The sequence below is a fragment of the Coregonus clupeaformis genome, chromosome 18 (assembly GCF_020615455.1).
Source record: "Coregonus clupeaformis isolate EN_2021a chromosome 18, ASM2061545v1, whole genome shotgun sequence".
Lineage (NCBI taxonomy): Eukaryota > Metazoa > Chordata > Actinopteri > Salmoniformes > Salmonidae > Coregonus > Coregonus clupeaformis.
The window spans coordinates 54,768,726-54,890,163 of NC_059209.1; the positions used below are offsets into that span (position 1 = coordinate 54,768,726).

General features: G+C 42.7%; 6 protein-coding genes across 11 annotated transcripts; 1 reads left to right on the forward strand and 5 right to left on the reverse strand.

Moving 5' to 3' along the window:
• Positions 1-229: 229 nt before the first annotated feature.
• On the forward strand, positions 230-3,537 carry LOC121550431 (protein GUCD1-like). 2 transcript variants are annotated; one of them, XM_041862683.2, is made up of 6 exons: positions 230-626; positions 989-1,073; positions 1,216-1,381; positions 1,967-2,058; positions 2,193-2,434; positions 2,718-3,537. In XM_041862683.2, exons 1-6 carry the CDS (start codon positions 620-622, stop codon positions 2,807-2,809), a joined length of 684 nt encoding a protein of 227 aa, XP_041718617.1. In that variant the 5' UTR covers positions 230-619; the 3' UTR covers positions 2,810-3,537. The 2 variants fall into 2 exon arrangements, with proteins under 2 accessions (XP_041718617.1, XP_041718618.1); XM_041862684.2 differs by having other exon boundaries at positions 230-474.
• Positions 3,538-4,346: 809 nt separating this feature from the next.
• upb1 (ureidopropionase, beta) lies at positions 4,347-14,099 on the reverse strand. Its single transcript, XM_041862318.2, has 9 exons — positions 13,925-14,099; positions 12,009-12,180; positions 11,716-11,803; positions 10,984-11,078; positions 8,520-8,678; positions 7,219-7,470; positions 6,903-6,945; positions 5,061-5,215; positions 4,347-4,829 (listed from the first exon to the last, which is right to left on the reverse strand). Exons 1-9 carry the CDS (start codon positions 14,026-14,028, stop codon positions 4,746-4,748), a joined length of 1,152 nt encoding a protein of 383 aa, XP_041718252.1. The 5' UTR covers positions 14,029-14,099; the 3' UTR covers positions 4,347-4,745.
• A 2,099-nt stretch (positions 14,100-16,198) lies between these two features.
• LOC121550232 (uncharacterized protein C22orf15-like) lies at positions 16,199-17,309 on the reverse strand. The gene is made up of 3 exons (XM_041862401.1): positions 16,959-17,309; positions 16,661-16,735; positions 16,199-16,368 (listed from the first exon to the last, which is right to left on the reverse strand). The coding sequence occupies exons 1-3, from the start codon at positions 17,092-17,094 to the stop codon at positions 16,235-16,237; spliced, it is 345 nt and encodes a 114-aa protein (XP_041718335.1). The 5' UTR covers positions 17,095-17,309; the 3' UTR covers positions 16,199-16,234.
• A 4,623-nt stretch (positions 17,310-21,932) lies between these two features.
• LOC121551280 (adenosine receptor A2a) lies at positions 21,933-32,665 on the reverse strand. The gene is made up of 3 exons (XM_041863845.2): positions 32,478-32,665; positions 29,564-30,235; positions 21,933-23,945 (listed from the first exon to the last, which is right to left on the reverse strand). The coding sequence occupies exons 2-3, from the start codon at positions 29,896-29,898 to the stop codon at positions 23,141-23,143; spliced, it is 1,140 nt and encodes a 379-aa protein (XP_041719779.1). The 5' UTR covers positions 29,899-30,235; positions 32,478-32,665; the 3' UTR covers positions 21,933-23,140.
• Positions 32,666-37,312: 4,647 nt separating this feature from the next.
• Positions 37,313-69,168, reverse strand: LOC121550176 (cytospin-A). 3 transcript variants are annotated; one of them, XM_041862299.2, is made up of 16 exons: positions 68,971-69,168; positions 63,537-63,702; positions 63,182-63,320; positions 61,425-63,064; positions 60,965-61,172; positions 52,322-52,395; positions 51,930-52,105; positions 51,540-51,706; positions 51,272-51,375; positions 46,239-46,329; positions 45,477-45,572; positions 45,139-45,286; positions 44,851-44,953; positions 44,055-44,171; positions 43,180-43,239; positions 37,313-40,929 (listed from the first exon to the last, which is right to left on the reverse strand). In XM_041862299.2, the coding sequence occupies exons 2-16, from the start codon at positions 63,684-63,686 to the stop codon at positions 40,840-40,842; spliced, it is 3,363 nt and encodes a 1,120-aa protein (XP_041718233.2). In that variant the 5' UTR covers positions 63,687-63,702; positions 68,971-69,168; the 3' UTR covers positions 37,313-40,839. The 3 variants fall into 3 exon arrangements, with proteins under 3 accessions (XP_041718233.2, XP_041718232.2, XP_041718231.2); XM_041862298.2 differs by having other exon boundaries at positions 45,477-45,569; positions 51,522-51,706; XM_041862297.2 differs by having other exon boundaries at positions 51,522-51,706.
• Positions 69,169-69,434: 266 nt separating this feature from the next.
• LOC121550201 (breakpoint cluster region protein) lies at positions 69,435-114,657 on the reverse strand. 3 transcript variants are annotated; one of them, XM_041862347.2, is made up of 23 exons: positions 112,743-114,657; positions 90,542-90,714; positions 89,673-89,777; positions 89,262-89,447; positions 86,840-86,947; positions 86,579-86,636; positions 86,280-86,332; positions 85,971-86,111; positions 82,966-83,087; positions 82,687-82,852; positions 82,403-82,522; positions 82,110-82,185; positions 81,907-82,011; positions 81,451-81,525; positions 80,842-80,939; positions 80,599-80,730; positions 74,962-75,021; positions 74,537-74,646; positions 73,108-73,247; positions 72,854-72,988; positions 72,599-72,704; positions 71,188-71,350; positions 69,435-71,022 (listed from the first exon to the last, which is right to left on the reverse strand). In XM_041862347.2, the coding sequence occupies exons 1-23, from the start codon at positions 114,088-114,090 to the stop codon at positions 70,933-70,935; spliced, it is 3,870 nt and encodes a 1,289-aa protein (XP_041718281.1). In that variant the 5' UTR covers positions 114,091-114,657; the 3' UTR covers positions 69,435-70,932. The 3 variants fall into 3 exon arrangements, with proteins under 3 accessions (XP_041718281.1, XP_041718280.1, XP_041718282.1); XM_041862346.2 differs by having other exon boundaries at positions 90,542-90,717; XM_041862348.2 differs by lacking the exons at positions 80,599-80,730; positions 80,842-80,939; positions 81,451-81,525; ... (11 more) ...; positions 90,542-90,714; positions 112,743-114,657 and adding an exon at positions 79,104-79,979.
• Positions 114,658-121,438: the final 6,781 nt, after the last annotated feature.

The following is a 121,438-nucleotide window of genomic DNA, read 5'->3' on the forward strand; positions in this document are numbered from 1 at the left end:
AAAAAAAACATTGTTGACCATTTAGTCTTGAAAAATAAGAAATAAACTAATAAATCACATAATATCTCATATAAATACTTTAATTATTCTTTTATGATAACTAGTATAAAATATATAAATAATTGTGCACATTTTCCATAGTTTACGCCTAATTATTCATTTACAAAGCATACAGGACGGAACTGTTATGCTGAAGATTCCAAAAATCCTTGACCCAGAAGTACTTAGTTATTCTTTCCTGCTTCATAACGTTGTTTCGTTTGTAGTTTTCTCTGAATATAACCATATAGCTAGTTAGCTTACTAGCTAGCTGAACAGAACTATCTGTGTACACTATAAACCAATCCTCAACTATTCACATACATCAAAGCTGTAGCTACCACTTTGAAGGATCTAACAGTTAACTTAGTGAACGAATCGACCATCATCAAGTCGACCGACCAGATGTAAATAATGCTAACGTTATGTGCTAGGGTAAGCTAATTTCGTTGCTAGCTAGGCAGTCCTAGCCAACACCCTCATGAGGCAATCCATCTCCGGAGGATTAGCTAGCTACCAAGTGTAAACAAGTCTGACTAACTTGGGTTTTGCATCTAGCAGCAAAGAACAATCCAACAGAATGTCAGGTAAATGTAGTTATGTTCTAGCTAGAGAGTGGTTTTGAAATGTAGAGTTTGGTAGTTGACCCCAACTAATTTAGCAAACGTTAGCTAGCCACCAATGTAAACAGTGGAGCAAAAGCACCCCATCCATTTCATGACATTGTCACATGTGAATTGTACTTGCTTTCTTTATCAGTGGTGCTAAAGGAATTTCCAATCCATGAGAAAAACAATAGTTAACTAGCTAACTAGTAAACACGATTTGAATTCATTTGGAGAAGCTTGCCACAACAGCAAGTAACAGAAAGATTTTAGGCCCGGGTGAGACCAGTATCAATGATAGTGTACTTATTTGCATCCGCCTCATCATATCTTGTTTTTGACAGATGATGCCATTCTGCTGAATGTACCTGTCATTCGGCAGCTGTACCACTGGGACTGTGGATTAGCCTGCGCAAGAATGGTTTTGAAGTAAGGGAACATTTCATCATATACTGTACATACATGGTACACAGACTTGCGTATGTCAGCATTTTAACTACAGTAGATACAGTACATTGTGATGCTGAAGACCTCATCATGCAAGTGTCACTTTTTGACCATCATTTGGTAGGTACCTCCACCCTGTGAGTGATGAGGAGTTTCAGGGTGCATGCTGGGAGCTGAAGCTGACGGAGAGTGTGTGGACAATTGACTTGGCCTACCTCATGTGCCAGCTGGGGGTCAGGCACCGCTTCTGCACTCAGACACTGGGAGTTGACAAGGGCTTCAGGAATCAGGTAATGGGTCAACACTTTGTAGACCATCACAAGAACTACAATAGTTATAATGTATAAGTACATTTCATTGTCATGTACCCATTAAAAGGGGACCATCGCAGTCTTCCAGAAGTTTGGTTGGTGCGTAAAACTTGTGAATTCAGATAAGCAAAAGGGTGAGATGGGTTCACACTCAAAAAGATGTTGCATAAAGCTTTTTACAATTATTTTCACTGCATCAGGGATAACGTACACAGACTTTTCGGCTATGCAGCTTTCTTCAGTGTGTATTAATAAAACAATTCTAAAAATGAAGTAAGCTTTATGCGACATCTTTTTGAGTGCGGACCCATCGCACCTTTTTGATGTAGCCCACCATAACAAATATCCTTAATTAAATTATAATAATATAATATGCCATTTAGCAGACACTTTTATCCAAAGCGACTTACAGTCATGTGTGCATACATTTTTACATATGGGTGGTCCCAGGGATCGAACCCATTACCCTGGTGTTACAAGCGCCATGCTCAGGTTAATTAATTCCTACAGAGGAATTAATTAACCTGAGAGACTTACCATGTGTTTCTTTTGATCTGTTTCTAGTCCTTCTACAAAAAGCATTTTGACACTGAGGAAGACAGAGTGAACAAACTCTTCCTAAAGGCTGAGAGCAAGAGTGTGGTGGTGAAACAATGGTTAGTTACCTTTGTGAAAAATAAAGAAAGACAAATTGTTCCAAAACTGTATGATAGGCTTGTCTGGTTAGTAATAGTTGTTTTCCAGACCTAGAGAGAGAATAACTTTCTCCCTTTTTGAATGTCACTTGTAGCTCAGTGACAATTCAGGAAATCCAGGAACATCTTGACGAGAGTCATGTGGCCATAGTGCTGGTCAACGCTGTGGTTCTGGTGTGTGAACTTTGCTCTTCGCCTGTCAAGTACTGCTGTTTCCTGCCTGTGGGCCAGAAGTGCTTCTGCAGGAAGCCAGAATACCAGGGTCACTTTGTGGTTGTGTGTGGCTTCAACCGGAGCACCGGCTGCATCTTCTACAACAACCCTGCCTACTCAGACCGTGAGTCCTCCCTCTACACATCTCCAAAAGTGAACAGTACCACTGACATACCAGACCCATATATCATTAAGTATAAGTGTGGAATAAATCACATTGTGTTTTTGGGCATTGAAGTTCTACATTTAAACACTTCTTAATAAATTGCACAATAACACCCACACCTGACCCTGTGCCCTGCATGGTGCGTTACATGAACATGTAACCAGAGGGTGAAAGCACAGAGAGATTGAGTAAGAGTGAAAATATGACATTGACAGACAGCCTTTGGGTGTTTTGCTTGCAGGCGTGTGTTGCACCAGCATTAGTAACTTTGAAGAGGCTCGAATGAGCTACGGGACAGATGAGGATATTCTGTTCATCTTCAAGGAGAGCTGATGTTGATGGTGCAGATGACGATGCAGATGGTCTCCACATCATCATAGCGTCCAATCCTCACTATGATGACACACCAGTGGGTCTACAGGTCCCTGAACGGGGACTGCTGGTTCCAGCTCTGGCCCAGTGTTGTAGATGGCCCTGGGCTGTCCACTCTAGTGCTAACATGGCTGATTGCTCACAGAACACACAACACCACTCCAACGTTACCACACCAATCTCACCACACAAAGCCCATGCTAGTCGTCAGTGTCTAAAGGAATAACAGCTGAAGAGATCAATAAAGCAAGTGTGGTTTTTACGTTGGTTGGGGGACAAGCAGATAGATGAAATAGAATAAATGAATTTTGACAGTGTCCCCTTTAGTTTAGTTTAAGTTGATTCCACCAATTGCCATGTGAAATAGTTAGCAGTGCAAGACCATAATTCCTATTCCTAATGCTGAGTGGACAAAATGCCAATGACACTCAAGTTGTTTCTAACCTTGGAGAGGAGGACAAAACAATGCACATACAAGGGCTTACGGCAACATGATGCTTTCTTAATGCTTTATTCTGATGTCATGCTACTTGTCATGCAAGTCTGATGGGCCATGTATAGCTGCTTACCTCCCCTCAGACGAGCCTAGTCTTATTTTATTAGTTTGATTTGTATTTAAGGATCCCCATTAGCTGCTGCCAAGGGGTCCAGCAACATTAAGGCAGTCATATACAATTTAAAACATTACATTACATTTCATAACACTTTACCCAATACATTTAGTGTGTTCCCTCAATCCACTACTCCACTATCACATATTTAGTGTGTGTCTTATCATGTGTATGTGTGTCTGTGCCTGTGTGTGTCTCTTCACAGTCCCCGCTGTTCCATAAGGTGTATTTTTACCTGTTTTTTTAAATATGATTCTACTGCTTGCATCAGTTACCTGATGTGGAATAGAGTTCCATGTAGCCATGGCTCTATGTAGTACTGTGTGCCTACCATAGTCTGTTCTGGACTTGGGGATTGTGAAGAGACCTTTGGTGGCTTGTCTGTCTGTTAAACGTAACTTATTATTTAGGATTTTCTAATAACAGGGAATAGAGGGATACATTGTTTTTGAAAGACTCAGGTAATTAATGTCCATGAAGTCTGATGTGTTGTATTACAATGGCAAACCCATTTCACAAACTCATTTTCTTAATGCAATACAACTTGACCAATAGCCTGTTTATGGAACCAAATCTGCCTGGCAGGCTTAGATGTCAGCCATCAGGACATCATGTTCAACCTCAGCCAGCTGCTTTGAACAGACTTTGCTCTTGTTGTGTGCACCAGATAATCAGTTAATGTTGTTTCATCGGAAGGTCCCTTTACAGTGTAAGGGAGAGTGGAGACAATGTAACGTCTGAAATACTCAGTACGGGGTAGATGGATGCTTTGTAGGTTTTGCTTCAGTGTATGACTTAACACTACCGTAAAGTTTTAAAGGAACTCGATCATAAGATGTTTTCTGTTGAAAACCGCTATCAATACGTAGAATGACACCTTTACTTAATTCTCATTCAACATTTATTTGTACATTTTGGTATCATGGATGATGTTATTGCACTATGGTATTTGTACCAGCCATAATTATGTTTTATTTAATTTTCATTTTAACATAAGATATTTTCCCAATCTACTAAATGGGTGGGAAGACAATTATTTATTCCTGGTTGTGTTAAAATGGCAAACTTTATTTTTATGAAATATACTATTCCATTTACTTACTGTAATCAATAAAATAATTTGAACAGATAATTTGGTTTAGTTCATGGCTAGCTTGACTGGTCCGTTCATACTCTCGATGGCACTAGTCATGTCTGCCTCAACACTGACTTCATGTCCTCATTGAGATACTGTCTACAGAGCAGCACGTCTCTGTGTAGGGGTCCCTTCAGGACACATGGATCTTCTACTCCTTGATAATGTTGGGCTTGAAGTCCTGCTTGGTGGCCCTGGTGAGCTCCTCTGCATACTCTCCATACCTCCCAGTCATCTGCAGATAGTTACAGTGCAAACCACTTAATGCAAATGTAATAGACCAGGGTTGTGTTATCGCCTAACTGAAAGCTATACAGGTAGACCAGATAGTGATGTCTGTTAGGCAAAAATGCATTTCCAAGAAGGACGTGATGAACTGCTGTTACTGCCAAAAACATGAGTTGAAATCATGTAAAATATGGCCACTGTTGTGAAATAAGGTTCTTGTGAAATCTCAGTAGTTCACCTTAAAACTCCATTTGTCACTGACTTGCCGGGTCAGGTTAAGGTCCATTTCGGTCACAAGGAGTCCGTCACGGGTTCTGGACAGGCCTGGTGAGCGGCTGCCATCCGGAGCAGCCACATAGCTTGACCCATAGAAGTGCCCGAAATCTTGGTGAGCTATAAGGAACAAAGACAGGACTAGTTGACAATCAGCTTTTCAATAAAACTAGTCGGAGGAATCCCAACTGGATGACAGGTGGCTTGTGTCTACCTGGTCAGATTTCAGCTACGTGTAACAAGAGTAGGGCAGGACTGCATGTTCAACCTGCAACTTTATACATGGGTATTGAAGTCTTTGGATATGAGTGTGGAAATAACATTCAGCAACATGACACTTGTTGATATGGCTGCTTTCCCCGGGCCTGTTCTGGATGCAGAGTGTCAACAGCAGATAGACACTTTGCACTGGGGTGTGGCTCATACAGTGAGGTCCAAAAGTATTTGGACAGTGACAAATTTGTTGTTTTGGCTCTGTACTCCAGTGCTTTGGATGATACAATGAATATGAGGTTAACTGTCAGTTTTAATTTGAGGGTATTTTCATTCATATCGGGTGAACGGTTTAGAAATTACAGCACTTTTTGTACATAGTCCCCCCATTTTAGGGAACCAAAAGTATTTGGAAAAATTCACTTACACCGAGTATATAAAACATTAAGAAAACCGTCTCTTTCCAAGACATAGACTGACCAGGTGAATCAGTCTTGATGTCATTTGTTAAATTCACTTCAATCAGTGTAGATGAAGGGGAGGAGACATGTTAAATAAGTATTTCTAAGCCTTGAGACAATTGAGACATGTATTGTGTATGTGTGCCATTCAGAGAGTGAATGGGCAAGACAAAATATTTAAGTGCCTTTGAACGGGGTATGGTAGTAGGTGCCAGTCGCACCGGTTTGTGTCGAGAACTGCAGCGCTGCTGGGTTTTTCACACACAACAGTTTCCTGTGTGAATCAAGAATGGTCCACCACCCAAAGGACATCCAGCCAACTTGACACAACTGTAGAAAGCACTGGAGTCAACATGGGCCAGCATCCCTGTGGAATGCTTTTGACACCTTGTACAGTCCATGCCCAGACAAATTGAGGCTCTTCTGAGGGCAAAAGAGGGGGGTTGTGTTTCAGATTATTCTTCAGATTATTTTGTGCCCAATAGAAATTAATGGTAAATAATGTATTGTGTCATTTTGGCGTCACTTTTATTGTAAATAAGAATATAATAAGTTTCTGAACTTTTCTACATTCATGTGGATGATTCCATGATTATGGATAATCATGCATGAATCGTAAATAATTATGAGTGAGAAAGTTACAGAGGCTAACCTCTCACTATTACCAATAACAGGGGAGGTTAGCATTTATGGGGGGTATGCTATTTATGCCTCTGTAACTTTCTCACTCATCATTATTCACGATTCATTCAGGATTATGCGTAATCATGGTAGCATCCACATTAATGTAGAAGTATTCAGAAACATTTTTAGAAACATTTTCACATATTGTACAGACCCAAAACAACAGAAAATGTGTCACTGTCCAAATAGTTTTGGACATCACTGTATATGAAACACGGGTCTATGCACTGTCAATGATGCTGGCATAGACTTGACCCATGTCTGGATATCCGTTATCGATGCGTTGACTTATTCAGAAGTATCTCATGCATACATAGATCCATGTCAAATTCTTGACAGAAAGATGCAGTGTTGAGTTGAAATAGAGATTTGCATATGACTATATTTTGTCACATACAGGATAAGGCAGGAGAGGACAATGTCCTAAAAAAAGACTAAAATATTCATACCTTTTTTTCCATCCCCAGAGGTGAACTCATTGTTAAAGTGCTCCTACATAAAACAAGAGATATCCTTGTCAGAAAACCGCATCATGATGGCACATTCATTATGTAATTTACACCAGCTGTGAAGTCTAGCAGTGGCATATGAGGCTACTATACACAATAGAAGGAATACCAGTATACTGTAGATAATTGGACTATGGAGGCAGTAGGGGGCAGCATAGAATAGATGTTACAATGCACCTAGGACTTGGCTCAATAATAAGTGGTTGTAATAGAGGAAGATGTGGAACAAAATAAACCTTTCTTTGGTGGTACTTACAGTCCCAACACGGTTGATTCCACAGGTGAAGCAGTGGTTTGCTATAGCTGCATTCCTAGCCTCGATTGACCACATGGGCTCACTGAGTCCTCCAACAGTTGCAGAGGGGTTGAAGATGATTTCTGCTCCATTCATACTATACATTAACCAGTTCAGAGGGTGATGGCGCCCATAGCAGATGTTCACAGCAATCTTTCCAAACTGGGTCTGAAACACTCTGTGGCCAGTGTCTCCCTCCATGTAATATGTGGACTGAGTAAGGGAGGGAAGAATAAAAAGTCAAAGCAAAAGTCTGTGCATATCTGCATCTAGTATAGTATATCTTACATAAAAAGATGTAAAAGGTCATTTTAACAGGGTTACGTGTAAGGAAATATAGAAAAAATACTAAAGTTAAAGAAGGTTCAAATAAATTGTCATAACCTCTACAGATCTAATGTATTCCTAAGGAAATGGTGGAAATGGTTGATACTGTAGGTGTCAGTGTAGGACAATGAACATGAGCAATGAACATGGGGCGGCAGGTAGCTTAGTGGTTAAGAGCGTTGTGCCAGTAACCGAAAGGTCGCTGGTTCTAATCCCCGAGCCGACTAGGTGAAAAATCTGTCGATGTGTCCTTGAGCAAGGCACTTAACCCTAATTGCTCCTGTAAGTCGCTCAGGATAAGAGCGTCTGCTAAATGACAAAAAAAAAAACATGAACATGCAGAATCCATTGTAAATAGGTTTATTGGATGACATGACATGATTATGGAGAACCTGTTGTGTTCACCAAGTAATGAGCGAACACCCATGTCTTCCTAGACACACTATTGTGGGAGCTGGATATGAGGACTTACTGTTTGATGAACAAATAGGACACTATTCAATTAATATGTACACAGTGATCTGCTCAGGACTTGTTGTACACTTACATGTACATAACCTTTCAGACATAGAAAGTGCAGCATGTACTGCACGGCAACTATGGCAGTAAAGTAGGGTAGGAGGTATGCTATCCACACATGCAAGAGCCCTCTCTGATCCCTGTAATTTAACTAGTGCCCGTGTGGTTTCACTGTTAAATTCCTTGAAGCTCACTGGAAAACCATATTCTGTGAAAGAAGGCACCTGTTCCCTGGGTGATACATAGGTTGTGGACAGAGGCACAGACCATCATGGAGAGGATCAACAGTGCCAGCTGTGAGACATACAGTACTGTATACTGGGTGTTTTGTCACTTTGTGACAAATTGGGCTGTATACATACAATTGTTTGATTGATTGTTTGATCGCTGATAAAAATATTGATTACTGTACTGACCTCGTTGAAGTCTCCCACCCGGGGAATGTGATTCTTCCTGGTTTTACCCAGCACGCTGCCCGAGTTAGAGACCACTACTGCCGTGTTCCACAGAACGTTGTGTACCTCTTCTCGCTCCAAAATGGGCGATATCACTACCATATTGTATTTCTTTGCCAGCTGAAGACAAACAAGAGTAGTTTTAGACATGGGTCATCATACAAAGAGACAAGGCTGGAATTACCCATCTCTATCAGCACACATACAGTACGTGTAGACACAGGGACGTATTGTGGACAACAGCGCACAGCTACGTGCTGGAATGCTCATTTCAGATGGGAGCTGATGTTTTTTATATGTTTTAGTCCACAAGCTGAGCATGAACTCCCAACACAAACATTTATTATTTATTATTCAATATTATTAGCTTTGCGAACTAACCTACAGTACAATCACTCTGTTTCTCAAAACAGTATACATTCAACAATTAGGCCTATATAATGTTGTAGAATGTGCCTTGTAATTAAACAATGGAACATTATTTCACATGCTAAATAATATACACTAAGGAGCAATGCCAATCTCCAATCTATGCAATGGCATTATTTGACAACAGTTTCATATCTGTTCATTGTAATCCTCTCTTCTCCAGACCATTTCCGGAGACCTTCTCCCTTACCTCACCTCGCTCATCAACTCATCCTTGTCCGCTGGCTATGTCCCTTCCATCTTCAAGAAAGCGAGAGTTGCACCCCTCCTCAAAAAACCTACAATCGATCCCTTCCGATGTCAACAACTACAGACCAGTATCTTTCTTTTCTCTCCAAAACTCTTGAGCATGCCGTCTATTGCCAACTCTCCTGCTATCTCTCTCAGAATGACCTTCTTGATCCAAACCAGTCAGGTTTCAAGACTGGTCATTCAACTGAGACTGCTCTTCTCTGTGTCACAGAGGCTCTCCGCACTGCTAAAGCTAACTCTCACGCCTCTGCTCTCATCCTTCTAGACCTATCTGCTGCCTTTGATACTGTGAACCATCAGATCCTCCTCTCCACCCTCTCCGAGTTGGGCATCTCCGGCGCGGCTCACTCTTGGATTGCGTCCTACCTGACAGGTCGCTCCTACCAGGTGGCGTGGCGAGAATCTGTCTTCGCACCATGTTCTCTCACCACTGGTGTCCCCCAGGGCTCAGTTCTAGGGCCTCTCCTATTCTCTCTATACACCAAGTCACTTGGCTCTGTCATATCCTCACATGGTTTCTCCTATCATTGCTACGCAGACGACACACAATTCATCTTCTCCTTTCCCCCTTCTGATAACCAGGTAGCGAATCGCATCTCTGCATGTCTGGCAGACATATCAGTATGGATGTCGGATTACCACCTCAAACTGAACCTCGGCAAGACGGAGCTGCTCTTCCTCCCGGGGAAGGACTGCCCGCTCCATGATCTCGCCACCACGGTTGACAACTCTGTTGTGTCCTCCTCCCAGAGTGCAAAGAACCTTGGCGTGATCCTGGACAACACCCTGTCGTTCTCCGCTAACATCAAAGCGGTGACCCGATCCTGTAGGTTCATGCTCTACAACATTCGCAGAGTATGACCCTACCTTACACAGGAAGCGGCACAGGTCCTAATCCAGGCACTTGTCATCTCCCGTCTGGATTACTGCAACTCGCTGTTGGCTGGGCTCCCTGCCTTTGCCATTAAACCCTACAACTCATCCAGAACGCTGCAGCCCGTCTGGTGTTCAACCTTCCCAAGTTCTCTCACGTCACCCCGCTCCTCCGCACACTCCACTGGCTTCCAGTTGAAGCTTGCATCTGCTACAAGACCATGGTGCTTGCCTACGGAGCTGTGAGGGGAACGGCACCTCCTTACCTTCAGGCTCTGATCAGTCCCTACACCCAAACGAGGGCATTGCGTTCTTCCACCTCTGGCCTGCTGGTCCCCCTACCTCTGCGGAAGCACAGTTCCCGCTCAGCCCAGTCAAAACTGTTCGCTGCTCTGGCACCCCAATGGTGGAACAAGCTCCCTCACGACGCCTTCCGGAGACACTTGAAACCCTACCTCTTTAAGGAATACCTGGGATAGTATAAAAGTAATCATTCTACCCCCCCCCCTACCCCACCCCCACAAAATATAAATAAAATAATAATAATAATAATAATAATAATAATAATAATAATAATAATAATAATAAAATAAAATAATAATTGTAAAGTGGTTTCCCACTGGCTATAAGGTGAATGCACCAATTAGTAAGTCGCTCTGGATAAGAGCGTCTGCTAAATGATGTAAATGTAAATGTAATGTAAATGTAATTGCTGTTAAAGGAATTTGTAAAACTACAGTATAATTGTGCATACTTACTAACCATACTATTAAATGGCTACTACTCTGACTGTTCTCAGAGTATGAGTCACTAGCAGTGTTGCATTAGACATGGTACATTCCTGTACTCTGGGTGACCCCTGACATCTCACCTCTTGGCAGAAGCGGGTAGTGTATCCTTCTTCTGACGACTCAGCAAACTCTGTCCACGGTTCTTTCTCCCGGGTACAGAAAGCAAAGGGCATAGCTGTGGTGGGGAACAAAGCAGGATCATCTCCAAAAACTCAAGGCAGTCAGAGTAAGGCAAACTAGAGAGCAGTTAAACATAACTTTGTGTGCATATCATAAGTATGTCTCTCAGAGGACAGAAAATATGCACAATATGCTCCAACTATTTGTCACATGAGCAGTCTTTACACCATGAGAAGCATTTTGGTGCAAACCTCTGTGTACGCTTATCATTGTCGTAAATAGTTGTGGGGATGGGGGTCACCTCCCTCATGGGGCACTTAGGGTTGAGTTTAGTGTGTTTCTATACTGGGAGACTCTAAGGAGCCAGAGTAATGCACTCCTCATTCACAACACATCAAAATGCCATTTAGGAGCCAAAACAAATAGGACGACAGACTGTTTGGTGTGCTGCTGACGTCACTATGACCAATTAAGGACAAATGAACCTACTGCCGTATACCCAGATCCTATCACCCTGTTATAATTCCAAAAGTCGACAGTTACTGTAAAGTGAACAGGCACAATTTGTATCCTATTTCAAGTGGAATTATCGTATACTCTGTAACAAATTGCACAAAGAAAAGTTTCGGGAAAGCATTGATAAGCTCTAATAGGCTACCCCAGTAAGACCGAGATCTAGTTATGTCACTCACTCCAGGCCTCCTGAAAGCAGACAATGTTGACCCCACACATAGCCGCCACATCCACCATCTCACCAATCCTTTTGTGGAGCGCTGTGATCTGGGCAGAGGTACGAACACAGGGATCAGTCACCAAGCCCCATGCATCTTCTCAACACTGCTCATAGCAAGGACTTGAAAGTGCAATTGTAACTTCCCATGCATATATAATGAGAAGAAGGAGAGAGAGCCATAGCTGCAAACAATATTGTAGTAGGCTTTGGTTGGTAAAATAAATTGAATCCAAGTAGTCATTCCTCTCTAACCTGATCCAGAACAGGGGCATCAGTGGGCAGAACGATGCGGTTTTGAATGAGGCCCACCCGGACAGTTCTCGGGGTCCTGAGCTGCTCCGGGGAAGCTTCAAACATGTACCCCTGAAGCTCAAAGTCCCGCTCCAAAGCAGCCTCCACTGCACATGCTGGTAGAATCAACTTCCTGCAAGAGATTGTCAAATGTACTGTAAACCGTAGTTTCAAGGAGGAAATAAATCAATATGCGGAGGGACAGAAGGTCAGATAACCCTAATTACCCAGACAGAAATGACTTAATTGACTCTCGTCTGGGTTCACAGAGCCTCAGCAACACCTGTATTGCTGGTAAAGCCTTCAAACAAGTACATCTTTGTGTAATTGTATTAACAGTTGACTAACTAACAAAATTCAAACAAAAACCGTTTTTGATTTAACTATCCCTTTAATTTGGCCATGGCTGCCATGGGGTACCAACCATATACTGAAGACTGAGGATTACCCCCATGAAAGGTTCAATACTGCCCCAATCTACAGGCACAAATATGACAGCGGTTGAAAGGACACTGACTGGTCAAAGTCCACTTCATTGTAAATAATTTACTCACTATGCAAAACATCAGAGTGAAAAGGAATGATTGGATATGAAAATGAAGAGGCAGCAATATTTTCCTATATGTTTCACTTCATAATAGCAGTGTGGCTGTACATACTGTCCAAATAGTTATGAAACTTGATCTATTTTCTCTGGTAGCCTACTAGCCAGCAGATCCGACCCGCTTCCTTAAAGCTGCACTAGGGTTGGACAGGTTTTCTGTGTAGATTAAGACACCGTAAAAGCCGGTGCGAGATATGAGATATGGCTCGGAAAACGTACCTCAATCCAGGGATGAGAAATGTGTTGTACTCAATGATTTATATAAACACTAGATGACTGATAGGTGGCGCTGTGTTGAAGCCACTGTGCCTCCATCTTGGCACCCCCACCATTGTATAAAGTATTTTGGAAGCTGTAGAAATGCATTTATTAATGTCTACATTTGTTTTTGCCACATCTATTATTTTAAAGACAACTTAATGTATGCTTTTAAATTATATTATGTGAGCTAAACATACAAATAACAAAAATGAAAAATATATATACATTTCCTTTAAAGTAGTTTTTTTTTAGATGACTAATGTTACTGTCCCCACTACAATAAATAAATACTTATATACATGTAATTTTGTCAATTTAATTGAAATACTGTAGAATTCCATTCATTCCTATGGAGGATTGCTCCTACTGGGGAGTGTCAGTAAGGCCGACTGGTGGCTTCAAAGCCTCTCAATGGCCAATACATAGCATCAGCAATCCAGGGTTTATATACATCATTGGCTGGACTCCGAATTGTCCCATTATCCCAAATGTTACACCGAGAAGATTGAACGACTGCTAGTTTTTAAGTAAACTGTCGTTCTCGTCCTCACGCTAGCTAGCCATAGACACAGAAGCAATTATGGAATGCCACATCGCGTTGAACAACAAAGTCGCTCTGGATAAGAGCGTCTGCTAAATTACGTAAATGTAAATGAGCTGATTTGCAGACACTGCCATTCCAAAATGACTGCTGTGGCTTCTGCTACCTAGCATGAGGATGAAAAGGACAGTTTTCCGGAGAAAATAGCAGTCGTTCAATCTTTTTGGTGTAACAGTTGGGATACTGGGATAATTCGGAGTACAACATCTTTCTCATCCCTGGATTGAGGTTCGTTTTCTGAGCGATAACTCGTGCAGGCTCCATGTTCTCTTTATCTACACAAGAATCCTGTCTGACCCTAGTGCAGTTGTAAGCAAGCGGGTTGGATCTGCTGGCTAGTAGCCTACAGACAACGAGCCTACAATTTTTGCAGACTGATAGTGTCGCGTGCAGAATTCGACAACAACTCACTTGATTTCTTTTCCAAACAAGATTCGTTTAACTTCTTTCAGTTCCTCATCTGGAATATGTTTCTCCAATATCTTCTCCAAAGATTCAAACTCAGACCCCGACATTGTGAGGCTCCTTCTGTACACTGTCCAAGCCGTGTGCGTGTGTTTGTGAACCCGATCACCCAGTAAACCCACCCCGTCGACTATTGGGCAAAATCTACATACTTTGTCCTTTTGCTGCGGTTATGCAACCAGGCCGATCACACTTCTCAGGGTCAAATGTCATCACGAGTCATGCTCAGCACTACAGGAATTATGTTTATGACAGGTCACAGGTGTAGTATCGGACTTGGGTAGGTCTACTGTATCAACAAATATACTGAACAAAAATATAAACGCAACATGAAACAATTTCAAAGATTTTACTGAGTTACAGTTCATGTAAGGAAATAAGTCAATTGATTTAAATTCATTAGGCCTTAATCTATGTATTTCACATGGCTGGGAATACAGATATGTATCTGTTATTTTTTTTAAAGTAGGGGTGTGGATCAGAAGACCACTCAGTATCTGGTGTGACCACCATTTGCCTCATGCAGCTCTTCACATAGAGTGGATCAGGCTGTTGTCCTACTCCTCTTCAATGGCTGTGCGAAGTTGCTGGATGTTGGCGGGAACTGGAACATGCTGTCTAACACGTCGACCCAGAGCATCCCAAACATACTCAAGGGGTGACATGTCTGGTGAGTATGCAGGCCATGGAAGAACTGGGACATTTTCAGCTTCCAGGAATTGTGTACAGATCCTTGCAACATGGGGCCGTGCATTATCATGCTGAAACATGAGGTGATGGCGGCGGATGAATGGCACAACAATGGGCCTCAGAGTCTCGACAGGGTATCTGTCTGTGCATTCAAATTGTCATAGATAAAATGCAATTGTGTTCGTTGTCTGTAGCTTATGCCTACCCATACCATAACCCAACCGCCACCATAAGAAACTATTTTCACAACGTTGACATCAGCAAAACGCTCACCCACACAACGCCATACACGTGGTCTGCGGTTGTGAGGCAGGTTGGACATACTGCCAAATTCTCTAAAACGATGTTGGAGGTGGCTTATGGTAGAGAAATTAACATTAAATTATCTGGCAACAGCTCTGGTGGACATTCCTGCAGTCAGCATGTCAACTGCACACTCCTTCAAAACTTTAGACATCTGTGGCATTGTGTTGTGTGACAACTGCACATTTTAGTGGCCTATTATTGTCCCCAGCACAAGGTGCACCTGTGTAATGATCATGCTGTTTAATCAGCTTCTTGATATGCCACACCTGTCAGGTGGATGGATTATCTTGGCAAAGGAGAAATGCTCACTAACAGGGATGTAAACAAATTTGTGCACAACATTTGAGAGAAATAAGCATTTTGTGCATATGGAACATTTCTGGGGTGTTTTATTTCAGCTCATGAAACATGGGACCAACACTTTACATGTTGCATTTATATTTTTGTTTAGTGTATATATAGGCTACCTGTATTAGTTGTTCAACTAATAATTTCATTTAAACTGTATTAATTGTTGTGAATTCATGGATAAGTAGGCTCAGGCTACATTTATATGCCTTTAATAAATTCAATGGTCCATATAGTCTAATTCTCACATTTGTCTGCAGTTCAGGCAGTCCAATTCTGATATTTTTCCATTAATTGGTCTTTTGACCAATCAGATCTTTAAAAAATAATTGGAGTGAAGAGAACCACAGCACCAACACAATTACATGTATATGGTCCACAGCATGTCCATCACCATCTTTTTCACCCTTCCTCCTCTCCTTTATTATGATCATTTTTTGTACTTTTTACCTCTTTTTCTCCCCAATTGGTAGTTACAGTCTTGTCCCATCGCTGCAACTCCCGTACGGACTCTGGAGAGGCGAAGGTCGAGAGCCATGCATCCTTGGAAACACGACCCTGCCAAGCCGCACTGCTTCTTGACACACTGCTCACTTAACCCGTAAACCAGCCGCACCAATGTGTCGGAGGAAACACCGTACAGCTGGCGACCGAAGTCAGTGTGCATGCGCCCGGCCCGCCACAGGAGTCACTAGAGCGCGATGGGACAAGGACATCCCGGCCGACAAACCCTCCCCTAACCCGGACGACGCTGGGCCAATTGTGTGCCGCCTCATGGGTCTCCCGGTCACGGCCGGCTGTAACACAGCCTGGGATCGAACCCGGGTCTGTAGTGACGCCTCATGCACGAGGATGCAGGGCCTTAGACCGCTGCGCCACTCAGGAGGCCCCCCTCCTCTCCTTTCTTAAAAGTCAAAGTTTTCCAGGATGGCTCTTCTTGTTTCCAGCAGTGGGCTTGCGCCGGGTCTGGTTGACAGAGCCTTTCCTTGAGGGACCACCCTTTCTGTCCCGCTCCTTACAGGGGTTGGACAGCTTCTTCAGGACCTCTGAGGTAGAAAAATGTACAAAAGTAACATACACGAGTATAGACAGCTAGTACATACATATTAACAACCCCTTATCGTACAGTCTTAAATCAGGCTTGATGTGGGTTTGCTTAAGTCTAGTGTACTCCACATGTACAGTAACTAGGCAAGAAGGTCACGTTACAGGTACTGTCCCATAAGGAGGCCACAAACAACCACTTTAGATCATGGTCAGTGCCGGCACTGAATAAAGCCATGCAGTGGTTTCAGTCGTGCACATTTGCCTCTGTGCTGTGGATGTTTTTTTCATTACCTGCTAACTCAGGATGGCTCTTGCCAAGGTCATTTAGGAGTGGCACATACTTCTGCCCTTCAGTCCCGTCACCTCCTGGGGTCAATATGAAGTGAATTAAAGTTAACCAGTTTCATTACTGTAAAATAACTTCAGTAATAATAACATTTACTGCAGCCATGTTAACAACCTATCTATAACATATTAGTAGGCCTAGTAATCGTGTGTAGAGCAGGCAATGTGAGAAATCACTCTTTGATCCCATGGGATCTTTAGACATACATAGCCTAGTGCCTTTATTATATTTGGAGAGACTCACTGCAGATGCGTATGAGGACATAGCTGTGCCTCTCCTTCATCAGACTGCTGGCCTGCTCCATGCTCTGCTCCTTGTCACTCAGGTTCACCAGCTCCCCTGTCCTGTCCATCAGGTCCACACAGTCTGTAGAGTACATCTGTAATGTGACATTTACACTGGGCTCTCTCTGTCTATTACATATTCACTTATTGGCATTTACTCAGTCCGGAAACAATCTGGCAGACTGTTTCTATCATTTCCAGTCATTGGCAGAGATGCCATGAGAATACAACCTCACATGGCAGTGTACTGTATAATGTACAGTATATACAGTAGTGTTTGTATCATGCTTTCAGACTATTTTATGTGTAATGTAAGTGCCTTAATGTGTTTGGACCCCAGAAAGAGTAGGCAGCAGCTAATGGGGATCCCTAATAAATACAAATACAAACAACACTATCAGGTGCTTCTGAGGTTGAATAAGGAATGTAATATAACAAATCTGAAGTTCAACTGTACATTCTTCTGCTGGGATAAGTACGGAATTGTACCTTGAGAATCCAGATAACACCTCTCCTTCAAACTGTGGATGAAGTTTATCATCCTGCAGTTCAGGTTAAACAGTTCTGTTTGGTCCTCTTTCAAAGTGAGAAAAGATAAGTATTTTTGTACATGTCCTATAACATCATATTACATTCATATTTTAGCAGACGCTCTTATCCAGAGCGACTAACAGGAGCAATTATGATTAAGTGCCTTGCTCAAGGGCACATCCCCAGGTTTTCACCTAGGGGATTCAAACCAGCGACCTTTCAGTTACTGGCCCAATGCTCTTAACCGCTAGGCTACCTGCCGCCCCACATATGACATACATCACAAAAGTACATCTAATGTTTAAATGTGTTATTCTCAAATTATCTGTTTATAATCTCCAAAGGTTTCATTAGAGGTCAGCTGTTGGCCTCCATAGAGATGAAGGAATTATGCTCAATCAAGTCATGATGATGATGAAATAGCACCTAAGTCTTTCACTTACCTCCAAACTGCACTGTGACAAACATTTCATCTTCTCTATACAAAACGCTTCAGACCAGACCTCTAAAGCCACCTCCCGTAATGTCGCCACAAATAGCTGAAGCACTCGCCTCTTCCATAGAGCCAAAGGAGTAATGAGTTTGGGCTTAGCACACAGTGCCACAATAGTTTTTTTTAAATCAATGTTGTTGACTACTGTCATACTTAGTGACTAAGCTTCTGCTCTGATGAGGAGGCTATTGTGAATGGCTTCTGCAGTTGCTCTGAGCAAACCAACAGTTGACAGCACATTCCCCCTGGTTGATAACCCCTCTTCTCTCCCCTCCTTTCAAAAGAAGAGAAGACAGAACCTTTTATGTGAGGGAAGTGTTCTTGTTTGTTTCCATGGAGTCAATACACAGACACACAGGTCCTATGGCTTTTACTGCTACAGCACATTTGGAAAGTATTCTGACCCCTTGACTTTTTCCACATTTTATTATGTTACAGCCTTATTCTAAAATTGATTTAATAGTTTTTTTCCTTCATCAATCTACACACAATACTCCATAATGACAAAGCAAAAACAGGTTTTTAGAAATGTTCGCAAATTTATAATTTAAAAAAAACGGAAATATTACATTTACATAAGTATTCAGACCCCCTCAGTACTTTGTTGAAGCACCTTTGGCAGCGATTACAGCCTTGAGTCTTCTTGGGTATGACGCTACAAGCTTGGCACACGTGTATTTGGGGAGCTTCTCCCATTCTTCTCTGCAGATCCTCTCAAGCTCTGTCAGGTTGGATGGGGAGCGTCGCTGCGCAGTTATTTTCAGGTCTCTTCAGAGATGTTCGATCGGGTTCAAGTCCGGGCTCTGGCTGGGCCACTCAAGGACATTCAGAGACTTGTCCCAAAGCCACTCCTGCGTTGTCTTGGCTGTGTGCTTAGGGTCGTTGTCCTGTTGGAAGGTGAACCTTCGCCCCAGTCTGAGGTCCTGAGCACTCTGGAGCAGGTTTTCATCAAGGATCTCTCTGTACTTTGCTCCGTTCATCTTTCTCTCGATCCTGACTAGTCTCCCAGTCCCTGCCGCTGAAAAACATCCCCACAGCATGATGCTGCCACCATCATGCTTCAACGTAGGGATGGTGTCAGGTTTCCTCCAGACGTGCCTTCTGTCTGGCCACTCTACCATAAAGGCCTGATTGGTGGAGTGCTGCAGAGATAGTTGACCTTCTGGAAGGTTCTCCCATCTCCACAGAGGAACTCTGGAGCTCTGTCAGGGTGACCATCGGGTTCTTGGTCACCTCCCTGACAAAGGCCTTTCTCCCCCGATTGCTCAGTTTGGCTTGGGCGGCCAGCTCTAGGAAGAGTCTTGGTGGTTCCAAACGTCTTCCATTTAAGAATGATGGAGGCCACTGTGTTCTTGGGGACCTTCAATGCTGCAGAAGGTTTTTGGTACCCTTCCCCAGATCTGTGCCTCGACACAATCCTGTCTCGGAGCTCTAGAGACAATTCCTTCGACCTTATGGCTTGGTTTTTGCTCTGACATGCACTGTCAACTGTGGGACCTTATATGGACAGGTGTGTGCCTTTCCAAATCATGTCCAATCAATTGAATTTACCACAGGTGGACTCCAATCAAGTTGTAGACACATCTCAAGGATGATCAATGGAAACAGGATGCACCTGAGCTCAATTCTGAGTATCATAGCAAAGGGTCTGAACACTTATGTAAATAAGCTATTTCTAAAAACCTGTTTTCGCTTTGTCATTATGGGGTATTGTGTGTAGATTGATGAGGATTTCTATTTATTTAATCCATTTTAGAATAAGGCTGTAACTTAGCAAAATGTGGAAATGGGGAAGGGGTCCGAATACTTTCCGAATGCACTGTATTTGTTGAGGACTGAGGTCTGACTTAGCTACTGTGGGGGAGGATTTAGGGGGTTTATTGTCAGCCGACCACTAACTGGGATTGAAAACAAGGCTGTACATGACCCATAGAGACAATGCTACTCTACTAACTAGTGAATTATATTGGCAAGCCAGTTGTTACCATAAGCATCATCACAACAAATCTAAGAGAGAAATTATTTGTATTTTGTTTAGAAACATTAGGATCTGAGCTTTTCCTCTTATTTTACAATACCACACAAGTTATATTGAATACATTCCACACATTCTCTACTTACCACCTTAACAATAACCAGTACAGTAGATCATCTGAGGACCTCAGTCCATTCATGGCATGTCCTGCTGACTTGTATGCCATATCAAATCAAATTGTATTTGTTACATGCTTCGTAAACAACAGGTGTAGACTAACAGTGAAATGCTTAGTTACGGGCCCTTCACAACAATGCAGAGAGAAAAAAAATTGAAATAATAGGAGGAATAAATATACAATGAGTAACGATAACTTGGCTGTATACATGGTGTACCAGTACCGAGTCGATGTGCTGGGGTACGAGGTAATTTGAGGTAGATATGTACATATAGGTAGGGATAAAGTGACTAGGCAACAGAATAGATAATAAACAGTAACAGCAGCGTATGTGATGAGTCAAGAGTGCAAAAAGGGTCATCAGCAGGGTTGATAAGATTAAACCATCAACACTGAACTATCAATCAACTCTTTCCCACTGTATAACCATGAAGAGAATGTGCGTTGTTACTGCTCATATTACACTAGCAATCAGATGAGTCAAGAATACCAGACCATCTAACACTTGATAGATTGTACATGCCAGTGATTGAGGCACTCAGTGAGATAATTACATTAGCCTTGTTCAGTGAGCACCATTCCTCATGGCCAAATGTACAGTAAACCATGTACAGTTTCAGGACCACTGGTCATCACTGAGTCATGAAACTATATCTGTAACATTACCCCCCAGTCACAGGTACAGTATACTGTTGACATAGAGGTTTACACTATAACGTATATGCCATGAGCCAGAAAGCAGGTGCAGAAGGTGAGTTTAATACGGAACAGATACAAACGAACAAACATGGGACGCGTACTGAACGTGAGAGACAACCAATAACACCTAAGGACTGATGACAAATGAGGGCTAAATAAAGGGGGAGTAATCAGGGTATTGATTAAGTCCAAGTGTGCCTAATGATGGGGCGCAGGTTTGCGTAATGAGGGTTGCCAGGTGTGCGTAATGATGGGTTGCCAGGATTGGTGGTTAGTAAACCGGCGACGTCGAGCGCCGGACCGGTGGAGCGGGAGTAGACGTGGCAAGTGCAATAAAGATACATTTGGGTGAGGATGGCGCTGTTAAACAGGTAAGTGTGAGTGAAAGAGGTATTGGCCAGAATGGCCACTTCTAAAAGGGTGAGTTGTGGAAGTCTTATTTAGTCATGTCAGAAAGATTTTTGTTGTGCAGAAAACACCAGTGAACTATGCTGGTAGCATCTTTAAAAAACACTAAAATGTCATTTCAGTAAGCCCCTGGGAGGACATTAAAAGGAGAATGCCATGTGCCCCGTAACCTGGAATCATCAGGGAATTTGGCTGAAAGCTGTAGAAATCAGAGGACCTCCCAGTTTGTAATAGGGGACATAAATCCCATGGCCGTCTGGTCTGGTCTGGTCTGGTCTGGTCTGGTCTGGTCTGGTCTGGTCTGGTCTGGTCTGGTCTGGTCTGGTCTGGTCTGGTCTGGTCTGGTCTGGTCTGGTCTGGTCTGGTCTGGTCTGGTCTGGTCTGGTCTGGTCTGGTCTGGTCTGGTCTGGTCTGGTCTGGTCTGGTCTGGTCTGGTCTGGTCTGGTCTGGTCTGGTCTGGTCTGGTCTGGTCTGGTCTGCCCAGCCCTCTTATGGAGCTTCACTTCCCTTTGTTCAAAACTCCTCCCTTCTGGGAGCAAAGCCACGGTGAGCCCTGGAGCTTTCTCTGCACTTATTAATTCATGTTTGGGAAAACTGTATAGTAATTGTAATGCGTAAACAGTTCAACATGGAAACGCAAACAGATATCCTTTAAAATATATTTATTTTCATACAGGAGGTATTGCTGCATGCATTGCATCCGAAATGTGAGAGCACAGAGAATGCTATAGCTGTGTAACACTTGAGAGAGAGAGTCATTTTGTGAAAAATGTAAGCTGTATGTCATTATTTATTTGTACCATTTAATTGTCTGTGTTATCTGAATGATCTGCACCAGTTTGTGCGACTGACAGACAAATCGAAAGAACTGTAATGTAGACAAAGTACACAGTGGTAGAAGAATAGATCCTCCTCAAAATAGTTGAAAACCATTATCATTGAAAAACACTTAGCTAGGCAGATTTGAGCTTTGTTGCAAGATCATAATTTGCAAGATCATCATTTGCAAGATCATAAACCTGAACGTCTAAAGGAAATGTACATCTGTATGGTACACAAACATGCTAAATGAATGCAGCAGTACCGTCCCCTTATCACACGCTTGGAATATCCCTGCCATCCCCAAATACACAAGATTAATCCAATTACGTCAATGTTATTTCTTTAGGGCTCACCAGGTGGCAAAGAACAAAAGCCAATTGTGAGGATTCAGATCTAAGCGCCACAGACCAAGAGAATAAACATCATAAACAGAATCACATTGAACCATTCAAGTCACATTTCTGCAATAAATAACTAAAATTATTATTGCTTCAAGAATCTGAAAGGTCCAATTGAAATACAAAATAAATGGTACATATACAGTATGTTATGTATGGCTGCCTTTGTGTAGGTGCTCGGCTCCACTGCTAGAATCCCTGCTGATAGAATGCCTCCAAGCATGTGGCATTAGGCCATCTAGATAACATGAGATACATCCAAACTCTGATCCTCAGCTTGTGAGCCTGCCTGCCCAGTAATCTACCATTATTCTCTGAGCTGACTCCAGAAAAATAAGAGTATCTGGAGTAATTTCACACAAAGGCCAGGTGTTAAGGATCCTTTGTAGCTGTCTGATGCCAATTCTGTAACCATCAGGTCACCCCAGAAAGCTCGGTGAAGCAGGTTTTCTGTTTATAGAACAGTGATTTGACCTGGACAGGGTTGAGATCCTGCCTGTTCTTTACCTCTTCCACCTCCGGTCCTTTAGGAGACTGCTGCTGCTGGTCCCTATACTGCAGGGGATGACATAAGGGGTGTGTCTGTGTCTGTCTGAGAGGCTCTGGCAGAGGGGGGCTCACATTGTGATTGCGGAAACTAATAACGGAAAGAGGGTGGTTGTGAAATAGGCGCTGAGTTCAGAACGGCCCCTGCAGGTGTGACATGGCTATGACAGGGGTAGGAGTTCTCACAGCTACTGATGCTGTGCTCAGTGTGGTCGAAGCTGAGGCCATTGGCCTTAACCCTTACTGAGCCACCGAGGCTGTTGGGGGTGGAGGTGCGGGTGCTGCCGCCACTCTCAAACATCTCCCGGCGGTGGAGGCCGAAGAGGTGGTGGCGGATGATCCTCCTGAAGGTGTGGCGGAACTCCCGGATGCGGTATGCATAGATGAAAGGGTTGACCACCGAGTTGCCGTGGGAGAGGATGATGGCGACGTATATGATCCAGAGGGGTGGGCGGGCACACTGAGGGCAGAACAGGGTGAAGCAGTTGATGATGTGCAGCGGCAGCCAGCAGATGGCAAACAGGCCCACGATGATGGCCAGCGACTTGGCTGCCTGGACCTCCTTCTGCAGGGTGGAGTGGGACTTCCCCCCGTGGACAGCCTTCAATTCTATGAGCTTCAGCTGATGCCGAGCTGCCATGAAGATCCGCAGGTAGATGACCAGCATGAGCAGCAGAGGCATCAGCACACAGGCAAAGAAGTTAAAGTAGACCATGTAGTCCATGACCACCACCTCCTCAAACAGACACTCCATCAGGCCTGGGGGGCAGGTGCTGTTGGGGCGCTCAGTGGATTTATTCCAGCCCAACATTGGGGTCAGGCCGATGATGATGGACAGCACCCAGCAGACAGCAATGATCCCCTTGGCACGCTGGCCAGTCACCAGGCTATTGTACCTGTGGGAACAATAAAGATATGGACTCTGTTAGTAAGACACACAATCTAACCCTAAGACCTAAAACACACGTTCAGTAATTTTTTTCTTCCCCCAATTTCGTGATATCCAATTGGTAGTTACAGTCTTGTCCCATCACTGCAACTCCCCTACGGACTCGGGGACTCAGAAGGTCGAGAGCCATGCGTCCTCCAAAACACGACAGCCAGCCGCACCAATGTGTCGGTGGAAACACTGTCCATCTGGCGACCAAAGTCAGCTTGCAGGCGCTCGGCCCACCACAAGGAGTCGCTAGAGTGCGATGGGACAAGGAAATCCCGGCGAGCGCTAACCCGTACGACGCTGTGCCAATTGTGCACTGCCTCATGTGTCTCCCGGTCATGGCCGGCTGTAACACTCGGGAGGCACACATGCTCTGTTGGATTGGGGAGCACGAGTTGTCTCTCTGGAGGGTTAGAGTCCCCCAGAGGTTAAGGGATAGTGAGTTAAAAATAAACATAATAGGCATATCATTCTCACACACTTTTTTTTAATGGGAAAACGTCTCTTTTAAGTAATAAAATAGATACTTAAAAACAAAATGTTAGTATTTGGAAGGGACGTCTATTTCGAGTGTGTCTGTTGGTCAGTGTGGGAGAGCAGCTAAGCTATTTGGCCTATTTCTGTCACATTCTCAAGATGTTAAAGTTCAAAGGTTAGCTGTGAGGGATGCAGGAACACAGACATGCACAAAAGCCCTAAACTCAGAACAACAAACTATCTTGGATGCAATAAGTCTGCACACACTATCCAGAAAGTGTATAAGTAATGACTGATTATTAATTAATTTTAAGGCATAATGTAATTTATATTTGTCTATATAGGAAAATAAATGAGTGGTCTAAACAGCTAATGTTTTTTGACGTGTATAGTTCTGAAGGGGGGTCATGGTCTGTATAAACTCATAGTCAAAGGAGATTCCACTTAACTGGTCCTGGGTGAGCTTGCCTCCTGGGAAGGAGGCTATATATCTGGATCCACTGAGGAAATCAAAAAAGCTAATCATGCCATTTGGGCTAAAGATTTAAAGTTAATTCAAAAATAGCACGGTCTTCTGCTGCTCTATTCTGAAAATACCTCACACAGGTTTTAGATTTACTTTAGATTTTTTTTTGCAATTGCTACTGGCATGAAAACTACACAATGTACAGTGAGGGAAAAAAGTATTTGATCCCCTGCTGATTTTGTACGTTTGCCCACTGACAAAGAAATGATCAGTCTATAATTTTAATGGTAGGTTTATTTGAACAGTGAGAGACAGAATAACAACAACAAAAATCCAGAAAAACGCATGTCAAAAATGTTATGAATTGATTTGCATTTTAATGAGGGAAATACAGTGAGGGAAAAAAGTATTTGATCCCCTGCTGATTTTGTACGTTTGCCCACTGACAAAGACATGATCAGTCTATCATTTTAATGGTAGGTTTATTTGAACAGTGAGAGACAGAATAACAACAACAAAATCCAGAAAAACGCATGTCAAAAATGTTATAAATTGATTTGCATTTTAATGAGGGAAATACGTATTTGACCCCTCTGCAAAACATGACTTAGTACTTGGTGGCAAAACCCTTGTTGGCAATCACAGAGGTCAGACGTTTCTTGTAGTTGGCCACCAGGTTTGCACACATCTCAGGAGGGATTTTGTTCCACTCCTCTTTGCAGATCTTCTCCAAGTCATTAAGGTTTCGAGGCTGACGTTTGGCAACTCGAACCTTCAGCTCCCTCCACATATTTTCTATGGGATTAAGGTCTGGAGACTGGCTAGGCCACTCCAGGACCTTAATGTGCTTCTTCTTGAGCCACTCCTTTGTTGCCTTGGCCATGTGTTTTGGGTCATTGTCATGCTGGAATACCCATCCACGACCATTTTCAATGCCATGGCTGAGGGAAGGAGGTTCTCACCCAAGATTTGATGGTACATGGCCCCGTCCATCGTCCCTTTGATGCGGTGAAGTTGTCCTGTCCCCTTAGCAGAAAAACACCCCCAAAGCATAATGTTTCCACCTCCATGTTTGACGGTGGGGATGGTGTTCTTGGGGTCATAGGCAGCATTCCTCCTCCTCCAAACACGGCGAGTTGAGTTGATGCCAAAGATTTCGATTTTGGTCTCATCTGACCACAACACTTTCACCCAGTTCTCCTCTGAATCATTCAGATGTTCATTGGCAAACTTCAGACGGCCCTGTTTATGTGCTTTCTTGAGCAGGGGGACCTTGCGGGTGCTGCAAGATTTCAGTCCTTCACGGCGTAGTGTGTTACCAATTGTTTTCTTGGTGACTATGGTCCCAGCTGCCTTGAGATCATTGACAAGATCCTCCCGTGTAGTTCTGGGCTGATTCCTCACCGTTCTCATGATCATTGCAACTCCACGAGGTGAGATCTTGCATGGAGCCCCAGGCCGAGGGAGATTAACAGTTATTTTGTGTTTCTTCCATTTGCGAATAATCACACCAACTGTTGTCACCTTCTCACCAAGCTGCTTGGCGATGGTCTTGTAGCCCATTCCAGCCTTGTGTAGGTCTACAATCTTGTCCCTGATATTCCTGGAGAGCTCTCTGGTCTTGGCGGAGAGTTTGGAATCTGATTGATTGATTGCTTCTGTGGACAGGTGTCTTTTATACAGGTAACAAGCTGAGATTAGGAGCACTCCCTTTAAGAGTGTGCTCCTAATCTCAGCTCGTTACCTGTATAAAAGACACCTGGGAGCCAGAAATCTTTCTGATTGAGAGGGGGTCAAATACTTATTTCCCTCATTAAAATGCAAATATATTTATAACATTTTTGAAATGCGTTTTTCTGCATTTTTTTGTTGTTATTCTGTCTCTCACTGTTCAAATAAACCTGACATTAAAATTATATTTATCTTATCATTTCTTTGTCAGTGGGCAAATGTACAAAGTCAGCAGGGGATCAAATACTTTTTTCCCTCACTGTATGCACAAAATGCTTATTTCTCTCAAATGTTGTGCACAAATTTGTTTACATCCCTGTTAGTGAGCATTTCTCCTTTGCCAAGATAATCCATCCACCTGACAGGTGTGGCATATCAAGAAGCTGATTAAACAGCATGATCATTACACAGGTGCACCTTGTGCTGGGGACAATAATAGGCCACTAAAATGTGCAGTTGTCACACAACACAATGCCACAGATGTCTAAAGTTTTGAAGGAGTGTGCAGTTGACATGCTGACTGCAGGAATGTCCACCAGAGCTGTTGCCAGATAATTTAATGTTCATTTCTCTACCATAAGCCACCTCCAACATCGTTTTAGAGAATTTGGCAGTATGTCCAACCTGCCTCACAACCGCAGACCACGTGTATGGCGTTGTGTGGGTGAGCAGTTTGCTGATGTCAACGTTGTGAAAATAGTTTCTTATGGTGGCGGTTGGGTTATGGTATGGGTAGGCATAAGCTACAGACAACGAACACAATTGCATTTTATCTATGACAATTTGAATGCACAGACAGATGCCCATTGTTGTGCCATTCATCCGCCGCCATCACCTCATGTTTCAGCATGATAATCCACGGCCCCATGTTGCAAGGATCTGTACACAATTCCTGGAAGCTGAAAATGTCCCAGTTCTTCCATGGCCTGCATACTCACCAGACATGTCACCCCTTGAGTATGTTTGGGATGCTCTGGGTCGACATGTTCCAGTTCCCACCAACATCCAGCAACTTCGCACAGCCATTGAAGAGGAGTAGGACAACAGCCTGATCGACTCTATGTGAAAAGCTGCATGAGGCAAATGGTGGTCACACCAGATACTGAGTGGTTTTCTGATCCACACCCCTACTTAAAAAAAAATAACAGATACATATCTGTATTCCCAGCCATTTGACTCCCAGCCAGTGTGCTCCTAATCTCAGCTCGTTACCTGTATAAAAGACACCTGGGAGCCAGAAATATTTCTGATTGAGAGGGGGTCAAATACTTACAGTGAGGGAAAAAAGTATTTGATCCCCTGCTGATTTTGTACGTTTGCCCACTGACAAAGAAATGATCAGTCTATAATTTTAATGGTAGGTTTATTTGAACAGTGAGAGGCAGAATAACAACAACAAAATCCAGAAAAACGCATGTCAAAAATGTTATAAATTTATTTGCATTTTAATGAGGGAAATAAGTATTTGACCCCCTCTCAATCAGAAAGATTTCTGGCTCCCAGGTGTCTTTTATACAGGTAATGAGCTGAGATTAGGAGCACACTCTTAAAGGGAGTGCTCCTAATCTCAGCTTGTTACCTGTATAAAAGACACCTGTCCACAGAAGCAATCAATCAATCAGATTCCAAACTCTCCACCATGGCCAAGACCAAAGAGCTCTCCAAGGATGTCAGGGACAAGATTGTAGACCTACACAAGGCTGGAATGGGCTACAAGACCATTGCCAAGCAGTTTGGTGAGAAGGTGACAACAGTTGGTGCGATTATTCGCAAATGGAAGAAACACAAAATAACTGTCAATCTCCCTCGGCCTGGGGCTCCATGCAAGATCTCACCTCGTGGAGTTGCAATGATCATGAGAACGGTGAGGAATCAGCCCAGAACTACACGGGAGGATCTTGTCAATGATCTCAAGGCAGCTGGGACCATAGTCACCAAGAAAACAATTGGTAACACACTACGCCGTGAAGGACTGAAATCCTGCAGCGCCTGCAAGGTCCCCCTGCTCAAGAAAGCACATATACAGGGCCGTCTGAAGTTTGCCAATGAACATCTGAATGATTCAGAGGAGAACTCGGTTAAAGTGTTGTGGTCAGATGAGACCAAAATGGAGCTCTTTGGCATCAACTCAACTTGCCGTGTTTGGAGGAGGAGGAATGCTGCCTATGACCCCAAGAACACCATCCCCACCGTCAAACATGGAGGTGGAAACATTATGCTTTAGGGGTGTTTTTCTGCTAAGGGGACAGGACAACTTCACCGCATCAAAGGGACGATAGACGGGGCCATGTACCGTCAAATCTTGGGTGAGAACCTCCTTCCCTCAGCCAGGGCATTGAAAATGGGTCGTGGATGGGTATTCCAGCATGACAATGACCCAAAACACACGGCCAAGGCAACAAAGGAGTGGCTCAAGAAGAAGCACATTAAGGTCCTGGAGTGGCCTAGCCAGTCTCCAGACCTTAATCCAATAGAAAATCTGTGGAGGGAGCTGAAGGTTCGAGTTGCCAAACGTCAGCCTCGAAACCTTAATGACTTGGAGAAGATCTGCAAAGAGGAGTGGAACAAAATCCCTCCTGAGATGTGTGCAAACCTGGTGGCCAACTACAAGAAACGTCTGACCTCTGTGATTGCCAACAAGGGTTTTGCCACCAAGTACTAAGTCATGTTTTGCAGAGGGGTCAAATACTTATTTCCCTCATTAAAATGCAAATCAATTTATAACATTTTTGACATGCGTTTTTCTGGATTTTGTTGTTGTTATTCTGTCTCTCACTGTTCAAATAAACCTACCATTAAAATGATAGACTGATCATGTCTTTGTCAGTGGGCAAACGTACAAAATCAGCAGGGGATCAAATACTTTTTTCCCTCACTATATGTTAATACAATGTTGAACTGACCTGAGAGGCATCTTGATAGCGATGTAGCGGTCTATGGCGATGGCCAGCAGGCTGAAGATGGAGCTCTGGGTGAGCACCAGCACAAAGCAAGCAATGAAGAGGCATCCATAGAAGTTGGAGCAGAAGCCTGTGCTGATAACGATGGCGAAGGGGATACCCAGCACTCCCACAGCAATGTCTGCCACCGCCAGGGACACCACAAAGAAGTTGGTGATGCTCTGCAGGTTGCTGTTAAGGCAGACGGCCCAGCAGACTAGCACATTGCCCAGCACGGACAGTATGGCTATCAGCAGTTCCAGCACAATGTAGATGACAGAGGCAGCATCGTTCAGCATGGTGAGCGGAGCAGCGATGTCACTGAAGAGGAGGGAGGACCACTCTCCTCAAAGTCCATAGCTGCAGACTGGCAGCGGTGACTGCACCCTGTAGGGCTTAACTCGCTACCTGGGACTATGGCTGAGCTCTCCAAACACAGAGACCACTTCACCTTAAAGCCTCTTAGAAGTCCCACAGTTGGTGGTCAGAGAAGCAGTCCAACCTTTCTGTTATCGTATCTGCTGTCCTGTCTGGTGCTCTCCTCTCAAGTTCCTCCCCTCACTGTTGCATGATTCAGCATGAAACTCCGATGGGGCTGAGACTGAGCCAGGAAGCGGTCACATGAGCGTCATACTGCTGCAGATAAAGGGAAGAAAGAGTGAAATAAAGTGGAAGTGCTAAAGGACGTAATAGGAAATGACTGCATAAAATACCAGTGAATATTACAATGATCCTTTCCATCAAATATTAACCATGTTTGAAGTCAAACAATAAATGACAGTGTTTTATCTGACATGATACACTGGAATGTCCAATGTAGCAAGTAAAATACACTGTAAAGTAACAATTTCATTGTTTACTTTACATTACTGTACTCTATTCCCCATACAACTGGTGGTCATCATCATTCATACTCGATCCGAAACCAACATCAAGATCTGCAATAGTCACCACACTACAGTACCTGGGCAACTGCAGTGATCATGTTAACACATGATAACTGACTTCCCACCAATCCTCCTTAACCCCATTAACAACAGTCACTGAACTGTAAACCAGGGGTCAGCGGAAATATAACCAGTGTCAGAATGACACAATGGTGTTATGGAGCTACTATCCCAGTGAGTTAAATGTCAGCTGTCCCAGAACATTCCCAAGGAATGTTCTATATGTCCCCAGGAGATTGCCAAACCCCTGCCTGATAAGGGGAGAGGAGTCTTGAGGACGTCCAGAGACATATTCACTAAATGAGGTTATGAGAACACCAAATTAATAATTCCGATTTTGTTAGATGGGTGTCGTCATGCTCAAGAAAAAAAACTAAAAACAATTCAAGTAGTTCAGTATGTGATTTGAGAATACAGCAAGCATAATCTACACTTGACAATTGTTTTAAATTAGGTCTAATTTGTCAATCAACTGAGGTCACTGCGTAACACTGAATTTCCCTGGAATTGTATGTGAGAGTGAAGAGGTTTCCAAGCTCCTTCCATACAGAACTCTCATCATGTTTATGGAGGAGAATTCCCATGGTGAAGCCAATAATGTTTTCAGGAGATAGCAGCTGTGCTGGAACTGAAAGGCCTTTGCTCTCAGAAACATTTCCATTTTGGTGGGACAGAGGTTTTTTTCAGACCGATCTCAGTCACTGTGTAAGTTTCCACACTGTTTTAACTTTATCACACACATACAGTATAAGGTGCAAAAAGAGGCTGTTGCAAATTGTGTCAGTCTTTGACCCCATGTAACCCAACAGTGACAGATCTAATAGTCATAGCCTAGTACTCTGTAGGAAAACCTCTTTGACAATGCAAAAAGCCTAATATGGCTACATTTCTATAATGCAGGTGAGAAAATAAGAGGCATAATTATGTTCACCATCACACAGACCTAGTCACAAGTGAAGGTGCAAAGTGGTACCTTTTAAATGGAGGTTACAACTGGATTAGAAGTGATATCTCAATGTGAACGGCATGTGTGACCCTGTCCCAGTCACCTTACAGCAGCTAGGTAATAACAGTGTATTTCAGTTGTCCTCTTTGATAGCACTTGAGGGGTATGAATTGTCCAATAGTCAATCATGTTAAATGCATTCATATTCCATCCTGAAATGTTTCTCAACAGCTGTAGCCAACAAGAGTTCTGACAGTATTCTGCTCAACAGTGGGTCCTGGTGGTTGGATGTAAACCAAGGTGGTGTATTTGGAGTGCTTTGATATCTCAGATGAAAGGTATTGTATGTTTCAGTTTGACACAAATGTAAAGGTATTAAAATAATGTCCATGAAGACAAACCAACTGAACATACAGTGCCTTAACATGTGCACATAAACAGCTTAATGTATAACTGTTTGCCCAGGAAACCAGAGAACAAGAAATCTGACTTCCACTTTATTAGATTACCTGGAGAGGTAAAATCATCGTGGTAAAACCTGCTACATCCTGTTCACATGAGGAAACCTATACCTGGCACACCCATCAACATTATCCTTACCAGAAAGTGACAGTATTATTCCCTAGCTCTCTCGCCTGCCTCCTGAAACTCCCTATCAAAAGAGGGAGTACACCAGAACATACAAGGGAATCTGTGTAAACATAATATCTAGAAATCCATAAAGTAATTCCAAAAACTCCCCAAAATGTACTGTGCAAAATTCTCTCTAAAAAAAAGCTTTGCATAGGCTACTGTTTCCGTATACCTGGCTGAAAATCATTTTGATTGCACCAGGATCAATAACTGTTGTAATAAACTTACATTGTCTGAAAACAAAATATTTAATTAGGCTATTCATTAAATGGATTTAAATGAAAGACTCTAAATGCAAATACAAACCCTTGGACTTCTATCTAATGCTATTTTCAATTTCTAAAAAACATACCTTTTTCAATGTCCCTCGACGTGTCTTATTCCAAATTAATTACAACCTAACAGAAATAGTTTGCACCATGTCAATAAACATCGCTCGAATAAAATATATTATAGGCCTAGGTTATAAATCGTGTCAGATTGAACGCGCGTTGTAAAGGATCATAGCTGGGGAACGTAATTTGATAGGCAATTTGTGCGCTCCCACTGTTTGACTACTGATGGTAAAGCCGATTCTCCTCGGTTCAATATCGCACAGGCGGACCAGATTGACACGTGACCACAGCAGCACAACATAGGATAGTGATGCTCGAGTAGACTCAACCCGTACGGGCGGGTTTAGGGTCATGATCAATTGTGTGGATGAAGGTTGAAGAGAAAACGATGCATTTATTTTTATTTTTATAAATGTAGCCTATAATTCTTGTGCAATTCATATCTATAGGCTACATTGAGGCTTTTTTTCCATAATTTTTTCTTTCATAATGTGACATTAGTGCTAAAGCATAAACGTTAGGGCCTAACTGTATTAGCGACAAATACATGTCAATAGCCAAATGCTTTTGGGAATTTGGGCAGAAAAAGTTTACATCAATCAACTGAGGCAAAAAGGTCACTCTGAGTTTAATTCAATAAGATTATATATTTTTTCGTTCACAAATGCATGTGTAAGGTGTCCATTTAGGCTATTATTTGAGATTTTCTGTTTCAGAAAAACATTAGGCTACTGTTCAATAGGCCAAAATAGCCTATTCAATAAATATATGATGAAACGTTGAAGAAAAACATAATTGTTAAATAAATGTTTATGAAAAAAGGGAATTGTACAGCTCATGTTCTAAATTTGCAGGTTAAAGGCGCATCATGCTGCATTTACAGTGATATGACCTCTGCAGAAGTCAGTGTATTCATACTTCTTGCGCTAAGCGCAGAGCTGTTGTGAAGGAAGATGTCAACGAAGTGAGTTTGTGTTTACATAGGACCAGCTGCTCCCAACTACCGTCAACCAATCATGTCAATGCAGAGCTATAAGGTGCCCTCAGCATTGTAACAAAACTTGGTGGTTACAACATTTGGGAGGCGAATGTCAATTCGGTATGGAGCTCAATTTGGCCTCTGCGTCCCTCCAGAGGCTCCGCAATTGGTCACGACCTCCATACAGATCAAGCATAAATTGGCTTTTAGGGTAGGGTGCAGGCCTTACATTTACATTTTAGTCATTTAGCAGACGCTCTTATCCAGAGCGACTTACAGTTAGTGAGTGCATACATTTTTCATACTGGCACCCTGTGGGAATCGAACCAACAACCCTGGCGTTGCAAGCGCCGTGCTCTACCAACTGAGCTACATACCTTTGAATCTTGAGTACAGACCGACGTCCCCTGTATACAAACCTTACATATAGGAATTCAAGTTGTAAAATAGTGAACTACTCATTTAATGTAGTGGTAGATGCTATGAAAGGGATGTTTAAAAAAACATAATAGTACCATGGAATGTTGTTGTTCGTTGTACTACGATTGTACATTTTTGTAAGGGCTGTCCTTCACATCCGAGTGCTAATGCTGGCTCTTTGCGTCTCTTGACCATGTCGCGCGGACCAGGCACAAAGCTCAAGGCGCGCTCTCTACTTCCCTCCGGTAGTTATTTAGCAAGCCTGATAACACATCACTCCCGACAGACACAAGCAAAAACTCTAAAATAAATGTAGAAGCCTATACAACTAAACACTAGCGATCTGACCTGCTGTATTGCATGGAAACAGCAGGCTACTAACAACAGCAGCTACATAGTCTAGCCCACTATGGCCCTGTCCCTCTGGCCAGGGTAAACAAAGCGATAATGTTGTGTCTTGTATATAGTATAGGCCATTTGTTTGGGAGAATGTGAATGGGATCAAATTTGGTTTATATATAGACACTAACTATTTAACTTAAAACAGTGTGTTTCATTTAATTATACACAAGAGAAGAAGAGGTTGCCCAGCATAAATTCATGTGCCTTCACTTCATCACATATAGTCTGGCGGTTGCAGATGGGTTAAAGACAATTTATGCTTGATCCGAAATGTGCTTGGAGACTCCATATCAAAGTAAATGCTGTATGGCCACTGCAGAATTCGGATTTACCATGCATTGCATTTGATTAGCAACTGGGGGTGTGTGCAGCTGACCCACACATCCCTAAAAAAACGTTTTGGCTGATTTGTTGTTCAGAATAAAACACATGGAAGGGAGAGCGTTGTGATCCTGAGCGCACTGGAGCAGGTTTTCATCAAGGACCTCTCTGTACTTTGCTCCGTTCATCTTTGCATCGATCCTGACTAGTCTCCCAGTCCCTGCCGCTGAAAAACATCCCCACAGCATGATGCTGCCATTTACATTTTAGTCATTTAGCAGATGCTCTTATCCAGAGCGACTTACAGTTAGTGAGTGCATACATTTTTTAAATTTATTTTTTCACGCCAGGGTTGTGGGTTCGTGGGAAACTCTGCTATACCAACTGAGCTACAGTGGGGGGAAAAAGTATTTAGTCAGCCACCAATTGTGCAAGTTCTCCCACTTAAAAAGACGAGAGAGGCCTGTAATTTTCATCATAGGTACACGTCAACTATGACAGACAAATTTAGAATTTTTTTCCAGAAAATCACATTGTAGGATTTTTAATTTATTTATTTGCAAATTATGGTGGAAAATAAGTATTTGGTCAATAACAAAAGTTTCTCAATACTTTGTTATATACCCTTTGTTGGCAATGACACAGGTCAAACGTTTTCTGTAAGTCTTCACAAGGTTTTCACACACTGTTGCTGGTATTTTGGCCCATTCCTCCATGCAGATCTCCTCTAGAGCAGTGATGTTTTGGGGCTGTCGCTGGGCAACACGGACTTTCAACTCCCTCCAAAGATGTTCTATGGGGTTGAGATCTGGAGACTGGCTAGACCACTCCAGGACCTTGAAATGCTTCTTACGAAGCCACTCCTTCGTTGCCCGGGTGGTGTGTTTGGGATCATTGTCATGCTGAAAGACCCAGCCACGTTTCATCTTCAATGCCCTTGCTGATGGAAGGAGGTTGTCACTCAAAATCTCACGATACATGGCCCCATTCATTCTTTCCTTTACACGGATCAGTCGTCCTGGTCCCTTTGCAGAAAAACAGCCCCAAAGCATGATGTTTCCACCCCCATGCTTCACAGTAGGTATGGTGTTCTTTGGATGCAACTCAGCATTCTTTGTCCTCCAAACACGACGAGTTGAGTTTTTACCAAAAAGTTACATTTTGGTTTCATCTGACCATATGACATTCTCCCAATCCTCTTCTTGATCATCCAAATGCACTCTAGCAAACTTCAGACGGGCCTGGACATGTACTGGCTTAAGCAGGGGTACACGTCTGGCACTGCAGGATTTGAGTCCCTGGCGGCGTAGTGTGTTACTGATGGTAGGCTTTGTTACTTTGGTCCCAGCTCTCTGCAGGTCATTCACTAGGTCCCCCCGTGTGGTTCTGGGATTTTTGCTCACCGTTCTTGTGATCATTTTGACCCCACGGGGTGAGATTTTGCGTGGAGCCCCAGATCGAGGGAGATTATCAGTGGTCTTGTATGTCTTCCATTTCCTAATAATTGCTCCCACAGTTGATTTCTTCAAACCAAGCTGCTTACCTATTGCAGATTCAGTCTTCCCAGCCTGGTGCAGGTCTACAATTTTGTTTCTGGTGTCCTTTGACAGCTCTTTGGTCTTGGCCATAGTGGAGTTTGGAGTGTGACTGTTTGAGGTTGTGGACAGGTGTCTTTTAAACTGATAACAAGTTCAAACAGGTGCCATTAATACAGGTAACGAGTGGAGGACAGAGGAGCCTCTTAAAGAAGAAGTTACAGGTCTGTGAGAGCCAGAAATCTTGCTTGTTTGTAGGTGACCAAATACTTATTTTCCACCATAATTTGCAAATAAATTCATTAAAAATCCTACAATGTGATTTTCTGGATTTCTTTCTTCTCAATTTGTCTGTCATAGTTGACGTGTACCTATGATGAAAATTACAGGCCTCTGTCATCTTTTTAAGTGGGAGAACTTGCACAATTGGTGGCCGACTAAATACTTTTTTCCCCCCACTGTACACGGGACTTTCATCTGGTATACACAGTAAAACCTATCTTCCCCTCTGGTAATACTTGCCATGTTAGTAATAGACTTTACAGGCTATGGACTTCATCTTTGACATTTGAACAGATATTATCCCAAGGCTTGGGAATGAGATCACCGGCTAAAGTACACATTCGATTGTGCATATTGGAAATATTCAGGTCTTGAAGTCAGAATATTTTTTAATCTCCAGATTATCCTCTTGATTTAGGTTGTATTGTGTGAAAACCTTATTAAAATAATCCACCATTACTGAGGGGTTAATTTAGAGTTTATATCAGTCTTTACAAGCAAATTTTAATTTATTTGTTGCTCCACGGTTGCCAAACTGTTCTTAGAGAAACATAATGTATTCAGGTGAATCTGGGTCTTATCTCATCATTCCACTGAATAAAAACTATACTGAACAAAAAAAGACAAATACTCCTGAGCAGCATGCCAATTGCATCCTCCCTCAAAACTTGAGACATCTGTGGCATTGTGTTGTGTGACAAAACGGCAAAGTTTAGAGTGGCCTTTATTGTCCCCAGCCAAAGGTGCACCTGTGTAATGATCATGCGGTTTAATCAGCTTCCTGATATGCCACACCTGTCAGGTCTATGGATTATCTTGGCACAGTAGATATGCTCACTAACAGGGATGTAAACAAATTTGTCCACAAAATTTGAGAGAAATAAGCTTTTCGTGTTAAGGAAATTTTCTGGGATCTTTTATTTCAGCTCAGGAAAAATGTGACCAACACTTTACATGATGCATTTATATATATTTTTCAGTATATATCGCTCATTATCAGAACAAAGGCTGCTGCTGTATTACAAATCCCACAGGCCAGCTGACTGAATTAAACACTATATTCATCAACAATTTACATCACAATCTAATTTGATATAACCGTGATCTAAATCATCCCAGTAGTTTAATCTGCCCTAGCCCTACAGAGAAGAGTTCATATTAGTGTTGCCTGTTTCACAAGGGAGGAATGCAGCTTTTTGTTTATCAGTGCCTTCAGACCAGTAATCTGATAATACATACAGTGCTACAATTAAATCATAGCCTCTTACTCTATAAAAGGGGGATATGACAGTTTGCCTTCACAAAACATTAACACATTCCTGTTGCAATGATTCTTTAATATTACTGTCTGCAAAACAAAACAATATAAATACAGATAAGCCTTTTAAAAAAAAAGTTATATTGTTGATTATCATAATGTGCATTTGGCTTACTTCCCTACACCATACTTTTCATGTTATCACTATCAAATCAACAGGACACATTTTGATTTCAAGATACTCCTTCGGCAATTAATATAGTGGCAATCATGACTTCTTAGAGACAGAATAAGACAAAGGAAACATGGATCTTTGGATCTTTTGGTCTCCAAAGTAAGAATGACATACATTTGTAGGCAAAAAGGCACCATGAATAAGAACGAAAAGAAAGCGGCTTAGAAAAACTCAACCTTTCAAGTAAACAGAATTAACTTCTAATTGACCCGTAAAATAAAATAAAAACATGCTTTCAGTTATTTTCACATTTTTTTGTGATGTAGTGTAGAAAGAAACGGAAGAAAATGCAGAGCAAAATACAGAAGCCATGGAAAATATGAGCAACTTATTGAATGAACTCAAGCAATCAGACTAATGTTCTTCAGTGGTGATATGTCAAGATGGTATCACCCTGATATTTTAACACATTGTATTATCTACTATTGCCAACTCCATTCTGTCTACACAGTACAGTTGAGTAGAATGTTAGGGCAAGGTTTCACTCCTCATAAATCACAACATGAAGGATCACTTATCAATACCAATGTCCATTGGAACATGATTCAATTTTTAACAGTTGGCAATTAGTAGCAGAGTAGCTTCACATAATAGAATAATTGCAGACCAACTAGTGTTTGGATCCAATGCAAATCAAATTTAAGACAGGGTTGCAGTATGGCAATGGGAATCATAAATACACGAGTTAGCGTTAACATACTGTGCTCACTGTTCAATAGTAAATACCATACACAATAATGATAACAGTCACAGCACATGCACTCTCACAAATGTGTTTATCCATACAATCGACTACCAACAACTTTTAACCGCCCAGTCTTACTCTCCAACCACACTGATCGACACAAAAAAAACCTAGCACTTTGTCAAACACCATGCAGTGCACCTGTACAGCTGGTGGGAAGGTGGCTTGGCAAGCAGACAGGCGTGAATGTGCTTTTAAAAATATATTCCGAAAAAATGTTATGGTCACATGCGAGTGTGTTAGATCGTAGATGTAAGGGGGCCTTAACTAAAATGGTACGCCAACGACTGAGTATCAATTGCATACTGTACCATTCTGAAATGACACAGGAGTGTGGTTGGGACCAAATGAAAGGCAATAAGTCATCATATATTATGAGCTTATGAGAGAAATCAGTGCAGCAGTGTGATGAAAAGTCATAGATTCACATTATATGAACTTTACATTAACATTTCTAAAACACTTGCATCACTATACTCAATGGTGGATTAAACCATGCTAATAAACCCACACAAACTTGAATAAGCAGAGGCTCAATAACATAACACAGTCATTCTTCATTCCAATATCTTTCTTGGTGACTATGTAAACCACATAGAATTCAGATACATGACTAACGTTAGTGTTAGTAAGGGTTTACCCCCACCCCCCCCCGTTAAATGTTACTAGCATGATGGAATATATCAACTTACAAAATTAGGTTACACACACAATCACACTCACATATGATAACTTAAGGTCATTGTTGAGCTCAGAGTCTCTAATAACACAACAATCTTACAGTTCAAGACCACTGGACTGTGACCAATCCTGGGAGTTTCAGTCTGCTGTTGGTGGAAGTAATGTGTCAAAACGAACAATGTATTAATACAGTTGGCTCCAGCAGCAAAACGGATGCATTTTGCATCTGAAAAACTCTTTCCCTATCATGATTGATGACAACAACAAAAGTGGCTCTATAAAGAATATCCAACCCTGAAACTCAACATGCTGGAAAAACATTTACCACAATCAAATCACCAAGAGCTAGGACTTTGGCAAGTCTAGCCCTTGACTTCACATAGAGATAGGACACTTGAGCAAGTTACTTTTTTGGTTCAGGATTAAAACAGTTCTATGTGAGCGAACCATCACTGAGAGACATTGTGTTGGTCCTGTATATTCCATTGTTTTCTATTAGTTGGTCTCTGTTAGCAAAACAAATTATGCTAATGTATCAATGATCACTCTCCTGAAAATAGGCCAAAAGCATATCAAATTGTAACTAGAATATCACAGGTGACCAAGAGAGCACCTGACAGCTTTTCCCTTATGATGTAGCTAGTGTTCATATAACTACAGAATAATTTCTAAAACGTTTCATTTAGATTCCTCCAAAGATGCTTTGAAAGAATGGAGCATTGAAATGTTTCATTTATCAATTTTTGCTCCAACCGTCTCTTGGTAAGTCTCCAACGATGTGATTCAAACAGGCACTTAATCCATAATAGAAGAGGCCCCTGCACAAAGTGTTCAATGGATCAGGAAGACATGGAGCAAAAAGGCTTTGTCTGATTTCCATCTGAAATTTGTCCCATGATTACTAGGGTGGACACACTGCACACTGGGTATGGTTTGGCTAAAACATTTGGGATAACCACTTGGTTAGAAGAATCAAAGCCGGGTGCAAGGCACAAAGGCTGGGATAGTCTGTAGCATGTTCCCCAATTCTGGTCATGGAGAGGAGAGCTAGTAGATCTGCAGGCTCTTATTGCAGCTCAGATCATACAGGTTTAACCAGAGAATTTGGATTGAGGGTCATCTCAACTGGGTTATCCAGTAATGGATAAGAGTAAAAATAGCATCCCAAACAGAGCAGGCGCTGAACAGGTGCTTGAAGTACCCTTAGGCTGTGTTCATCACACTAAATGTGTCAGTGAAAAATGTCAGACTGTTCATCATTGCAATTCCATGAATAGCTTTAAGAAGTCAACAGTGAGCTTATTTGTTTCTTATGGTGATTCAAACTAGCAGGCGTCTAGACCAGAGACAGAGTGGCCGGTGTGCGGCATGGCTGGGTGCTGGGGTGAAGGGTGGTTCAGTGAAGTGAGGTATAACAGCTGAATTGAATGTGGAGGTGAAGTGGTGGAGGTGTGGTGAGGTCAGAGGAGCAAGCGGACTGGGCTGCAGGTTGTGCTTGCCATGTTGGGTGGAGAGATCACATCAGGTCTCAAAGTACTTGTAGATGGCTGTGACATAGGTCATCACACTCTGCCAGTCTGGTCTCTCAGTACTGGCCATCTCATTGAGGTCCTGCAAAACAGAGAATGAGACCAAGTTGAAGCAACAGGGGCTTTGTCATTAAGACATACCATGTCTAGAAAAAAAGTCTGTGCCATTTGTTCATCTTTGTATTTTATATATATATATATATATATATATATATATATATATCTCAAGGAGACGTTTGTAAAAAAAAAAAAACATGAAATAACATGCTGTTGTTTGTCTAGGTCAGATTTCCACAGCCTGACTAGAATTCACTGTGGAGGTCAGAAATGTGCTTTTGTGGCATAAATTCAGAAAATTAGAGCTAGCATTTTCAACTGAACTCGTACAACAAATCTGTCAGTTTACAACTCACACGGAGCCTGCTTTATACCTAGCTATGGGTACCAGTGATATACAGTGCATTCGGAAAGTATTCAGACCCCTTGACTCTTTCCACATTTTGTTACGTTACAGCCTTATTCTAAAATAGTTTAAATAGTTTTTTATCCTCATCAATCTACACACAATACCCCATAATGACAAAGCAAAATCGTGTTTTTAGAACATTTTGCAAATGTAATTCAAAAAACAACCGTAAATATCTCATTTACATAAGTATTCAGACACTTTGTTGAAGCACCTTTGGCAGTGATTACAGCCTCGATTCTTCTTGGGTATGACGCTACAAGCTTGGCACACCTGTATTTGGGGAGTTTCTCCCATTCTTCTCTGCAGATCCTCTCAAGCGCTGTCAGGTTGGATGGGGAGCGTTGCTGCACAGCTATTTTCAGGTCTCTCCAGAGATGTTAGATCGGGTTCAAGTCCAGGCTCTGGCTGGGCCCCTCAAGGATTTTCAGAGACTTGTCCCAAAGCCACTCCCGCGTTGTCTTGGCAGTGTGCTTAGGGTCGTTGTCCTGTTGGAAGGTTAACCGTCCCCTCAGTCTGAGATCCTGAGCGCACTGGAGCAGGTTTTCATCAAGGACCTCTCTGTACTTTGCTCCGTTCATCTTTGCATCGATCCTGACTAGTCTCCCAGTCCCTGCCGCTGAAAAACATCCCCAAAGCATGATGCTGCCATTTACATTTTAGTCATTTAGCAGACACTCTTATCCAGAGCGACTTACAGTTAGTGAGTGCATAAATTTTTCATACTGGCCCCCCGTGGGAAACAAACCCATAACCCTGGCGTTGCAAGCACCATGCTCTACCAACTGAGCTACACGGGACCATGCACCACCATGCTTCACTGTAGGGATGGTGCCAGGTTTCCTCCAGACGTGACGCTTGACATTCAGGCCAAAGAGTTCAATCTCAGAGTGATCATCGGGTTCTGACAAAGGTCCTTCTCCCCCGAATGCCCAGTTTGGCCGGACGGCTAGCTCTAGGAAGAGTCTTGGTGGTTCCAAACTTCTTCCATTTAGGAATGATGGAGGCCACTGTGTTCTTGGGGACCTTCAATGCTGCAGAAATTTTTTGGTACCCTTCCCCAGATCTGTGCCTCGACACAATCCTGTCTTGGAGCTCTACGGACAATTCCTTCGACCCCACGGCTTGGTTTTTGCTCTGACATGCACTGTCAACTGTGGGACCTTCTATAGACAGGTGTGTGCCTTTCCAAATCTTGTCCAATCAATTGAATTTACCACAGGAGGACTCCAACCAAGTTGTAGAAACATCATTAAGGATGATCAATGGAAACAGGATGCACCGGAGCTCAATTTCGAGTGTCATAGCAAAGGGTCTGAATACTTATATGAAAAAGGTATCCGTTTTTTTATATTTTATAAATGTCATTATGGGGTATTATCTGTAGGTTGATGAGGAAAACATTTTATTTAATACATTTTAGAATAAGGCTGTAACGTAACAAAATGTGGAAAAAGGGAAGGGGTCTGAATACTTTCTTAATGTGAGGACTTATTTTGTGAAAAGGACTAAAATAGCTTTCCAGGTGATCCTATAAAACTTAACCTGCAAGCCTGCACATATGCACAATGAAAGCAGTATTTCATCTAAAATATTTATCTCTTCTCTACAAGAGTCTGCCTATAAGAGCCTGTGAGTACAGTCCTCAATCCCACACAAAAATAATACCATTCTCAATATGCAATAGAATAGCAGGTCACAATTCACCACTGTGCCAGTGACTGATTTTTAAGGTGAAATGAGCCTGAAAGATTCTCTATTAAAAACAGGATTTTTTTTTAACCATGTCAGATATAGCTTTAATATGTTCGTGTGAAAAACACCTCTGTTATTCACAGTTCAGTCAATCTTTCACTTGAATCTTACCAGAGTGGACTTGATCCCCACACTCTCTGCAGCCTGGAAGGCTAGTGTGAAATTCCGCCTCTAAAGATCGGGAGACAAAAACACACATTCACATACTATAATGCTCCCTGACAGATTGAAACAACTGTAAAATATTAAACAATAGCTAGGTTTCCATCCAATTGGCGACAGATTTTCATGCAAATATATTCTAAAATCTGCATAAAAACAATATGTGCATTTCCATCAAACTGACTTGTTGCGTATAAAAGGCTGTGCGTGATGATGTAGTGCACATAAAAATGACTTTTGCGGTTAAGTTCCCATGTACCGAATAAAAAACGTACGTTACATGGTTTTCCATCGCAATTTCAACTTAACCTTGCACAATCTGGTTTTGGCGCATGCTCTCTAGACAAGATCTGATAAAGTTGAAAGGAGGTTGATTATATGATGAGATATGGATAAGCGCAAGATCATTTTATTTGATCATTGGCAGCCAAGAACCAATCATGTCACCAGCATTCAAATAATAGCGTACCCTCGATATTTAGCCTATTGGAAATGTGCATGAATACCGTGCACTTAACCACCATGTGAAGTTCATCATAACTTATTTCACCTGCCTATAAACGTTTGATTCTTTTCCACGTCGTGGTGGTAGGCCCATATCATTGATTGACTCCAAGTTGACTTCAATATGATGGTTATTAAGTCAATATTTGGCATTCCCACTGCCATTTCTCAAATAATTATACTCACACAAAAAGATCCCACCATGTCGAACGAACCAATTGTCTGTTGACATTTATGAAATTGTACCGACTTCCTGTTTCCATGAGCCCTGTCGTGACCCCATTGTTACTCATCATCACTACAGTAGGAAATAGGCTTGCCTTTTCCTGGCTGGTGAGCTCCTGGTAGGGGATGTGAGCAGGCAGGTAGGTGTGGAGCACAGCGCAGAACGCAAGGCCGTCATTCCAGCTGCTGCTGAAGTTTGTTATGTCAATGTTCTGCCAGAAAGAGGGGAAATATTTTCATTGTAGCACAAAGGTACAGTGTAAAGAAATGTAGGGTGCAGGAGTTTTTTGTATTGATAATTCAATAGATACTGGGTCCCAGACATTGGTCCTAAAAGCACCTTGTTGTTTAATCTTTCTACTAGTTTCAAGTTTTATTAGTCATATGTACGGGATACACAGTATACACCGTCCAACGAAATGCTTAATGGCTGGTTCCTTCTCGACAATAAGAAATAAGAAAATATAAAAATACAAACATAAAGTAAATGGCTCAGTAGAATAGAATAAACATTTTAGCATAATTATATTACAGGAAGGTACAATTTATAGTCCAATATTTACACGTGTTTTGGCGAAGGGGGGATTGGGGGGCAAGTGTTTAAATTGTGCAGTATTTAGCAATCATAATAAGAGTCTGGAAGCTGCAGTTGTGATGTGTGTGTATAGTATGAATGTACACTGAGTATACCAAACATTAGGAACACCTTCCTAATAGAGTTGCACACCTCACCCACCCATTCTGACAAGGTTATTTAATTAGATTGTCACTCCAGATAGTTGAGCTTATAGAAAAACTATTGAGACATTTTAAAAAGAAATCCTCATCAACAGAGAGCGACCCGAGAGGTGAAATGACCTGACCAGTCTGTTCTGACTGAACAACACATACCTGGTACCCCTCAGTCTTCTTCTGGCACCACTTGAGCAGTGCGTTCCTCTTGGAGCCCCCATACTCCCGTGCCAACGCTGAGAGGGGGTCCTTCCGCTCCTCTCTGAACACACACACCACGTAGGAGAGGGCAGTGAATCATTTGAGTTAACACACATATTCAGACTCCATTGACTGGCTAGTCCACAAAGCCCATTTAGTATAGTCAAAATATCATGTTAAACATACAAAGGACTTAGTGGATTAGTATGTATTGTATCAAAGGTATGGAGCTGATGAGGGTGTTACCGGAGGCGGCTGTGTGCGGTGGGGGTGACAGAGGCAGTGGGGGAGGAGGAGGACAAGGAGGAAGCAGACCCCATGGCCATCAGAGAGGAGGAGCCACCTTCAGGGGCAGAGATGTCCCTCTTCATCTCCTCACTGCTCCTGCGGGACACTGGCCACCACACAAACAGACAGAGATACAGTGTGAGTGACCCTTCACTGCCAGTGACGTGTTCTGGATAAATATATTTGTCAAATGTCGTTGAATTCTTTCTCAAAATGCATTTCATTTTACTGGCAACCATTTATAAGAATTTTAGATTTATTTAATGGCCTATTCATATGTCCATGATTTGTGATACCTGAGATGGCCATGGCCTTTGATGAGTCCATGTTGGAGACCCTCTGGAGTGCAGAGGCAGGGCGGCTGGCAGAGGAGCCCCTGAGAAGATGCTCTGCTGTGGATGGAAGACAACCCCACAACCACAGTGAGGAAACAGAAACATTGCACTGAAATAAAGTGACTTCCTATTCCCTTCAAATATTAGTTTTAAGCAAGAGGGATTTTTTTAAAATATATACTGAAGGGGTCAATGCAACATTCCAGGCCCTGGAACTGTCAAGTACCATGGAATGAGGTTAGAAAACAACCGGGACATTTAACTAAACATTGGAGGCCATGACCATTATAGCACGTTCACATTTACAGGTCCTTGAACTCACTAGAATATGTATGACAAAATGTATGGGGAATGAGGATTAACAGGGAGGCCAATCACTGGGACACCCCCTTTCTATGGTGCTTTGCTAAACCCACACACCAAAGTCAACATAAAGCTCTGCTGACTTAGGGGCTAAAGACACCCACCCCCCTGCTTTGGGTGCAAAGCACCTCCAAACTTACAAATGACAAATATATCCACATCCTGTTTTGACCAACACAGACAGCCTAATACTAGGAGGAACAAAGATGTCTAAGATGAAATGGTATAATATCTGCACCAATTTTCCTCCTTTATGAGTGGTTGTGACAGAGTACTCCTCTCTCATTTTATTAATGAGGGACCGAATGAGATCCAGATATGGAGCTTTTTCTGTCAGTGTTAGTGTTTCTGCCGACTCACCTGGCATGCTGATGTCTGTGTAGCTGGGCCTTTTGTCACTCAGAGACGAGAGGGGTTTGGGTGCAGAGATGGACCCGGTAATGGAGTGTCTCTGAAATAGACCAACAATCGTTGGATTAAAACTCTCTCACATACATAATCCTTGGGCGGTCCGCCTAAGCGTTTTTTCAGGCCGCCTAAGTCCAAACAGTGTAATAATACAAAAATTAAATAAAGGGCTGGAAAAACGCTTTCATTGTAAACTTAGACTAAAAGCAGATATAAAGTATCTGAAAAAGATAATGAACCTATACATTTTAAAATAATATAATCTTTGAGAATGAACAATCACCAAAATAAAAGCTAGATAGTCAGGGAGAATTGAGTATTCATTTTGTTATTATGTTTGAGCAAAATAACACTGCATTAACCCTCAGCAAAATGCATAGAATTGCAGGAAAATAGCTTTGAAACCAAAAAGTTATCTCAGCTCCATCACAGAATCACAGGAAATTAGGTTAAAAACTGCAACATTTTCTCTCAGCTCCATGGAGAAATTTGTTGAATTGCAGGAAAATGGCTTAAAAATGCAAACACTTCTCTACAAGATGTGGGCCTCTAAAATGTAGCCACTCTGATAGGCCGACAGTGCTCATTGCCATGCCCCCTACCACGCCTCCTGCCACGCCCACCACCTAAACCCCTTTTTTTTATCCAAAGACCTATTGAAAATGTCTACATAATCCAAATAGAAGTAGCCAAACTGTGTGCCATTTCTGGAAAAAGGCCCAGCTCGAGGAGAGGCCATTCTGACAGCAGCACTAGCAACCAGGCATTGGCAATAATCTTGTGACTGCAGAGGAGGTCAATGATAGATGAGAAAGAGCAGGACTGAAGACTTATGAAATGTGTCTAGGAAATAGAAAAACCCATCTCTCCCTGAACTTTGACCCTTTCATATGAGAAGATCTGATTCTCTGCTAAAATAATGCATATAAAATATCCAATGCTCAGATTTTGCCCGTCTGTCCACAGTATTACATGGAATGACTGAATTTGTCCTTATACTATTTCGCAGTGGTATTCAAACCTTTTCAGCGGGGACCCCATTTTTTTTCAGGCAGAATTTCTGGGGACCCCATTGTTTCCCCAAGATTTCTCGCAACCTCACCCCACCCCAAATCTAATGACAACTTCTTCTTTTTTTATCAGTAAATTTAAACTTTTACATCAACAAATAACCTTAAATTCATTGCATTTTCATCTCTTATCAAAATGAAAAGAAACCAATAAATACATTTAGTGAAATGGTATTTTTCAAATGATCTTTCTCAAAACGTTTGTATATTGTCTCATACAATAATTTGTACCCGTAACTTTTTGTTAAAAAAACAAAAGCGTTGTTTGTTTTTTTGGCACCACTGCTGTATGGCATTGCACGGTATACCGAAACGTAGCGATCCTAAAACCTGAAAAACAGTTAGAAACTCGAATTTGCATTGCCTTCGGTACTTCTGTCAAATGTGTCTCACGTCGTCTACTGATTGAGAGAGGATCAAGTCTTTCCATCAGATCAGCTGATATCCCCTTATAGTATGAGAGCACCGTGCCTGCTCCACTTACTCATTGCTAGCTCTAGCCTGTCCCACTGCACTGGGCTACATCACCACTTCTGTTGCACAGAAGTTAACACAGAAGTTAATGCAACACGGCATGTAGACATTTTGAAACTGTTAATTACTGTTCGCAAAACAATGTCCATTACAGGCTAAAACACTTTACAATGCAAGAAGATACCGGTAGCTTCCAGCTTTGTAGGCTAACTTTCCTTACTAGCTTACAGCTGAAGCTAACATCAATTCACTACCCTATTACCTTGTTTGTGATAATATGCAACACCATAACGCAAAATATTGCTGATTTTAAAGCTGATTGTCACCAAAAACTTTATTCATTCACTTCATCTCCCCCGCCCAATCCCAAATGGAATCCCAAGTCGTACACACTATTCACTTGTGGAGATCTGAGAGGATTTGATTGGTATAAGCAATATAGTGACATTTCCACCTAGCCTATTACAGGGCAAGGTGGAACTATTACCATATTGCTTACACCTGTCACATCTCCACAAGTACATAGGGTGTAGGGCTTAGGGGTCCATTTGGGATTTGGCCAAGATCATCTTTGCTCGAGCCTCGAACTGAGTGTGTGTGTGTGAATCAAATCAAATTGTATTTGTCATATGCTTCGTAAACAACAGGGGTAGACTAACGGTGAAATGCTTACGTCATGGGGCTTAAAAAGACAGAGCACACTTATATAAGAAGATATTGCTTCTTCTATGCATATGTTGTTGATCAGTACAATAAAATAAATCCAAAATGGAAGGGAAACAGATAGTTTTTCATTTGGAACCCCATTAAATCAGCCAAAATAAGTTCAATAACTCAATGCATGCACACACTCCTATTGAATATGCATTCACCTGTATTGAAATAGGCCTAGGCTACATCTTGATTTACCCAGTTTATCAATAGACTAGAGATGTTCCATTCAAATAAATGATTACCATTATGTTGTTATGTAGTTAGATTGGTAAAAACGAAGTCAAATTGATTGTGTGATTGTATAATTGATTCATTAATGCTTACATAAAAAAATCTAACATTTCAAATGTAATGATTTTGAAATCAAAAGATCTGTCTGGATCAAGTGCCACTCTGCGACTTTGGCTAATACGTCTTATTTTTCCCCCCTTGGTATCGTTTTGGTATCGAGTATCGTGATGGTATTGAGTTTCGTGATACTAAACCTGGCATCGGTATCTAAGTCAATTCTGGTATAGTGACAACACTACATTGCAGGTTCATAAAAAATGTGTTAGAGCCAAACAGCTGACATGTTTGAAAAAATGTGTGAGAGTTTAAAACATGAGAAATAATCTATGGGTCATATGGATTACTTGGATGCACTGACTAAGTCACTCTGGATAAGAGCATCTGCTAAATTACCAAAATGTAAATTAAGGGAAAGTGAGGTAATGGAATTAGAGCTATGGGACATATTCTCCAACAACTCAATATCTCTTTTCCATCTCATGGTCTGTGTATGAGGCAAGCCAAGGGACTGTCAGCTGTGACAAAGTGCCAGAGGAAGAGGAGGAAGTGCTATCTGTGGAGTATTGGAGGTCTATAAACACTGTGAATATAGGACAGCTCTTGACCCGGTGGTCACAATAACTCTTTCACTACTGCACTGCTCCCTGATCTAGTCAGCACAGACAACAATTCCTTGCCATACTGCTCTGGCAGTTCTAAAACACACCATTTGATCTAGACCTTGATAAATACAGTGCATTCGGAAAGTATTCAGACCCCCTGACCTTTTCCACAAGTCGTATTCTATAATGGTTTCAATTGTTTCCCTTCTTCTCATCAATCTACACACAATACCCCATAATGACAAACCAAAAACAGGTTTTCAGAAAATTTGGCAAATTTCTTAAAAATAAAAAACGGAAATATCAGATTTACATAAGCATTCAGACCCTTTACTCAGTACTTTGTTGAAGCACCTTTGGCAGTGATTACAGCCTTGAGTCTTCTTGGGTATGACACTACAAGCTTGGCACACCTGTATTTGGGGAGTTTCTCACATTCTTCTCTGCAGATCCTCTCAAGCTCTGCCAGGTCGGATGGGGAGCGTCGCTGCACAGCTATTTTCAGGTCTCTTCAGAGATGTTCGATCAGGATCAAGTCCGGGCTCTGGCTGGGCCCCTCAAGGATTTTCAGAGACTTGTCCCAAAGCCACTCCTGAGTTGTCTTGGCTGTATGCTTAGGGTCGTTGTCCTGTTGGAAGGTGAACCTTCGCCCCAGGCTGTCCTGAGCGCTCTGGAGCAGGTTTTCATCAAGGATCTCTCTGTACTTTTCTCCGTTCATCTTTCCCTCGATCCTGACTAGTCTCAGTCCCTGCCGCTGAAAAACATCCCCACAGCATGATCCTGCCACCAACATGCTTCACCGTAAGGATGGTGCCAGGTTTCCTCCAGACATGATGCTTGATATTCACGCCAAAGAGTTCAATCTTGGTTTCATCAGACCAGAGAATCTTGTTTCTCATGGTCTGAGAGTCCTTTAGGTGCCTTTTGGCAAACTTCAAGCGGGCTGTCATGTGCTTTTTACTGAGGAGTGGCTTCCGTCTGGCCACTCTACCATAAAAGGCCTGATTGGTGGAGTGCTGCAGAGATGGTTGTCTTTCTGGAAGGTTCTCCCATCTCCACAGAGGAGCTCTGTCAGAGTGACCATCGGGTTCTTGGTCACCTCCCTTACCAAGGCCCTTCTCCCCCGATTGCTCAGTTTGGCCGGGTGGCCAGCTCTAGGAAGAGTCTTGGTGGTTCCAAACTTCTTCCATTTAAGAATGATGGAGGCCACTGTGTTCTTGGGGACCTTCAATGCTGCAGACATTTTTCGGTACCCTTCCCCAGATCTGTGCCTTGACACAATCCTGTCTCTGAGCTCTACGGACAATTCCTTCGATCTCATGGCTTGGTTTTTGCTCTGACATGCACTGTCAACTGTGGGACCTTATATAGACAGGTGTGTGCCTTTCCAAATCATGTCCAATCAATTGAATGTACCACAGGTGGACTCCACTCAAGTTGTAGGAACATCTGAAGGAAGATCAAGGGAAACATGATGCACCTGAGCTCAATTTCGAGTCTCAGAGCAAAGGGTCTGAATACTTATGTAAATAAGGTTTGTTTTCTTTTTATACTTTAGCTAAAATTTCTAAAAACCAGTTTTCACTTTGTCATTATGGGGTATTGTGCGTAGATTGATGAGGGAAAAAAACAATTTAATTAATTTTAGAATAAGGCTGTAACGTAACAAAATGTGGAAAAAGTGAAGTGTCTGAATACTTTCCGAATGCACTGTAGCTATGTGTGAATGACTGGTCTAGTGTAAGCCAGATTTGTATTGTGTGCTTGACCTGATGCCTACACTTAGAGCTTGCCATTCAAACAAACGCACTGAAATGGGTTCCAGGTGGCGTACCTGTATGGGTGAGATGGCGGCTGCAGGAGGGGTCTTCATGGGGCTGGGGCTCAGGGGAGTACGTGGTAGTGTGGCAGCAGGGGCTGTGGTCGGGGGGACTGGGCCTGTTGTGAACAGAAATCAGTCACGTCAGGTAGATATCCCACAGCAATACTACTACATTGTATTAGTAGCAGTGTTACTGCTATGCTTAGTACTAGGAATATACAGGTGAAATGAGAAAAGTACAAAAAAGTGGTCCATTTCTTACACTCGCAGGTTGGGGTACCTTGTGAGGAGGCATTGTCGAAGCTCTTGATGAGGGTTTTGACGGTGGGAGAGGGCTCAGAGGAGGTAGAGGAGCGACGGCTCAGGCCCATGCCCTGCCTCAGTGCAGCCAGATCCCTCTCCACTGCATTCATGTAGTTATACACCCTGCCCCTCTCCTCATCCTGCCTGACGAGACAAACACCAACACACTCAATACAGACCAAGGCACATCAGGTCTCACCTCACGCATTTCATGTGGATGCAACTTCAGACCACCACATCCAGCTTCATCAATGTGACTATCACTGTTAAAGCCGCACACACACATCTCCCCAATACGATCAAGACAGCTGGCGTCGGCCACATGACACTTGGAATCAAGCACAGCGTGTTCCTCAGTGTCTCTTACTTGCGGTTCTTGACTTCGTCCAGCTCCTTGCCCAGCTTCTCGTTCTTCTCCTGGGCCTCGCGGAGACGGTGCCGCATATCCCCAATCTCCTCCTGTGCTTCCGACTTGATGTCATTAGCGATGACCACGGCCGTCTGTAGATCGGCCTGGAACTGACGCCACTCTGCCGACTCTTCCTGAACAGACAAACAGACACATACACACAGCAACATAATTTCGACCACTGAGGCCGAATGATAAATCTAATAAGAAAAGTTGTGTAACCAAACATATTGCTTTCCAGTGTATTCCAGTTGTAATGAACATGGCCCAAACCAAGCCATAGTGTTGCTGTACTTGACCGTGTCAGTAACCTCTGGTCCTCAGATGACCCTGTCCACTGGCCCACTCACCCTCAGCCTCCGGTGCAGAATCTTAATCTCCCGCTCCATATCGCGCTTCTGGTCCTGCAGTTTTTTCACAGAGTCTGAGGGAGGAAGCAGACATGGCTGAGTTCATGTGAACGGGCCACAGGATATATTCACATGCAGCGCAGGAAGAGAATCTGCTTTCAAACAATTCAAGAGCCGACAGAGACACTGACCTTAGCTGCACCAATTTATGAAACTAGAGGTTAGGGTTAATTATTGTGTAATTCAGTCTATGAAGTAAACTGAATCCCATTGATGCCAATAGCAATATAGCTACATGTCAAGGAGTCTCAAAGGCAAAACATGATTGACTTTTATCTACCAAGCGTATCAAAGTTAACATGTTATTTTATGTTAAATAACAACAAGTTCAATACAGTGCCTTCAGAAAGTATTCGCACTCCTTGACATTTTCCACATTTTGTTGTGTTACAGCCTGAATTTAAAATGGATTACACACAATACCACTGAAATGTCTTGAGTCAATAAGTATTCAACCCCTTTGTTATGGATTTGACAGGTGTAAGCAATATGGTAATACAGTGCCTTCAGAAAGTATTTATACCCCTTGACTTTATCCACATTTTGTTGTTACAGCCTGAATTTAAATTGATACATTTTGATTGTGTGTCACTGGCCTACACACAATACCCCATAATGTCAAAGTGGAATTATGATTTTAGAAATGTTTACAAATTAATTTGAAATGAAAAGCTGAAATGTCTTGAGCATTCAACCCCTTTGTTATGGCAAGCCTAAATAAGTTCAGGAGTAAAAATGTGCTTCACAAGTCACATAATAAGTTGCATGAACACACTGTGTGCAATAATAGTGTTTAAAATTATTTTTGAATGACTACCTCTTCTCTGTACCCACACATTCAATTATCTGTAAGGTCCCTCAATCAAACAGTGGATTTCAAACAGAGTCAACCACAAAGACCAGGGAGGGTTTCCAATGCCTCGCAAAGAAGGGCACCTATTGGTAGATGGGTAAAAAAAAAAGCAGACATTGAATATCCCTTTGAGCATGGTGAAGTTATTAATGACACTTTGTATGGTGTATCAATACACCCAGTCACTACAAAGATACAGGCATGCTTCCTAACTCAGTTGCTGGAGAGGAAGGAAACCGCTCAGGGATTTCACCATGAGGCCAATGCGGACTTTAAAACAGTTACATAGTTTAACGGCTGTACTAGGAGAAAACTGAGGATGGATCAACAACATTGTAGTTACTCCACAATACTAACCTAAATGACAGAGTGAAAAGAAGGAAGCCTGTACAGAATACAAATATTTCAAAACATGCATCTTGTTTGCAATAAAGCACTAAAGTAAAACTGCAAAAAAATGTGGCAAAGAAATTAACTTTATGTCCTGAATATAAAGCGTTATGTTTGGGGCAAATCCAACACAACACATCACTGAGTACCATTCTTCATATTTTCAGGCATGGTGGTGGCTGCATCATGTTATGGGTATGCTTGTCATCGGCAAGGACTAGGGAGTTTTTTTAGGATAAAAATTAATGGAATAGCGCTAAGCCCAGCCAAAATCCTAGAGGAAAACCTGGTTCAGTCTGCTTTGCAACAGACACTGGGAAACAAATTCACCATTCAGCAGAACAATAACCTAAAACACAAGGCCAAATATACACGAGTTGCTTACCAAGACGACATTGAATGTTCCTGAGTGGCCTACTTACAGTTTTGACTTAAATCGTCTTGAAAATCTATGGCAAGACTTGAAAATGGCTTGCAATGATCAACAACCAACTTGACAGAGTTTGAAGAACTTTTAAAAATAATAATGTTCCAGACGACTGTGTGATAATGCTCTCGGTAGCTGATGTGAGCAAGACCTTTAAACAGGTCAACATTCACAAAGCCGCGGGGCCAGACGTATTACCAGGACGTGTCCTCAAAGCATGCACGGACCAACTGGCAAGTGTTTTCACTGACATTTTTAACCTCTCCCGGACCGAGTCTGTAATACCTACATGTTTCAAGCAGACCACCATAGTCCCTGTGCCCAAGGAAGCGAAGGTAACCTGCCTAAATGATTACCGCCCTGTAGCACTCACATTGGTAGCCATGAAGTGCTTTGAAAGGCTGGTCATGGCTCACATCAACAGAATCATCCCGGATACCCTAGACCAGGGTTGCCCAACCCTGTTTCTGGAGAGCTACCCTCCTGTAGGTTTTGTGGGTAGATGGGTGAGAAACATTTATTGAATCCATTTTGAATTCAGGCTGTAACGCAACAAAATGTGGAATAAGTCAAGGGGTATGAATACTGAGTGACTTATGAACACACAAATCAACAAAGCTCCTTCCTTAGCCCTATTCAATTATCAACTAAATAGGCTAATGAATACCCTAATGCATGGCTGGCTACTACTGCCTACATTTATTCCAGACAGATTTAGATGAAGGTAGGCTAATTCGCTTGCCTCGTATATTGTTTCACTTTCGAGAGGAGCAAAACCTCTCTCCCGACACTTATGCCACAACATTTGTACAATAAAAAAAAACTATATACATTTGTACTTTTATTATTTTATGATCTGTCGCTCGGTAAACATGCCTGGGCCAGAATAAATAATAATTGCAAGAAGCATTGGCTTTGATCACGACAGACATCGTCAGCAATGGAATAATTATGTGAAAACAGCCACGTGTGTCTGGGGAAATGTGGTCCCGTGTGGCTCAGTTGGTACGGCATGGCGCTTGCAAAGCCAGAGTTGTGTGTTTCAGTTCCCAAGGGGGACCAGTACGAAAATGTATGCACTCACTACTGTAAGTCGCTCTGGATAAGAGAGTCTGCTAAATGACTAAAATGTCAAATTAAATGAGAGCAGAACGAGAGTGGCTTGTTCTAATCCAATCGTTGCAGCAGGCGCAACCGAAACGCCACAAGTTTCTTTACAGACAGAATAACTAGTCAATGTTGTTTGGAGCACACAGTGCTTCACACTGTTTGAGAGAAAGCGAGATCCATGCTGGCAGCTGATAATAACTTTTTCCGATCACAAATACAGTTGAAGTCAGAAGTTTACATACACCTTAGCCAAATACATTTAAACTCTGATTTTCACAATTTCTGACATTTAATTCTAGTAAAAATTCCCAGTTAGGATCACCACTTTATTTTAAGAATGTGAAATGTCAGAATAATAGTAGAGAGAATGATTTATTTCAGCTTTTATTTCTTTCATCACATTCCCAGTGGGTCAGAAGTTTACATACTCAATTAGTATTTGGTAGCATTGCCTTCAAATTGTTTAACTTGGGTCAAACGTTTCGGGTAGCCTTCCACACGCTTCCCACAATAACTTGGGTGAATTTTGGCCCATTCCTCCTGACAGAGCTGGTGTAACTGAGTCAGGTTTGTAGGCCTCCTTGCTCGCACACGCCTTTTCAGTTCTGCCCACAAATTTTCTATAGGATTGAGGTCAGGGCTTTGTGATGGCCAATCCAATTCTTTGGAAGTATGCTTGGGGTCATTGTCCATTTGGAAGACCCATTTGCAACCAATTTTTAACTTCCTGACTGATGTCTTGAGATGTTGCTTCAATATATCCACATAATTTTCCTTCCTCATGATGCCATCTATTTTGTGAAGTGCACCAGTCCCTCCTGCAGCAAAGCACCCCCACAGCATGATGCTGCCACCCCCGTGCTTCACGGTTGTGATGGTGTTCTTCGGCTTGCAAGTTCCCACCTTTTTCCTCCAAACATAACGATGGTCATTATGGCCAAACAGTTCTATTTTTGTTTCATCAGACCAGAGGACATTTCTCCAAAAAGTACGATCTTTGTCCCCATGTGCAGTTGCAAACCGTAGTCTGGCTTTTTTATGGCAGTTTTGGAGCAGTGGCTTCTTCCTTGCTGAGCGGCCTTTCAGGTTATGTCGATATTGGACTCGTTTTACTGTGGATATAGATACTTTTGTACCCATTTCCTCCAGCATCTTCACAAGGTCCTTTGCTGTTGTTCTGGAATTGATTTGCACTTTTCGCACCAAAGTACGTTCATCTCTAGGAGACAGAACGCGTCTCCTTCCTGAGCGGTATGACGACTGCGTGGTCCCATGGTGATTATACTTGCGTACTATTGTTTGTACAGATGAACGTGGTACCTTCAGGCATTTGGAAATTGCTCCCAAGGATGAACCAGACTTGTGGAGGTCTACAATTTTTTTTCTGAGGGCTTGGCTGATTTCTTTTGATTTTCCCATGATGTCAAGCAAAGAGGCACTGAGTTTGAAGGTAGGCCTTGAAATACATCCACAGGTACACCTCCAATTGCCTCAAATGATGTCAATTAGCCTATCAGAAGCTTCTAAAGCCATGACATCATTTTCTGGAATTTTCCACGCTGTTTAAAGGCACAGTCAACTTAGTGTATGTAAACTTCTGACCCACTGGAATTGTGATACAGTGAATTATAAGTGAAATAATCTATCTGTAAACAATTGTTGGAAAAATTGTGTCATGCACAAAGTAGATGTCCTAACTGACTTGCCAAAACTATAGTTTGTTAACAAGAAATTTGTGGAGTGGCTGAAAAACAAGTTTTAATGACTCCAACCTAAGTGTATGTAAACTTCCGACTTCAACTGTAATTCCCAAAAAAATACTAGTCATAATCGTACACGGAAAATTCTCCATATACATTACAATACTTGTTTTGTCCAAGTACTTGGCACACTCCCACTGTTCACAGTTTCCTCTGGCTGCAAGAAGCCTGACACAGCTCTCCACAGCCACCATGTGGCACTGGCCAAAGGTGGAAAATGCATTGTGGGGTTCCAGTGTTATGTCTTATGTGTAGAGCCAGGGGCTTCATTTATAACCATTGCATACATTTCACACAAAATGTCTGAAAATTCTGCGCACTTACAAAAATACAGAGATTTATAGACTTGGCGCACACCATGGTATACGAATGTTTCCCGTTATACAGTACCAGTCAAAGGTTTGGACACACCTACTCATTCAAGGGTTTTTCTTTATTTTTACTATTTGTTACATTGTAGAATAATAGTGAAGACATCAAAACTATGAAATAACACACATGGAATCATGTAGTAACCAAAAAAGTGTTAAACAAATCAAAATATATTTTATATTTGAGATTCTTCAAATAGCCACCCTTTGCCTTGATGACAGCTTTGCACACTCTTGGCATTCTCTCAACCAGCTTCACCTGAAATGCTTTTCCAACAGTCTTGAAGGAGTTCCCACATATGCTAAGCACTTGTTGGCTGCTTTTCCTTCACTCTGCCGTCCGACTCATCCCAAACCATCTCAATTGGGTTGATGTCGGGGGATTGTGGAGGCCAGGTCATCTGATGCAGCACTCCACTCTCCTTCTTGGTAAAATAGCCCTTACACAGCCTGGAGGTGTTTGGGTCATTGTCCTGTTGAAAAACAAATGATAGTCCCACTAAGCCCAAACCAGATGGGAGGAGTATCGCTGCAGAATGCTGTGGTAGCCATGCTGGTTAAGTGTGCCTTGAATTCTAAATAAATCACAGACAGTGTCACCAGCAAAGCACCCCCACACCATAACACCTCCTCCTCCATGCTTTACGGTGGGAAATACACATGCGGAGATCATCCGTTCACCCACACCGCGTCTCACAAAGACATGGCGGTTTGAACCAAAAATCTCCAATTTGGACCCTGACCAAAGGACAAATTTCCACCGGTCTAATGTCCATTTCTCGTGTTTCGGCCCAAGCAGGTCTCTTCTTCTTATTGGTGTCCTTTAGTAGTGGTTTCTTTGCAGCAATTCGACTATGAAGGCCTGATTCACACAGTCTCCTCTGAACAGTTGATGTTGAGATGTGTCTGTTACTTGAACTCTGTGAAGCATTTATTTGGGCTGCAATATCTGAGGCTGGTAACTCTAATGAACTTATCCTCTGCAGCAGAGGTAACTCTGGGTCTTCCATTCCTGTGGCGGTCCTCATGAGAGCCAGTTTCATCATAGCGCTTGATGTTTTTTGTGACTGCACTTGAAATGTTCCGTATTGACTGACTTTCATATCTTAAAGTAATGGATGGACTGTCGTTTCTCTTTGCTTATTTGAGCCGTTCTTGCCATAATATGGACTTGGTCTTTTACCAAATAGGGCTATCATCTGTATACCCCCCCTACCTTGTCACAACACAACTGATTGGCTCAAACACATTAAAAAGGAAAGAAATTCCACAAATTAACTTTTAAGAAGGCACACCTGTTAATTGAAATGCATTCCAGGTGACTACCTCATGAAGCTGGTTGAAAGAATGCCAAGAGTGTGCAAATCTGTCATCAAGGCAAAGGGTGGCTATTTGAAAAATCTCAAATCTCAAATATATTTTGATTTGTTTAACACTTTTTTGGTTACTACATGATTCCATATGTGTTATTTCATAGTTTTGATGTCTTCACTATTATTCTGCAATGTAAAAAATGTTTTAAAATAAAGAAAAACTTTTGACTGATAGTGTAAATCAGACCTGTCGTAAAAGAACTGTGCGCCCGTGAACGAGCATTAAAATTCTACCATTCACCTTTTATGGTGATAATAAACCCTTTATTTGCTGTATAATTAGAAACTATTGGAATTAGGCCACTGTAGTTTCTATAAGAAAGAGAAATGGCAAGTTAGATCTATTTCTGTAGAGGTGTGGGCAGAATGTTTGGATATTTTGCAGTGACTTTTTCAAACTAAACATGCATGCTGCCTATATAGCAAGTTGCAATTCTGCAAGATTGATTGTATATTCAAAACAATTAGGCTAAATGCTACAGCCCACACTTCTATGCAAAAGACAAGTTGTTGTTCAATATTTAGTTTATCAATAGATTATTGGCAGCGTTGGAGAGTAGTAAACTGCATGTAGTTCAACTAGTAATTTAGCGACATTTTGCAGTAGCTTGGTGCTAGTTGTACTACATTCAAATCAGGTAGTGTTTTTCAATAGTTAACTTTTTTGCCATGTAGTTGTGTAGCTAACTACTGGAACTATACACTACTCTACAAAAATTAAATATGGGTGAAATAAGCAATAATTCCCTTTCCTTTTCGGCATCAGACCTGCCCAACTCTCACTTGAAACATTGTTTTTGTGATTAATAGAATAAATTACACATTCAGTTAACATCAGACTACAGAGTGATCTGTTCTTGCAATTTGTCGTCTATGACATTTCAGATTTACATATGATAATTTTTTACAAAGTAGTTTTGATGTCGTTAACTACTTTTTCAAAGTAACTTTAGTTAAGTAAACTATATTTTTTAAGGGTAGCTTTAGTTTAGCTTAACTTCCTCCAGTGTGAAGTAATTGGTAGCTTGGTACACTATATTTTCAGAGCAGCTTCCCCAACACTGATTATGGGTTTCCATGTCCTGCCTTGGTAGAGGTTCTGATATTAAATAGGCAATGATGTCACGCTACTATTGCACAGCAATACTGTAGCCTGCCCATACAGTTAAATATTTTACATAAGCTACGGCTTATGCAAAATATACATTTTACTGTGTTGGCAGAATATTTTAATATTTTGCACAAATTTATGCTGTATCTGGCAAAGGACTGTGTCAGTTTCTATAGGAGAAAGCAATGGCAAATTGTTGTGGACCTGTCAGCAGAACGTGTGAATTCAACAATGTTTCTGCATCGACTTTTCCCCCAACCTAAATATGATGGACTGCCCACCAATTCTAAAACACACAAAGAAAACATAAAATACAGTACTTACAGTGGCATACATAGGCCTACTTCAATGTAAAAGATCAACTGTTCACCTGTTAAATTCAACTGTAGGTCTATATTATAAACCGCGCTGCATATGGGATGGCAAAACTTGAAACACATATAGCCTATCTATTTAATAGGCCCATGAGAGATGAGCATGGTCATTTGTTGTATGGCTACTTTGGGAATATGAACCCATCATGGCCAGAAAAGGTGAGGAATTTATTCTGCAATGGTTATGAAAATAAAATAAATAGGAAAAAGATTCCTATGTCTAATTATTTTAGATTCAAAAAATAAAACACATTTTCACTCACTCATGTTTTCCTGTTTTTTTTGCACAATATTTCAACCACTAGCAGATGTGCATGCGCATGGTCTAAAGTTTGTGGGGAGGTGAGCACATTCTCTCGTCAAGTAGAATTTTTTTATGAATGTCAACTTTTGCGTGAAACTTCCCCTAATTGGCCCATTTAGTTACAACGTCCGAGTCCGTTGGACAGGATCAGCTTGAGCAAAGTGTGCTGTAGAATCACTGATCTACAAATAGTATTCCCTGCCAAATAATAGGTTTTGTGCGATTAAGATTCGCAGAGCTACGCCTCCCCTGGCTTAGGCGATCTCCCCGCTAAACACACACCCACAACCAGACATGGATTGATTGATTGGAGACAGCTTGTGTTAATTACAGAACATTTCCTAAGATTTACTACCTGCAGCAACACTAGTGGACAATGTTGGAAATACCGGTAAAAGCACAGTGCCTCAAAAAGTGCCATAAAACTCCTGGACCTGGCCTTACTTATGTGATATGGCATAGATCTATGATGCTGTGACATGTTTTCCCCCTTGGCCATAGCCCACTCACTCTCCAGGTCTGTGATGATGAGGTTGTCGTGGAGTTTTACGGCTCGGTGCTGCTCCACCTCGTCCTCCAGCTCAAAGATGGTCTCCTTCATGTCGCCGATCTCCGTCTCCTTCTCCTGCAGCTCCCCGCGCTGCTTCTCCAGCCCACGCTTCTGCTCAGCCATCTGCTTCTGCACCTGCTCCTGGAAGTCCCGGTACTCCCTATCAAGCTGCACACACCATCCAGGGAATCAATCATCATCTCATTCATAAACTAAATGGCCCAAATGAATGCTCATTCTCTATTTCAGTGGTGAGGTACATGGAGGAAAGTGGACTTTCGTCAACTTTTCACAAGTTGGATACAGGAGACAGAAGCAGTCTCGCAACTTTGATGGTGAAAATGGGCAAACTATCAAAAGGGTGGGTTCAGGGATCAAGTGTACTACCTCTGTAGGATGGTGTGTGCGTGGTGGACTCACCTTATTGAGGGTGTCCTGCAGCCTGGTGACATCAGTGCGGGCGTGGCTCAGCTCCTCCTGCAGTTTGGCAGCCCTGCCCTCCGCCTCCTCCTTGTCCAGCCGAACTCCCTCCAGCAGCTGGCAGATGTCACTCTTGTCTCCAGAGTTGTGGATGGAGTAGAGCTCAGCCACCTTCTGCCTCTCCTGGTCCAGCTGGGCCCTGCAGCGGCTCAGCTCTACCTGGTCACAGCTCACCGCTGCCTTGTACTCCTCCAGCGCTGCCACCATGGTACCCCGGTCCTGCCTCTCCGACTCCATGATGCGCTCAATGTGGTGGTTCCTCTCCTTCAGAGCCCCAATTACCTCCTGGGCCTCAGCGTTGTCCTGCTCCGCCATCTTCAGCGTGTTGCTGAGGTGCTGCTGCACTCCCAGCAGCTGCTCCCTCTCGAAACAGGCATTGTCGGCTAGGTCCACGTAGCGCTGCTCCAGCTCCATGTAGCGGCCGCTCTTGATGTCCTCCTCCAGGACGTAGGACAAGTGGTGATCGTCCAGTAGAGAGCGGAAGTACTCAATCTGCCGGCTGTAGTGCTCCAGCTTGTCGCTCTGCTGGCACAGGGAGTCCATGAGGATGACCTTCTCCTCCCCTAGCCTCTCGTTTTCTCCGTTCAGCTCCTGGGTGATCTGCTGCAGGTCAGCCAGCTCCTGTAGTGTGGCCTGCAGCTCCTCGGCCGTGCTGTGCTGGTTCTCCTCCATCTGATGGATGCGCTCTGTCAGGCAGGCCACAGACACCTCACTGGCGTTGCCGCTGCTGCCCCGGTGTGAGCGCTCTCGGCTGGGCACGCTCTCCGACTCGGAGGAGGACGATGCTCCGGAGGGGGCGTCCAGGGCGTCATCGCTGGAGGTGATGCCCTGGTAGACCTCGCTGGACTCACTGTCCAAGTTGTCCACTGAACCACCGTGCTGCTGGGCCGTCAGCAGGTCCTCCAGGGAGCCCGGGGCAGAGCCCTCCACAGAGGAGGTGAGGGTACCAGTGCCCCCGCCATCACTGTGACCGCTGCTGACTGCCAGGTCTGGGCTCAGGGAGGGGTAGCTGAAGAATTTGTCAGAGCCATCCAGCCTCTGCTCCAGCGAGAAGCCCAGCGCGTTGAGCCGGTCCTTCAGCATGCGGTTCTCACTCTTCAACAGGTTCAGCTCCTCACGGATGGCATGGTTCTGCTCCTGCAGGAGAAGCAGCGTGGACTCCACATCCGCTGCTGTGATGGCCGACACCTCCCTCTCCTGGGGCTTCTCCTCCTCCCCTCCTCCCTCCTCTGGGGGCACCTCCTCCCCTCCCAGGCCCAGCTGGGCCCTCATGTCCCTCAGCTCGCTGCGCAGGTGCAGGATCTCCAAGTCTTTGCTCTTGGCCAAACCCAGGAGGTCTTTTACCTTGGCCTCCAGGGCTACCTTGATACTGATCTGGCTGTCTGATTTAGACTTGTTCATGCGGCCCTCCGACTCTGTCAGCTGCTGGCTGCGAGAGCGCTTTCCCTGGGCCACATCCTCCTGCCCTGCCCCTGACGATGACTGCTTCTTACTAGCCGATGTTCTGGATGTCCGCAGACGGTCCCTTGATGAGTTGGGCTCCTTGGAGGTAGAGGACGTCACACGTTTGGCTGAAGAACCTTGTAAAGAGAGACAGAACCCAGCAAGCATGAAATGCAGAGTAATAATAAGTATGATGAACATAGACTAGGTCATTAAAGGCTAGTCAGCTAATATAAAGATATAAACAGATTTACTTGAGCTAGTCTTTGGTTTACTGTCTGGGTTACCACTGCTGGTCCCCGTGGAGGCAGTTCTCTTGTTCTTGGTCACAGTGCTGTTCATAGCTGGAGTGCCCCCTGCCACTGCTGCTAGCAGATCATCATTGCTTTTAACCTGGAGAACAAATCACATGGAAAACAATTACATGAAAACAATTACTTTAATGCCCACTAATCCAGCCAGCCACCAGAAGAATAACATAGGATTGTTCGGTACCATGATAAACATGTACAAATGGGTGTTGGCAAAGTAGGCCATTGTACATCATTTAGAATTTGATATAAGTGTACCTGGCTTAGTTACAAGACGTGTAGTGGGATAGAAGTGTACCTTTGACAGTGGTGCCATTGTGGTGGTCTTGGCTGCAGCCTTGCCTGTGATTCCTGTAGCAGCGCCTTCAGTCTTCCCCCTCTCTCCACTTTGAGCCTTACTCACCACCGGCCTGCCTGTCTTCTTCATACTGGGCTCTCTGATGCCCATACATTTACACCTCAATCTGGAAACACACAGGGAGAAAGGACAACATATCAGTGGAAGGACTACCTTCAACTATATTTCCTTGAAATAATTTCCATTAAAGGAAAACACCTTAGCTCCACAAGTCTGGAAAACCAGGCATGCTCATTTGACTTAATCTCTCTTCATCCCAGTCTCAGATATCCTGACTGTCATCAGCATTACCAGATGGCAGTCATAGGCTGGTTAGGGTTCAACTGGGGTTGTTCTCTGCTCAGAAGTTCCGACCTCACTGATAAAAATGTAATACACAATCCATGTGTATTAGTTCACACGTCTCACCCAGGTGCATGGACAACATGCCTTGCTGTCATGATGACCAAGGTAGGGAAAGTATTAGGGGCTTTATCTATGACAGCAGAGGTTATAAAACAGCGTTATATGACAAATGAGGCAGTCTTTTTCTTCCTGAAAGTTACATAACCAGAAGTATTCTAGTTGTTGCACACAAGACATTTTTACTTTTTGTCTACAAGGAATAGTTGTGTAACAAATCGCAAGAGTAAATCGTAATTGCAATAGGCCCTGAAGATAGCCTAAAAATAAACCAATTGGTGAACCAATTTGCAGAGTAATGGCTTTCCAAAGGGCTCGGCCATACTATGGTTCTCAGAGATGTGGGCGTAGTTTAAATTCTATACTGCTGGAGATGAGACGGGACGGGACGGGGGGCAGATCTCAGTAATATCCCTCAGCTGAGTTACATTAGTGCTGCTGTTCTTCCCTGCGATTCCTATGATCTCTAACCCAACCTGCTGGACATACTATCCTGCACAGCATATGTGACCATTAAACCAAGCAGGCTTTCTGGATCTCTCTGTGCCTGCTCTCAAGCTGGGTGCAGGTGTAAGTACCAACGCCCTGCCTGGAAAGGCCATCATTGTTTAATCAAGTAAGCAGACAGAAAGTTGAGTAAATATTATACTTGTTTATTTTCTAAATATAAATGATATAGGGTGCATTTCTGTCTAAATAGAATAATCCGTGCCTGTGACAAAGTGATAACGTTTTCTAAACTCTTGTTTGGCATATTAATAAATTCAGATATGACGCCAAAACGCTTCCATTTGTCTTTCTACTTTAAACCATCAAAAAGGGAACACGCAGTCTGGTCCTTTTGGGTCTTTCTGCACTTGTGCTGGAGTTATGAGATCTTTCCAGAGCTTTTTTAACAGCTCCCCGTTGTCCTCTCTCGCCTCTCATTTATAGCAGAGCAGCAGAGCACTTGTGCTCGTTAGGAGTAAACTCTGCCTAATGTCTCTCAGCTGTGAGATGTGTGTTGAAGCCCCATGGTTCCTGTGATTGGGAGGTGCTTGTTTATTCAGACCCTCATTGAAATATGCCTAGTAGTGTACACATTCTTGAACAGCCAGAGGGTAAGAGACAGACCAGATAGTGAATGTTGAAATAACAACAATGAAATACAATACACCCTTACTGGCAGTGGAATATTAATGTAAAACTTGGCATTGAAACATTCCTTTAGAGTTGCACCTTTAAGTAAAACAAAACATATAAATAGGGACATCTTGCAACAGAAGAGTGTTCTACTGTAGCCTACACTCCCCAGTCAGGTGTGTGTGTGTGTGTTCTCACCCTATCTGACCTCTGTTTGGATTGTGCAGGGCACATTGCCAGCTGCTGACATGGGCTCTCAATACAGCCTGGGTACAGCTTTCTGATCACCCAAACACACGACTTGGAAGGCTGCCATTTTCTTTGGCTATGAATGAATGGGATTGAGTGAGAGAGAGGCTGCGGGTATAGCCTAGACTTTCAGTCTTTTCTCACTATTCATATGCCTTCCGTAGACTATCAGGTTCAGGTGTGCAGTAATACTTCAATGGCATTCTTATAGTCCAAATATTGGTCTTATGTAAAATGCACTGTGTGCAAATGGGGTACAGAAAGTGAAAGGACATGACAATCCCAGCTATGCATTCATGGGTGGGTAAAGGGTTGGCGTCTAGGGTGATGAGTTCTCGCTCAGCAACAGACTAGCAAGATCTAAAGCCAGCACTGGCCATGATGATTGGGCTAGTGCTGCTATTTGATTCCAACAATGTCCGGCTAATGAACGCATGGAACCCTTGGATTCAATCCAAGGCTGACCCGAAGGACAACTATGCACAGTCAGTGTCCCCTTGTTGCTTATGAAACAAAACCATTAAAAGCAGGGGAAAAAGGAAGCAAGAGAGAGCGAGCAAGATTCTTAGTGAGTTAGGCCTACTGGAAACTGCCCCTCCCTCTTCCTCATCTTCCTTATTCAGTGCTTTGACTGCGGGAGTCACTTCCCTTCCATAACATCCGCTTCCTGTGGTGGCGTCTCCTTTGAGAAAATTCTACAAGGATGAATGTGTGCGAGGACAAGTAGGCATCAGTGTGTTTCAGACAGAGCAGAAAGTGTAACCTCAACTCTTCAGTCGAAAACATCCATTATAGCCAAAGACTCAGTCCTCCTAACAGATCCAACCAAGCCATCCTTCATGTACCCTATTATGCTATACAAATGTTTCCCAATCCTTTGGGTCCCCAGGACCAGGATGGAGAAACACTGCGCTATGCAGTGCATACAACACAAAACACATGGCTAGGACAATCTGTATCAGAGCTCAGGAAATATCAGAGTGTGAGGTGAACAACTCAGGCTTCTTTAAAAAGTAGGATCAGACTATAGACAATTACACATGCACAAATGGGTGCTTAGGTAACCTCCAGCTCTAGGAACATTTCCAAGAACTGAAGATTTTTCACTTTGGGACATTTTTCCAAAAGGCAGGATTCAGAGACAAGGAGGAGTAGCCAAATTCATATTGCACAAGTCACATTCCCTGGACAGGACATTGGAGAGCAGACTGTAAAGCTTAAAGATATTCAATTCAGGAAAATAAAGAATAGTCAGGAGAAATATGCTCACTTTGAATTCTTCTACTGTATAATGAGACGTGTGTTTTATATTTTCTAAATAAATCAGCTATATGGGCTTTAGAGAGACCTCTAAGATGCATGTGGAAAAAAGAGTGACATGCTTCAGGCCCAGGGAATCACAAACATGAATAATGTAGCTAGATAGCTATGACAAGTTGCCTAAATCAGACTATGATACCAATTCTTGGTATACAGTCAAACAAAGCACTGCAAAAACGTGGAAACTTGTTTCTTTACAAGCCAGAATGTTTACTAAAATTCCATTTGAATTTCCCTCTGCCGATTGTCTGTGCGGTTGGTCCTTCAGCTGGTCGAAATTTGAGACAAAATATCCAGACTTTTAGAGTGCCGGTACTGCCGTTGAACTTTCTATCACCTGGCACATGCGCAAAACTATGTAAACACCTACAAGACTTCGGTTAGTATGCTACGTGCATGTACTTCCATCTTGTGCACATGTCTTAGGTCATGAGCAAACACATCTTAATTGACACACACAGAGACTTGCATTTTGAAGTCTGCTTAATAATAATTTTCTGTGGATATTTTGTCTCAAGTTTCAACCAGCTGAAGGACCACCCCCACAGACAATCGGCAGAGTAAGTACAAGTATAATTGTATTCAACATGTGACAGACAAGGGATGTTAAGGATTTTACTATGTACATTTGCGTGGGTATGCTGTACAGGCAATGGAAAGCATCGCCACAATCAGGACTACATGACAAGTTAGTTATTGCCATGACATTTGACATATCTAGCCAGATGATTCCGACCCTATCGTTATGCTTGTTTACCCCCGGTCGGAACACAACCATGGTTACATTAAGACATTGTGTAGCCGGCGCAAGATATGGGTCGGAAAACGTACCTCTATAGAGTACGACAGTATGAGTCATAATACTCATAAAACCTAGCAGTCAAACAGGGAAATGGTTCCAATAGTTTTTCCACCATTCATTTTTCCCATAGGGGATTTTTTAGAAACACTTAAAATAAGGGCTGTGTTGTGTGTAGGCTTACCCTGGCGTGACGTTTTGATAACCGTGTAAATCTCTCTAGGCCAAGGTGACTTTTATCAATATCTTCACCTTTATTTACACCCAATAATGAAATGCTAATTAGCTGCTAATGTGGTTATCATGATCTGGACGAGACTGCCTAATCGAGGCAAAGGTAAGAATCTCTGGATTAACTATCTAATGTTAGCTAAATGTAGTAATGAATAAATTGGTAAAATGTATTTAAAATGGACAATTCCGTTAACTGTCTTGTGCAAGTTTTAAATTGACACAATACCTGTTATTAAAAGTGTCGGCTAGAGATGACGTGCAGGAGCTTGCAGGGATTTGTACCATTTCCCTGTTTGACCGCTAGGTTTTATGGGTATTATTACACCTCCACTGTGGGCCTCTATGCAGGGATGGGATATGCCACCTTACTCCAAATTGTACCTTCATCCACACTGCTCCATCGAGAAGATTGAAATACTGCTAGTTTTCCCGGAAAACTGCCTTTTTCGTCCTCATGCTGATTGGCTGACACTGCCATTCCAAAATGGCTGTGTTGGCTACTGCTAGCTAGCATGAGGACAAACTGGGCCGTTTTCTGGGAAAACTAGCAGTATTTCAACCTTCTCAATGAATTAGTGTGGATAAAGGCATATCCCATCCCTGCATTGAGATACATTTTCCGACCTATATCTGGCATGGGCTCCACAGTGTCTTAATGGAACCATGATTGCGTTCCGACCCCAGTGCAGATCAGTTTAAACAAGGGTAATGTTAGGGTCGGAATCTTCTGGCAATGTCACAGATAGAACTATGAGCTTGGGTTAGTAAAAAAAATATTTGGTTATATGACCAGTTGACAGTGTGTCACCCCACTTGCCTTTTTAGTTACCGTTAGCTACAATAATAACAAAGCTAACTAGCTTACTATCTAGTAGTTTCTAAATAGCTTGCAGCCAACATTTTGTAATCAACATTTCCATACAGCCAATCATGAGAAGTTGTCAGCTAACGTTAACTAGCAAGTTACCGTCGCTAGCCAGTTGACGTTAGCTGAATAGTTTGACACAGCTAGCAAGCTAACGGTCGTTTTTTTTTTCCTAGTCTGACTGGCAACTATAGCTAGCCTAAAATACGACTAAATTGAATGTTCCAGGAGACGTGAAAGTTGCAAGCTTTCCCAGAAATACATTAGCTAAGAAATTATTAGCTAAAGTATATATTTTCACATAACTACAGTAGCTAGCTAGCCTAGCTTAGCTTGATAAAGACGTTATTAACGTACTGTCTGTAGCTAGCTAAAATTCATACCGTGGCTTCTTCTATTTGATCCTTGAAGAGTGAAAATTTATAACTGGATGCGAATACATTTTAAGACAGCTTTGTAGCTGAGACAGATAGATACTGGAGGTTATCCCAATTTGGTCCATCTGACACGTTGCTTTTCAGTCGTCAATGCAGCGAACATCAGCCTGATTATTGCTTCCCAGAGCCTTGCCCTGGACTGGAGCGCATCCTCCATAGATGTATTTAACAAGATCGGCATGCGCATTCTAATCCATTTACATCTAGAGCCCAGCTCTATAGGAATAAAGAACATGTATTGAATCTCAGCTAGCTACAAAGTCTCACGCAGCTGTTTTAGAGTATACATTGTGCAGAAAATAACTAAAATCATCTTCTACCGACACAACACTTGAACAAAATCATGTTAAATAATCTTAAATTGTGTTCTCAGATTGCAGAGAATCAAAATTAAAAAAATACAAAGCACATGGGAATCAACTCTTTATTGTAGCTACATAAATTAGCCTTTCTTAGGATAATGACTACAACAACTGTCTGGAAGGAAGAAATGTAAATTAAGTGATTGCTGATACACTATAAACAGTCAGTTAGCATAACAGTTTCATATCTTGCTTAACATCTTAATTCAGATATCTGTAAACATTTGGAATGATTTTCACTTTGCAAGCACATATATATATTTTTAAGGGCTTTCGAAGTTACAGCTCGCCAGGCAGAGAACAGTAAACCCTTTATATATTTTGCTAGAAACAAAATAACACAACAGAAGACAATGGTGCCCTTCACAATGCCCATACTTGTTTTCATACCCAGGAGATTTGGATATTAGTGGATCACTACCACTAAAATTGAATAAAGAGACAAAGCTTATCAGTGCTATTTCTGTCTAATTTCCACGTGACAGCACTGAATAGTCTTTGGTTTTAACCCATCTGAAATAAAAACAAAATTCATCCAGTAAAGGGGTGGTGTGTTCAGATGAATGATCTCTAATTGAATAAGATCAAAAGATAAATGACGCTACAGTGGGAATGCTTAAGGAAAATGTAGGACTGTCATAATTGTACTTAAACATTTAGGCCTACTACTTAATGCAGCTGGTCTTACAACATATTTAGCAATATCCAGCTTTCAGGTCCATATAAGATAAAAACAAAAAAAAGACATATTCTGAGATATGGTTGAGGTCCACTGTTTAACTAAGTACAACCTCCCAGAAATATCTTAACAAACTCACAAACAGCAGTTATTTGAAGAGAAAAGTATTAAAAACACATTTATGTCAACATGCCTGCATGTTAAATATACCTACTTAAGTTTGATCAGTCTCACATTCCTTACAAAATAAAGAGAGCATTCGCATAAACATCTGGTGAATGCACATTTTCCTACAATGGGCTTCAGCAGGGAAAAGTTATGAAACAGGCCTTGTGTCTTAATAAGGAATGAAACTATTTTTCACAGTTTTGATAATAATCAGTGGATCATCAGTGCCTCTAAAATGAGTTGATTGTCAAATAATTAACAGATTGTTACACACTATCTGTAAATGCTCAGCACACCTAATATAAGGGATCATGGAGATGACAATTTGCCTCACTTCATCTGGTAAAAACATTTTTGCAATTAAAAATCTAATAAAGGAATGGTCTGTGCTTTGACTTGACCATATTAAATGGCTTTTTGTGTCTGTGTACGACAGTTTTAAGGGCAGCAAGATAAGGATGATATTTGGATCATTGATCATAATGGAATGGCTTTGGTCATGAAAGTACTGAATTTGTTAGTCTGAAATGTGCTGTTGACTCCCTCTGGTGGCCATATAGAGCAGGTACCCTGTAATCCAGCCATTGCTCCTTAGCAGTGTTCATTTCCTCCAGCAGCCAACAATTTACCATGAAAGGGATAATTTTGTCCACTTCTTCCTCCCTCTGTTTTTCACAGATGGAAATGCCCATGCTCCCGCTATACTTCAGTGGAAAAGAGAATGCTTTGACGTTTGCTGTCCGGTGTTGGGATGCTCTGAAGCTGAAGGAAATACAGCAGGACCTGTACCTACAGAGACAGAAGGGGAAGCGGGAAAGAGCAAAGGAAAGGGATTATTAGAACCATAGCACATATTTATGGGCTCCATGAATACCTCTGAATCTACCTCTGCAACAAAATCAACATTGACGTTCCAAAAGACACTATAGATGTCTACACAGATTTTGGCAGTACCTGTGACATAACCTCCAGTGACCAGTTGTCATTCATTGTTATGGGTTGCGTGGCATTGGCTGGGATCTTGCTGTCTTTCTCAGAGGGGCGGAGCAGGGTTGGACCAAAGACCGTGGCCAGGTTGTGAAAAGACATCTTATTAACGCCCTCATTATCAGCAATCCTGTAAGAACACAGAGGATATCAAAAGTGTCTGATTGTGAGAACAAGGAAGGAGAAATTAGCAACAGGTTTTGAATGACAGATCTGTGACTGTATTAGTGCTGAGAGATTAGTGCTTTTTTAGGTCGGTTCAGTTTCGGTTCGATTATTAAAAAATAATGACGTTTTTTGATTTCGGTAAAAACATGAAATGCATTATGAAATAATGACGTTACTATGATTTTAGAGCTTTTTAATGGAATTTCCAAAGCCAAAAATAGTGAACATTCAATTGCAAAACATAACAAATATTCCATTGTCTCTGATCAGGTCCACATAGGGTAGACATCAAAATAAAATATTGAAATTACTATGAAATAATACAATATTTCAGTTGTGTATATTACTTAGTTTTTATTTGATTACTTTATTATTTTTCATTCCTTAAAAAGTAATAATCTCATCTCTGCTCAGACAGTAGCAGTCAGCCAGCCAGGCCATCTAACGTTATGTGCTCCCCATACTGTACTGTCTTTAGTCATCCTATTTAGCTAACCTGCCTAAGTATGCTGCAGAGCTGTCTGACGATATAATTTTACTAGTTCTTCAAAACAGATTTGGCATACTTTCACAAACTGTCTCTGTTTCTCTCGTCGTTGTGTTCATTCCTCTCTCATGTGGTCTATGTGGTCTGTGTGTATCTAACCTAACGTAGCAGGCGTAAAAGTGTATCAGGCCAGAGATCTGTATCTAATGAAGAGATGCTCATGTCTCTGCCCTAACAATGGTAGTCGTGTCCCAAAGGCGGGAAGGCAGGCGACAAGCTTAGGTCAAAAATAAGCCCATAGAAACGCATTGGGCTTATTTTGGGCATATGTTGGCGAGAGTGAAACCTCTCGCTTTGCCTCCTCCTCTCTGATCCGTCTGAGCTGGAAAGAACTGGTGCAATGGACTATGTCCATTGTAGTTAATTACCACATTTCTGCGCTGAACTAGGTTGAATATTTGCTTAATGAAAACAACAACTCCCTTCAGCCTAGCGTCCCACATAGTTCTTGACTTGATTTAATTCATGAATTATTTGATTTCTCTCTAAAGAAACGACGCGTTGGGCAAAAAAAAAAACAGAACTAAATGGAATACAAGTAATTGAACCGACAATGGTCAATTAGTTGTTTAATAACCCCAAAAACCAAAATGATCGGTTAATCGCTCAGCACTAGACTATATTCATGTGACAGGATCAATCATGTCACTGTGGGGAGTATACCTCTTCAGGTGATCCAGCAGGAAGAGGAAGGTGACCAGGTTGGGTTCTGGGAGTGACAGCAGCAGGTGCAGCATACAGCTCTCCTTAGCCACACTGTCTGACAGGGCTGCAAGAGGAAGACACAATTGTTTAGTATTTTTTTGTCTTACCTGATTTAGGTTTAATGGTTTGTTAAATGTCACTCTTATGTTGTATTCACTATGATGAGGCTAAATGCCATAGTAAGATTTTTTTAGGTCACAAAGAGAGACTGACCGATGCCTCCAGCGAAGTTGGGGTACAGGTCATCTGTGAAAAGAGGTTCCGGCAGCTCACGGAAATACAGCTTCAGCGTTCCAGCAATGGCATTCACATCCATCTCACTCATCATCACCGACACATCCTTATTGTCTGTCAATCAGAGGAAAGGAATTAACGATAAACAGGGGGAACAGTAAGCTGCAAGCCGGTATGAATAATAGTAATACATAAATGACATTGTACCAGAGATCCAAGGTCGGTGTACTCACTGGCATCAAATGCAGCCTTCAGGGCCTGGATGTCTGTAGCCACCCCTGAGACCCGGTAGATTCCTACCTCCTCCATGCCCCGGCGCTCTATCTCCTCTACACACTGCTTCACGATTAGGGGCACCTTGGACCGCTCCCGTCTGTCGAGGTCAAACACAGACACATGGTTACACTTAATGCAGGATTAAAACAGGATTAATGCAGGAAACGAGAAGTCTAGTGCTTTACACTAATGAGTCAAAATACCTGTGACTGCAAAACTGGGTGTCTCATTTCTGACTTCAGTACACACCTGATGTTTGTTTTATTGTGGTAGTGCATAAACTGAACCCAAGAGCATTTTTCAATTTTGATATGTAATACCTGTTCCCAAGTACTCATAAATGACCCCTATATTTTCTTTCTACTTTCAGAGTAAAGCAAACACAGAGAAATACCTCCATCCTGCAGTATTACATCTTTACCACTATAAAAGGATGTTTTCTCAAATAGACCCTGCCCATAAGGGGCAAAAGTTATTTTACAAATGATCATGAGAGCCTTGTGCTCCATGTGAAAATAGAAAATCCCAAACATTTACATTTTACATTTTAGTCATTTAGCAGACGCTCTTATCCAGAGCGACTTACAGTTAGTGAACACATATTTTTTTTTTATACTGGCCCCCCGTGGGAATCGAACCCACAACCCTGGCGTTGCAAACACCATGCTCTATCAACTGAGCTACATCCCTGCCGGCCATTCCCTCCCCTACCCTGGACGACGCTGGGCCAATTGTGCGCCGCCCATGAGTCTCCCGGTCGCGGCCAGCTGCGACAGAGCCTGGATACGAACCAGGATCTCTAGTGGCACAGTTAGCACTGTGATGCAGTGCCTTAGACCACTGTCTTTGACAGTTATTCCTTACCCTCCACTGTTGTTTTTGGATTAAAGTGAAGGAGGTAGGAGGTAGGAGGAGGTATCCCATTCATTTGACAATATTAGGTCTGATCTGTGTTGGTAACAGAAATGTGGCATGCATTACATGTAGGCTAGTCCTTCATGACAGGCTTAAAGGGATACTTTGGGATTTTGGCAATGAAGCCCTTTATCTACTTCCCCAGAGTCAGATGAACTCATGGATACCATTTGTATGTCTCTGTATCCAGTATGAAGCAAATTAGTGGTAGTTTCGCGAGCCAACACTAACTAGCATGAACGCAATGACTGTAAGTCTATGGTATCTACTAGCATGCTAGCAGTTACCATAGACTTCCAGGCATTGCGCTAACACTAGTTAGCATTGCGCTAATTCTAGTTAGCAACTTACTTCAAACTACATATAGAGACATAAAAATGGTTTCATTGCCAAAATCCTCAAGTATGAGTCTGATTTGGTTCTGGGTGCCGAGATTATACAGAGGCTAACAAACACACATTATTCACTCACTTCGTTACAACACTGATTTTCACTCCAAACACGCCTGACTGTTTCCGCGAGGGCATTCTCTTCAGACTGAACTCTCTGCTGGTGAACTTCATTGACAGCTTCACGTCAATCTGTACCAAGAGAAGTTAAGAATTAGCCAGGAGTCAGTGAAATGAAGAGCATTGCATGTATCCTGATCCACACAGTAAACGTTAATATAGGGGTCATCTTTATTCCACAGTAACTATCAGTGGAAAAACCCATGTAATTACCATGTTATATACGTCACTTATTTAAAAACGGTTACACTGGCCACTGGAGTAATGTCAATGTAAAGTTGTGCCAAAAGAGTACTTTTGCTAAACAAAATAAGTAAGGCAGTGTGGTTTCAGAAAGCTTTGTGAAAAACAGTGATGATTGTTTAAACTTAGGCTGGTAATACGTACCCCGTTCATGGTGATGACTGTTCTTTGCCAGTCTTTGCTTTGTAGCGTCTGGGGATCCAGCTGGAAAATATGGAGACATCTGTCAGTCAGAGTAATCATCTAACCCAGTAAAGATGAACTGCTCAGATATTTAAACCTCTCAAAATCCTGCTTTGTATGAATGTTTAGCACAGTTAGCCTCTTGATCCTTTCCAATTAATCTAAAGCAGAGTATTAAAAAAACACTTCAATGAAACTGTCGATATTAGATTGGATTTCACTGAAGCAAAGCTAAAAACTGACAAAATGATGGATTCAAAGATAAAGATGGTTACTTTGTCTTTCTCCCCAATCAGCAAGCCTGGGTCTTACATAACAATTACCCTTCACTTGCCCTTATCCTCACAAAAACATCATATGGTTGGGTAGTGTCAACTCATGTCACTGATCTATTTTAAATCATGTGACTAATACCAAGCTGCAAACAGTTATTTGCAGTGATCAGGCATGAGTATTGTGATAGCATCATCTCCCGGTATTCAGATTATCTAACATGACAGATGTCCTCTCACCCAAGTGACCAACAGATAGATACAACATATTTTTTTGTTCTGTGTACATCCATTTCTTCTTACATAATGCAGTGGATTTATTAAAAGAAAAGAGCATTACGTATTAAGTATGAGAATACTGTAAAACACATTCAAGGATACTTAAAGGATATGCTCCGTGGCTGAGTGACTCATTGCAAGTTTACAGTACAGGGCTGCAGGCAGCTGAGAGAAAATGGAGGAAAACTAAACTTCCGGAGGATCTATCATCCTTTCACTCCCTCCGCTCTACCTTCTCTTCCACTGTATCCGCTGCGAAAGCCACTTTCTACCACTCTAAATTTCAAGCTTCTGCCTCTAACTCTAGGAAACTCTTTTCCACCTTCTCCTCCCTCCTTAATCCTCCACCCCCTCCCCCTCCCTCCTCCCACTCTGCGGACGACTTTGTCAACCACTTTGAGAAGAAGGTTGATGACATCTGCTACTCATTCACTCAGCCCATTGTGTCCACTGGTCTCACTCACACAGAACTACCCTCCGCCTTGGGCTCTTTATCTCCTCTCTCCAGATGAAATCCTGCGACTAGTGATGTCTGGCCGCCCGACAACCTGCCCGCTCGACCCCATCTCTGGAGACCTTCTCCAGACCATCTCTGGAGACCTTCTCCCATTCCTCACTTCTCTCATCCCTGACCATTGGCTGCGTCCCCTCCGACTTCAAAATGGCCCGAATCGCTCCCCTTGTCACGAAACCAACACTCGACTCATCAGACGTCAAAAACGATAAACCTGTATCCCTTCTTTCTTTTCTTTCCAAAACACTTAGGCGTGCTGTCTCTGATCAACTTCCTCGTTATCTCTCTCAGAACGATCTTCTTGACCCTAACCAGTCAGGCTTCAAGACGAGTCACTCAACCAAGACTCCTCTTCTCTGTGTCACGGAGGCTCTCAGCACTGCCAAAGCTGACTCTCGCTCTTCTGTTCTCATCCTCCTAGATCTATCCGCTGCCTTTGGCACCGTGAACCATCAATCCTCCTCTCCACCCTCTCAGGGCTCAGCGTCTGCACACTCTTGGATTGCATCCTACCTGGCAGACCACTCCTACCAGGTGACGTGGAGAGGATCTGTGTCTGCACCACGTACTCTCACTACTGGGGTCCCCCAGGGCTCGGTTCTAGGCCCTCTCCTCTTCTCTCTATACACCAAGTCACCCAGCTTCCTCACATGGTCTCGCTTATCATTGCAATACAGATGACACTAAACTAATTCTCCTTCCCCCCTTCTGACACCCAGGTGGCGACACACATCTCTGCGTGCCTGGCAGATATCTCAACTTGGATGTCAGCCCACCACCTAAAGCTCAACCTCAACAAGAAGGAGCTGCTCTACCTCCCGGGGAAGGCCTGCCCGCTCAAAGACCTCTCCATCACCGTTGACAATGCCACAGTGTCGTCCTCCCAGAATGCAAAGAATCTTGGTGTGTTTGTCGTTCTCTACAAACATAAAAGCAATGACTCGCTCCTGCAGTGTTATGCTCTACAACATCCGTAGAGTATGACCCTACCTCACATAGGAAGTGGTGCAGGTCCTAATACAGGCAATTGTCCTCTCCCGTCTGAGCTACTGCAACTCCCTGTTGGCTGGGCTCCCCGCTTGTGCCATCAAACCTCTGCAACTTATCCAGAACGCTGCAGCCCGTCTGGTTTTCAACCTTCCCAAGTTCTCTCATGTCACCCCACTCCTCCGCACACTCCACTGGCTTCCAGTCAAAGCTTGCATCCACTACAATACCATGGTGCTTACCTACAGAACAGCAAGAGGAACTGCCCCTCCCTACCTTTAGGCTATGCTCAAACCCTACACCCCATCCTGAGCACTCCGTTCTGCCACCTCAGGTCTCTTCTTGGCCCTCGCACCCCTACGGGAGGGCAAGCTCTTCTCTGTCCTGGCACCCCAATGGTGGAAGCAGCTTCCCCCTGAAGCTAGGACAGCAGTCCCTGCCCATCTTTCGAAAACACCTGAAACCCTACCTTCAAACAGTATCTTAAATAATCACCCTCCTCTCCTCACCTCAACCCCCTCCCCCTTCTAGCTCTGACTCGACTGATAGCTCCTTTATTGAGGAAAAATGTACTTTCTATGCCTGTGATATGTGGTTGTCCCACCTAGCTATCTTAAGATGAATACACTAACTAAGTCACTCTGGATAAGAGTGTCTGCTAAATTACTAAAATGTCAATGTAGATGATATACAGTATCTAGTAAAGGTCTACACCCAGTTGTCACGTTTTGCTGGCTTAAAATGAAATCTAAAAAGGGATTACATTTGATTTTCTTCCTATCGATCTACACAACATACTTCACATTTTCAAGTCGAAAGAAAAATTATAGAACATTTTCCAAATTAATAAAAAATTAACATGTCTTGATTGAGTATGTCTCCACACCCCAAAGTAAATACTTAGTGGAATCACCACTGGCAGCCATTACAGCTGTGAATAATTCTGAATAAGATTCTACCAACTTTGCACAACTCTTAGGGCAACATATAGCCATTGTTTTTGTCAATTGCTATAGCTCAGTACATTTGGTTGGGAATCATTGATGTACAGCAATATTCAAACATTGTCTCTGACTTTCAAGCTGATTTAAGTCAAGACTGAGACTGGACCACTCAGGAACACTCAACACCACTTGGAAAGCCATTCTGGTGTGTCTTTGGTATTAAAATGCATGTTATTGTCCCTCTGAAAAATAAAACTCCCAGGGTTAGCTGTTCAGAAGTCTGAGGCAGGCTTTCCTCTAACTTTTTAAAGGACTTTGCTCCTTTCATATTTATTTTGATCCTAACAAACTCCCTAGGCCTAGTCCCTGCTGGTAACAAGCATACCCATAACATGATGCTGTCACCACAATACCTGAAAATCAACAACAAATAAATATACTTTTAGGCCTAAATTAAAAACATACGGTTTGGGTCAAATCCAATACCATCACAACACAGAGTGAAACCTTCTGTATTTTCAAGTATTGTGGTGGCAGCATCATGTTATGGGTATGCTTGCCACCGGCAGGGACTGGGGTGTCAGGAGCAAAATAAATATGAAAGGGGCAAAGGTAAAAAGTTACAGGAAAACCTGCCTCAGTCACCTGAATACCTAACCCTGGGATAGATTTTTCAGCGGGACAATTACACACATTTTTATGCCAAAGACGCACCAGAATGGCTTTCCAGGTTGTGGAGAGTTCCTGAGTGGTCCAGCCTCAGTCCTGACTTAAATCTGCTTGAAAATCAGAGACATGGTTTGAATATTGGTGTACATCAATGGTTCCCAACAAAATGTACAGAGCTTGAGCATTTTTGACTAAAACAATGTGAAGTAAGTTGTGTAGATCGGTAGGGGGGAAATCAATTTAATCTCTTTTTAGTTTTAATTTTATTAAAGGCAGCAAAATGTGACAACTGTGCAAGGGGTGTGTAGACTTTCACTAGCGACTGTACAACTAAGGATATTTAAAAAAAATCTACAATACCCTCTTTGTTTCAAAGCAAAGACCATCCATGACAAGAAATATAGCTCATTCTTTCTCCTATTTGTGCTATGTCTTTACCTTCTGTCTGTGAAGAGTGCTGACGACCCTGCCCCACAGCCGTGCCCCTGTGCCTGGGGGCTTCCTGGGACCTGTGTCCCCCTCATCCTCCAGGGAACAGCTGCTGGTGAACTGACTGCTGGTCTGATCCAGGATCAGCTCTTTATCACAGGTGTCACCCATATTCTTCTACTTAAGACTCAGTCTCTCACTCTCTACTTTCACTAGCTAATGTACTGTTCAAAACAATGGGAAAAACAAAACAAGGCAGCAGTCCAGAAAATATCGTATTGTCTCAAAGAATCCAGAGGCCCCTATAGTCCTTTAATGGTCCAGTAGGTCCTGGCAAATGTCTGGGTGTCCCATCAACTTCTTAACCCTGCCATCAATCCTTGCACACCAGATTTAAAAAACAATCGGAACAAAGGCAGCCTCTAGACCATGCTGCCTCCCTGTTGTCCCAGTTCCCAGATGGATCTGTGGATTAACTCCTGAGAATCCCCTCCTCCCTTGACTATGGACACACGCTGGCAGCTGCTCAGAGGTTGTTATGAGGACTGCAGGGTGGGTATACAGCCCCAGGTTTACACAGGTAGCTTCCTACAGCATCCTCATGGATCACCAGTTGGTAGATCTGTTTTGGTTCTAGTGACTCTGGCTCCTCCTGACTTAGTGCCTTTACCTGACCCTTTTTCCTCTCAACCAAACCCTCCCACATCTGATCTGTCTCTTTTTCATCCCCAAACATATGGGAACACATGCACACACAATGTTCAGACGGCCTCTCCAATCAGCAGTAATCTAAAATTTCACAAACAGATCAGACCCAGGCCAGAGTGTCATCATGCCCAACTTAATCGATGTGAGGGACCATGTTGGCTGTGCATTGTCCAAAAGAGACAATACATACAGTAGATTGTCTATTCAATAAACAAACATCCAATGTTAACCCTTCACTAACTAGACCAAGAAGGTTCGCTCTCTATCTCCCCCTTCCACTGCCATTGGTTGGATCTGTGCCAGGGGCTACATTTGGTCAGCCTGTTTCCCTTCCCAACTGTAATCCCCCCTCTGTCACACTCACAACACCCTATCACCAGTCAGGCTGAGGTGACCCAGCAGCGACCCCACAGCCCTTTTCCACACAGAACCACACATGGTGGGATTACCCACAACATGGCAGATATTGGGGCTGGTATACAATATACGTCATTTTCACCACCTATGACATCAATATATTCTGTATATTCATATAAGAATATGTATATATGAATAGTGTGTAAATAGTATTTTAGTTGTCTCTGTGTGAATTTTATGTAATATCTTAGGTTGTTCTTGTCTATAACAGTTATGTACTTTGTCGTGTATTTGTACATTTTATGTGGACCCCAGGATGAGTAGCTGCTGCATGTGCAGTAGTTAATGGAGATCCTAATAAAGTAAACCACCTATTATTTCATTAAGCTATGTCACTGTTGCCACTGTAGCCTGGTGTGACAGGCAACACACTCCATACCTGTATCTGTCCTTTGGCCATGATCCTGTCAGTGTTCTCTCCATCCTCCTTGTTTTGCTTGGCTTTGTTGTAGCACTTCTCATAACACAGCAACCTCACAGTCTGAGATCCCTCCAGCTCAATCTCAAACTCCTGCAGGGAAACAGCGCAGAACCAGGTAAGAGACAATCTAGCAGATAAGGCTGAATAATAGACACCAGGACACATGAGTTCTGAGCGCTAACGGACCCATGGCATCCTCACCTCGTTCCAGTTGGGTTCTGTGGAGTCTCTGTACACACGTGTCTTGGCTTTGTTCACAAAGTAGCCAAAGGAATCCACCTCCAGAGTGCAGTAGAGATCTGTGTGGTAGAAGAGACAGTTAATGGGAGTTACCATGGCTACTGAGTCACAGTAGGACTGTCCTGTATGTACTTTACGCTACACTGTTAAACAATTTTTTCTGACAATCCTCACAATGGAACTTGCCATGCCCTCTGAATCTGGTATGTTTTAAGGGAAAGAGTTCCCGTCCAGAAGATTACATCTGGATTAACAGGTCAGATTTTGTATAAGATAAGAGATACTGTATGCATGTGAGCTGTACGCCTGACTGTACTTAGGACAAAGAGTGAAACGACAGGGGTTTTCCATCCAGACTGGCCATGGCTGGAGTGCAGTGTTCCTCGTTAATCCTGTGAGTTCTGACTGTTCCCCAGCAGCTGCTCCACATGGGAATGCCTGCTGACTGCCAGGTGACAGCCGGACTTGAGGGGACTGACAGCGGAAGGGAAGGGCGGCCTTGGCTATACTCCTTTCATGGTGATCAGGGTAGGACACCAACAATATGGAAAACACAACTGAGCCACTTACTCAAGCTCTGTTTGAGTCCTGATGCAGAGTGAACAATGACATTCAGAAAACCATAGAGTCCAGAGGATTCGTCTTCTAAAGAGAGGAGAGAGAACAGTCAGGAGTTGTTTAAATAAAAAACAATACTAATAAACAACTCCCTCTCTCCCGAGTGGCGCAGTGGTCTAAGGCACTGCATCTCAGTGCTTGAGGCGTCACTACAGACCCCCTGGTTCGATTCCAGGCTATATCACAACCGGCCGTGATTGGGAGCCCATAGGGCGGCGCACAATTGGCCCAGCGTTGTCCGGGTTTGGCCAGTGTAGGCTGTCATTGTAAATAAGAATTAGTTCTTAACTGATTTGCCTAGTTAAATAAAGGTAAAATATTTTTTAAAATATATTATTATAAGTGTTAGATTACTGACCAGCTTTCCATTCTTACTAATACTGTATCAGTTTTGTGTCAATGGCCTACCTTCTTTATTCATGGTCATTGGTATAGTATGGACCGTCTGAAGCTTCACACATGAGTTGGTGAGCATCTGCAGCTCCAGAGAGGTCAGAGAGAAGCTTTTAAAACCTGCAGGAGAGAATGGAGTTCAGAGAGAGACTGACAGCCACCATCAGCTCAGTCATGGGATTGTAGCAACCATAGCTTATGTTGCAGAGAACACTCACACTTCTTCTGTTGCTCCCGGATGATCTCCCTCCACTCCGCACGCTCGTAATCAGAGGAGATCAGGAATGTGAAGCCCTGAAATAGACAAAGCTCAGGAACATGTAGCCCTCTGCTGTATAACACAATAGACCGCTTGGAAATACTGTACCACATCTCTACACCTGTAGGGGGCACCAGATCCTAGACCAAAATATTTCACAGTACAAACAGTGGGCTGTGTAGTTGTTAGATATGACCTGGCAGAACCATAGGTACAGAGAGAGAGAGAGTAAGCAGTAAGTGGCTGGCTCACCTTGCCGTTCCTGTTGGCCACTCTGAAGGCCATGCTGGGGGACATGAGCAGCAGCAGAGACTCCTGCTCCGACAGCTTCTTCCTCAAACGCTCTATTGCTTTCCCACCTTTAGTGGTTCTCTGCACATACACATACAGAAGAACAGCACTCAGACACTTGTTGCTGTATCAATGCATGGTCTCTGTCATTGCTGGCTCCTTCTCTTATGAAGCCATGATCTGATCAAGGGTTTCAATATTATTCAAATAAAGTGATTTTCTCTCTTTCTGATGTCTGTTGTCACCTTTTCTCTCTGCATCTCATTCTTGATCTGTGAGATCCTGATCTTCATGGCGTCAATCTCCTCTTCCTGGACCTGGGGGATGGGGGTGGCCTCAGAGTCCTCGATGGTCTGGAAGGTGAGGTCTGACAGCGGGATGTACCACTTACAGTCATACTGCTGGCCTTTCCTGGAGACAAACACACACACACAAACTATCGAACAACAGACACAGGTAAGGAACACCACACAGACATAGGATATTACACAAACCATCTGGTCCATCAGTAAATCTACACTCACCCTGCAGTCTGTTTCTTCAGCTTGGCACAGAGTAGTAAGTCTGTGAAGAGGAAGACGTGGCGAAGCTTTCTGGATCCCTCCACCAGTTCCACCATGAAGCAGTCCCTCAACAGCTGACGGTTCTACAGGGGCAAACAGTGAATCACACATTCATTGGATTTTAAAAAATCTATTCATATTTGCTAGAATTTGTTACCATACCGCCACAGAGTGTGAAGATTTCTCGATGAAAAGCCATTTTCCAATAATTTCCCTGTCAAGTTGCTTTCACAATGTGACTCTAGATCATGAGGGTCCTAGACCTAGAGGATGCTTCCTGGTGCTTATGCCAGTCGGCAAAACAAACCAAACTACATGCCAGCAGAACTTTTCACATTAAGAATAAGGATTCAATATCAATGTCATCCTACGGTAGAGATGAAACGTTAGAGCAATGAATGTACCCTATGTTTCACCATCACACAACACATGGTAACAACATGTAACTATGGCCCCCCAGTGGAACTACTATCTGATGAATGTGGCATGATCGGCTCTCGACAGGACTCAGGAGGAGAATCTCCAAAATGACTACTTGCACTGAACAGTAATATAATATTTAAGCAATGATCTGAGCTGACAGTCTGTTGGTTCTGCAAAATAACAGAGGCTGCTGGGATGAGTAGTCTCTTCTTGTCACAAGGAAAGAACTGAACCTCAGAAAACTCTATGTCCTCAAACAAAGTTGAGACCTTGTTGTAAAATGTGTAAATTAAGGGTTGTTAGGTTAATCAGTGGCTTTGTTATCAAAGAGCCTGTGTTTACAGGAATAGATCCTAATTCCAGAGGGGTATACTACAAAGCAGATTCAATTATATAGTTAGCCAGCTAACTTTGATAAACAACCAGAAATAACTGTTGATTTTCTGATTCATTAAGAAAGCTAAACATGTTTTTGGTTGTTGAGTCAATTAGACCATGCCCATTTCCCCAAAAAAGAAAGAAATAAGTTATTTCAGAACATTTTGGGAAGTTAGCTGGCTAACTCCTTGGCTCTGCTTTGTAGTATACCCCTCAGGACTTCCTATAATCCTGCCTGGCTAGCCATTCCAGTTGGCAGTTGGTGACTGCTGCAGTGACATCTGCTGTTCCTTTGGCCAGAGCGGGGCTGTGGATGCATGGACTGTTTATACTGACCTTATACACTCCGGGCTGAAAGCTACTTATATTTATATTACCCACATGAGACTCTACCAACCCATCCTAACCACATTTAAGCAAAAACTAGGAAAACTGCACCAGGGAGGGGCCTTAATGGATTCATGGTCACTGTATTGACATTCGCATCGGTTAATTTCTGACATAGTCATCCTCCATTTTGAGATATCTGCTGACAAAATTGGTAAGAGAGGCCCAACTAAACCGAACCCTGGATTTCAATCACCACAGTATATACTTTTAGCTAGTCACTTACAAGTACTACATTTATTTTGTCTTTAGCATATACAGGCCTATGAATTGTGGAATACTACAATAGGGCAGTTACATTTGTCTGAGTTCCAGTCTCACGTTTACTTATAATAAGATGTCTGATGGTCATAGTGGGGCAGGTTTCCAATAATAATAGAAGAAGTTCTAGTGCGTGCGTCCACTCGGAAGGGTGGACCGATGCTTGATAAGACATGCTTACAGGTCATTGCTGGGAAACAGACATCAGAGACTAATACCGGAGGATGGGAGTAGGGGAGCCAGGACAGGGACGTAGGCGGTGCAATGGGCTTTCCTGGTCAGAACCGTGGAGACCCTTGCCCTCCCTGTTTATACTTCTTTATCATGAGCTTCCTCTACGCTCCACTTCCTCCACTAATAAACCAGACAGACACAGATGACTCAGCAGGAATCTGACTAACAACACAGTTTTATTAGAGTTTCCAGACACACCATTCTCCTGGCTTTTAATGTTTATACTACTACTGAGAAGCACTGATTGGCTAATTTACAGTAACTCTTAGATGCCTAATGTATGACTATGAACCTGTGTTGATGATTCCTTATCTTGAAACAAGCTGTGTAATGGGACACTATTTTGCTGACGGGAATGTGCAATGTGACATCAAAGTGGCAGAATGAAATGAAGCCAAGTAAGAAAGCAATATAAGGGAGGGCCAGAGAGCCACAGGTCCAGGTCCGGGTCTGGGTGTCTGACTCTGTGCTAGAGGTCTTCATGGGTCCACCAAAACCCGAATACCCAAGACCCGACCCAGGACCCGAGTGTGTCCAGGTCCAAAATTCAAACTTTTCCCTCGGGTCCGGGTCAGGTCCTGTTTGATTGTCATCGGGTCTCGGGTCTATGTAACTACAGCTGATAGACCCGAGTGGACCAAACCACGGCTCTGCATAGCCTATAGCATATTTATTTTACGCTAATAAAGGTGCATTTACTGACTTATAGAAGGCTTAGCCAACATATAAAGACCTATTCGTTAACCAGAAGAGCAACTTGTCTGATAAAAAGAACAAAGGTCACTCAGGTCCGGTCTAGACCCAGACCTGTTAGGGTACGGGTTGGGTCTAGGTCGGTTGTTGTCGGGTCAATTGTCGGGTTCGGGTCCCCCTTTAAAAAAAAAGAAAGAATTGGGTCTGTTCGGGTCCGGGTCCAACTTTTTGGACCCAAGAAGACCTCTACTCTGTGCCTCTATGTGCCTACTTGTCAAACCACTGGATGTCTCCTTGGCATTGAGAACAACCGGCCTATGTCTATGTAGGGAACAAACTGTACCCCTCCTACTGTGACATCTTTCTCTATTCCAGAAAGATAAATAATACATCTACAAGCTGTACTGCATTCAATATAACCACAATAGCAAGTGTATACACACTGAGTGAGTGAATGCACAATGTAATCTAGTTTGGAAAGAAAACATGTTCTCATTAGGTCGTAAAGCCATAGAAAAAGCTAATCCGTGGAGACACGCAGACACACAGCATGTCACCTCATGATGTCGCAGCCTTTTACACTGACTGACCTCTCCCTTCTTCACTGTCATGGACTGCCTGCGTGGGGTGATCTCCTCATTGATACTGGAGAGGAAGTTCTGGGAGATTCTAAGGGCGTCCTGCAGCAGTGGATAGTCTGGGTGGCTGGAGGGGGTGTGTTTTAACAGGTCCTGAGAGCGGGAGAGAGAGAGAAAGAAGAGAGCGAGAGAGGGGGGGATTAATCTGAATTCAATTATGATGACTTCTTCTAATGGATGTGAAGAAGCATTGTTTCCATATACAAAATCAGAAGTTCACGACCGAAGGGGAAAAATCTCCAGTGTGTTGATTTGACTTACATGCAGAACCAGGGTGCTGCGGGTGACTCTGTCCACTGGTTTGTAAAGCAGAGCTGAGGAGGAGAGGTTCATAAAGTGCATAAGGCCCAAGGCAGGACAAGGCAAAGCAGAACTAACAACATAGGACACATTGAGGCTGAGGGTCAAATTCGATATGCTTAAGCATGTACCACTCTTTCTAAAAAATAATTAAAATAACTACAGGTTTGAATTATTCATAGTCTTGAACTATTGATATTTAAATGTAAGGTTTAGTTAATTTGACCCGGAATAGTACAAAATAATAAAATCGCACTTACTTTCCAGTGAATTTTTTGCCTGGTCTTTGCATTCCTTGGAGCTTCTGACCTTAAGATTCTGAGGGCACAACAGGAATTGAGAAAGTCATACAAGTGTGTCCAAGAACAACATAATTTCAACACAGCACAGTAACACAATTTCATTACCCATAACAAAATGTGTTCTAACAGAAACATAATGGTCACAGTAAGGAGTGTTAAGAGTGCCCACTTCCCAAATACCCCTCCCTTCTATCCTGCTGTGTGTGGTGCAATACCTACCTCACATATTTCAGCAAACTGTACGTTGGCCTGGCAGCACTTGTCTGCCGTCTCCACAGCAACCTTATAGTTATCCACAAAGGCCCTGTACACTCCCAGCTGGCTGGCCTTTAGTGGAGAGAGACAATAGAGAGTAGATAGGATGTAGCATGTGGTAGTTAACCTGCTGTTGATTCATGCACCCAGCTTTGGCTGCTCTCTACTCGTGTCAAACTAGTTCTGTTGTTTTCTCCCTTCTCATGGTGCTGAATATAGGGATCAGATGAGGTACGGCAGTTCAATAGAAACAGCATTTAAAAAACATGCATCCCATCAGTCTTACACAAGTTAACCGTTTTGTGTGACTGTGTCTATGTGTGCAAGCTCGCTGCTGAATGTGTGTTGTTTGTGTGCACATGTACTTTTGTTTCATGCATCTTCTTTTCCTCCACCGTCATACTGAGGCAGCTCTCAGGAGCCTCTTAGTGTTTTGTCCTCCTTTACTGGCTGTCATGTGGTAAACCCAGGCTTTTATCTGTGCGGGAGATGTCTCCAGGCAGTCTGCTCACATGTGGCGTCAGCATCCACTGCACATTACTGCCAGTCTAACTCCCACTTTTTATTCCTTAAATCTCTTCCTCTCCCTTCAGTATTATTAAATGATCAAATGAAGTCTACAGGGGAGTTATGATGCATTGTCTCTAAAAGTGACTGACTGTGACTGTGTCGGTCATGACATTGTGTCAGCCGATAAGGTCATGCAAATATCTGCCGGTCTTATGGTAATTACCGTTAATTAATATAAACACGTTTAGCATCTCCTGGCTTCCACACATAGCCTACAAGCCACTGATGCACGCCTTTGGAACATGTACATTTGAAAAAGTCTAATAAATCCATTTAATATAGCCATCACAATAAATCCATTGTTTATTTTAGGCAGGTCTAAAGAAACATTATGATATGAAGAAAATGTAGCCTATTTCAGAAGAACAGAATAGCATATTCTGTGTCTTCCTTATGTTAGGCCCTAATCTGGCTATGCCATATGGCTGTGGGCTACACTAGTTCATTCAGCAGACAAGATTTGCTTATAATTCCTGTGGCATTATTTGATATTATTTTATAGTAAGAAGAATACAATTGAACATAGCTTAATAAAATAGAAAGGATATTTTTCCCCAAACGATTTCCGAGGGAGTGCGGGCATGTGGCTATTCTGTGTTGAGCATTTAACAAAATGATCATCGAACCAGGATCTCTAGTGGCACAGCTAGCACTGCGATGCAGTGCCTTAGACCACTGCGCCACTCGGGAGGCCCTATATGTTTTGTTTTTTAATACATTCTAAGGCTGCATGATGCGACTAATGTTGATTTGAAAAAAGTTGTATGAAAGGCATGAGCTCTGGTCTGTTTCTTGCGTAGGCTGCACATACTTCATCAGTTTCTCATTCACAATTTATCTAAACATATAGGCCTATGGGCTAGGCTACATGATGCATGCGAAAAAAATGCATGCACTGTTTCTTGCATAGACTGCACAAGCTGGGTATCATTCACAATTGACAATATTCTTACCCATCAGACTATTCTCAATTTTGTCTTTATATATACACTAGATAATGTATGTGTGAAATAATTTTTTATTTAGAATGGGACATTATCATGCACCTGCTGGAACAGAGGCAGGAGGAGAAAAATAATCTGTATGTAGTCGAATAGTGAATGGAGGAGGACACTTTTCCCGCGGTTCATTTTCATGCCAGCCAGGTAGGCTACTCCAGTTGTAAAGCAAAGCAATGCAATGTGCTTAATATTAGGAAAGTTTAGAAATAAATATAGTAGGCCTAGCTTATATAAAGCTGATGGGATCCTCATCTTTTTAATAGAGGCCATCAAAACTATTTTCTCAAGCAATTGAATTGCATTGCCTATAATAATGTTGCGCAACATGGGCTTATAGGAACACCTTTAATTCCATGCATCAACCAGCTATGAGGAGCTGGCTCTCGCTGCGCAACAGGTTATCCTATTCATCTGAAACTCTGAAAGCCAGGGCTCTCATGACTAGATTTTCGATTGCATTTGCATTGATGTCAGAGTGATTAGAGGGACAATACAGCGCTGAGTACCAGGCCATTAGCGACTGGCCGTTAGCAAGTTTGGTAGGATACTATTGACCATCAGTGGCATCAGAGCGCAGTTTTGGAGAAGACTAGTTATCGTGACTTAACGGTCACATGGCAATGTGGCGGTAATACAGTCACCGTCACAGCCCTAGACTGGATACATATCTGCTTACTCAGAGCACAATACTGTTTACGGCTGGGGAAGTTTATTCTCATGTTTTTGTAGTTATGAACAAAAGCACCCGGAAGAACTAACACAAAAGAACCACAACAGCATTTCCTAGGTCTTTACACAACAATAATAAGGCTCACCAGTTTCTGGAATAGATCGCCCACACACTGGTTGTGGCTCCACTCCTGAACTCTGGGTAGCAGGGCATCGTAGAAGTCCTTGTGGATCTCATGGAGCTCTGTCACCTTGAAGAAGATAGTCTCTATCTGCTGGATGGTCAGCATCGGCTGGGAGGTGGTGGCCGCTGCCCTCAGAGGCTTCATGGGCTGGGACAATCAATGCAAGACAAAGCATTACTGTGTGTGTGTGTGTGTGTGTGTGTGTGAGAGAGTGTGAGTGTGTGTGTGTGTGTGTGTGTGTGTACAGATGGGTCTCTGTGTGTCTATCCAACATGTTCAACAGTGAGGTGTGCCATATTCAATTAGTTGAGTGATTACTCAGGGCCTAAGATTTAACAACAACAGCACAGCTCAAAGTCCTCAGTCTCTCACCAGCAAGATAGCCCCCAGGTGACTGAGATACATCTCCTCACTGGCCAAGATCCCTGACAGAACCCATTTCCGCATCTCCAACTCTTTCTCCTGATCCAGCTCTGTCTGTGTGTGAGAATGAGAGAAAGAGACAGTGAATGGGAGAGAGAGAGACAGACCGACAGGGTTTTCACTTCTACCAGGCTCATCTTGGGATTCTAATTCTAACTGGAGCAGATCTTCCCAAATCCCTGTGGTTGTTCAATGGGACCTCTGTAAACAGTAAGGAGGAGAGACCGTCCTCTCTAGGGATCCCAACACATTCTATGAAACCCTGTGGGAGATGTGGAGGCCAGGGTCAAAGATCCATTCTATTGTGGAGAGAAACAATTGTTTTCCTAGCCTAGGATGAGACCTGTAGTTATTGATGGGTCAAAGGCATCAGTCAGTTAGGTTTCTGACAGTCTGTCGATATGGCGCTCGTGCATAGAGAGCAGAGCAGGAATGAATAGCTCTGACATTCCACAGCCTGAACATGGAAGGGGGCACAAGAGGAGCCCTCCCCCTGGATTTAACCTTTGAAGATCAGAGAGTGGCGCACATCAGAGGAGGACGACCCAGGGGACACCGGAGATTGGCTAGGTACAGTACAGTAGGGGTGGATGAGATTTATAGGGTGAGTGAACGTGTGGTTGGAAAGAGCAGAACATCTCCCTATTAAATACATGCAGAGCCCAGGGCACACTTATAAAGGTGGAAGTAGTGCTAGAGGACGGGAGCATTAACAGATTGCTGCACTGAATGGAAAATCCGAGACAGGGGCTTTAAAGGTAGGAGATGAAGTGTGTGGTAGTTGAAGTGTGTAGTAGTAGGACTGGTGATAACATTACCGACAAGGTGGACTCCAGGGAGCCAGATGACTGTGTGTCCCGGCTGCTGCGGCTCTTGGAGCGGAGGCGAGGTGAGGAGGAGGGCGAGGTGCTGAAAGGCAGGAGGTCATGATGCTGGTGCTCCTCTGTCTGCTCCAGATAGCCATAGGAAGGAGGGGTCCCACTGTAGGGGGCTTCTGGGATAATGACACACAGAAGGAGGCGGTTAGGTGGGGGATTTTAATAACTATTTTCATGGCAGCAAGGCATTTCAGGCAGTGGCACAGCGTGAATCTCGCTCTCTTTGACCACATCACTTCACAGGCAAGAAAACCTATTCTCATCTAATACACCACTACTGCCACTGAACAGACAGTGGAAGGAAGTTAGAAAGTGTTGATCCATTTTCATCTCCCTCTCAAACATTCTAGTCATAATCCTTTGTTGATAAGAACATTATACAGACACAAAAATAACCAAAATAGGTCTTACATCATACAAACACAAGGGCTTAAAAAAGTTATTAATCTGTATAGCAATGGTATTATCTAGAAGCTACTGATTATTGAAAATAATTATAATGGCCCACAGGCTGAAAATACAGCTGTGTCATCCAACCTCTAGCGTGCTCTATTCCAATACAGTCCTTGTCTCTGTGCTTCAAATCCCCTCTGACCTTCAGCAGGCAGTGTGCAGCTTTGCCAAATCTACCACAGACTGTGCCAGACACACAGTCAGGGGTAGTTCCACAGCAGAGGATAAGCCAGGAGAATTGCAGCAAAAATACTGACTCACTTGTGTGGTACAGAAAATCATTCATGTCAGTCCCTCTACTCTCAGTGGGCTACACAAACTACTGTAACTGTACAGATGTGCCAGTAGTTATACTGGACAGGGGCTTAACCATAGTAATTCTTTATTTACATATCAACTCAATGGATTACAAAAAATTACTCTAGGGAGGGAACAGACTAGTATCAGAGCAATCAGAGGAATTCCTTCTTATTGATCACTCAGTAGTCAGAAGTGAACCAGTAACCTGAGGATCAGATAATTGGGTCAATAGGAGTTCCTCCGCCTGTTATTATCTCTTCTCCTCTCCTTCCTTCTCAACCCTGTCTAATTGTGGCTGTGTTGTTTTTCTGGTTCCTTCTGAGTGAATAGATCCAAGGTGTAGGGAAGTGGCTAAGGCTACAGTAGACCTCTCTGTTTGTAGAGCAGACAGAGAGAGAGAGAGGACTAATCTCAGCTCTTCCTATTCTCTTTGGTTCGTAAGTGTTGGCAAAAGACCAGTAAACACCCCCTCTTATTCATAATCACAGCAAAAGTGGACATTCTGGGAGGAAGTATATGCAGACAATGCAACACCGTGGTCTATTTTGGTATTATAGCTGCTGTTGTGTAGACTACATGTTTCCTCTATTATTCATCTAGAATTGCATCAAGAAGGGCTCAATCCCTTTTATTGATACCTTGACTCACCAACAATGTCTATCATTTTTGGCCGTTTCTGTGTGGGAGATACAAGCTGTGGTTTGTTTGTCTGTAAGGCTTCAGTGTTGAAATACCAGGAATCTGACAGAGCCTACTGTATTTTCAGAAGAGGATACACAGAGATAAGTAGTTCACCTCTGCTAGAAAACAGGAAAAAGGAATCCAGAAGTGTGGCGGGCAGAACAAACCCAGCCCTGTGGAGTGTCTGGGGCCTGGCTGAGTCAAGCTGACAGTGTGACACCTAGATACAATGACAACCTGAACAAACACACTGCGCCCTGCAGAGAGAAACCACTGTGTTTACTCTGGAGGAGCAGGCCACTGCAGGCCAGGGGAATATATGGGAAGCCAATGTGAAAGGCCACACTGTGTGTCTGTCAGATTATACAACAGCAGTGACACTGGGTGAAAAACACTTCCTCTCACACAGATACAGAGGCCTGGAAATCACTGTCAATGGACACACACTAACCCATCATCCAGACCAAAATACATTTCAGTAAAATAGCTTTTGCAGAAAACACCAAACACGACAAGTAACAAAACACTGATAGACAAGGACAGTCACACATATTTAAAATAACCCCATATACAAACAATACAACTAAAAATGTATATAAACAATACAACAACAAAAATGATGTGCTTGTTAGAGTGTGTCTGTGTGTGCCCCCTCACAGTCCTCGCCGTTCCATGAGATGTTGTTTAATCCGTTTTTTAAAGGTAATTTTGCTGTTTGCGTGAGTAATTGGAGATAGAAGGGAGTTCCATGCGATCATGGCTCTGTATAATACTGTGCGTTGCTGTTAATTCATTTTGGACTTGGGGACTGTGAAGAGACCCCTGGTGGCATGTCTTGTGGGGTATGTATGGGTGTCCGAGCTGAATGTTATTTGATTATGCAGACAATCTGGAATTTTTATCACAGTAACATTTCTCATAAAAACTACAAGATTAGTAGTTAATCTCTCGTCAACCCTCAAGCAGGAAAGACTGACATGCATGTTGTCGATGTTAGTTCTGTATGTGCATTTCAGGGCAAGCCGTGCTGCTCTGTTTTGAGCCAGCTGCAGCTTTGCTAGGCCTTTCTTTGCTGCACTTGACCATATTACTAGACAGTAATCAAGATGTGACAAGACCAGAGCCTGAACAACTAGTACAGTTGATGTGTCAAAAATGCAAAACATATTTTTATAAACAGCCACACCCCTCCCCATCTTCACAACAACTTTGTCAATATGACTCGACCATGATAATTTACCATCCAATGTTACCATCCATAAAACTATCAAACATGTCTTAAAAATATGTTATTTCTTACTTATGAACTAATATAAAATAAAATATTGTTCTTTCTGAATGGAATGACACAGAGACAGTTATTTACATGGCTCTGGAATAAACATGCTTAAAAAAAAAAGCTGATTAGTTTTCATTGGTAGCGTGAAAAAGCAGGCAAACATCCTAACATTGAGTGAAGAGGATTTCACAATAGGCTAAATCCTCAGTCAAGCTTAGTTATTGGACTACAAGGCTGTTGCTAAGGAAATGTCCAGGCAGGTCTGTCCGGCATGTTGAGCAATTCATCAACTTCAAAGCGGAAACGGACATTCTGCACAAGGTCACATTTTCACACAAACACCCCCCTCCTCCCACACACACACACATTTAGATTCATATTAAATATCATATAATCAACTCTAGGATGGCTGTCCCTGAACCAACCCTGTAAGTTGTCTAATGCTTTTACTTTTTCATAGGTTAAATCAATGTAAAACATTTAACAAAGAAGCTCAGCTACAGCTCTGTGGGACAAACAAAGAGAAAATGCAGTTTTCCTGTTTCCACTGTGCAGTAACAGAGTCATTGAGAAGATGGGTTTACTCTCAAACACTATGTGGCTGGATGGTGGTAGAGGGAATCTGACAGTCTCCCCTCAACTAACCTCAAAACGGTTAGAATTGTGCAATAGAGCTGTAATTAATACATTCTAATAACATTGCATAACAGTGCTTAAATAAACCAACAACTGGGTGCTGTGAGTGGTATAGGCAAGATGTACAGTGTCTTCAGAAAGTATTCATACCTCTTCACTTATTCCACATTTTGTTGTGTTACAGCCTGAATAAAAAATTGATTAACTGTTTTTTCTCACCGATCAACACATAATGACAAAGTGAAAACAACCTTTTAGACATTTTAGCAAATTTTTGGAAAATGACATACAAAAATACATCATTTACATAAGTATTCACACACCCCTCAGTCAATACTTTGTAGAAGCACCTTTGGCAGCGATTACAGCTGTGTCTTTCTGGGTAAGTCTGCACACCTGGATTGTACAATATTTGCACATTATTATTTTTAAATTTCTTCAAGCTCTGTCAAGGTGTCGATCATTGCTAGACAGCCATTTAAGTCTTGCAATAGATTTTCAAGCTGATTTAAGTCAAAACTGTAATTAGGCCACTCAGGAACATTCAATGTCGTCTTGGTAAGCAACTCTTGCGTATATTTGGCCTTGTGTTTTTGGTTATTGTCCTGCTGAAAGGTGAATTTGTCACTAAATGTCTGTTGGAAAGCAGACTGAACCAGATTTTCTCTAGGATTTAGCCTGTGCTTATCTCTATTCCATTTATTTTTATTCTCCAAAAAACTCCCTAGTCCTTGCCGATGACAAGCATACCCATAACATGATGCAGCCAACACCATGCTTGAAAATATGAAGAGTGGTACTCAGTGATGTGATGTGTTGTGTTGGATTTACCCCAAACATAATGCGTTGTGTATTCAGGACATAAAGTTCATTTTTTTGCAAATTTTTTTTGCAGTTTTACTTTAGTGCCTGATTGCAAACAGGATGCATGTTTTGGAATATTTGTATTCTGTACAGGCTTCTTTCTTTTCACTCTGTCATTTAGGTTAGTATTGTGGAGTAACTACAATGTTGTTGATTCATCCTCAGTTTTCTCCTATCACAGCCATTAAACTCTGTAACTGTTTTAAAGTTACCATTTTTTTTAACCAATCTATCAATAGGTGCCCTTCTTTGCGAGGCATTGGAAAACCTCCCTGGTCTTTGTGGTTGAATCGGTGTTTGAAATTCACTGCTCGACTGAGGGACCTTACAGATAATTGTATGTGTGGGGTACAGAGATGAGGTAGTCATTAAAAATATAATGTAAAACACAATTATTGCACACAGAGTTAGTCCATGCAACTTATTATGTGACTTGTTAAGCACATTTGCCATAAGAAAAGGGGTTGAATACTTATTGACTGAAGACATTTCAGCTTAATTCCACTTTTACATTATGGGGTATTGTGTGTAAGCCAGTGACACAAAATCGCAATTTAATCCATTTACAATTCAGTCTGTAACACAACAAAAAGTCAAGGGGTGTGAATACTTTCTGAAGGCACTGTAGCAGCAGAGGAACAAAGGAAAACATTTATCTGGACTTTTATTAGAGAATCCTGCCGAATAATTTAGAGATTCTTTCAGTATTATTGAATTTGCCTGTGTGCTGATCTTGGGGTTTAGTAAACCAAAGTTCATCAGGCTCAGAAGAGCTTTGTCTGTATCTGGAAATGGTGTTTGTTTAGTGCACAAGTTAGTAGTTCCCGAGGGAGCCACTAAACATAGCTGCCTGCTATACACAACAGGTTAAAATGCTCTCAAATCCCTGTCCAGAGAAAATAACCTCTGCACTGTCACCATGCACTCTGTCCCTGTAGATAAAACAAATTGGAAAACCTCTGATAACCTCTGTTTTGTGGAGAATGATGATAGAGGTTTGATACAGAAACACACAACAAAGCAGGATTGGGGTTAATTCCATTTAAACTCCAGTCAGTTCAAAAAGTGAACCAAACTCCAATTCAAATGCACATTTTTCCTCATTGAAAAGCATAGAAGAGAATTTGTATTTTAGTGTACTTCCTGAAATGACTGGAATTTAAATGGAATTGACCCTAACCCTGCATCAAGGATATATACAGAGACCTGTAATCCTACTCCATATGTACACTGAGTGTACAAAACATTAGGAACACCTACTCTTTCCATGATATACAGTGCACTTCAGAAAGTGACTTTATCTACATTGTGTTGTGTTACAGCCTGAATTTAAAAATCGATTAAATTGAGATTGTTTTGTCACTGGCCTACACACAATACCACATAATGTCAAAGTGGAATTATGTTCATAGACATTTTAATAAATTAATTAAAAATGAAAAGCTGAAATGTCTTGAGTCAATAAGAATTCAACCCCATTGTTATGGCAAGCCTAAATATGTTCAGGTGTAAAGATTTGCTTAACAAGTCACATAATAAGTTGCATGGACTCACTGTGAAATAATAGTGATTAACATAATTTTTTTATGACTACCTCATCTCTGTACCCCACACATACAGTGGGGGAAAAAAGTATTTAGTCAGCCACCAATTGTGCAAGTTCTCCCACTTAAAAAGATGAGAGAGGCCTGTAATTTTCATCATAGGTACACACGTCAACTATGACAGACAAATTGAGAAAAAAAATCCAGAAAATCACATTGTAGGATTTTTTATGAATTTATTTGCATATTATGGTGGAAAATAAGTATTTGGTCAATAACAAAAGTTTCTCAATACTTTGTTATATACCCTTTGTTGGCAATGACACAGGTCAAACGTTTTCTGTAAGTCTTCACAAGGTTTTCACACACTGTTGCTGGTATTTTGGCCCATTCCTCCATGCAGATCTCCTCTAGAGGAGTGATGTTTTGGGGCTGTCGCTGGGCAACACAGACTTTCAACTCCCTCCAAAGATTTTCTATGGGGTTGAGATCTGGAGACTGGCTAGGCCACTCCAGGACCTTGAAATGCTTCTTACGAAGCCACTCCTTCGTTGCCCGGGCGGTGTGTTTGGGATCATTGTCATGCTGAAAGACCCAGCCACGTTTAATCTTCAATGCCCTTGCTGATGGAAGGAGGTTTTCACTCAAAATCTCACGATACATGGCCCCATTCATTCTTTCCTTTACACGGATCAGTCGTCCTGGTCCCTTTGCAGAAAAACAGCCCCAAAGCATGATGTTTCCACCCCCATGCTTCACAGTAGGTATGGTGTTCCTTGGATGCAACTCAGCATTCTTTGTCCTCCAAACACGACGAGTTGAGTTTTTACCAAAAAGTTCTATTTTGGTTTCATCTGACCATATGCCATTCTCCCAATCCCCTTCTGGATCATCCAAATGCAAACTTCAGACGGGCCTGGACATGTACTGGCTTAAGCAGGGGGACACGTCTGGCACTGCAGGATTTGAATCCCTGGCGGCGTAGTGTGTTACTGATGGTAAGCTTTGTTACTTTGGTCCCAGCTCTCTGCAGGTCATACACTAGGTCCCCCCGTGTGGTTCTGGGATTTTTGCTCACCGTTCTTGTGATCATTTTGACCCCACGGGGTGAGATCTTGCGTGGAGCCCCAGATCGAGGGAGATTATCAGTGGTCTTGTATGTCTTCCATTTCCTAATAATTGCTCCCACAGTTGATTTCTTCAAACCAAGCTGCTTACCTATTGCAGATTCAGTCTTCCCAGCCTGGTGCAGGTCTACAATTTTGTTTCTGGTGTCCTTTGACAGCTCTTTGGTCTTGGCCATAGTGGAGTTTGGAGTGTGACTGTTTGAGGTTGTGGACAGGTGTCTTTTATACTGATAACAAGTTCAAACAGGTGCCATTAATACAGGTAACGAGTGGAGGACAGAGGAGCCTCTTAAAGAAGAAGTTACAGGTCTGTGAGAGCCAGAAATCTTGCTTGTTTGTAGGTGACCAAATACTTATTTTCCACCACAATTTGCATATAAATTCATTAAAAATCCTAGAATGTGATTTTCAGGATTTTTTTCTCTCAATTTGTCTGTCATAGTTGACGTGTACCTATGATGAAAATTACAGGCCTCTCTCATCTTTTTAAGTGGGAGAACTTGCACAATTGGTGGCTGACTAAATACTTTTTTTCCCCACTGTACAATTATCTGTAAGGTTCCTCAGTCGAGCAATGAATTTTGAATTTCAAACACAGATTCAACCACAAAGACCAGGGAGGTTTTCCAATGCCTCGCAAAGTAGGGCACCTACTGGTAGATTGGTAAAAAAAATAAAAAAATAAAACCTGACATTGAATATCCCTTTGAGCATGGTGAAGTTATTAATGACACTTTGTATGGTGTATCAATACACCCAGTCACTACAAAGATACAGGCATCCTTCCTAACTTAGTTGTCGGAGAGGAAGGAAACCGCTGAGGGATTTCACCATGAGGCCAATTGGGACTTTAAAACAGTTAGAGTTTAATGGCTGTGATGGGAGAAAACTGAGGATGGATCAACAGCATTGTAGTTACTCCACAATACTAACCTAATTGACAGAGTGAAAAGGAGGAAGCCTGTACAGAATAAAAATATTCCAAAACATGCATCCTGTTTGCAACAAGGCACTAAAGTAATACTGCAAAAAATGTGGGAAAGCAATTAACTTTTTGTCCTGAATATAAAGTGTTATGTTTGGGGCAAATCCCATACAACACATTACTGAGTACCACTCTCCATATTTTCAAGCATAGTGGTGGCTGCATCATGTTATGGGTATGCTTGTAATCGATAAGGACTGAATAGTTTGTCAGGATAAAATAGAAACAGAATGGAACTAAGCATAGGCAAAATCCTAGAGGAAAACCTGGTTCAGTCTACTTTCCACCAGACACTGGGATATTAGTTCACCTTTCAGCAGGACAATAGCCTAAAACACAAGGCCAAATATACACTGGAGTTGCTTATCAAGAAGACAGTGAATGTTCCTGAGTGGCCGGGTTACAGTTTTGACTTAAATTTACTTGAAAATCTATGGCAAGACCTGAAAATGGTTGTCTAGCAATGATCAACAACCAATTGGACAGAGCTTGAAGAATTTTGAAAATAATAAAAATTGGCAAATGTTGCACAATCCAGGTGTGGAAAGCTCTTAGAGACTTACCCAGAAAGACTCACAGCTGTAATAGCTGCCAAAGGTGTTTCTACAAAGTATTGACTCAGGGGTGTGAATACTTATGTAAATGAGATATTTCTGTATTTCATTTTCATTCAAATTGCAAAAATTTCTAAAAACATGTTTTCACTTTGTCATTATGGGGTATTGTGTGTAGATGGATGAGAAAAATAATATATTTAATCCATTTTGATTTCAGGCTGTAACACAACCAAATGTGGAATAAGTCAAGGGGTATGAATACTTTGTGAAGGCACTATAGACGGACCAGGTGAATCCAGGTGAAAGCTGTGATCCCTTATTGATGTCACTTGTTAAATCCACTTCAAATCAGTGTAGATGAGAAGACAGATTAAAGAAGGATGTTTAAGCCTTGACACAATTGAAACATGGATTGTGTATGTGTGCCATTCAGAGGGTGAATGGGCAAGACAAAAGATTTAAGTGCCTTTGAACGGAGTATGGTAGTAGGTGCCAGGTGCATCGGTTTAAGTGTGTCAAGAACTGCAACGCTGCTGGGTTTTTCACACTCAACAGTTTCCTGTGTGTATCAAGAATGGTCCACCACCCAAAGGACATCCAGCCAACTTGACAAAACTGTAGGAAGCATTGGAGTCAACATGGGCCAGCATCCCTGTGGAATGCTTTCAACAACTTGTAGAGTCCATGCCCCGACGAATTGAGGCTGTTCTGTGGGCAAACGGGGGTGGAATTCAAAATTAGGAAGGTGTTCCTAATGTTTTGTACACTTCGTGTATATAGATGAACTGACTATGATCCAGAGGTGGGGAATGACATGTGTTACCAGGATAAATCCAAAGAATCGTAAACACAACAATTCAACCTCACAACAGATGTGACCTTGCTTAGAGGGCAGGGTTCAAACAGTCCGTTTCAGTGGAATACAGGATATCCTTTACATATGAATGCACTCCTAAAAAAATAACTTGTCTTGAAGGATAGTTTCCAGGCCATTGTCTTTCTCCTTTGGATTAAGACGGAGAGCTTGACTGTGTTGGTGCTGAATGATGTTAAGAGTCTCCATGTGATGCATGCATCAACGCACTGTCACACTTCACTGCATTGGCTAGAGGACACAGTAAATATTTCTATGGAAAGAAAGATTAACTGGGCGGTCATTCTGGAAATAACTTAAGGAGGAAATGGTTCAGAGTGACAGCCTGTAGAGACCCAGCTTGGCCCATCTGGACACACACTAACGCAATGAATAAAACAGAGACCACCAATTCCTCTCAATTGACAAACAGAATTGAGATAAAAACCTGTCAAAAATGAGACACAAATGTTAATCGATCCTCCAAAGACAGGGCTAACACAGTATTCCCTTTAAGACTGATTATTTGGGACATTATGGTCCAGGAATAATAACTTTAGTATTGCGTGTATCACAATGACAGTCTCGCTGTCGCCTCAGTCTGCACGTTTATAGATTAGAGGAGATATGGCACCTTAAAAAAAAAAAATATCAACATTGAAGATGCCAACGTGTGATGCTGTTAAGTGGTTTGGCCACATTCTGCCTCCACTAATGGATTTTCATCCGGATTGTGTGGTCACTGGGGAGACAGCTGTCAGCTAACAGAGAGAATACAGGTGTGATAATGGCTTTTACCATCAAACGTGTATGACCGCTATAGCTCTACTCGCTAAATATAAGACACATAGAAAACTATAATGGTGTAATGGTTTATCAATAACAATCCACTTTACTAATCCTCAGCCTACAAACAGTTGCACTTCAATCGCACTACTGCAAAGGGGTATTTTCATCCCTCACAGCTAAACAAGGAAGGACTGGGCTGGGTGGAGTGGATCTTTCAGTACTGCAGTCACGTCACTTCAGCACATCTGGTTTCTCTCTGATTGAGCTTCACCCACCAGGTTGAAAAGAACCAGGCCTGAAAATGTGGCATTTGCGAAGGGGCGGGGGCACACCGGCCCTGTAAGAAGCTGACTGGGTGTTTTGGCAATCAGCAGAGCGTGAGCCAACCAAATATCAGCACATTCTGGCACATCTGAAGTGCTTTGTTGAAATGGGAGGGAGGCCGACCACAGGCCCAGTAGGAGTAGTGAGGCCCACCATCTCTCTGCTCAGATCTGTTATGGGACAGCCTAAAATTAGCACCAGCCATTGAGCAGTGTAGGTCAGAACTCAGCCACCCAGCCCAGCGCACCTACTAATCAGTGTGTTGAAATAGCTCAGGATGGTCACAGTAATGCTCTGTGTAACAGAATATCAAGGCTCAATAATTGTTCCAATCTGTGATCTACAGGATGCACACACATAAGCACGCTGATACAGTGAAGGTGTGATACTAGCTAAAAAAGGCACAAATGTGTTTTCCCCTAATATCAGGGATAAATTATTCAGATCTCAACACCTGTGTCCCATCTTCTCTTTTCCAAAATAGACCACAACAAAAACAGATTGCGGATACACACACCTAGTTATTTTCTCTATTATATGCTCGACAGTGACGGATGATGCACCCACGAGACATTTTAGATTTTTTGTCATTTTAGCAGTTACCCAGAGCAACTTACAGGAGCAATTAGGGTTAAGTGCCTTGCTCAAGGGCACAGACATATTTTTCACCTAGTCTACTCGGGGATTCCAACCAGCGACCTTTCGGTTACTGGCCCAACACTCTTAACCGCTAGGCTACCTGCCACCCTCGGCAGTCTCTTAAGAGTTGGTCAGTCAGGTGAAACACACTGAAGGCCAGGTTTAGAGACTTTTCCTCTGAGCACTGTGGACAAACAGGAAATGGGGGCAAAGATCATGAATTATACAATCTTCACTAACATTGTGCTTTCAGAGCAATGTCTAGAATAGCAGTTAAGCTTCCAGGAGGAATCTTCTTAAGGACTCATGCTTGTGGATATAAGTCTTTGTTCTACAGTACATCTTGTTAAAGTAAATACATGAAATAGTGTTGTCTGCCACAGACCCAGAACCAGGATAAAGTGACTAAGGGGGCAGAATTTTGCTTATATCACGCTATACCACAATAAACAAAGTTCAAATGCTGAGACTCGGAGATCATTGAGTGCTTTTGAAGTGACAGTCAGGTTGGCACGAAATCTGTATCAGCACAATGGACAGCGCCCTACACACTAAAGCAAGTCCGTTTTGGTAATGAATATAGGCTACAAGATAGATAGGGTAATTCACCTCTTTAAAAAAGCCTATGTGAATGCAGCCGTACACACAGCTGTCTAAACAAAATAATGCAAACTAAATGCTGAAAGTAGTCGCTTAGTTATTCATGCATGCAAACAAAAATACTGAACAGCAGTTTGGCTTAGAATACCGACAACTGCGAATGCGAACAGAACAAAACAGCGTTACAAAGTAGTAGGCCTATCAGACTGATAAAGGCATGACACAATCTATATGTAGGCTAGTTACAGTAACAGTAAACAAACGCACTAAACAAAAGGCGAATGGAGATCCAAATAACCAAAACATAGCCTACTACAGTGAGATGCAGCCATGCACAGCTGTCTTGCCAAATAAATAGGTCAAACATGGAAAATCATGCCACTCTGTGCTCATGAGTTCAGCAACACATTGTGATATGGCACAATACACTTCTGTGAATCAACTGACCCAGATAATCAATGCCGGCCTACCATCAGCACGTTTCCAATACGTACAGTTCCATTTACAACCACGAAAACCTATAGGCTACCAAGAAAAACATAATAGAATGTATCTATTTCTATGATGTAACATTCCGATATGTAGCTATACCCAAGGGTGTAATTTGGGTTCTTGCATTGGAATTATATTGAATTCTGCTTATATCACGCTACACCACAATGAACATAAAAGCTCAAATTATTTTGATCAAGAAGTAACAGGTTGGCGCGAAATCTCTGCTGCGCTCTATCAGCACCAGGAACAGCGCACTTCACACTAAAGCAAGATTTGTATAAAAAACAACCAGCTAGATCGTTTTTCGATCTTCTCGATGCTCTGTGGAACTTCCTGAGTCATCGATCATTCCATTCTCCCCGAAATCTTCTTGTAAGATCTCCCTCAAATGCCAGTTGGATTAGTTGAGCTTTCCTCAGGTGTAGCATGCTTCCTCTGTGTTGACTGAACACGTTTGTCAAAGTGGAACATTTGTTCTCGCATGTAGCTTTCCCAATGACAATCTCACTCATGAGCCCTATGATTTCATTTTGAATATCATATGATGTGTATGTGGCATTGTGGAGTATGGTGCTAAACACCTTGGCAAGTTCCTTGTCTTTTCGGAGAGTATATTCCATTATAGACAGAAAAAGTCCACTGCCCCCTCCCCTCTTGACTCTATCGCGTCCAATGTCCCCCTCAGTGGTTGCTGGTTTGAAACAAGGAACTCAATAATGTCCACAATCGCCGACACGATTTCTTGCCAGCTGCCCATCAAAAACAAGTGTCGACACCTCAGTACCCATACCCTAACCTGTTTTTCTTTCCACAGGGCATATCAAATGCTCTTTACTTGATGCCTGCCTAGCGATTCCCTTGGTACTATCATTAACATGCTTCCAGTTAGAACACCCAGCTTGGGTAAAGGCCTTGTCTGTGTTAGCATTGGACCCAACACAGAACTTTTGACATGGGAAACAAAATGCTGCATCTGCGGTAACCGAGTATTCCAGCCACTCTTCCTATGAACCAGTTGCTATTAAATTAACGTTTTTGGACAGAAAACCTGCAGCTAGGGTAGGATTCTAGGCTAACCTGGGCTGGCTCCTCTGTTCCAAGATCGTCAGGAACAGTGGAGGTGGAGGGGGCTGTGGGGCCATTATCCTGGCGGCGCTTGTGGAAGAGGGGGAAGGCTCTGCATGCGGCGCTAGCTTGAGCTGGAGAGGAAGAGGCGAAGCGAGAGGGACAACTGGGCCAAAAATCTGTCTTCTCCAGCAGGTGGCGTTGTTTCTTTCACTTACCAAGGGGGGAGTTTTTGTATGGAGGTCAATGAGTGTCGAATTTGGTCAACAGAAAATGTAATGGTTTATTTGCTATGTGAGGTTTATTTGATCGAATAGAAGAAGTTTCATAATGCTTAGGTTGTTACAAGTGTACTGATATAAGTAGGACACGTGACATCCCAGCAACTTTGAGAAAAAAACACTTTATATCGGAGTTGTCTCGAGATGGCTATGCATATTCGTGACATGTAGCATAGCATCTCTCCATTGAAAACAGGCGGTTGACATCAACGAATATATTCAAAAAAAGTATTCAAATAACAAGATGTATCCGCCAATCCAAAGAGTGGAATAGGCAGGAGCTTGGCAGCCCGCCGTTATGCTCTGTGGAAAACGAATCCCATCATTAGGGTGGAGACATAGGTATCTCGTCATTATATCCAAATCTCTGCTGGTGCTTGGGGCATCGTCGCTGCCGCCACAAGTTGCTGCCGCCTACATCACTCTCCGCCACATGTCGCCCACGCACTTTCAACTTTTAGATAATAAAGCATTTGACCTTTCCATTGTGTTAACGATGGAGGATTGGTTGATTTCCAGTTTAAGTATACTTTTTTTCAAGATGGACAAGAAATGTACCCTCATATGCCATGTCTTGAAATATGCAGACAGATGCATTAAAAGTACATTTACATTGTAATACTTCTGATAAACAACTTTCGAACTCTGCCCATAACATTTCAACTTTATAGCATTCCCAGAAGGCATGGATTATTGAGTCATTGTTAGTTTTACACTTAAGACATGACTGCCTTCGTTAAATGTAATTTTGCTAGTTATGTTCCAACATTCCCTCCACTGTGTGCCAATATTAGTTATTTTTAAGTCTTGGTTCCAATCATTTAAAAAAAATTCTAAGAGATTGTCAGTTGGATAGGCTCTCTGCAAGGTTTTGTATATCTTACCCATCATATGAAAATCATTTTCTGACTCGAATCGGATTCCCGCAAGATTGCTCTGATGTCCAAAAGATTTCAAATAGACATTTCTTGGTATGAAACTTTTAAGTTGCATGTATTTGAAAATATCTACATTGGTCATTCCAAAATTGCTTTTTAATTCTGTCATGGAAATAAATGTACTTCCTATTACAAAGTAATTTACTGTTTCTATGCCTTTAGTTTCCATGGGGACCAATCTGTGAATTCTGAAAAGCTATTCAAGGATTTTTCCATAGGGTTGTGTTTTTAGGGAGTGATATTGGTTATGGTAGAATACGTTTCATTTTCTTCCATATTGTTATAGTGTTCTTAACTATGAAGTTGTTAATGTTCTTACATGCTGACCACACCTCCCATGTTGCATGTGCTAGCTTTGGAAAGTAAATGTACACATACATGTTATTCAATCATTTCATCTTAACTGCTCGTGCGCGTCAACAAGCGTCTGCGCAGCCAGGCGCTAAAATAGAACTTGGTTCACGAGGGTGATTGAAAGATGAACGAGGTCCACACTCCAGTCCAGTTGGTTGCAGTAATGCACCTTAAAGTTGGTTGCCAACCACCATATAAAGTCCACAGAATAAGAAGACTGAAGGAGGAGAGATTACTAGAAACTAACTAGGTTACCCCCTTTTATTTGTGGATTAATTGTCAGAGTAGAGAACACACGATTTTGTGTGACTCAAAATGGGTCCCAATTTTACAGACCCAGAAAAAATACCTTGTGCATTTCAGGTAAAATAACAACCCAATGTTTATATCCCAGGACAAATTAGCTAGCAACAGCAAGCTAAATGTTTGTGAATGTTTCATATGTGTTTTGACCTGTCCCCAAATTAATATAGTTGGTTCAGAGTTTAGTGTTTTGATATTTCAACCTGCATGTTCTGATCACATCTGGTGCGGATGGTCAGCACGTTAGCTTTATCCTTTGAAAATAGACATGCGAAAAGATTCTGGGGATTATTTTTTGGGGGTGCTATTTTTATATAGGGACATAAAACAAACTGAGGGAGCACAAGTTTCAATTGAGGGGGCTAAGCCCCCTTTTGTCCCCTCGTGGAGCCAGGTATGTTCTGCCAGAAGCAATATCCACAAACTAATTATTGTCTAACAAGCCCCAGGGGTCAGGCTGTTTGTGGAGAGTTAAGCTCACACAGCACTTTACATTTCATTAGCTGTGTTCCCCCCACACCCCACAAGCAGCTGAGACATTCCATAAACACTTGGCTTGCCAGGCAGCAGCACAGAGGGCCCTTTGAGTAGGACCTGGGAGTGGAGCTAAGACCAGGGGACCAGAGGGGCGAGACAGAGCACAAGAGAGGATTAGAGCGAAGAGGGAAGCCTGGAGCGAGGGACAAAATATCAAACATTTCTCATGCCTTTCTACCATTATCTGTAAGAAAATATATGTATATGGGAAACAGCCTGTGGTGACACCAGTACTTTCAAACCTGGTTGTAGTAGGCCGACTGCACTTAAAATAATGTAGAGGACTGTACATGTTCTGTTAGATCTGAAAGTATTTCAAGGTTGAGCGTTGAAATAGAGCCAAGTAGGCTACTGACCAACAATTTACCCCTATGCTGGTGTAACTTGAACTGGACAGGGTCTGCTCATTTGAGAGATGAATGGTGTGTTTGTCCCTGTGCTCCCACAGACTGCAGCTGGCAAGGCCCTGGCCTGCTGCTCTGTTCCCTGCCAGCTCTCCAGGCACACTCCCACTGCACCATTTTACCAAGTCAACCACCTGGGAGGACAGGTGACACGAAACACAGAGCTCACTCAGGGTGCACAAGAGCTCTGTCCCTTTTCTGTGCTGGCCCCACATCATCTAAATCTTTAGACAAGTGTCTTGTATGTAAACTCAAGGGGAGGGAGAGGCCCATTTATTTTTGCTTCCTTAACCACTAAAAGCTGAGGATGTTGACATTCAGGTACAAAAACCAGCCTGTGTGAGCTTCATCACAAGCTCTGAAAGATTCATGATTGGACCGTTAACCTGGAGGGTGGGCCACCACCATCTCTCTGCCTCCTGCTGTGATTACAAATACAGCCCTGGACTGAGGCCAGACACTCAGAAAGATAGGATCACTACAAGACAGACTGAGTGAAAGCTTCACATTAGTGTCAAAGGAGACATACAGACCTGTCTAATTGATATTAAGCAGAGGCTATTCTTGGCCTGGCAGAGGTTCACTCAAAGTGAAGACATTCTAACAACACAAGCCCCAGTAGCCCATCTTATAATGTACTCATTATTAGCCATAAGACATTTCTGTGAGCCATACAGTAGGAAAAGGCCCTGGCCACTGGCATGTCTATGTCAATGTCATAGTGATAATTAACTATGGCAAAGAAGACATCATAGAAGTGGCCTCCTTTAAGCCACGCAACTAATCAGCAGCTCTATTCAAAGCCAGGACTGACAATTGGCCTAGATATCCACAAACCAAGAGACTGTGCTCATTCTCTTATTACTGTGCTATTCTAAGAAAAAGAGACCTTAGAGATGTGACAATTTTAGATGGGTTGTTTTCCCATGATTACAAGCAAGAGGAGAAGCAGGGTTGGTGGAATCAGTGTGGCAAGGACAGAGGCCCATTTATGCCAGTCAGTACTGTACCCAATGCCAGGGCTGTCTCTCTTCCTCAGGCAGAGCCAGCCACCATGCCAGGTAGTAAAACACTAGGAGGGCTGCAGGGTACCTGTCAATGCCACCCTGTGTTTGATTGGTTCACCGCTCACGCAGTCACAGAGAAATTAAGTCAAATGAAGCCACTGCCATCTGAAAGGGACATATAAACCCTCTGCACAACACTATTTATTTGTACCGGCAGCATCCCTTCCTCTGCATATATACACTCACCGGACAGTTTATTAGGTACCCCATAAGCGAAAATGGATCGCTCCTACAGACAGTGAGTCACGTGGCCATGGGTTGCTATATAATGCTGGCAGATAGGCATCAAGGTATTCAGTTACTGTTCGATTGAACGTTAGAATGGGCAAAACAAGTGACCTAAGCGACTTTGAGAGTGCTATAATTTTTTATCCTTTTTAGATATACAGTATATACAGTTGAAGACGGAAGTTTACATACACCTTAGCCAAATACATTTAAACTCAGTTTTTCACAATTCCTGACATTTAATCCTAGTAAAAATTTGCTGTTTTATGTCAGTTAGGATCACCACTTTATTTTAAGAATGTGAAATGTCAGAATAATAGTAGAGAGAATTATTTATTTCAGCTTTTATTTCTTTCATCACATTCCCAGTGGGTCAGAAGTTTACATACACTCAATTAGTATTTGGTAGCATTGCCTTTAAATTGTTTAACTTGGGTCAAACGTTTCAGGTAGCCTTCCACAAGCTTCCCACAATAAGTTGGGTGAATTTTGGCCCATTCCTCCTGACAGAGCTGGTGTAACTGAGTCAGGTTTGTAGACCTCCTTGCGCTTTTTCAGTTCTGCCCACAAATGTTCTATAGGATTGAGGTCAGGGCTTTGTAATGGCCACTCCAATACATTGACTTTGTTGTCCTTAAGCCATTTTGCCACAACTTTGGAAGTATGCTTTGGGTCATTGTCCATTTGGAAGACCCATTTGCGACCAAGATTTAACTTCCTGACTGATGTCTTGAGATGTTGCTTCAATATATCCACATAATTTTCCTTCCTCATGATGCCATCTATTTTTTGATTATCAGCAACCATCAGTCCTGTGTTCCAATGGCACATTGTGTTTGCTAATCCAAGTTTATCATTTTAAAAGGCTAATTGATCATTAGAAAACCCTTTTGCAATTATGTTAGCACAGCTGAAAACTGGTGTGCTGATTAAAGAAGCAATAAAACTGGCCTTCTTGAGACTAGTTGAGTATCTGGAGCATCAGCAATTGTGGGTTCGATTACAGGCTCAAAATGGCCAGAAACAAATAACTTTCTTCTGAAAATCGTCAGTCTATTCTTGTTCTGAGAAATTAAGGCTATTCCATGCAAGAAATTGCCAAGAAACTGAAGATCTCGTGCAACGCTGTGTACTACTCCCTTCACAGAACAGCGCAAACTGGCTCTAACCAGAATAGAAAGAGGAGTGGGAAGCCCCGGTGCACAACTGAGCAAGAGGACAAATACATTAGAGTGTCTAGTTTGAGAAACAGGCGCCTCACAGGTCCTCAACTGGCAGCTTCATTAAATAGTACCCGCAAAACACCAGTCTCAACGTCAACAGTGAAGAGGCGATTCCGGGATGCTGACCTAGGAGGTCAAAACCTAGGAGGCTCTTGGTTCTCACCCCCTTCCATAGACTTACACAGTAATTATGACAAGTTCCAGAGGACGTCCTCCAACCTATCAGAGCTCTTGCAGCATGAACTGACATGTTGTCCACCCAATCAAAGGTTCAGAGAATGAATCTAGTAGTGAAAGCATAAGCTACAGCTAGCTAGCACTGCAGTGTATAAAATGTGGTGAGTAGTTGACTCAAAGAGAGAAAGACAATAGTTTAACAGTTTTTAACAAATTAATTTCTTCCTAAATTAAGGACAAGCGAGACAGAGAGAGAGCTAGCTATATTTGGTTGTATTTTTTATTTTTTTACTTTCACTTAGCTAGCTGAATGCAGCTAGCTAGTTTAGCCTACTCAAACACCTGGCTCAAAACAGAGAGGGATGCTATGTTAACTAACTGACTATGGCTATCCAACAATGGAACTCTTCCAAGTTAAGGTAAGCTTTTGGTTTTAATAATTTATTACCACCGGGGCCCGCCGGTGTAACTGCTAAACTGCTTGCTGACTGTACACTGTACTGCATGATTGTAGCGGGTTTACTAACACGTTAGTTCTAGTAGCTATGTTGACTATGTGGTGACAACGATGTAGGCTGTGCGTAGCGGTTAGCAGTCATGATATGAAGGTTTGTCTTTGAAAGGTTTTTTCACTTGGTCACAGACAGCTGATGTGTTGTGCACTGAAGTCTACAAGAGAAGCGAAAAGGTGAGAGGAGGAGCGCGCGTAGATAGTTGCGAGACGGAATTATATATACAAGAAGCAAAGTGATCATGCTGTTTTTATATGGCTGCTATGAAAGAGAACTGTGTTTGTGTGTGATCAGGGATGTATTCATTCCTCCAATTCTGTTGACATTTTTTTTCTTAAACGGAAGCAAACGGAATGGGGATAAACGTACCTGAATTTGTCCAATAGAAACTCTAATTTGCAACTGTTGGACTAATGATTACACCCTATATCAGCTAGATACAGGACGGTATTGAATGTGTCACAGTCTGTCACCTTGATTACTCAAAATTCTCTCGACCTGTGCACCTACGTGGTAAACTTTCATTCATAGGCTAGGTTGTAGCAACCTCATGATGGGCATAGGAAAATTTGAGTATCATGTAGTAGCCTAAACCTATCGATGTTACATTGAGCTGGGTGAATGGAATATGAATGACAGTCATCCAATATGCTGTATTAGAAATAAGGCCATGCTCATACATGTTTATTTTTGTAATTTTTTTATGCACCGACCGCCACTGGCCAGCATCCCTGTGGAATGCTTTCAACACCTTGTAGAGTCCATCCCCCGACGAATTGAGGCTGTACTGAGGGCAAAAGGGGGGGTGCAACTCAATATTAAGATGGTGTTCCTAATGTTTGGTATAGTCAGTGTATATCTGTAAATTGTATATCCTCACGGTAAATCAGCTTTACGTTTACTGTATTTATATTGTATAATCTGTATGTTGACTTTGTGTCTGTATTCTGTTTGTATATTGTCTTTTGCTGGCAGCACCTACTCACTAAGTCAAATTCCGGGTGTGTGCAAATGTACTTGGCAAATAAAGTGATTCTGATTTTTGTAAAGCTAAATAGTCACCAGAACGCTTATGTAACTGGAGCACAGTGGCCCTTTATAACGTTGACATTATAAGCTAGCTTTACTCAGCAGATTAAATGGAATTTATTGAATGCTGCAAAGAGTTTTGTGATAAAACAGAAAAACAGATTTTCCCATACTCGCTCAAAATCAGTGACCAAAATAGAGAATAGTGGATTGTCATGCTCACCTGAAAAGCACTGCTTACCACAGCACTGATCCAGCAATGTGCGCAATAGGCCTAATGTTCTTACGACATCAGAAAATAAATCCTGATTTCCATTAATCCACAAAGCCCGGTTTGCATGAAGTGATCATGCAGCAGGAACGTTACCTCAACAGCATGGCCATTTAGACCACCACTCCAGGGCCAGGCTCAGCAGCATTGTTTCTGCTGAACATTTAACCAGCAAGCTGCAGCAATCACAGTAGGCTAACTGTCCTGTTTCCTATGGCTTCTGTCAAAACATGTATCTTTGTATCTGATAGCCTGTTTCCCCATTTCCTACAGGTCAAGCAGCATTGGTAAATGGGTGTTATTGTGAAGAAACATTAATGTGGTGAGACAATGTAGAAAACAACCCATGATATTGTTATTGCAATATCAAAAAGCTAAATATTTGACCACAGGTCACATGGATGTGTATTTCTGTCAGAAGAGCCGCACACTGGCTTACTGTTCTCCTGCTGATTATTTCCCAGACAATTTGCTTGTTCATTGCATGTTCGGTTTAAAATGTTTCCAGCCTATCACCTTACATAACAACAGCCTGTTCTCAACAATTGCTACTGAAGATCTGCTCCAAACAGCATGTATTTTTTGTAATAACGTCAAACAATGTTTCGGCTCTTCTCATATGAATTCTCATAGCTTTTATTTGTTGAGCCTAGCAACGAATGACCCTGATTCACTACAACAGACCATCTGTTAAGACTTCAGTGAAATCATGTAATATGTGGCATTGGGTCAACCCTTTTCACTTAGACATGTATTTAGTTATTTGAATCACCATCATAGACAAATCATACACCCTCTCATGTATTAAAGCTTTAATAAATATTTTGCATAGGAACTCTCACTCTCTTCTCTGTCCTTGGCAGCACCTAGATAGACCACCCCATCCCACTTAACATTGCTACATTGTTGCAGTGTCAATACATGCTCTGCATGAGTGATTATCCTATTGTGTTCACACATCACAACAGGAAACACTGAGGCCTGAGATTTTGATGGGAAGCCATGTGACACACTTTGAGCCCTCCATCCTTTTAGTGAGAGTTATCAGCCCTTTTCCTCCCCACCCCCAACAAAGAGCCTCCCTAAATGAATCACACTACACAAGCCCCTTTAAGTTAATTACTTCTAGCCAAGGACAACAACGCTGATGTGTGCGGACACAAAAACATTCTGGGTGGACAGGGCCGAGTGACTGGGCAGCCTGAGGGCACGCACTGTCTCAATCAGGGCATCTCCCAAGAGCACTACACCACTCAATAGAAGGGAGCAGAAGGGGGGAAAAGGGGACAGGCTTACAAAGTAAAAGAAAACAGTCATACAATCTACAAATAACCACACAAGCAATAGGGTGCTTTGCAATGGTTGGGCTATGCTAATGGTTTAATTTATTCATATAGAAAACTTATTGGTAGATGCATAGTACACTATCATCTAAATAATTCCTTCCTTTGACATGTTGTATATGGTGCACATATACTGTAAGCACATCTGTGCATGAGGAGAGATCAAGGTTAGGGCAAATACAGGCATCTTAATAAACATATGAAATGGCAGTGGTTATTGAGCACTAGGGTGCATTAACAATTCTTGTACAAAAGGACAGAGACTATGGCTTTGCAGACCTACCCAGATCTCCATGGAGACTGTTGTCATGCGAGGTCCTACTGGACATAGTGGAGTTCCCATCATCGGGCCAGATCTGGCCTGTTTTACGAACACCCACGATGGAGGCCTCGGATACCAACACCTGCTGCTTCAGACGTTTCTGAGACAAAGGGGTGGGGGGGCTGCTGCTGTCAAAGGACTGCTGGGAAATCTGGGATGGAGAGTGACTCTTCGGTCTGTACATATGATAGGTGGTGGGACTTGGTGACACATGACTTGACTGGCCAGAGGAGAAGTCCTCCTCGCTGGACGTTAGGTTCTCATTGGAGCTGCAGTCTGGGGTGTAGCTGCCCCCAACATCATCAAAACTCCCAGGTGAGTAGGAGCGCATTGGCCAGGTGAGGTGGGAGTCCTCCTCCACACTGTGGTCCCTGATGTGGATGATCCTCCCCTCCCCCATCATCCCCCCGACATACACACTGGTGTAGGGCTGACAGTCTGCCGACTGTCTCCCTCCATTGGAACGGATCACACTGTCCTTGAAGAAATGTGGGTTCACCTCTGTATCATCATACAGCCCATTGTAGCCACAACCGCCATCTGTGGATCTGCCTCTGAGGACAGATTTGCAGATCTCCCCCGTCGCAGTGGACAGGTTCCCGGGCAGGGAGTGCAGGGACCTCTTCCGCTCCATTTGCATGGCCTGGCAGCCCAGGTTGCTGATCTTGTCTGAGACCTCCCTGTCATTGACCTTCACTAGGCCTCTCTCATGGTGGTACTCCATGTTCGCGTAGAAGGGTCTCTCTGTCCATCCAACCCCTTTCCCATCTCCAGCCGTGTGGGAGTTGGCTCTTTTGATGCGCTCAAAGTTGGACCTCAGTGCTGCAACTGAGCCCATGCCTACCCTGTCCCTGTCCAGATCTGTGTCTGGAGGGCCCACTGTAGGCCTGTGCGGGGAGAAGCCACAACTCTGTTTGGAGGTAGACACCCCATCCACCTCTCCCTCTGGATACTGTTTACACCTCCCTGTGTCGACTGCCTCACCCGACTGCTCCTCCACTGAAGGCTCATCTAAGTGGGACCTCTGGGTGTCTGAAACACTGGATTGGTCTCCAATATTCATTAGGGACATCCTCTTGATGCCCCATCTCTGTCCATCATAAGCCTTCTTCTCCTTGGCCAGTAACGTCTGCAGGTAGATCATCCGAAAGCGCTCCTTGTTCACCTCAAACTCCAGCTGCCTGATAGATACCTTGCATTTCTCAAGCTCCTGCTCAACATCCCCCAATGATTTCAGCTCCATGTTTGGGGGATCTGACTCTGGGAACTGGGCTTTCCAAGCCTCCACAAAACCCACTGGTTCAACCATTTAAAAAAATAACGTAGTTCACTGAGAATAGAGTAGGAACTTCTACTAAAATGTCTACTAAACTATATGATTAGTTTCCAATCAAAATCATTTCTAAAGTATGACTTATAATGGCCATTAGAAGCTATCTCCACACTTCACTGACTGAATACAGTTTTCGGAAGACTCGTGCACATTTTTTCTTATGGTTCTAGTTGTCAACATGATATCAGCTCGAGTAGTACAACATGACACGAGGGCTGAGAATGACGACCCAGTTCATCCACCTGCGAAAAAAAAAATCCTTATCTTCTGTAAGTAATGTCAGTAGACATTATATCCTTCATTCATCGTAAACGCAGCACTGTGCTATATCCAGAAGTTCCATCCAATTATTTAATGAAAGTCCAAAAACAACTTAACAATTCCACTGTAATGATTGTTTTTCGTGTTAATTCGTTACTCCGCACCCGATAGAAAGTTAGTTTGAATGTTCTCTCGTTAACCTTAGATTCGCTAGACATGAGATTACACGTCGTTGGATCGCACGCCACAGTTACTGTGTTTTGCTGATTTTCTTTTGGTTGAGTTATTGCTGAAAAGAGAGGGAGGGACTGTGATGTGATTGAGGGTCAGTCCAGTTTTAAAGACACAGGCACGTCGAGAAAACAAGAGATCCAAGCTGGGGAAAAAACTGATAATGATATGGTCTATATTATGTAAGTAATAATGTAGACTAATCTATTGCCATTTTGTAAGATTAAAAACATAAATGTTTTATTACGGTATATATACCGTCTGAAATATCGATATTTGTCTCCATCTAACGGTACAAAAGAGAAATCCAGACAGACAAGAACCTGCGTGCAACTCTGCGTGTGCATCTTGTGTGCACTGTGCTGTGCACGCGCGCTGGTGGCAGAATCTGCGCAGCTTATTCCACAGGTGACCCTCTTCATAGAGAAAGAAGCGAAGCGAGAGGTTTTACTCTGCCTAATATCTGTTCAAGAAAAAAAGACCACGAAGTAAGACATTTTTGTATGGAGGTCAATTTGAGAGAGTGTCAATTTGGTCAACAAAAACTTGAATTGCTAATTTGATCGAATAGACGTTTCGTAATGGTTAGGTTGTTAAGAATGCATTGATATAAGTGGACGCATGTGGCATTTCGGCAACTTTGATATTGGAGTTGTGCCTGTTGTCATAGAGATACTTCTTCTTCTTCTTCTTCTTCTTCTTCTTCTTCTTCTTCAATGAGTTTAAACGGCAGTTGGCATCCAATTTGTTGCATTACCGCCACCTACTAGACTGGATTACAACTCCCTTATATTTTGCTTGAAAATTAAAATAAAATAACAAAATACCCTACCATCTAACACTACACTCACAAATTCAAAATTATTATTAATAATTAACACCACTCTTCTCCACTATTTAAATATATTTATTCCTACCTCATGCCCTCAACCTGAAATGATGGGACATCACCACTTAACACTCCCTGTAACTCTTCTGATGTCAAGTCTCACACACCCAAATACCTCTCTGCAGCTGCCACCACAACCTCAATTTTCTTCGACTTACGTTCCATCGCTGCAGTACAATTAATAACCATTGCTATAAACGCTAAAAATCCAATCTTACTGAAACATATATAACTTGTGGTGCTCTGTAGCTCAATTGGTAGAGCATGGCGCTTGTAACGCCAGGGTAGTGGGTTCGATCCCCAGGACCACCCATACGTAAAAATGTATGCACACATGACTGTAAGTTGCTTTGGATAAAAGCGTCTGCTAAATGGCATATGATTATTATCCCTTTGTACTGGTACATATCTACCACTCTCACCACTAAATCTGAGCATCTTCTCTCTCTGACCAACAGAAACACAAACAATTATCACTAGACCACTTCTGGTTACCCTCACGATGCCACTTTACCCAACGCTTTTTTCACCCATCTTGAAACGACAAATGGATCAGCCAAAAGGCAAGGCTCCACTTTTTCCAAGACTAATCTTTATCCTGACCCTCTGTGCAAGCCTCTGGCTCCAAGTACTTCACCACACCTACCACCTCCGATACTTCACCCTCATTCACTTCCATTTCTCCTCCTGTCTTCAGCTCACTTTGCTTACATTTCCTACCATTCTTCTTTAACAAATCTTCTCCCTTTTTCCCGCCATTTTTTCCCGACTCAAGCTCACAATCTTCCTCCCTCTCTCTCTTAGACCTCCTCTGCCTCTCTTTTTCCTTCCATTCCCCCTCCGTCATCCAAGTATACGTCTCCTTATCCCACAGCTGTCTGTTAGACATCGTTTTTCCTCCACAGGACTACCCTAACGTTTACTAAACAACACACGGTCCGGTAAAATGAACGAACCATAACTCCACAAAACTCTATCATAGAGATAGATAGAGGACTCATCATATAACCCATTTTTAGCATGGACATTGCTATTAAGGGCTTCCACCATTTTAAAGTAGTCAACTGGGTGGGGATTCCTATGAGTTGGGAGCAATCAGCCACTACTTTAAAATGGAGATAGCCTCAATGGCGCTGGCCATGCTGTCATAGATGCTATAATGGCACAGATACAAAGATTAGCTATCTCTATGGCCCCTTTACTCTGCCCTCTCATTGGCTAGAATGGACCCACCTGATCTCGCCTCCTCCCGCGTAACTTCCATGTGAAACTAGCGACATAACGTCACATGATCATACAGATTTTATTCAAAATTAAAGGCCCCCTGAAAAATGTTTACTTGGCTGTTACAGGACGTTTTTCTGATTAAAAATCACAAAAAAATATTGTTTAAAGTTCGAACACATTTATTGAAAATAGAAACAATATATTATATAAATCAATTAACAAATAACAATTTACTATATGATTTTTTAAAAACTATAATCAATCAATCAAATTTTTTTTTATAAAGCCCTTTTTACATCAGCAGATGTCACAAAGTGCTATACAGAAACCCAGCCTAAAACCCCAAACAGCAAGCAATGCAGATGTAGAAGCACGGTGGCTAGGAAAAACTCCCTAGAAAGGCAGAAACCTAGGAAGAAACCTAGAGAGGAACCAGGCTCTGAGGGGTGGCCAGTCCCCTTCTGGCTGTGCCGGGTGGAGATTATAACAGTACATGGCCATTAAGGCCAGATTTTTCTCCAAGATGTTCAAACGTTCATAGATGACCAGCAGAGTCAAATAAAAATCACAAAGGGTTGAAGAGGTTGCAACAGGTCAGTACATCAGGAGTAAATGTCACTTGGTTTTTCATAGCTGGGCATTTAGAGGTTGAAATAGCAGGTGCGTTAGAGAGAGAGAGTTGAAAACAGCAGGTCTGGGACAATGTAGCACGTCTGGTGAACAGGTCAGGGTTCCATAGCCGCAGGCAGAAGAGTGGAAACTGGAGCAGTAGCACGACCAGGTGGACTGGGGACAGCAAGGAGTCATCAGGCTAGGTAGTCCTGAGGCATGGTCCTAGGGCTCAGGTCCTCCGGGATGGGAGGGAGAGAGGGAGAGAGGGAGAGAGAGAGAGAATTAGAGGGAGCATACTTAAATTCACACAGGAGAATAACACCAGATATAACAGACTGACCCTAGCCCCCCGGCACATAGACTATTGCAGCATAGATACTAGAGTCTGAGACAGGCGGGGGTCGGGAGACACTGTGGCACCGTCCGACGATTCCCCCAGACAGAGCCAACCAGGCAGGATATAACCCCACCCACTTTGCCAAAGCACAGCCCCCACACCACCAGAGGGATATCAACAGACCACCAACCTACTACCCTGAGACAAGGCGAAGATCTCCACTGCACGAGCCCGTGGGAGCAACAAACCAGACAGGAAGATCACGTCCGTGACTCAACCCACTCAAGTGATGCACCCCTCCGAGGGACGGCATGGAAAGCACCAGTAAGTCAGTGACTCAGCCCCCATAATAGGGTCAGAGGCAGAGAATCCCAATGGAGCAACAGGAACCGGCCAGGCAGAGACAGCAAGGGCGATTTGTCACTCCAGTGCCTTGCTGTTCATTATGAGTTTCTTTCTTATAGTCCCTTTTAAAAAACAATAACAATAACAACACAATACCAACACTGTTGCTGGAAGAATTAGTGGTTTTTAACTGCTAACAGAACAGGATTTAATCATGTTTTGAAGATAATATTTTCAAATTGGCCTTGTCCAGGAGTAACTTTTGGATAGGGCCACAGGGCTAGGGTCAGTCCAGGAGGACCAGGGGGCGTGCTACCTTGTCCCGGACCATCTGTCTGTCTGTCTGTCTCTCTCTCTCTCTCTCTCTCTCTCTCTCGCGCTATCTATCTCCTCTGTCTGTCTGTCTGTGTCTCTCTCTCTCTCGCTCGCTATCTCCTCTGTCTGTCTCTCTCTCTCTCTCTCTCTCGCTCGCTATCTATCTCCTCTGTCTGTCTGTCTCTCTCTCTCGCTATCTATCTCCTCTGTCTGTCTGTCTCTCTCTCTCTCTCACTATCTATCTCCTCTGTCTCTCTCTCTCTCTCGCTCGTTATTTATCTCTTCTGTCTGTCTCTCTCTCTCTCTCTCGCTATCTATCTCCTCTGTCTGTCTGTCTCTGTCTCTCTCTCTCGCTCGCTATCTATCTCCTCTGTCTGTCTGTCTCTCTATCTATCTCGTCTGTCTGTCTGTCTGTCTGTCTGTCTCTCTCTCTCTCTCTCTGTCTGTCTCTGTCTCTCTCTCTCGCTCGCTATCTATCTCCTTTGTCTGTCCGCCTCTGTCTCTCTCTCTCTCAGGCAGGGGAATCTGTCCTCCGTGTTCTGGCAGGCTGTAAGATGTTGAAGAAGCTGTCGAAGATGGAGAGTGAGACAGAGACCAAGCTTGGCCAGAAGTTTGATAGCCTGGCCAAAGGTAGGTTAGCCTTTTTCTTTGCTAAAGAAAAGTTACAGAATAATGCATTCTACAGATATGTGATGAAGGCTGAGAAGTGTTGAGCGTTAACCCCTTCCTCTCTCTCTTTAGACGTGTTCAGTGACTGCTACCAGAGTAGTGAGAGCCTCTCCTTCACCCTCCTTATAAGGAAGTCTCCCGTGTGGAGCAGAGCTACCTGTCTGCAGATGGTCACCACAGCCAACACCCACCTCTTCGTCAGCCACGACGGCGTGCAGATCAGAACTAAATACAGGGGTCAGAGGTCTGAGTGTGTGTCTGTGTGTGTGTGTGTGTGGTTTGTCATTCATCATTATAAAACTAACCAGACTCTTAGATTTCCAGAGTTTGTGTGTTGGAACATAGAGGATGGTTAATTGAAGTTTCTCAGGACTAACTCTGCTACATTTTTCTAGAAATGTTTGTAGAACAATAGATATTAAATGATAAATGTTTTGTGTTGTACTGTTCAAGACAAAAAAATAAACTAACAGATACAATAAAGTCATTATCAACCATTCTCATCAGTGCATTATGTCACCGTCAGGTTTGAGAAGTGTATCTACATCTCTCTCCCAGAGGAGCCTGCTAGGTCCCAGATGTTCCAGCTGCACCTGGGCAACATGACCCACAGCCTGAGTGACACAGACATTTTTACATTTACATTTTAGTCATTTAGCAGACGCTCTTATCCAGAGCGACTTACAGTTAGTGAGTGCATACATTTTTTTTTTTTTCATACCCCCCGTGGGAATCAAACCCACAACCCTGGCGTTGCAAACGCCATGCTCTACCAACTGAGCTACATCCCTGCCGGCCATTCCCTCCCCTACCCTAGACGACGCTGGGCCAATTGTGCGCCGCCCCATGGGTCTCCCGGTCGCAGCCGGCTACAACAGAGCCTGGATTCGAACGAGGATCTCTAGTGGCACAGCTAGCACTGCGATGCAGTGCCTTAGACCACTGCGCCACTCGGGAGGCGCAGTGGCAGACCTGCGTAAGCTCACCAAAAAGACAGAAGGCTACTCTGGGGCCGACATCAGCATCATCATACCAGATGCCTTCATGCAGCCTGTCAGGAAAGTGCAGTCAGCCACACATTTCAAAAAGGTAATTTATACAGTGGGGGAAAAAAGTATTTAGTCAGCCACCAATTGTGCATGTTCTCCCACTTAAAAAGATGAGAGAGGCCTGTAATTTTCATCATAGGTACACGTCAACTATGACAGACAAAATGAGGAAAAAAAATCCAGAAAATCACATTGTAGGATTTTTTATGAATTTATTTGCAAATTATGGTGGAAAGTAAGTATTTGGTCAATAACAAAAGTTTCTCAATACTTTGTTATATACCCTTTGTTGGCAATGACACAGGTCAAACGTTTTCTGTAAGTCTTCACAAGGTTTTCACACGCTGTTGCTGGTATTTTGGCCCATTCCTCCATGCAGATCTCCTCTAGAGCAGTGATGTTTTGGGGCTTTAGCTGGGCAACACAGACTTTCAACTCCCTCCAAAGATTTTCTATGGGGTTGAGATCTGGAGACTGGCTAGGCCACTCCAGGACCTTGAAATGCTTCTTACGAAGCCACTCCTTCGTTGCCCGGGCGGTGTGTTTGGGATCATTGTCATGCTGAAAGACCCAGCCATGTTTCATCTTCAATGCCCTTGCTGATAGAAGGAGGTTTTCACTAAAAATCTCACGATACATGGCCCCATTCATTCTTTCCTTTACACGGATCAGTCGTCCTGGTCCCTTTGCAGAAAAACAGCCCCAAAGCATGATGTTTCCACCCCCATGCTTCACAGTAGGTATGGTGTTCTTTGGATGCAACTCAGCATTCTTTGTCCTCCAAACACGACGAGTTGAGTTTTTACCAAAAAGTTCTATTTTGGTTTCATCTGACCATATGACATTCTCCCAATCCTCTTCTGGATCATCCAAATGCACTCTAGCAAACTTCAGACGGGCCTGGACATGTACTGGCTTAAGCAGGGGGACACTCAGGATTTGAGTCCCTGGCGGCGTAGTGTGTTACTGATGGTAGGCTTTGTTACTTTGGTCCCAGCTCTCTGCAGGTCATTCACTAGGTCCCCCCGTGTGGTTCTGGGATTTTTGCTCACCGTTCTTGTGATCATTTTGACCCCACGGGGTGAGATCTTGCGTGGAGCCCCAGATCGAGGGAGATTATCAGTGGTCTTGTATGTCTTCCATTTCCTAATAATTGCTCCCACAGTTGATTTCTTCAAACCAAGCTGCTTACCTATTGCAGATTCAGTCTTCCCAGCCTGGTGCAGGTCTACAATTTTGTTTCTGGTGTCCTTTGACAGCTCTTTGGTCTTGGCCATAGTGGAGTTTGGAGTGTGACTGTTTGAGGTTGTGGACAGGTGTCTTTTATACTGATAACAAGTTCAAACAGGTGCCATTAATACAGGTAACGAGTGGAGGACAGAGGAGCCT

Coding starts and splice junctions, on each gene's coding strand:
- LOC121550431 (XM_041862683.2), top strand. Junction 1,074..1,215: donor TGCGCAAGAATGGTTTTGAA/GTAAGGGAACAT, acceptor ATCATTTGGTAG/GTACCTCCACCCTGTGAGTG. Junction 1,382..1,966: donor ACAAGGGCTTCAGGAATCAG/GTAATGGGTCAA, acceptor ATCTGTTTCTAG/TCCTTCTACAAAAAGCATTT.
- upb1 (XM_041862318.2), bottom strand. CDS start 14,028: ATGTCGGGGTCTGAGTTTGAATCTTTGGAGAAGATATTGGAGAAACAT. Junction 11,804..12,008: donor ATGCCCCTGTTCTGGATCAG/GTTAGAGAGGAA, acceptor ACCTCTGCCCAG/ATCACAGCGCTCCACAAAAG. Junction 5,216..6,902: donor CTCTGGGGATGGAAAAAAAG/GTATGAATATTT, acceptor TGTTCCTTATAG/CTCACCAAGATTTCGGGCAC.
- LOC121550232 (XM_041862401.1), bottom strand. CDS start 17,094: ATGTACTCTACAGACTGTGTGGACCTGATGGACAGGACAGGGGAGCTG. Junction 16,736..16,958: donor TGTCCTCATACGCATCTGCA/GTGAGTCTCTCC, acceptor TATTGACCCCAG/GAGGTGACGGGACTGAAGGG. Junction 16,369..16,660: donor GAGCCATCCTGAGTTAGCAG/GTAATGAAAAAA, acceptor TTTCTACCTCAG/AGGTCCTGAAGAAGCTGTCC.
- LOC121551280 (XM_041863845.2), bottom strand. CDS start 29,898: ATGCTGAACGATGCTGCCTCTGTCATCTACATTGTGCTGGAACTGCTG. Junction 23,946..29,563: donor GCTATCAAGATGCCTCTCAG/GTCAGTTCAACA, acceptor TTGTTCCCACAG/GTACAATAGCCTGGTGACTG.
- LOC121550176 (XM_041862297.2), bottom strand. CDS start 63,686: ATGGGCATCAGAGAGCCCAGTATGAAGAAGACAGGCAGGCCGGTGGTG. Junction 51,707..51,929: donor GACGAAGTCAAGAACCGCAA/GTAAGAGACACT, acceptor TTGTCTCGTCAG/GCAGGATGAGGAGAGGGGCA. Junction 51,376..51,521: donor AGGTACCCCAACCTGCGAGT/GTAAGAAATGGA, acceptor TGTTCACAACAG/GCCCAGTCCCCCCGACCACA.
- LOC121550201 (XM_041862346.2), bottom strand. CDS start 114,090: ATGGTTGAACCAGTGGGTTTTGTGGAGGCTTGGAAAGCCCAGTTCCCA. Junction 80,940..81,450: donor AGGACTCAAACAGAGCTTGA/GTAAGTGGCTCA, acceptor TCTACCACACAG/ATCTCTACTGCACTCTGGAG. Junction 72,989..73,107: donor GAAGGCTGCATTTGATGCCA/GTGAGTACACCG, acceptor TCTGATTGACAG/ACAATAAGGATGTGTCGGTG.